This window comes from Bufo gargarizans, chromosome 6 (genome assembly GCF_014858855.1).
Source record: "Bufo gargarizans isolate SCDJY-AF-19 chromosome 6, ASM1485885v1, whole genome shotgun sequence".
In the NCBI taxonomy this organism is placed as follows: Eukaryota; Metazoa; Chordata; class Amphibia; order Anura; family Bufonidae; genus Bufo; species Bufo gargarizans.
This window is the reverse complement of record NC_058085.1, coordinates 126,327,639-126,471,817: the sequence shown is the minus strand read 5'-3', so window position 1 is coordinate 126,471,817 and position 144,179 is coordinate 126,327,639. Positions and strand designations below refer to the sequence as shown.

Below are 144,179 nucleotides of genomic sequence, written 5' to 3'. Positions count from 1 at the left end.
GCATTGCACGGCGAGAGGCTGCCGGACTAAAAGGTCGGCCTGTCCTGAGGATAGGCTATAAATATAAGATTGGTTGGATGGGGATCAGCTGATTGAAGAGGCTGCACCACTCCAGAAAGCACGAGGTCCACCTTATTGTCTACCAGGCACAGCTCTAGACGTTTTGTAGTGACCACGCTTGGTGCTGCGGCTCAGTTCCATTTGTTTGAATAGTATTGACTTGGTGTTGAGCGAAGCGAGCCTTGGATGAAAGATCCGAAGTCGCTTCGTTTAAAATGTTGTTTGAATACTGTACGGAAATCCGTCTCGGTATAGCATTGAAATGTATGGGCTCTGCGGAGGTGAAATTCGTTATCTCCGAAGTCTCACAAGACTTTAGTGGGAAACTGGGATCGAAGTACAGCACAGGGATCAGTACAGAGATCTCTGTGGAGCATTTAAATGACATTGTTGCCTGAAGCGATGACCTACTAAGTGCCATAGTCTCTTCTGTTGACTGATCGGTGAAGGTGCCCCAAAGTCAGAATCCCTCCTATGTGATAATGATGGCTTTACCAATATTAGGCTATCAATGTGGAAGAGAACCTATATATTAGAAAATCTGAGCTTTTGACCAATATAAAGATACATTAAGAAATTAATCGCCACATAATTTTGGGCCTAAACATTACATGACGAGGAAAGGTGGGTGTTCCATAAAGGAACAATGGGTATATGGTAATGATGTTTGGTCAGTCTGCTTGTGATCCATAAACTTGCTTTTCCCTGTCTTTACTGGGAGTTTAAGTACATTCAGGTTGATCTGTAACTAACAAGAAATGGCAGCTGTCAACCAGGCAAAACCAGAAGAATCTGTAGTATGAGGAGGAATGTATTTTTATGTAACCATTTATGCTACAATGTCATTTGTATTTCTTTAGGTAGTCACGGTTTTAGGTTGTCAGAGGATCCATGTACATATTAAGCTATGTTAATGAGAACTGAGACCTTTAGAAAAACCTGTTAGAACACATACCTATGTTATAGATCCAGAATATGGTTGGTTGCATGAGACCCTCAGAAAAGGCTGACACTGGTGTGTTTCCATGAGGTAACCCTTGTAGGAGACTAGCTGTTCTTTAAAGGGGTTCCTTGGAGGTGATTGAGTAGATTCCTGAGAAAAGGCTGATTTGGTCACTAATGGACATCTTCAGAAGAGGCTGGGTGTGACAGAGGGATGTATATGACCTTGGCAGATAGCCTAATGTGAGTCACGTCTCAAGGACTGTGTCACTGTATTATTATTTTTTATCACCAGTTCTAAATAAGGCCAGGGTGGAGGACATATTGTCTGCATTACATCACCACATTATGGTTTTACTACAATACTGGATAAGGTTTATACCCTGAACTAGGCAACTGTATTATACTGCTCTGCTTACCATGAAGGTCATACACAGAAATAATCAGGTCCCATAGCTAAACCCAAAATGATGTGCACTTTTTTTTAATTATTAAACTGCACTAGAAAAAGCAGTTTTAATTATGAATATGATATGAACGTGATTGGCATTAACTACAAAAGGCCACTTACCTACTCAGTGGTGCGTTGTTCCAGCATCAAGGGCCTCATCCCTGTTGCTTCTGGTCTGCTGTGGAGCAGAAGTGTGACATCCCGTCATCGCGTGCACCGCCATCCGCTGGCCTCAGTGGTCACTTTCTGCTTGGGGTCACGTAACCACTGAGGCCAGTTAATGGCTGCAGTGGTGCACATGACAATGTCTGGGACATCACATGTCCTGTCCACAGGGACAAGACCTTTGGCACTGAAAAGGAGAATGGGTGAGTAGGTGCGTGACTTTCTTTATACTAATCACTTTCAGGGCCATAATTAAAATTGCTTTGTGGGTTGGGCAACTTCTTTAAGAGCTAGTTTGGAGAAAACTTTTGCTACCTGCAGTAGACACTAGGGGTGCTCACTATTGAATTTAATGGGCAATGTACAGTGCTCCATAGTGATGGCTGTAGGACAATAATGTCTGTATTTCAGGAAGCAAGATGATCATGGTCTTCGTCTATAGAAGGTGTGCTACTGTTGCTGCATACCAAATGTACAGTACTATCGACATGAAAGGTTCTCAGTGTCTTTCCCCAAATAAATGACTTGACATTGTATATATATATATATATATATATATATATATATATATATTCATTGATACATTGGAAATAAGAAGTCTACACACCCCTGTTAAAATGTCAGGTTTCTGTGCTGTAAAACAATGAGATAAAGATAAATCATTTCAGAACTTTTTCCACCTTTAATGTGACCTATAAACTGTACCACTCAATTGAAAAACAAAGTGAAATCTTTTAGGTAGAGGGAAGAAAAAATATAAAAATAAAATATAATTGCATAAGTGTGCACACCCTTAAACTAATACTTTGTTGAAGCACCTTTTAATTTTATTACAGCACTCAGTCTTTTTGGGTATGAGTCTATCAGCGTGGCACATTTTGACTTCTTCTTTGCAAAAACACTCCAAATCTATCAGATTGCGAGGGCATCTCCTGTGCACAGCCCTCTTCAGATCACCCCACAGATTTTCAATTGGATTCAGGTCTGGGCTCTGGCCATTCGGGCCATTCCAAAACTTGAATCTTCTTCTGGTGAAGCCATTCCTTTGTTGATTTGGATATATGCTTTGGGTCGTTGTCAGGCTGAAAGATGAAGTTCCTCTTCATGTTCAGCTTTCTAGCAAAAGCCTGAAGGTTTTTTTGCCAATATTGACTGGTATTTGGAACTGTTCATAATTCCCTCTAGCTTAACTAAGGCCCCAGTTCCAGCTGGAGAGAAACAGCCCCTTGGCATGATGCTGCCACCACCATGCTTCACTGTGGGTATGGTGTGGGTGATGTGCAGTGTTGTTATTGCACCAAACATATCTTTTAGAATTATGGCCATGAAGTTCAACCATGGTTTCATCAGACCATAACACATTTTCCCAAATGCTTTTGGGAGACTTCAGATGAGTTTTTTCAAAATGTAGCCTGGCTTGGATGTTTTTCTTCGTAAGAAAAGGCTTTCGTCTTGCCACTTTACCCCATAGCCCAGACATATGCAGAATATGGTAGATGGTTGTCACATGTACCCCACAGCGAGTACTTGTCAGATATTCATGCAGCTCCTTTAATGTTGCTGTAGGCCTCCTGGTAGCCTCCCAGACCAGTTTTCTTCTCTTCTTTTCATCAGTTTTGGAGGGACGTCCAGTTCTTGGTAATGTCACTGTTGTGCCATATTTTCTCCACTTGATGATGACTGTCTTCACTGTGTTCCATGGTATATCTAATGCCTTGGAAATTCTTCTGTACCCTTATCCTGACTGATACCTTTTAACAATGAGATCCCTCTGATGATTTGGAAGCTCTCTGTGGACCATGGCTATTGCTGTGGGATGTGACTAAGAACATTTCAGGAAAGACCAACTGGAGCAGCTGAACTTTATTTGGGGTTAATCAGAGGCACTATAAATGATGGCAGGTGTATGCTGACTCCTATTTAACATGATTTTAAATGTGATTGCTTAATTCTGAACACAGCTACATTCTCAGTTATAAGACGGTGTGCACACTTATGCAACCTCATTATTATTATTTTTTTTTTTTCTTCCTTCCACCTAAAAGAATTCAATTTGTTTTTGAGTGGTACAGTTTATAGGTCACATTAAGGGTCCATTCACATGTCCGTGGTGTATTGCGTTTATGCAATACACCCGGCCGGCACCGCAATTGCGGACAAGAATAGGACATGTTCTATTTTTTGCTCTCCGCATCCCGATCTGCCCCATTGAGAATGAATGGATTAGCACCCGTTCCCGATATTGCGGAACGGATGCGGACCCATTTGCAGACGTGTGAATGGACCCTTAAGGTGGAAAAAGTTCTGAAAATGATTCATCTTTGGCAAAAAAAATTTACAGCATGGAAACCTGACATTTTAACAGGGGTGTGTAGACTTTTTATATCCACTGTATATTAAAGAAGCACTCCAGACAAAATGTATGCACTCTCATAAAAATGAAGCATATTTACCATATACACACTGTTAAAAAAATCCAATTACTTACATAGTAAGGTGTTACCTGGTGTTCAGCTTTTAAAGTAATGTGCATGTCCACCTATTGAGCGGAGTGATGCTGGACATGCATGCTCAGTCACTTTTCCCACTGCCTGGTCTGTGTATCCTCTGCTAATTGCACAGCAGCCAATAGAAAGAGCTTTGTGCCCCACTCGTCAGGTAAGGAGCAGAACCTCTGCAGTAGAATGACAGTAAGGCCTCATGCACACGACCGTTGTGTGCATCCGTGGCCATTGTGCCGTTTTCCGTTTTTTTTTCGCGGACCCATTGACTTTCAATGGGTCAGTGGAAAAATCAGAAAATGCACCATTTGCAGCTGAGACCGTGATCCGTGTTTCCTGTCCGTCAAAAAAATATGACCTGTCCTATTTTTTTGAAGGACAACGGTTCACGGACCCATTTAAGTCAATGGGTCCGTGAAAGATCCGTCTGCATAAAAGCTTTTTCAGAGGTGAGTTTTCACTTTGTGAAAACTCAGATCCGACAGTATATTCTAACACAGAGGCGTTCCCATGGTGATGGGGACGCTTCAGGTTAGAATATACTGAAAAACTGTGTACATGACTGCCCCCTGCTGCTTGGCAGACCCCCCCCCCCTGTTTTTAACTCATTGGTGGCCAGTGCGGCCGCCCCCCCCTCCCTCCCCTGTAGTTAACTCATTGGTGTCCAGTGGACCCCCCTCCCTCCCCTGTAGTTAACTCGTTGGTGGCCAGTGGGCCCTCTCCCCTCCCTCCCCCTCCTAATTAAAATCGCCCCCCCCCCTATCATTGGTGGCAGTGGAGAGTACCGATCGGAGTCCCAGTGTAATCGCTGGGGCTCCGATCGGTAACCATGGCAACCGGGACGCTACTGCAGTCCCGGTTGCCATGTTACTTAGCAATTTGTAGAAGCTTCATACTTACCTGCGAGCAGCGATGTCTGTGACCGGCCGGGAGCTCCTCCTACTGGTAAGTGACAGGTCTGTGCTATAGGCAATGCGCCGCACAGACCCTTCACTTACCAGTAGGAGGGGCTCCCGGCCGGTCTCAGACATCGCAGCTCGCAGGTAAGTATGAAGCTTCTACAAATTGCTAAGCAACCATGGCAACCGGGACTGCAGTAGCGTCCCGGTTGCCATTGTTACCGATCGGAGCCCCAGCGATTACACTGGGACTCCGATCGGTACTCTCCACGGCCACCAATGATAGGGGGGGGGGGCGATTTTAATTAGGAGGGGGAGGGAGGGGAGAGGGCCCACTGGCCACCAACGAGTTAACTACAGGGGAGGGAGGGGGGGGGGTCCACTGGACACCAATGAGTTAACTACAGGGGAGGGAGGGGGGGGGGCGGCCGCACTGGCCACCAATGAGTTAAAAACAGGGGGGGGGGGTCTGCAGCAGGGGGCAGTCATGTACACAGTTTTTCATTATATTCTAACCTGAAGCGTCCCTATCACCATGGGAACACCTCTGTGTTAGAATATACTGTTGGATCTGAGTTTCACGATGTAGCTCATATCCGACAGTATACTCTAACATAGAGGCGTTCCCATGGTGATGGGGACGCTTCAAGTTAAAATATACCATCGGATTGGAGAAAACTCCAATCCGATGGTATAAAAGAACTCCAGACTTTACATTGAAAGTCAATGGGGACGGATCCGTTTGAAATGGCACCATATTGTGTCAACGTCAAACGGATCCGTCCCCATTGACTTGCATTGTAATTCAGGATGGATCAGTTTGTCTCCGCACGGCCAGGCGGACACCAAAACGACTTTTTTTTCATGTCCGTGGATCCTCCAAAAATCAAGGAAGATCCACGGACGAAAAAACGGTCACGGATCACGGACCTACTGTCGTGTACATGAGGCCTAAAGCTGAGAAGACTTCTGCACAGGAAGTAAGAAGGGATTATATTGTCAGCTGCCAGAGGGGAAAGGAGACTGATTCTGTCCATAGCCTGCCAACAGCAGTACAAAGGGGCACATATGGGACCAAAAATGATGGAAAATATATTATTTATTTCTGCAAACACTGTCAATTTATTTAAAGGGTAACTGTCATGTTTTCATTAAAAAAAAAAAATCTATTTTGGCATATGTTGCTGCTACAGCAGCGTTATGCATAAAGCAATCTTTAGATTCTTTACATACCACTGTTTTCCTTGAGTTTTTCCCTAAGTTGCGGCTGTTTAAACATTTACAATATGAGAACCTTCTCAAAATGGCTCCTCTGCCAGTTCAAAACTACTTTCCCTCCCTTCCCATACACACTTGCTGTAGCCAGCAGCTCCCTGCCACCCAATCAGATCGGATTACTGAGAGACACACCTCCTCACTCTGAAGTCTAATGCAGGCATGCAGTGTGAAGGACCGCCCCTCCGTCTTCTGTTTACATTAAGTTGGGAGACAGACAAGCCCTAGTAACGGTCTTTTAAGGGAGCAGTGGAAAGGGACAGAGGACATTAATGAAAGCTGTTCTTATAAGGTAATTACAGATCTTTTGACAATCATTGACAGACTAACTCAGGCATACCTAGCTCTAATAAACTAGCAAAAAAATAATTATATATAACCGTTACCCTTTAAAACAGCTACTGACAGCTTTTCTGGACATTTTGGCATAAAAATAATTTGGATAATTCCTTTTTAGGCTGCGCAGAATGGACTCTCATATTGGTCTGTACTGTATGTGACTCACAATCTAATTTGCTTATCTCACGTAAGAACCCGTGGAAGATAATCCTACCCCTATTTGGAGGTTGTTCACTCCTACACCTAATGTCAGACAATGGATCAAAAATGTCCAAGTTCAATCCAATTCAGTGGGATGGGGATAAGCTGCATTACCAGACAAAGGAGACACTGTGCTGTTTCTGGGGAAAAAGTTGATCATTTGTTTCTAATCTTGGACAACCCATTTAAAGGCGGTATCACTCTCACTGTAAAACGGATCCGGCAGGCTGTTCAGGCTGCAAACACCCTGACAATCCATCTGGCCGCATTGACTATAATGTGGTCCTGTGGAGATCCAGCTACAACCCCAAAAATATGCCGAGGAGCGGCCGGACAAAAACTGCTGTGTCGGACCCCATTATAGTCAATGGGGCTGGATGGATTGCCGGGCGCAGCTGCACGCGTGGACGCAAGGACGGATCCGACAGGGTGTTCCCAGCCTGAACAGCCTGCCAGATCTGTTTTACTGTTGCTCAGCTGTTCCGTGCATTGGGGACCGCAATTTGCGGATGGATGCAGACCCATTCAACTTGAATGGGTCTGTGATCTGTCCGCACCGCAAAAAAAAATATAACATGTTCTATATATTTTTTTTATTTTTTTTTGCAGTATGGAGGCACGGAGAGAAACCCTAAGGAAGCACTCCGTAGTGATTCCGTGCCTCCGTTCTGCACCGCACCTTCCGGATTGCGGACCCATTCAAGTGAATGGGTGTGCATCCGTGATGCGGTGAGCACACGGCCGGTGCCCGCATATTGCAGCCCTTAGTGTGAAACAAGCCTAAAGGGGTTTTCTGACCCTAAGCTTATGATGGGGTGACCAGTTGCTGAGACTCCTCGAAGTCCAGCTGGCAGCAAGTGCTCAGTTCAGTTAGAGCGCAGAGATCGAAGGGTTGTTCTTATAATGCATGGACATGCTGGGTCCTTTGAAGGATGCTCTTTGTTTCTGTTCTCCAGTTTGGCTAATTGAGAGGGTTGCAACTGCTGATGTCTAAGGGTGGCCATAGTGGCCTCTGCCACATAGGAAGACACCAGTATTATAATGGAACATGGTAGGTGGGGAGTGCCTGACACAGCTACTCTGTTTTGCCTGAACACTGGCTTAAAGGGACACTGACAGGCCCTATAAACATATTTAGTTATTCCTATGCAGTCATAGATCTATTAACGTGTATTCCAATGATATAACAGTACCCCCTGTCCGCATTGTAAACCATGTAAAAACAACTTTATATTCATCTGTCAATCACATTTCTTTATGCCCAAGGGGCGTTTTTTCTCATACCTTTGTGCCCAGCCGCGCCCCAACTGTCGCTTCCTAGCACCGCCCAGCTCATTATTATTCACTGCGCTGGGCGGCTCTTACATTCCCCGATCCGGTCACCCGAGAGAAGAATTTCTTGGCCGGCGCAGGCGCATTAACCATCTGAATTTCTGATGACATCAGCGCTCTAAAGCGCTGGATATGAGTGCCTTGGAGGAGAGAACCAACGCAGGCGCATTCAATTACAGGCTTGGGAGGGTGCCGGCACATGCGCAGATGGTCCGATTGAGGCCGATGCCCATAAGTATCTATCGGGCATGCGCGGGAACTGACAGGATCGGGGAATGTAAGAGCCACCCAGCGCAGTGAATAATAATGAGCTGGGCGGCGGTAGGAAACAACAGTTGGGGCACGGCTGGGCACAAAGGTGTGAGAAAAAACGCCCCTTGGGCATAAAGAAATGTGATTGACAGATGAATATAAAGTTGTTTTTACATGTTTACAATGCGGACAGGGGGTACTGTTATATCATTGGAATACACTTTAATAGATCTATGACTGCATAGGAATAACTAATTATGTTTATAGGGCCTGTCAGTGTTCCTTTTAAGCCTGCAATACATTTGCGGAATTGATCGACTGCATTACGGTCAGTCATCTGTGGGATTCACAAGATTTAAAATTAAACTGGACTAAACTTTAAAAAAAAATCTGACTCCCTAGTCCTTGAGCACAATGCCAAGGGATCAGATAATTTTGGCAGATCATGCAGTAAAAATGCAGTTTCGGCCATAATATTCCAGCATGGCCAATTACATTTTCGGCAAACAAGAATCTGCCATCGTGCTAGTTTTTAAAACGGCAGTAGGCCGAAATTGGCCATTCATGCTGACTTTTAGCTCTGGTGTATGGTCACCTTTACTAATATGATAAATGGCCGCCATTTACCTCTGGTACCGCTTATCTTGAAGGTAATCAATATGATCAGATCAGTGGAAGACAGTTTCAGACAGGGTTGCCAACCATCCAGAAATTTCTGGACAGTCCATAAAAATTGGCTTTTTTTTTTTCTGTGACCGTGATTGTTTTCTTGTTTTTTTTAAGGCTGGTTGTAGCTAATTAGAATATTTTGGTGGTAATTATCATCATTCTACAGAGCACAGTAAATACTGATAATGACTTCTTATCAGTATAGTGAGCTGTAGACATGTGTTACTTATCATTCATTATGGTTTTCTAATTTGTCCGTAAAAAATGTTGGCTGTCCGTGATTTTGGGATAAGTTGTCCAGAAAAAAGAAAAATTCTGGTTGACAACCCTGGTTTCAGATGAGCGTGTCCACTGCAGGAAACACACTCTGTGTGGAAGCGTGATGGCCCAGACTGGACACTTCTCCTGCGACTGAATCAGACAATGATTTATAATTCTGTGTGTCTCTGCCCGACCTCCACTGTAATGATTTGTACTCGCATACTGTAATGCCGTCAGTACAATTCAGTACAGCTGAAGTCGGGCAGAGACACACAGCATTATAAATAGTGCCGTTTGGTTCTGTCACTCCTGGAATTTGCGCTCCCTCGCTTCCCGCAGTGTACACACTCGTCTGAAACTGCCCTAAATCCAATGATTATCAGAAATCAATGGACAGACCGGCTGCCCCCATACACATGAGATTTTCTATGGCCAGCTTTACCAGGGGTTTACAGTGCGGACTGGTACAGATGGATAAACTCCTATATATTACAGGCGTGGTTTGTGCCTGCGTTATCTCAGATTTTGAATGATAGTTTGCAGTGTATAGGATGGACAAAAAGACCCCAATGTACTTTGCAAACATAATGCCACAGATTGGATTTTGAGAAGGTGAAGTCCTCATTGAGCCCGAACCAGAGCTTGTAAACCTCTCTGAGCCGCGCCATTCTTCTTCCCTAATCCCTCTTTTGTTCCCGGTCTGCAGGGGGCTTGCCCTCTTTCCCTCCATCAGTACGGCTGAGGCTTTCACTTAGTCCTCAGTGATCTTTTATGCTCTGATCAGAGGATGATGGGCCAGTGAATCCTGTATAAAAGATGCCTCAACTGAGGAACTAAAGGTAGAGTAATGAGGGAAGGAGGGGGAAGGGGGAAGACGTCTCCAAACGGCAGATCAGAAGTGATACAATTCCATCTTATACAATGGCTTCTTACACACCTATCAACCACTGATGTCCTATATCCAATCTCGCCCAGAGAGAAACATCTGCTGAGTTGAAATACTTTAACTATATGTCAGTCTTCACTGTAGTTCTAGCATTCTATTTATGAACCAGGAAATTTAGCATGAACAGTGTGACGGGTCCTGCCAGGATAGAGGAATATTTGAGACTATACTGCAATGACTGTGTGGAGGGGATTTGGCAGGGAACAACCTCTGCATTCTGGCATTGCCGGAAGCTTGAACAACTCCGTCCAGCCCCAGTAACTATAATTGGGACTGACCGAGATCAGTCCGCAAGCCGGTAAATAGGCTGAGAATCGGCATGAAGAAAACAGCTGCGCGCACCCGTAACAGCGTGCCGGATCTCTAGCGCTAGTGTGAACTAGCCTAAACCTGTAAGACTGCCTGAAAATGCAAGGATAACCACTACCTTTTCTCATCCCTGATCTCTCTTCAAACTGTGATTTTTCTTTCCCCACAATCATAGGCCGTACCCCACAAAATGTGTTAGTAAGCAATGAAGTAATACTGAGATATGCCTGCAATGAATATATTGTTAGTTTTTATGTACATTACATTTTCCTCTTTAGTAGCGCCCCCTGCTGTTTACCCTTCTGGTCCACCTTCTGCATTCAGTGGTGGACTAAGGTGCTCAGTAGCTTCCCCTGCCCGCTTCCTCCTCCCAATGTCGGTGTCGTTATGTTATAGTGAAGCAGCCCAGACACCATTCATTCATTCATTCGTCCCTACTTCTAAATTCATAGAACTCTCTAGCTATTTCTATCTCCATAGCATACCTACCAACTTTTAAAAAACCTAAGGAGGGACAATAGGTGTAGTCGGCGTGGAAAAGCCATGCCTATAACCACCCAATGTGTACCTAAGCACGCACAGTCCCCTTGGTGCCCCCATATTGCCCCCATATTGCCCGTGCTCAGTAGTCATGCCCCCTTATTGGCCCCATACGGTAATTATGCTCTCAAAGTGCCCCCACACAGTAGTTATACCCCCTTTACAGTAGTGCTAACGAAATTAAAGAGAGAAAAAAAATAAGTAATACTCGCCTAGCCCCATTTCCCCGACGAACCAAGAACAGCCTGCTCTCCCACACAACAGTGCAATGCAGTGATGTCATCACTCCTGCTGAGCGGAAGAGCACATGCAACACGCCACACCTGCAGGGTATGACGAAGTGAGGTCACAGTTATGGGCAATCGAGGGTACTCACTATATTGGAAGAACCCTGGGCAGGCGCGGGGCAGTGAAGGAGAGGTAGACACAGTTCCTCTGGGGCACGCTCTGTAGATAGGGACCAGGCCTGATGGTAGTTGAGGTGCCCTGGATGTTACAGGTATTTTGTGTGCCTGGGGCAAGTTCCCTGTGGTATTCGTGACGCCAGTGCCTTTGGACGGTGGCACGCCGGTTGGTGGTTGGAATGATGAAGGTACACAAGTATGCAGTGAACCAAACGTAAACTTTACTGGACAATCCAACTTTGTACAGCAGGTGTAGTACAGTCTTTGTATTACAGTTCCACAAAGGGGCTCATTCACAATATGGCAGGCAATAGTCACGCAAGATACGCTGAGGGTAAACTTTACAAGCACTCAGCAGCAGGTTGTACCTTTCCTCAGAATCAATGTACACTGTCCTTTATAGAACTCCTGCTCTGGCTTTATATCTCCCAAGGCCCGGATGCCTAAAGGGTGGCTTAAATCCTTGGTTACTTTCTTCCTCAGGTATTATACTGCTTGCTATGCTGTCTAAAGGTTCTCTGCCCTTCAGGGTCACTTTGCTTACCCTGGGTCGCCTCCTCCTATCAGGTGGATAACTGTAGGTTTCTCCCAGGAGGTTGGTTCCTGCAACTGGGGTATCTCTTCAGAGCTAACTTAGGCTCTCTTGTTCTCAGGCAGGCTGGAGCTTCTCAACAGCCTCCTGGACATCACTAGCAGCCAGGGCTATCCAGCTGCATGTCAGGAGCAGGCTTACTGGCCTCTGTCTTCTCAGACTCCTGACTCTGCACTAACACTCCCTGTCTGGGCCTGGACATTTATACTAGGGGCTCCCTATCTCCCTCTAGTGTCTGGGATGTCTAACTACACCCAACTAGGCCTGCTACTGCATCACACAGGGGTACATTGCATGTAAAAACACATTAAAACATACATTAAATGCAGAATTAAATATGACATTTCTGTTCCTTGTGAGTAGGAGTAACGCGCACACCAATTGACCCTTATGTAGTGCCCACCCATACCTAGTGGGACACTACACACACAGAGCATCATTTTTGCATTGATATCGTTAAAGGGAGTCTGTCGCCAACCTGATCGGTGACACAGATGTTACCTGTGTTTAGTTTTTCAGATCCTCCAATCATTTTTATGATATGCTAATGAGTCATCGCAAGTGCCTAGGGGCGGAGAATTTGCTAAAAGTGCCCAGGTTCCCCTGCCTTACTCCGCCCCTCAGTAAGCTCCGGCCAGCCCTGTGTCTCTGTGACATCATATTTCCCTGGAGCCCCTTTGCACATCACCACCAGGCCTGGGCACCAGCAACTGGCGTCAACATCGGTGTCATGTCTTAGTGCCTCACGAAACTATATAATAGGTTTAAAACCAGTCAGGTTGGTGACAGACTCCCTTTAAAATAATGTTGAGCAATACGGTGCTTAGCACTGGTGCCTTGCAGCGCTGGGATCCTCGGTTTGAATCTGACCAAGGACAACATCTGCATGGAGTTTGTATGTTCTCCCCGTGTTTGCGTGGGTTTCCTCTGGGTACTCCGGTTTCTTCCCATACTCTAAAGTCATGATAGGGAATCTAGATTGTGAGCTCCACTGGGGACAGTGACTGATAGTATTGTCTGTAAATCGTTGAGGATTATGACAGCGCTATATAAGTGAGTAAAACAAATATATATTTATTAAGAAAGCAATGGGCAAGGCAACAGATAAATACAGCAGGGGGTGCTAGGAAGAAATGGGCAAGGCAGCAGATAAATACAGCAGGGGGCGCTAGGAAGCAATGGGCGAGGCAGCAGAAAAATACAGCAGGGGGCGCTAGGAAGCAATGGGAGAGGCAACAGATAAATACAGCAGGGGGCGCTAGGAAGCAATGGGCAAGGCAACAGATAAATACAGCAGGGGGCGCTAGGAAGAAATGGGCGAGGCAGTAGATAAATACAGCAGGGGGCGCTAGGAAGAAATGGGCGAGGCAGTAGATAAATGCAGCAGGGGGCGCTAGGAAGCAATGGTCGAGGCAGCAGATAAATACAGCAGGGGGCGCTAGGAAGAAATGGGCGAGGCAGTAGATAAATGCAGCAGGGGGCGCTAGGAAGCAATGGGCGAGGCAGCAGATAAATGCAGCAGGGGGCGCTAGGAAGAAATGGGCGAGGCAGTAGATAAATACAGCAGGGGGCGCTAGGAAGCAATGGTCGAGGCAGCAGATAAATGCAGCAGGGGGCGCTAGGAAGAAATGGGCGAGGCAGTAGATAAATACAGCAGGGGCGCTAGGAAGCAATGGGCGAGGCAGTAGATAAAATGCAGCAGGGGGCGCTAGGAAGCAATGGGCGAGGCAGCAGATAAATACAGCAGGGGGCGCTAGGAAGCAATAGGCAAGGCAACAGATAAATACAGCAGGGGGCGCTAGGAAGCAATGGGCGAGGCAGCAGAAAAATGCAGCAGGGGGCGCTAGGAAGAAATGGGCGAGGCAGTAGATAAATGCAGCAGGGGGCGCTAGGAAGCAATGGGCGAGGCAGTAGATAAATGCAGCAGGGGGCGCTAGGAAGCAATGGGCGAGGCAGCAGAAAAATGCAGCAGGGGGCGCTAGGAAGCAATGGGCAAGGCAACAGATAAATACAGCAGGGGGCGCTAGGAAGCAATGGGCGAGGCAGCAGAAAAATGCAGCAGGGGGCGCTAGGAAGCAATGGGCGAGGCAGCAGATAAATACAGCAGGGGGCGCTAGGAAGCAATGGGCGAGGCAGTAGATAAATACAGCAGGGGCGCTAGGAAACTCCCCATCAATCATAGCTGCACCCAGACTAATGTAGTTTACCTCACTATTGTGTCTGGTGAAAAACTCATATACCGCCGACAGGAGCTCAAATTGCGTCCAAAGTGGACTCTGCCCCATACACCTGGATGGATACAAGGAGGAATGCATTTATATGCTGTTGTCCGACATGAAAATCTGATCCAACTTAATGTGAATGCAGCCTAAGAGGGGGCAGTACAGCACCACAAGCCCCAGCATGTACTGGGACACTACAGGGAAAGAATATAGGAGTAGGGCATACATATTGGGACATCATCCACAAGTCCCTCCTCCGTCAGGCAAAACTCCCTCATCCAAAACTCCCTCCTTCAGACGTCAGCCAAAAAATACCTCCTCCATCAGCCCTCAACCCAAACTCCATCAACCGTCAGGAGCGTGAAAATCACTGCTCATCTGAACAGCCCCATTGAAGTGAATAGGTCCGGATTCAGTGCGGGTGCAAAGCGTTCACTTCACGCATTGCACCTGCGCGGAATTCTAGCCCGTGTGAAAGGGGCCTAACTCTCCTAATCTTATGCTTATGGATGCCCCGGTTACTGCACAATTTTAACTTTGATATGCTAATTAGCCTCTAGGCGCAGGGGGCGTTGCTCTTGCTCCCAGAGATTCCGTTTGCCCACCTCAAGTCACGCACTGCTGTCCTTGATTGACAGGGCCAGGCAGCGTTCGTCTCCTCCTGCCGGCCCTGTGTGCTGGGACTGCGCAGGCGCAAGATTTATCCGGCAAGAGAAGACGAACACTGGCCCTGTCAATCAAGGACGGCAGAGCATGACTCTAGGAGCAGGAGCAACGCCCCCTGCTCCTAGAGGCTTATTAGCATATCATCAAAGTTAAAATTGTGCAGTACCTGGAGCATCCATAAGCATAAGATTAGGAGAGTTAGGGTCTGCTGACATTAGCACATCGCTAATGTCAGCCAGTTTAATAGGGTTAATTCTGGTGACGGAAACAGTGATGGCCAGTTCGCCATGTTCGCCCGTGAACACATGCGGGCTGCCATCTTAACTCACAAGTCTGGCGATGCACAGGTAAGTCCTTACCTGTGCCTGTGCGTGAGCCGGTCTGAAACAAATGCGGTCACCGGGAGCAGGCAGTTCATCGGGCTGTTTTCGGAACTGCCTGCTCCTGGTGACCGCATTTGTTTCAGACCGGCTCCCGGCACAGGCACAGGTAAGGCCTTACCCGTGCATCGCCGGACTTGCGAGTTAAGATGGCAGCCCGCATGTGTTCGGGGGGCGAACACGGCGAACTGGCCATCACTGGACAGAAACCCTTTAAATGTTTGTCCTTATTTTGGGCTAGTTTGCAAACATTTATGTGAGGACATATACAAGTCCTACATGTGGTTTCCCTCATTGTATACAGTATTTTAATGTTGTGGTGTTTAATAAAGATCCATTTATATTTTATTAATCATTGGACGTGCGTTGTGTTTGTATAGTCTTTCTGGTATTTGTTGTACTACACGGTCTGCATGGACTTTTGACTGGCACGCCATGTCATTTTAGTGTGCCCCCTTTAAGTTTGCATTTATTATTGACCGTATTTTCAGTTCGCATCTGATCAACATTTTTTTGCGGACCGCCCTTGGACCTATTAATTTCTACAGGGCTGAAAAATGTGGACAACATATGGATGTCATCTGCGTGCTATTCACATCCATGTGGACAAGAATAGGCATTCTTTTTAATGAGGCCTGCAAAACATTCGGGATGCACATGGACCTTATCTATATTTTGCGGCCTGCAAATTGGATACGGTCGTGTGAATACCAAATATCCCAGACCCTCCTGCGGCCCACTGTCCAGCAGTACAAGTACAGTACTGCAGACAGGCCTGCTTTTAGATCCTTCCCTATGCAGCCATTACAATGGACAGGCTGGGGTTACTTATAGCTGTGACACCACATTGCCCCTAACACTACATCGTAAATGAATGCAAGAGATTTTTTCCCTCTTCAGCATACGTGTGAGACAGCACGGAGACAGCTTGCCCTGGGCAACCGGAGGCCCTTTAGAGAGCAGGAGAAGAGGGGGGGCAGAGCTTCCACTCTCTGGCTTCATAGCAACGCCAAAGCTGCAGAGGCACAATTTCCATCTATGTATTTACTGTGCAAACATCACAAGGAGACGGACATTTTCTGTGCTAGGGATAGCTGCTGCGGCACGTGTCGGTGTCTCGTGCCCATCGTGGTGTGATGCAATGATAGGGCATTGGTTAATGGTATATATGAAGTTGGTGAAGTACCCGCTCTAGAGCATTGGTAGATCTCACTGTCAGTGACATTGATGGATCTCATCCTTTATGGAATCGCTGCGCCAATGCAAGTTCTTGGGCCTAGTCTCTGTAGTATCAGCTTTGCCGCTCACGCACACGAACTGGCCCTGACTGCAAACAGCAGGTCCACAATATATGGGCATCGGCTGTGTCAGGGGCTGACTGGCAACTTTTGGCCCAGGGGGCAAGTAACACGCAGAGGCCCACTGAGCCCCCCTCCTGCTTACCCATTTCCCCTGCCTCCTCCTGACCCCCCCCTTGACACTTTCATCAGCCATGTAAATTACAACACAGGAAAACAAAATAAACTAAGGATGCTCCGATATATCAGCTGCCGAAACATATCAGCCGAAAATGGCATTTTTGGTATAATGCCGAAAGTGTCATTTTCTGGCTGATACAGTGTTGCATTTCATGTATTCTCTCCTCCCCGCTGGGCGCTGCTCTGTGTCTCCCCCCCCCTCCAATGACACCTGATGACTTTTGCAGAAGAAACTGTACATTGTGGGGCACGGTATATGCTATGTGTGTATAACATAAACATATTTCATATGAAAACTTACAGTTACTTGGCTTGGCCCTTGGGGATCTCGGACACCACTTCCACACTTTGGCCGGGGGCTCGGCGGAGCTGATGTGTTTTATCCTAATGAGAAAAATATCATAATAAGGATTTGGAGAAGGGGCAGAGGGATAGTAGAACAGGGAGAGGCTGGTGCTGCTACTAGGGGCTCATACCATGGGGGAGTAATAAAGCCCACCATAATGCCCCCTTCCCAGTAGTAATAATTCTCCTTATAATAGACAGTGCCAAAAATACACCCTTGTAATGTCTCCAGTTGAGCTAATGTTCCCATAGTGCCCCCTATAATGTGCCAGTAGCCAATAGGCCCCCCTATAATCTGCCAGTAGCCAATAGGCCCCCCTATAATGTGCCAGTAGCCATAGGCCCCCCTATAATGTGCCAGTAGCCATAGGCCCCCCTATAATGTGCCAGTAGCCATAGCCCCCCATATAATGTGCCAGTACCCATAGCCCCCCATATAATGTGCCAGTAGCCATACCCCCCCATAATGTGCCAGTAGCCATAGCCCCCCTATAATGTGCCAGTAGCCAGATAGGGCCCCCCTATAATGTGCCAGTAGCCAGATAGGGCCCCCCTATAATGTGCCAGTAGCCATATAGGGCCCCCCTATAATGTGCCAGTAGTCATAGCCCCCCTATAATGTGCCAGTAGCCATACCCCCCCTAATGTGCCAGTAGCCATAGCCCCCCTATAATGTGCCAGTAGCCATATAGGGCCCCCCTATAATGTGCCAGTAGCCCATAGGCCCCCACTATAATGTGCCAGTAGCCATATAGGGCCCCCCTATAATGTGCCAGTAGCCCATAGGCCCCCACTATAATGTGCCAGTAGCCAGAGAGGGCCCCCCTATAATGTGGCAGTAGCCCATAGGCCCCCCCTATAATGTGCCAGTAGCCAGAGAGGGCCCGCCTATAATGTGCCAGTAGCCAGATAGGGCCCCCCTATAATGTGCAAGTAGCCAGATAGGGCCCCCCTATAATGTGCAAGTAGCCAGATAGGGCCCCCCTATAATGTGCCAGTAGCCAGATAGGGCCCCCCTATAATGTGCCAGTAGCCAGATAGGGCCCCCGTATAATGTGCCAGTAGCCAGATAGGGCCCCCCTATAATGTGCCAGTAGCCAGATAGGGCCCCCCTATAATGTGCCAGTAGTCATAGGCCCCCCACTATAATGTTCCAGTAGCCAGAGAGGGCCCCCTATAATGTGCCAGTAGCCATACCCCCCCTAATGTGCCAGTAGCCAGTAGCCCCCCCTATAATGTGCCAGTAGCCAGAGAGGGCCCGCCTATAATGTGCCAGTAGCCAGATAGGGCCCCCCTATAATGTGCAAGTAGCCAGATAGGGCCCCCCTATAATGTGCCAGTAGCCAGATAGGGCCCCCCTATAATGTGCCAGTAGCCATAGCCCCCCTATAATGTGCCAGTAGCCAGATAGGGCCCCCCTATAATGTGCCAGTAGCCAGATAGGGCCCCCCTATAATGTGCCAGTAGCCATATAGGGCCCCCCTATAATGTGCCAGTAGTCATAGCCCCCCTATAATGTGCCAGTAGCCATACCCCCCCTAATGTGCCAGTAGCCAGTAGCCCCCCCTATAATGTGCCAGTAGCCAGAGAGGGCCCGCCTATAATGTGCCAGTAGCCAGATAGGGCCCCCCTATAATGTGCCAGTAGCCAGATAGGCCCCCCTATAATGTGCCAGTACCCATAGCCCCCCCATATAATGTGCCAGTACCCATAGCCCCCCATATAATGTGCCAGTAGCCATAGCCTCCCTATATAATGTGCCAGTTAGCCATAGCCCCCCTATAATGTGCCAGTAGCCAGATAGGGCTCCCCTATAATGTGCCAGTAGCCAGATAGGGCCCCCCTATAATGTGCAAGTAGCCAGATAGGGCCCCCCTATAATTTGCCAGTAGCCAGATAGGGCCCCCGTATAATGTGCCAGTAGCCAGATAGGGCCCCCCTATAATGTGCCAGTAGCCAGATAGGGCCCCCTATAATGTGCCAGTAGTCATAGGCCCCCCACTATAATGTTCCAGTAGCCAGAGAGGGCCCCCCTATAATGTGCCAGTAGCCAGATAGGGCCCCCCTATAATGTGCAAGTAGCCAGATAGGGCCCCCCTATAATGTGCCAGTAGTCATAGGCCCCCCACTATAATGTGCCAGTAGCCAGAGAGGGCCCCCCTATAATGTGCCAGTAGCCAGATAGGGCCCCCCTATAATGTGCCAGTAGCCAGATAGGGCCCCCCTATAATGTGCCAGTAGTCATAGGCCCCCCACTATAATGTTCCAGTAGCCAGAGAGGGCCCCCCTATAATGTGCCAGTAGCCAGATAGGGCCCCCCTATAATGTGCCAGTAGCCAGATAGGGCCCCCCTATAATGTGCCAGTAGCCATATAGGGCCCCCCTATAATGTGCCAGTAGTCATAGCCCCCCTATAATGTGCCAGTAGCCATACCCCCCCTAATGTGCCAGTAGCCATAGCCCCCCTATAATGTGCCAGTAGCCATATAGGGCCCCCCTATAATGTGCCAGTAGCCCATAGGCCCCCACTATAATGTGCCAGTAGCCATATAGGGCCCCCCTATAATGTGCCAGTAGCCCATAGGCCCCCACTATAATGTGCCAGTAGCCAGAGAGGGCCCCCCTATAATGTGGCAGTAGCCCATAGGCCCCCCCTATAATGTGCCAGTAGCCAGAGAGGGCCCGCCTATAATGTGCCAGTAGCCAGATAGGGCCCCCCTATAATGTGCAAGTAGCCAGATAGGCCCCCCCTATAATGTGCCAGTACCCATAGCCCCCCCATATAATGTGCCAGTACCCATAGCCCCCCCATATAATGTGCCAGTAGCCATAGCCTCCCTATATAATGTGCCAGTTAGCCATAGCCCCCCTATAATGTGCCAGTAGCCAGATAGGGCTCCCCTATAATGTGCCAGTAGCCAGATAGGGCCCCCCTATAATGTGCCAGTAGCCAGATAGGGCCCCCCTATAATGTGCCAGTAGCCAGATAGGGCCCCCCTATAATGTGCCAGTAGCCAGATAGGGCCCCCCTATAATGTGCCAGTAGCCAGATAGGGCCCCCCTATAATGTGCCAGTAGTCATAGGCCCCCCACTATAATGTTCCAGTAGCCAGAGAGGGCCCCCCTATAATGTGCCAGTAGCCAGATAGGGCCCCCCTATAATGTGCAAGTAGCCAGATAGGCCCCCCCCCTATAATGTGCCAGTAGCCAGTAGCCAGATAGGCCCCCCTATCAGTGACAGAAATGAGAAGAAGGAAAAAAAGCCAGTCAGACTTATACTTACCTCCTACCTCCAGCACCTTCACTGAAATACTCCCGTCCCGCCTCCAGCGCTGCTGTCGATGTCCTTACTTTACGGCCGCGCAGCGGCTCAGTCAGGCGGCACGATGATGTCATCGCGTCGCCTGCGCCGGTCCGGCGGCCTCTCTCATAGGCTGCCGGCCGCACGCCTCCCCCACTCCCCGTCTCCCTCCGCAGGCTGCAGTCACATATCATTCCGGCCCAGCCGGCCGGGACAATGAGCTGACAGAGAGGCCCGGGGGGCAATTGCCCCCCTGCCCCCCGGCCCAGACCGCCCCTGGGCTGTGTACGCACCGTCTCATGGATGCGGACCCATTTACTTGAAAGGGTCCGCAATCTGGAAGATACAGAGCGGAGGCACGGAGAGGAAGGCCACGGAAGCACTACGGAGCACATCCGTGGCATTTCGGTCCGTGCCTCTGCACTGCAAAAAATAGAACATGCTCTATTTTTTTGTGTTGCAGATGGATCGCGGACACATTCAAGTTGAATGGGTGTACATCCCCCAGTGCAGGCCACGCGGACAGTGCCCGTGCATTGGGGAGCGCAATATGCCGTCACCAATGCACGACAGGCCCGGCACACGTTCGTGTGCATGAGCCCTCACAGACAGAAAGTGTCCTTTTGGCCTCCATCTGGCAGGGGTATGTCAGTATACCGCAATGGAAAGGGATGGAATAATGTAGCAACCTTCGGCACTCCATCTGCTGTGAAACTACAACTCCCAGCATGCACACTTAGTCGGCTCTCCTTGTAGCTCCCCTAGTTGTACAGAACAACTGGAGGTTGCTGATCCCTGTAGTAGACTACTTTGTTCCATAGGGTATCCTGAAAACAAACAGTGGGATCCTGTGAGTGACGGATGTCGCTGTAGTTCATGTGACGGAGAGATCTGTTTTATGTAAACCCCTCTAAACGTAATGTGAGCAGAGCTTTAGCAATGTAGTGGCAGTAATATCAGAAATGTAGATGCGGTTGGGGGCTGTGGAATGTGCGGTGCACTTCTCTTTAGCTAGCCGCCACTATGTGCCGGTCTGTCAGGCTGAGCGCTGATGGACCGTAACTGTATAGCTACATATATATGTTAATAGGTAGATACAGAAATAACTGCTCCATTACATGATGCATGTAGAAGGCCATACAGAGGCACATGGAGCCTCCACAGGTCATTACCAGAACCATGTGGCAAAGGTTTTGTCTGTCCGATTTATACGGCATCTAGCTGACGAATACTACACATTTTCAGGACAACGGAGCGGGGCGCAGACGTAGCGCAGTGAGAACTGACTGAGGGGAAAAGTGGAAGACCAGTATAGGGTTAATCTAGTGGGTGGGTGGAGTGTTGCTGGGGACGTGCAGGGGAGGCGGTGCTGCAGTTTCGCGGGCAGTTTATATGCAAGGCTGTGGTGAGGGCGGCACCAGAGGCCATTATTGTTCCGGTGAAGTTGCCCACCCTCCCGCCCTTTATTTGTAGTTTTGTTCTATTATGTCATAGCAGGGGGCTGGTTAACGGGGGGGTCCTGGAAGGCAATACTATGTTTAGTAGGTGCATGACACGTTGGAACGTGCATCTATGTGGTTCGGTAAGCTGAAAGCTGGGGGCTCCTGTTGGGCTGGAAGGCCTACAGGGGTAGAGGAATATATGGTTTTGGAGGATTGGGTGCCCTTGGGTTGGCGAGTGCGGCCGAGGGTAAGGATGGAGATGTGTGGAGTGAAGATCGCAGCTTGCTAGGGTTGCCTTCTAGGATCCTTCCAATAAGTGAATGTTATTATTACATTGTATTTATATGTTTGTATTTATTGGTTGATATTTATTAATGTATATTTTAAAATGATGGTGGAGTATTTTGGCTGTTTAATAAATGGCTGCTATGGCCTTTACACCAACAATTACAGTCTACGTGTGTTTATGGGGTTGGTTGGTGGTGGGTGGTGTAAAGGGTCTGGAAAGGTCTTACCTCCCTAAGTCAGTATAAATAGGATTCAAATGTAATTACAGTGAGATCTTAGTTTTGTTGTGCATTGTGGTGAGGCCATGAGCCTTTACTTAAGATTCTGGGTAAGGTCTCATGCACACAACTGTACAGCATTTTTCATCCATGTACTATCTATTTTTTGCAGATAGAACACTGACCCCATCATTTCATCCATGTGGCCATTCTGCAAATTATAGAACATGTCCTATTCTGGTCTGCATTGCGGACAAGAATAGCGATTTACTATTGATGGGATTAGGAAAAATGCGGATTGCACATAGAAGGTACATATGTTTTGTGGACCAAATTATGGACACATCTGTGTGTATTACGGTAAGCCTACAAACCTTGGTGGATGTTGTTGTCTACAATATTTGTGGATCTCCTTATCTATAGCTTTGATGTATCTTTTTCTCTATGGCTTTGGCGGTACTTTTTCTCTATGATGTTGGCGAATCTTGTTCCATACAGTATTATTGGATCTCATTCTCTATTGTGTACAGTCTTAATCTTGCTTTCTATAGTATTCGAGAATTCTTACTTTCTGCAACATTGGATCTCATTCTTTAGGTCATACGTGGATCTCATTCTTTAGGTCATACGTGGATCTCATTCTTTAGGTCATACGTGGATCTCATTCTTTAGGTCATACGTGGATCTCATTCTTTAGGTCATACGTGGATCTCATTCTTTAGGTCATACGTGGATCTCATTCTTTAGGTCATACGTGGATCTCATTCTTTAGGTCATACGTGGATCTCATTCTTTAGGTCATACGTGGATCTCATTCTTTAGGTCATACGTGGATCTCATTCTTTAGGTCATACGTGGATCTCATTCTTTAGGTCATACGTGGATCTCATTCTTTAGGTCATACGTGCATCTCATTCTTTAGGTCATACGTGGATCTCATTCTTTAGGTCATACGTGGATCTCATTCTTTAGGTCATACGTGCATCTCATTCTTTAGGTCATACGTGCATCTCATTCTTTAGGTCATACGTGGATCTCATTCTTTAGGTCATACGTGGATCTCATTCTTTAGGTCAGTGGTGGATCTCATTCTTTAGGTCATACGTGCATCTCATTCTTTAGGTCATACGTGCATCTCATTCTTTAGGTCATACGTGGATCTCATTCTTTAGGTCATACGTGGATCTCATTCTTTAGGTCAGTGGTGGATCTCATTCTTTAGGTCATACGTGGATCTCATTCTTTAGGTCAGTGGTGGATTGCACTCTGTGACATTGGTGGATCTTGTTCTCTAGGACCTTGGTGTGTAGATATCATTCTGTATAGCCAGAATTGCAGTCTCATCATTGCTCAGGTACTACGAATAGCCATTCCCCTGGGTCACACGTATGTGATACTTTTCTCCACCTTGTCCTTCTCAATGGCAGTGTAATAAGAGCACACAATGTAAATTCTGGGCAGCGTGCCTTGGATGAATTATTGAACCTATCACATTATGGGAGAGAGCTTTTATTCTTGAGTCTGTGGAGTCCTGTGTACCTGTGATGTTGGTAGATTACAAGGAGATGACTGAAGTGTGAGGAGCATGTTTTTCTCAGTTTTGATGTTTAATATGGATCAATGATGAAGTACCAGCACTCAGTGATCATATATTCTGGTGTATTAGGAAGAGTGGGGATCTTATGTATTTGTAGGAAACTGGGATTAATGGTTGATATAAAGTGATGAGTATGGTTTCTTGTATCTGTGTATAAGGAAAGATCTTGTTACCCGTGTATTAGGACAGGTGAAATAGAGATCCTTGTACACGTGTATTGGTAGGGCTACTTTCACACTCGCGTTTGGTGCAGATCTGTCATGGAGCTGCACAGACTGATCCGTTCAGCTAATACAACCATCTTCATCCATTCAGAACGGATCTGTTTGTATTATCTTTAACATAGCCAAGACGGATCCTTCTTGAGCACCATTGACAGTCAATGGAGGACAGATCAGTTTTCTATTGTGCCCGATTGTGTCAGTGAAAACGGATCCGTCCCCATTGACTTACATTGTGTGCCAGGACGGATCCGTTTGGCTCAGTTACGTCAGACTGACACCAAAACGCTGCAAGCAAAGCGGATTGGAGATGGAACGGAGGCAAACTGATGCATTCTGAGGGAATCCTTTTCCATTCAGAATGCATTAGAATGCAAACTGATCCGTTTTGGACCGCTTCTGAGAGCCCTGAACGGATCTCACAAACGGAAGCCAAAACGCCAGTGTGAAAGTAGCCTAGGATGTACAGTACAGACCAAAAGTTTGGACCCACCTTCTCATTCAAAGAGTTTTCTTTATTTTCATGACTATGAAAATTGTAGATTTCCACTGAAGGCATCAAAACTATGAATTAACACATGTGGTAATTATATACATAACAAAAAAGTGTGAAACAACTGAAAATATGTCATATTCTAGGTTCTTCAAAGTAGCCACCTTTTGCTTTGATTACTGCTTTGCACACTCTTGGCATTCTCTTGATGAGCTTCAAGAGGTAGTCACCTGAAATGGTTTTCACTTCACAGGTGTGCCCTGTCAGGTTTAATAAATGGGATTTCTTGCCCTATAAATGGGGTTGGGACCATCAGTTGCATTGTGGAGAAGTCAGGTGGATACACAGCTGATAGTCCTACTGAATAGACTGTTAGAATTTGTATTATGGCAAGAATAAGTAAAGAAAAACAAATGTGGCCATCATTACTTTAAGAAATGAAGGTCAGTCAGTCCGAAAAATTCATAAAATTTTGAAAGTGTCCCTAAGTGCAGTCACAAAACCATCAAGCGCTACAAAGAAACTGGCTCACATGCGGACCGCCCCAGGAAAGGAAGTCCAAGAGTCACCTCTGCTGTGGAGGATAAGTTCAACCGAGTCACCAGCCTCAGAAATTGCAGGTTAACAGCAGCTCAGATTAGAGACCAGGTCAATGCCACACAGAGTTCTAGCAGCAGACACATCTCTAGAACAACTGTTAAGAGGAGACTGTGTGAATCAGGCCTTCATGGTAGAATATCTGCTAGTAAACCACTGCTAAGGACAGGCAACAAGCAGAAGAGACTTGTTTGGGCTAAAGAACACAAGGAATGGACATTAGATCAATAGAAATCTGTGCTTTGGTCTGACGAGTCCAGCCTTTGGTTCCAACCACTGTGTCTTTGTGCGACGCAGAAAAGGTGAACGGATGGACTCTACATGCCTGGTTCCCACCGTGAAGCATGGAGGAGGAGGTGTGATGGTGTGGGGGTGCTTTGCTGGTGACACTGTTGGGGATTTATTCAAAATTGAAGGCATACTGAACCAACATGGCTACCACAGCATCTTGCAGCGGCATGTTATTCCATCCGGTTTTCGTTTAGTTGGACCATCATTTATTTTTCAACAGGACAATGACCCCAAACACACCTCCAGTCTGTGTAAGGGCTATTTGACCATGAAGGAGAGTGATGGGGTGCTGCGCCAGATGACCTGGCCTCCACAGTCACCGGACCTGAACCCAATCAAGATGGTTTGGGATGAGCTGGACCGCAGAGTGAAGGCAAAAGGGCCAACAAGTGCTAAGCATCTCTGGGAACTCCTTCAAGACTGTTGGAAGACCATTTCAGGTGACTACCTCTTGAAGCTCATCAAGAGATTGCCAAGAGTGTGCAAAGCAGTAATCAAAGCCAAAGGTGGCTACTTTGAAGAACCTAGAATATGACATATTTTCAGTTGTTTCATACTTTTTTGATAAGTATATAATTCCACATATGTTAATTCATAGTTTTGATGCCTTCAGTGTGAATCTACAATTTTCATAGTCATGAAAATAAAGAAAACTCTTTGAAAGAGAAGGTGTGTCCAAACTTTTGGTCTGTACTGTATGTAATGATAGGGATCCTGATACCTGTGTATTAGCTGGACAGTCAGAATTAAATTCCTGGTACCTGTGAATTAGTAGGGATCCAGTTTGCCCAACTTGTGTATAAGTAGGACAGGTAGATTAGAGCACCGGTCCCCAACCACCGGGCCGCGGCCCAGGACCGGGCCCTGGAAGATTGTTTGCCGGGCCGCGGCAATACAGCGGAGTGGAGATGCCAGGTGCATGCGTGCCTGACGTGCACATCACACACAGTGCGCGGTCGTACAGCAGGATGGAAGGAGAGCGTTCCTTCCTTCCAACTGTGATGCCTGCTAGCCACTGCCACCAATAAAAATGCTTGAAAAGGGCTAGTGAGGCAGGGATTGGTTAGGTCTCACTACTGCCCCACCAATGGAAATACACATGATGGCCCAAGGGGGGAGGGAAGTTGTCGGCATCCAGTTTCAGCTAGTATCTGAGGGAGTGAGCGGGAGAATGACCTGCAGTTCCTCTTCCATGTCACCTTGAAAATACCACCAGTGCAGCAGAGACCAGTGACCACTAGACCCTAGTCAGTATTTTGCCGCCATATAAATTTTAATATGCACCTTGTGTTTTGTTATGCGCATGAATCAGTCAGCGCCGACCAGCACCACCCTAAGCCCCGCCCAAAGCCCCCACCACCACCCCACCCGGTCCCTGGGAAAATTGTCTTGCATGAAACTAGTCCTTGGTGCAAAAAAGGTTGGGGACCACTGGATTAGAGGTTCTGGTACCTGTGTATTAGTATGATTTGTAGATTAGTTGTCCTATTACCTACGTACTTAGCAGATGGGTGAAGTTGGGGTCCTGGTAGCTTTCTATTGGTTGTATTGTCTAAATTAGTCTACAATAGAGAAGACTTTAGTGTCTATGGGCAGAGCAGCATTCTCATCCTACATACAAGGAATAGCCTTTCGGTGACTCCCAGTCCCATTGTGTGCTCAGTCTCCGCTCCTCCTCCTCGTGTCTTAGATAGCAGCCAGCTCTTTGCTCTTCACAGTCTCTCTGGCTCAGCCTGCAGTCTCCAGGTGCAGGTTGTTGCTCCTCCACAGCCAAGATGTAACAAGCACATAATAGACATCTCCTTGGGGTATCTGCAGCAGAAGCAACCATGCACTACAAGCTTGTGAGGTTAGTAGGAGTTCTTTTTTATTAGAAATCACTATAATAGTGGTCTGCAACTAACTTCTATTGATGGGACATGCTTGGAGTTGTAGTTTTACTACAACTGGAGAGTCATCAGCAGCAGACCACTCATCTACGGTATATATGTATTGTGCTGGTGGACAATTTATTACTATTAACTTGTGGGGTCTAATGATCTTGTATATTACCATTCGTCTATATCTGATTGGCACACCTCTTTAATCAGATTTCTGTCATTTCCCATTGTTGGTCACATTGATCAGGTGGTGCCACCATGGTTTCTGTGGCCTTCTGAAGACCCAGCATACACACTAGTGTCGTCACCGAAAATGGCAGTTTCGGCCAACTCTCTAACATCAGGGGAGAGAAGAATTGGGCGAAGTGAATATTTTAGCCCAATCTTTTTGTTCTCCTGGGTGATAAAATCTACCAGAAGTTTCTGGCAGCAGCTTTCTCCACTCTCCCCATAAAATACAAAGACACATTCTGCCACTCCGAACGGGTATATGCGTTATCGAGAGAGATAGCTGTCAGCCAGATGATCGTTTGGCCAACAGGTTTTGAATGTGCATGGCCATAGATCTCAAAGCAAGGCGGTTCTGCTCAAGTGCTCATATAGACAACTTCCTACCACCTGCAGGGGGCGCTCTCTAACATTTAGTACTTTGGACAGCTGTCTTCTATAATTTTACCAGTTTTGTGTGTATCTTTCCTCATCCATATATTTTCTTCTTTCAAGGTCATTGAACGTTTATGGTAAAATGTCTGGATGGGCAGACTAGTTGGAAGGTAGGGGCATAGCAGGGCTGTGTTACATGGGGCAAAGTCCATATTTGCCAAATAGGTTCTTTATCTAGAGATAGGGTAGGCATAGAAGCAGGTAAAGCGGGTCCTATTCTAAGTGGTAGTTAATGAGTTACTGGTTAGACCTCCCAGTACCTTTTGGTAGACCTCAGTGCCCCAAAGTGTCATTATGTGGTTCAGGTTACTGAAATCTCTTCATTGTATTTGGGTCTAGTATCTACGTAATGAGGATAAATTCTATTACGTCCCATGTTATGTAATAGAATTTAAAATGGTTATTCCACAAAGAAACATTTACCACCTATCCATAGGAGGATAAATGTCTGATTGCTTGGGGCCCCATGGATGCATGACTGCAGTGTGGAGGAGTTTGAATGGCGCAGTGGGTACACATACGCCTTGTAGCTTTATTCAGTGTCTACTTGGCTATCTCCATCAGTCCCAAAGACGCTGAATGGAATGGCAGGGCGCATGTGAAATCACTGTTCTATTCATATGATTAGACCGCTGAGGACTGTGATTGGCTGCAGTGGTCACACGCCGTATACCATGATATCACTGATGCAGTTAGTAAAAAGGCAGTGGCAGAGAACCAGACTTATGGTGCACAAAACAGGGCTGGAGAAAGAAGTGAGTATAAAATTTAGTGATAAAATTCTCTCTGCTTGCAGCTGCCACTAGAGGGAGCTTGCTGCATACTCTTTATACAGTACATTGATAAGGCAGAATGGAGGAAGCCCCCTATTGGCAGCTGCACACATCCATTGGTGGCACTGGCTGCAATTGTTAAAAAAAAAAAACGAACATTCGCTATGAAGATGTTCTCCAGTTTACTAGACAAGAAGCTGAAATGAGTGCTTCTGTTCTGTGGTCTTCATTTTTGTAAACTACTTTCTGCACTGATCTTCCATGGAGGACATATTGGCACCTCTAGAAAAATGGACCTTGCAGTTTCTTTACATACAGCGTTTGTGTATATAGACTTCTACTGGCACAGAACCTGTCCATGTATTTCCAGTCCCCAATCTGTGCAGCTCTTGGTGCACTTATAGCTATGTGGTCGGAAAAAAAACATTTGACCAGTATTCCTTGATTTCATAATTTATTGTGCCCTTGTGAAAAGCTTTAGGATACAGTATCTCACAAAAGTGAGTACACCCCTCACAAAAATATTTTATTCTATCTTTTCATCGGACATAGTAGTCAGTGTGCAGCTTGTATAACAGTGTAAGGGTACTTTCACACCTGCGTTTTTGCTGGATCCATTATGAACGGATCTGGTTGTATTATCTTTAGCATAGCGATGACCGATCCGTCTCTAAAACCATTGTAAGTCAATGGGGGACGGATCAGTTTTCTTTTGTGTCAGAGAAAACTGATCCGTCTCCATTGACTTAGGGATCATGCCCACGAACGTAAGGGCTCCGTGCCCATGCTGCAGACCACATACGGCGGTTCCGCAATACACAGGTCACCAGCCCTGTGCATTCCGCATCACGGATGAGGACTCATTCACTTGAATGGGTCCGCAAATCCGGAGATGCGGTGCGGAAGCACGGATTGGAACCCCACAGAAGCACTACGGAGTGCCTCCACACCACATGCACTACTTTTTGGCGGTGCGGACCGTCGGATGTGGATTGCAGATCCCATTCAAGTGAATAGGTCCGAGATCCGCATGCTGCTCCCCCGCGGTCGGTGCCCGTGCATTGTGGACTGCAACTTGTGGTCCTTTTCAAGTAAATAGGCCACAGCACTCTTTTTTCATAAAATGGCAAGGGTGGGTGCACGTCCGGGTTGTGTTCTGTAGCTCCACCTCAAGAACTGTAAGTGTCACAAATATTTAGACAGCACTCCTTTGTTGGTGATAATTAATGATTTTATTTCATGTTATTTCAGCTGGAATAGGTAGTTTGTCAAGTGCAACGTTTCAGGCTTAATAATCGCCCTTCATCAGGCACTCTGAGGACCACAACGTGTGTACAGCCGGCGCTAGTGGTCTTGCGTGGTCCGCCGCACGGGCAAGGAGCCCTTACGTTCATGGGCATGAGCCCTTACATTGTGAGTTACGTCGGATCCGTCTTACTCCGCATCCCAGGATGCACTCAAAAGCGCTGCTTGCTGCGCTTTTGTGTGCCTCATGGGAGCGCAATAAAATGGAATGGAATGCATTTTGGTGCACTCCGCTCCCTTTCCCAGTTCCAGTTTTGTTCCCATTGACAATAAATGGAGACAAAACTGAAGCGTTTTCCTCTGCTATTGAAACTCTATAACGGATCTCAATAGCGGAAAGGGAAAACACGGGTGTGAAAGTAGCCTTAATTTGGTGTGCCCTCAAAATAACTCCACACAAAGCCATGAATGTCTAAACCACTGGCAACAAAAGTGAGTACACCCCTAAGTGAAAATGGGCAAATTATGCCCAAAGTGTCTATATGTTGTGTGGCCACCATTATTTTCCAGAACTGCCTTAACTCTCTTGGGAATGGAGTTCACTAGAGCTTCACAGGTTGCCACTGGAGTCCTCTTCCACTCCTCCTCCATAACATCACTGAGCTGGTGGATGTTTGAGACCTTGCGCTCCTCTATCTTCCGTTTGAGGGCACTGTTGTGAGATACTGTATGTGACTGCAGTTGCGTGCCTAGGGTGTTTGGCACCCGGGGAGGGTCCTTTCTCTGGCACCCCCTACCAATACTTTAAAAAAATTGTACCCCCTTACAATACTATTGCACTCTTTGTACAACCTTCATAGTAGTTTTGTCCAGATATGTGTCCTCTCATGGTAGTTATGCCCATATTGTGCCCCTTCAAGGTAGTTATGCCTTCACTGTACAACTTTCACAGTAGTTATGCCCACATTGTGCCCCATTAAAGTACATATCTCTTCATTGTGCCCCCTTCACAGTTGTAATGCCCTTTGTGCCTCCATCACAGTAGTTATGCCCTCTGTGCCCATTTCAAAGTATTAATGCCCTATCTGTGCCCCCTTCACAGTTGTAATACCCTCTCTGTGCTCCTTCAGAGTAGTTATGCCCTCACTGTGCCCCATAACAGTAATAATGCCCTCTGTGCCCCTTCATAGTAATAATGCCCACTCAGTGCCCCATAAGTTATGCCCACCCACTTTACCAGAGTAATGCTCTCGGTGCCTCCTTCACAGTAGTAATGCCATCTGTGCTCCCTTCATAGTAGTAATGCCCATTGTGCACCTTAATAGTAGTAATGGCCATAGTGCCCCCTTAATAGTAGTGATGCCCATTGTGCCCCTTCATAGTAATAATGCCCACAGTGCCTCCTTCACAGTAGTAATTCTCATTGTGCCCACTTCATAGTTATAATGCCCATTGTATCCCATTTGTAGTAGTAATGCCCATTGTGCCCCCTCCATAGTAGTTATGCCAATTGTGCCCCCCTAAAACTAGTAATGCCCTTTGTAGTAGTATTGCCCTCTGTGCCCCATCTATGGTAGAAATACCCTCTGTGCCCCATCCATGGTAGAAATACCCTCTGTGCCCCATCCATGGTAGAAATACCCTCTGTGCCCCCACCATGGTAGAAATGCCTTCTGTTAAATAAAAAAAAACACAGTACCTACTCGCCTTGTCCGGTTCCTGAAGCTCACAGTCCTCTCTCCCTTGCAGACACAGATTGCTCTACAGCACTGTGTGGGCAGAGCTTATAAAGATTTCTGGGCTGCAGGCTCCGCCCCCACAGGCCGGTAGCGCGATCTGTGTCTGCAGGCTGAATGGTGGAGCGGGGAGAAGTCTTCCTGCTTCACCATTCAGTGCGGGAGAGACAGAGCGCAGGGTGCTCTGGCACCCCCTGAGAGTCGGCACCCAGGGCAGAACGCCTCCCCCCTGGACACGCCACTGTGTGACTGCAATTCTGGATTATAAAGAAGACATGTGGTTGCATGTGAGCAAGGGCCTGGGAGGCCTCAACAACCCATCCTCCCTGTCCAGGCCAGTTCTTCAAATCCATCCAGCATTTTCTAGTTACAGCCCTGCCAGGCAATATTTATATGGGATGTGTATATGCTAATCATCTCTAGGACCCCCAGCTCTCAGGAAAATGTTGGCCTCCTGATGGCCATTAGGCAATCCTATCAGCCTAAGACAGGGAGAGGTGGCCATGCATGTTGCTCTCTTTTAAAGTCTAAGGGCTTTATTACTCTGTCAGATGACTCTTTCGATTGTCTGGAAAGAAGCATTCCTTCACAACAATCACCTGCTCGTTGTTGAAGGAGACCGCTGCTAGTACATGCATTGATCTCCTCCACAGTATGGGGAGCAGCTATTGGTATTGCCATCGCGTGTCCCCATACAGAATCACTGTTTGCCAGCAGCAGAGTGTGACTAGATGGCACAATCTGCTGCCGGCAAACAATGGTTTTTGTGCCTGCATAAAAGTTGTGATTGTCCGATGAACGAGAGTTTGCTCATTCATTAGGTAATCGGCTGCACCCGTACACTGGCAGATCATCGCTTATGAGCGTTCCTATGAATGGCAAATAGGGACCTCCACCACCCTGAATCTTGTGTAATAATTTATCAGTACAGCTTGTCCATTCTTTGCTCCTGCAGAGTCCACAACTTGACTAGACCTCTAATGTTAGCTATGGTTAACTATGGTACCTCCAGAATAATGGAGGCAAGCGACTCTGTATACACATCACTACCAGCCTGCTGAATTGTTCTCAACTTGCTGTACGGTCTATAGGATGCTCCCTTCACACCTACAGGAGACCCTTAGAGAATCATTAAAGGGGTTTTCCGGTATTTTTATGTCGATGGCATGTCCTCAGGATAGACTATCAATATCTGACACCCCGCACCCCTGTTGACCAGCTGTTCTGTAGTGGCTCTAGCGCTGGAATTTACTGCTTCTATTCACTTCAATCAACCATTACTTCAGTTCAACATTATGGACTTGGCATCTTCAGATAACCTAAATGATTGAATATTCAAAGCAATGATCTGTAGAACACGTTGATCTCAAAATTGGCCATGAACTTGAGTTTTTTTTTTTTGTCTGTAATGCCTTACCTAGAGTCTATGGATTTTTAAAGTACCCCATTGTGGCTTGCCCCAAGATCATCAGTGGTGGGGGTGTCTGGCAGGTGCTCCTTTCCACAGAAATAAGATGTCTAAAAAACTGGGCCAGGCATGCATGTCGATAGTTTTGAAAGCATGTGATAACTGCATGGACAAAATCTGTCTAGTTAGCTAAAATCTCTGCTCAGCTTTACTGTACTCCTACAGCCTTACATAGCTACTGGCATGTCCTTTCAGCTAACAGCGATTCATTCCAAAGCATCAATCTCTCCACAAATAGGCCACTGCCAGACTGTCATCAGGGGAGATGGTACACAACCATCCACGTTAGATAGTTGCCCAGAATTGTCAAAATTGTGGTGGTCATCTGACTTTCATCAAATGTGTATGGCCCATAATCCATGGATGATACTCACTCCTGAGCATCATGTTCTGGCCCACCATGTTACATTTTCCAGGCCAGAAGTAGACCAGGACCAGGAGAGGTCTCCTCTCCCTGAGGGAGCTCTGGCCCAAGCAACCCAGTGAGCGGATGTATTTCAGAGCAGGTCTATGGCATAGATGACAGCCCATTACCACCCCTTCGGATTTCAGTGTCTATACCACTCTCAGAAAGCCCCACTCCAACCATGTATCCCAGTGGCTTACTTACTACGGCGGCTGGCCGTGACACTGTTAATGGGGCCTGGTTCTGAACTGCTTCTTCTATTTCCCAAGATAAATCTGTGGCATTTTCCTGCAGCCACCACTAGTGGGTGCATAGAAGTTTTTTTTGTTTTTACAGCATCCTTTCAGTTCAATGGTAGCTGTATAAATTCCTATCCACTAAACTTTTCTTGGTGGTGCAAGCAGAATTTTATAATAAAGTGCATGAGGAGAATGGGTGAATTATAGCTGTGTGGAGGATAGTTATCAATATATGCATGGTGTGAATACAGTGGAAAATATTGTGTGCAGAATGAGTGTTATATTTTTACAGCCCATTGGGCAAAGTTGTCGAAAGTGTGACATTTTTTTTTCCATTAAAATATTCCTCGCCGAAGTAAAGTTTGGAAATTCATCAGAAATCTCACTAGGGGCCCCATAAGACGTTTTGCTATGGGCCCCATGATATAGGTTTACTCCGCTGATGGAACTGTATGCTCATTGCCACTGTTCAAACTTTGTGCAGAGTGCTTGAGTCACTTCGCCATCCTTGAGTGGGGTACAGTGTAAATGCCATAGGTCATACCCATTGTATTTTTTTGACCCTCTTACACGTTGCCTTGACAACTGCATGGCTCGAGGTGCACTAGCAGTTTTTCCCACCCGATGTGAGGCCAGATTTGGAGGCACACTTTTAAAGAGGCATTCCTATCCTATAAAGCAGGGATGCCCAACCTGCAGTCCTCCAGCTGTTGCCAAACTACAATTCCCAGCATGCCTGGACAGCTTACAGCTATTAGGGCATGCTGGGAGTTGTAGTTTTGCAACAGCTGGAGGGCCGCAGGTTGAGCATCCCTGCTATAAAGTAATGGCATAATGCTAGGACAGTGAGGAATCAACCACAACGTCAATAGACATACCATGCTCCTGAAGGTCCATGAGAACTTTTTTTTACTGGTTTGACCATAGTTCTTTTAGTTGTCACTTTATTTCACGGTGAAGACAAAGTAAATACTGAAATACTACACTCTTGTAATGAGTGGCCGGTCTTTTTCACTCACAGATAATTAAGTTCATTTTTGTCCCAAACACCATCTGTGCTGCTGTTTTACGTACTTAAAGGGCATTTCTTAAAACAAGGCACCTGTAAATAGAAGTCCTTATGTTGCCATCCTTTATTAAGCCATTACAAAGTCTATTCTGCGACTCCTAGTGATATCTGTTCCTTAAAGGGAACCTGTCACGGGGATTTTGTGTATAGAGCTGAGGACATGGGTTGCTAGATCGCCGCTAGCACATCCGCAATACCCAGTCCCCATAGCTCTGTGTGCTTTTATTGTGTTGCGGATGTGCTAGCGGCCATCTAGCAACCCATGTCCTCAGCTTTATACACAGTGACAGGTTCCCTTTAAAAAAAAAAAAAGTGTGCAACAACCATTGTGATCCCCATTACAGCTCTCACAAGGAGTGTCACCGAGGTTTTACTTCTAAGAAACAGGTGAGTAGGACTCCAATCAGCTGCATATATATCTGTTTAAAAAAAGTCTAAAGAGACTTCAACATGGGCTAATGACAATTTGCAGTTTGACAGTAAATTTGTCACAAATGGTGAAGTCATCAGGAAGCTTTGACGGCTCCAGACCTTTCATGTGAGGATTACTTGGGTAAACAGTCTAGAACTTCCTCTTTGGACAATAGTTTGTGAAGTTGTTGAGCTGAAGGCTCCATTTATTTGTTCTTGTCTATCTTCCCGGGATAAACATTAACTTTAGAACAGCAGTAAACAGGCAGGGGGAAGGAGTCTCCTCTTTCATGCTGAAGGCTTGTAGTTCCCCGTGACCCCACACCTACTGAACACAGCCCCTCATGTCTCCATTTTTGTAAGCAAGCTGGTCAGTTCATAGATAATTGGTCGTTAGTGGAGGATTAGTATTAGATGAGGGGTGAAATGTTTTTGTTTTTTACAAGTGATGGCCCTCCTCAGGATAGGCCATTGCTATCTGATTTGCGGGGTTCAGACATCCCTGCTGATCAACAGTTTCAGTGTAGCTCCAGCACCAGAACTTCACCGCTCCATCCACTGTGTAGTGGACTGCGGTGGTGACAAGCTCTGTACTCTTCACAGTGAAAGACCTGTTTAGTTCTGGTTCCAACTTCTGGAGCTACACCGATACAGCTGACCGACCGACAGGGTGTGAGACCATCACTAGTAAAAAGGTGGACAACCATTTAATTACTAGTGTAGCATCATGGACATCAGAATCTATGCCATCTAATGGCAATTTGTGGACTGAGCGGCTTTTTTCCTGCACACACGGCACCGATCTTCTCCATGGTTGACAATGTGCATGGACAAGAGTGGTACTATTTACTAACCGTGTACCATTGTAAATGTACCGTGCAGGTTATTCTAGCAGGAGCAGATAGGGTTCCCCACTATCAACCAGGGCCCTGAGGTGAATACAGAAGAAGTGGTTTGTAGCCTCTTATGTCTTCTAGTGCGGCTTGCAGAGCGCTCAATGAGTGCTGGGCACTGAAAAGTGGTAATGCCACTCATTCTAGTGGACCTAGTGAACACGTGATCGAATCACTGTATGACCCCCCTCCCAGCATGGAGACTCAGATCAGATCTGCCCACACGAGTGTCACGAGAAGGCCATTTTGTCGTATTTGGGGCTATTCTGGATGTACAGTGGAATGGTACAAAAAATATAGGACTTTTGATTGTTTGTATTTTTATACCTTTTGTACAAAATACCCCTAAGAAAAAAAGAAATAAAAGAGCATGAGAAAACAGCCTAAAAGGTTATTTTAAAAAAATTCACCATGTGCACAAAACTTGGTCTCTTTGGATCAAAGCACTCAAGTCACTACTGTCTCTCTCCATCCACTGTCTGTTCATGTGAAAGGCGACTACTGTTTTGCCGCCATCTGCTGGTAGAAAGGTGTTACTGCGAAATATTACAAGGTCTACAGTAAGGCTACTTTCACACTAGCGTTGTTTCAATCCGGCGTTCAATTCCGACACTGGAACTGCCCGCCGGATCCGGAAAAACGTGTGAAAACGGATTACATTTGAATCCTGATCAGGCTTTCGATCACAATGGAAAAATGCATTGGAAAAAACGGATCCGCCATTTATGGACTTTAACTTTTTTTTCACATTTTTCGGGTTTAACATGCAAAAGCCGGATCCTTTTTGACTGAACACACAGGGCCGGATCCGGCGTTAATGCAAGTCAATGGGAAAAAAGCCTGATCAGGCGTTCAGTCAAAGTGTTCAGACTTTTTGGCCGGAGGTAAAAATACTGCATGCTACGTTTTTCTGAAAAGCCTGATCAGTCAAAAAGACTGGACAGAAGACATCCTGATGCATCCTGAAGGACTGACTCTCCATTCAGAATGCATTAGGATAAAACTGATCAGTTCTTTTCCGGATTTGAGCCCCTAGGACGGAACTCAGCGCCGGAAAAGAAAAACGCTAGTGTGAAAGTACCCTAACAGAAACTTCTTGCATATTTCACTTGTCACATATTCAGAGACCAGAAGGATATCTCTCATTAAAAAACAGTGGGCAGAAACATCAGCTGTCAAAAAAAAAAATTTGTTTTGTTCTTTTTTTTTTTTTTTCCTTTTTTTTTTTTTATTCCTATGCTGTAAAATAGAGGTAATACCGTCATTTCAGCCTGATTGTTGGTCACCCAACTTTCCAATGTCCAAATATGTTATGTGTAGTGATGCCCTCCCTGGTACTGTATCAATGGGTAATTAAATAGATGATTGATTTACAAGTAGTGTTGAGCGAACTAGTGTTTTAAGTTCTGCGTCCAAAGTTCGGGTTATCGAAGAATCCCGTTATGAATGCCAAATTTTCGTTATGGTCCGTGGTAGCGGAATCCGTAACGGGATTCTTCGATAACCCAAACTTTGGACGCAGAACTTAAAACACAAGTTCACTCAACATTATTTACAAGGACTCTAAAAGGAGTTCTGCAGGAATGATTTAGAATGACTGCCAGCAACCTGTCCTACCAGCGGCAGAACTAGAAATGACTGGGCCCCACAGCAACTTCTTCACAAGCCCCTCCTCCCGTGCAACCCCTGCTCCTGCGGCTAGTAAAGATCACTCTCTTGGACTAGGCCAGGCAGCTACTCCGTCCGTTTCCTACACGTATATACTGTATGTCATCATGTCGCTGTATATACTGTCACTGTATATAATGACTCATTGTATAATACTGTTTACTGACAATACATTCTTTCAGTCCTCTTCCTGGATGGGCCCCTTCTGAGTTTGGGCCCCATAGCAACTGCTTCCACTATAGCTACGCGTCTGTGTCCTACAATGTGAGCAGTAGTTGCCACCACTTTCAGAGCTGCTGAGGGGGCAAGGCCTCACTACACACTGAACTGCTCTACAATAGATGGTAATGATGTGATCCTGCCTAGGAGATGTCATCATGGCTGAGCAGCCTGACAGGAACTCTCACCAATATGTAGTCTATGCAAGTGCCAGAGCGTAGTGTGTAGTGAGGCTCCATCCTCTCACTATCCTAGGCATCTCTGTAAGTGGAAGCAACCAGTCCTGCTCACATTTCATGACAACTTGCTTGTGACCATTTTAATTCATTCCCAGAGAACCCCTTTTAAAGGGGGTGTCCGGGTTCAGAGCTGAACCCGGACATACCTCCATTTTCCCCCCGGCAGCCCCCCTAAATTGCGCAGGGCAAAGCCATTTTTTGGAGATCCGGTGACGTACCGGGGCTCTCCATGGGGCTGACGGGAACCCTGGTGATGTCACTGGCACTGATGGGTGGGATTTAGTGCTGCCCTAGCCAGTAAAACGGCTAGGGCAGCGCTAAAGTCCACCCATCAGAACCGGTGACGTCACCGAACACACAGCCGGGCGGAAGTTACCGCCCGGCCGTGTGTTATTGAAAACAAAAGAGCCCGTGCCCTGCACGATTTAGCGCAGGGCAAGAGAGCGCATTGGAGCATGAGATGCTCAGATGCTAGTCTCAGAGGGGCTGCCTGGTTGCAAATAAGGGTATGTCCGGGTTTAGCTCTGAACCCAGGACAACTCCTTTTAAGTAACATCTATTGGTTGTCACCCAGCTTTCCCAGGAACAGATTATACAAGACACGAGAATACAGTGGTTAACAATTTGAAGATGTTGTACAGTATTATTGCTCTCTGTTATCAGCTCTCTATCTTCTTGTCTTCACACAGGGCTATCTCCAGTAGCCTGGCCCAGGAGAGGCCTGGGTATCTGTTTTGCCTACCAGATCAGGGGTTCTTCAAGTCTTCAGTGCATGGCAGCTTGCATCTCCCGCTGACTCCTGCCAAGCTGGACGCCTCCGAATCCTGTGAGGAGGCTGCCAGATACCCCCCAGCGTGCTTCAGTGATATCCAAGTGCCTGACCTCAAACCCACAGCCAAGGACAATGACAAACACATTGTGTCAGTGGAGAACAGCCGCCATGTCAAAGATGCTTCTACAATCACAGGTGAAGGGGGTATATGGGCAACTGGTGCCACCACTGACGCTACTATACCTCTGGGGCTGAATTACAGTGTGGCATGTTTCCACTGTTATTGAATGGGAAAGTAAGAAACATTTTGGGGATCGTACAGTTCTGAAATTACTTTTTGCACATTTTCTAATATATGATGGGACTGCATTACAAGCAACTGCCTGGTACACACATACTGCCTACTTCTCCCCATCCAGATTTCTATTACTGACCTTTGGATGCTGACAGCGATTGCAGCAGGTCCTCTGCTCTCTACAACTACAGAATACAGATGCCATAAACCGCGCTTGTATTCTGCTGGCCCTGTGGATCATCTGTGTCCTCTTCTCTTTTATCTGAGTAGCGCCCTCTCATGGAGGGAGTAATTTGGGTAAAAGAGGTATGGCTTATCATGCACTTCAATATAGTAATATACAAGAATACTCTTGTGTAGCTTAAAAAATAAAAACTATTTTCAAGTAACTCTTTAGCACATTGAGTTAAAGGGGTTCTCTAAGGTTGGGAGCCAATGGTCAAGGAGCCAGGGATGGTGCCAAATAAAAAAGACTCCTCACCAGCACTTTGGATCCAGCACTGAGCTCCTGTCTCTGCCACTACAGGCAAGTCATCATTGGCTTCAGCAGTGATCTAGTTCATGTGCCGTTCCCACACAGGTCACCACTGAGCAGTGGCGTAACCAGAGGCCTATGGGCCCCAGGGAAAACTTTGGATTGGGGCCCCCCACCACCATTAACCCGCAACTTCATTACCCCACCCCCTCCCCCGCTACTCTCTTTGTATATATATCATTTGGCCGCCACCCAGTCCATATATGTATCACTTGGCCCCCACCCAGACTATATATATTTCATTTGGCCCCCACCCAGACTGTATATATTTCATTTTGACCCCTGTATATAATTAAATGATTGGCTGCCCCTGCACCCCTCTCACTCTGTATAGATTATATTTTTTAGTGGCCCCCTCTTATATGGCTGGTGCGGGCCCCCCTTTCTAAATTCAATTCGTAGGGCCACTGCCAGGTGCCCCCAGTATGGCACAGCCCCTGCCAGGCTGCCTCCCTCTCTGTATAGATTTTATTAAATTTTTCCCCCCTTTCTAAATTCAATTCATAGTGCCGGGTGCCCCCAGTGTGGTGCGCAGCACGTGCATACCTAAAAAAAATAAAAAATACCTACCTCTGCTCTGCTCTGCTCCGCGTTCAGTCGTCCAGTCTCACTGGCAGCATCATCACGTCTTCCCACGAGACCTGTGACCTCCAGCGCTGGGTCTCGCTGACATTGAGCAGTAGGTGCCTAGTGCGTCTGCGCACATCTACATATATACACCCTTTCTGCTGCATGGGGATGTGCGCAGATACAGGGCTGGCTAAAAGCACTTGTAAAGAGGTACAGGCCTCTCCATAACTTTGGCGCATCCAGCTTCCGAGCTGTCTTATATTTAGACCTTTTTCTACGCCTGAAAAAGGCGTACAAAATGGGAAATGGGACGGACCTCCCAGCCCGTCCACTTTTTTAGACCTGCCGTGAGCAGGGGTTAGTTGCGCCGCAATGTGCCCCTGAAATACTCCTAATTTAAGCGTATTTCAGCTTGATGATCCCCATAGACCCCATGCACACTGCCGTATTTTTGGTCCACATCCAATCTGCATTTTTTGCGGGTCGGATTCAAACCCATCCAAACAGTGTGCTGTCTGCACCCATATGTCTATTCTGCTGTTCCATAAAAAAGATAGAAACGTCCTATTCTTGTCTATTTTGCGGACAACAATAGGCATTTTTAACATAGGGTAGGATGTGCAAAACGGGAAAATGCTGGATGCACACAGCCAGTATTTGTGTTTTGCAGATCCGTGATTTGTAGACCGCAAAACTGATCCAGTCATGTGCATGGGGCCTGGCTGCCGGTTTGATATCCACACCTGCAAGTACACGTGTATACCGGTGTGTGTATATGTAAGTTCATACATATACAGTTCCAAGTACTTCTGTGGGCTGTAATATTAAAACCACTAACCCATTGATTATCTTGAGACAATGGTACCTGTCGATGGGTGGGAAAGGATCTGAGCGACTCTGACAAGGACCACATTGTGGTGGCTACATGGATGACCGGGTCAGAGCATCCCCAAATGACAGGAGGGGGGTTTCTCAGAAGCTGTGGTAGTACCTATCAAAAGTGGTGTTAGGAATGACATCAGATAAACTGGCGGCCGTCAGATGCCTGTGTGATACAGTCCCACTAGGAGCAACTGTAGCACTAATTGCTGAACGTGTTACTGCTGACTACGATAGAACACTGTACAGTCACTTGTGTAGCCGTAGACTGGTCAGTGTGCCCATGAAGACCACTATCCATTGCCCTCCAGGAGGAGACCGACGCTATGTTAGACAGGTGGTTTTAATGATATGGCTGATCAGTGTATATGCACACATATATGATGCTGAGGACTACATTACTCTGATAGACCTGCTTTAGGTCGTCATGAAAAGGGTTCTCTACCATGGACAGTTCTTTTATTTTAGAGGTAACCCCTGAAGATAAACGTGATCACAGGCCCCCCATGATCAGCTGTAAACTGTGTGTGTGGGGAACCTGGCAGCCAATGTTCAGTTCCCCTGCAGCGCCACCAGGAGGGAATTACCAGCATTACATAATAGTTAAAAGAACTACTGGCTCTTTAATAACCAGACTTATCTATAAGGCTATGTTCACAGGAGCATGAGTAAATCCAGCAGAGGAACAGCCTGATGGAGTCCACCGTATAATGCCGAGAACCACCAATGGGATCCGATGGGGATCTGACCAGCTTCCAGCATAATGCTGGCTCTTGGCTGAAGAAAAATTAGTTCACTCAGGACTTTTGTCCAGCCAAAAGCCTGTAAGCCGTGTACCGGGGTGGGCTCCCCAGGATACAGCGAAGTCACGAACGAGGAAAGCAACTCTGACACCAGCTTTTGCAAAAACTGAATTTTACTAACACTTGATAATAAACACAACCACAAATGATGAGACGCCTGTGCTGCATAGCACGGCGCCCTCTGATGGATGCCGCAGGAAATTGTGCAGTTATTTACCTACTAGAGGGCACAACTAAAACTGCCTTGCCATACCTATTATTACCCTGAAGCAAACACGAACAATTGTTTGAGTGCTTAGTACGGGCTGGCCTGAGGTGCAACACAACAGTTTACAATCTTACCGTGCTCTATAGTATCCCCCCCCCCCCCCCATAACTAGTCCGGTAGCACGTGCCTGATTATTACTCCTGAGCAAAAACACTGAACTGGGTCGAGTTCGTGGGGGTGTTTATCAGCTCTCAAATCTGCAATGTCCCTTTAAGTAATGGAGTCCTTGTAGTAACAGTAGCAGCACTTTAGGCCTGACACAAAGCAGAGACCCTAACTAGCTAACTACAGGCCTGGTCTCAGTCTAGGCACAAACACTGCAATGAGGTCCGTGCACGATCTTACCGACCCGGGTCTGCTCTTCTTTTGCTGTTGGATCTGAACCGAACCACCAGTCTCTTCAGTAAACATGAGGTCCCGCAGGGTATGTAGCTTTGTTCCTCAGCTCTTATCAGCCTTCCTTGAAACAATCCTCCTTTCCCCGGACAGGATCTGGGTCTTGGACAACGATCAACTTCACTCAGCTGCAGCTGAGGGGTCCTCTCACTCCTGGATCCTTCAGATTCTCTGTTCACACACCGCTCCTCAGTCTCGGCTAGCTTCTAAGATGGCTGCTGTTTCATTTTTATCAGGTTCCCAAACCCCACCTCCTTATATATTTAAATATCTGCAGTCTGTTATCTGTGTTTAAGAAACAGCGGCATCTTGTGGCCAAATAATAGAATATCAGTCCTGATCATTTAACTTAAAGGGGTATCCTCAACACGGCGTTTAATACTTACCTGCTCCCGACGCGCTGTCCACTTCCTGGTTTCGGCACTCGGCAGGGGGCGGGCTCCATCTTGATTGATGTCTTCTCCCGGCCGGGCCGCGCACTGTACTGAACGCGCACGCCGAGTCTGCGCATGCGCCCTGGTGACTTCTTCCTGGCAAGTATACTATACTGGTCAGGAAGAAATCACCATAGCGCATGCGTGGCCTCAGCATGTGTGTTTAGTACAGCGCGCGGCCGGCCGGGAGAAGAAAAGAAGTAGTCTGAGCACGCGCGGCCACCGCGATTCCTGAGAAGAGAGGTGGCCGTAACCAGGGGAGACAGAAGACAACAGTCAGGTAAGTATAAGTTTATTTTTTTCTAAGGGGTGGGAATTTGTTAATTAAATATATTTAGAAAAATGATCATTAACAGATTTAACAGTAATCCTTAAGATGATAATACCCCTTTAATCCACACACAGTGTTCAAACAATGAGAGCTGTTTCTGAATCTCACAAGCCGTTGTTCTGTCAGAAAACCTTACCTTGTCAGATTTCCTTACCCTACGTGACTTCCAGGGGTGTGCGCCTCCCCGCAAGCGCAGTACCAGGGTATGAGTAAGGTAAAATTACAGTGAGCGTTAACTCATGGACGTGTGCACGGACATCGCGTGTGTGCTCTCAGGGGTAAGGGGATCTGACGGTCTTTTGACTTGGTAAATCTCATTACCCTCACACTGCGCACGCGCGGATTGTAAAATCTCCTTACCCTCGCTACATAGCGTGCTTCAGATTCATTGCTGGCTGGCTTTGAGTTACAATCTGCACGTTCGCAGAGTGAGGGTAAGGAGATTTAACAAGACAAAAGACTGTCAGATCTCCTTACCCCTGAGAGTGTATGCGCGGTTGGGCGCACGCGCGGTGTCCATGCGCGCGTCCATGAGTCAACGCTCACTGTAATTTTACCTTACCCATGGCCTGGTACTGCGCTTGCGCGGAGGCGTCGTGCTACTGCGCTTGCGCGGATGCGCACACCCCCGGAAGTAAATGGGGATCTGGTGGTTCCCGGCATTATACGGTGAACTCGGGCAGGCTGTTCCTCTGTTGGATTTCTTAAAGGGGTTCTACACTTTGTTTTAACTGATGATCTATCCTCTGGATAGATCGTCAGCTTCTGATCGGCAGGGGTCCGACACCCGGGACCCCGCTGATCAGCTGTTTGAGAAGGCAGCGGCACTCCAGCAGCGCCGCGGCCTTCTCACTGTTTACTTCAGGCCCACTGACGTGACGACTAGTATCGACTAGCGTGGGCGCGGCTAAGCTCCATTCAAGTGAACAGAGCTTAGCCCCGCCCACACTAGTTGATACTACTCGTGATGTCAGTGGACCGGTGGTAAACAGTGAGAAGGCCGCGCCGCTGCCTTTTCAAACAGCTGATTGGCGGGGGTCCCTGGTGTCGGACCCCTGCCGATCAGAAGCTGATGATCTATCCAGAAAAACAAAGTGCAGAACCCCTTTAAGGCTTCTGTGAACATAGCCTAAGGCCTCATGCACACGACCGCTCCGTGATCCGTTTCCGTTTTTGTTTCAGTGAGTCTTCCTTTATTTTTGGAGGATCACCAGACATGAAGGAAAGTAAAAAAAAAAAGTCTAAGTCAAGTTTGCAATGCAAATGATAGGAAAAAAAAACGGACACTTGTGTGCCTCTGCATTTTTTCACGGTCCCATTGACTTGAATGGGTCCGCGAACCGTTGTTCGTGAAAAAAATAGGACAGGTCATATTTTTTTCACGGACTGGAAACACGGATCACGGATGCGGATGACAAACGGTGCATTAGCCGAGTTTTCCATGGACCCATTGAAAGTCAATGGGTCTGCAGAAAATTACGGAAAACGGACACTGGACACAACAACGGTCGTGTGCATGAGGCCATAAACAGGCGTAGAAATTGATGAATGATACGGGCCTGCCTGCCACTCCCTTTCTCCGCCCACGCCACTCCAACTTATTTAGACCTGGTGTGAGTGGGGAGAAGTTGAAACTAACCATTGCATTGCCATCTGCACCTTAAATATGCCTAATTTAGGTGTATTTCAGATTAATAAATGACCCCCTAATTCCTTTACTGCGGCAATGCCAAAGCTGGACAGCAGAGGGCAGTGTTGTTGCACATTTCCCCTGGTTAGAAGTCCTGTACTGTATGGCAGGATAGTCTTTAGATTTTCTATAAATGTACATTTTGTTGCCCTCGACATGAAATGGGTGTGAAGATCCTTGTACTTTGGTAATATCGCTGTGAGAACAGCAGAGGGCAGTGGTGTGCCTTAAAGCTCTTAGCCCCCTAGCTACCATCCTCTGTAATAACATGCACATCATACGTGTACAGATTCCCCCTGCTCTGGAGTGGTCATCATTTATATATTTATACTGAATATCTGATTGGCTGCAATTACAGCGCTCGCAGGGGATGCTGTTTCCGGCTCCTGAATGGCAAATGTTTCTATACTGTTCTAAAATGAGACAGAAGGTTTCCCACCTTCATCAAGTAAAGCTCTGTTCATGGTATAATAGAAAGTTCTGCACTTTTTATGGTATACCTTATGCATCAATTTCATTTCATGATCTCTGCTTGCTGCCAGTGAATGGCAATGTATATTGGTCATATCTAAAGGTTAAAATTCCATCCAGGTCATGTGATGACCCCACAGGTGCATGGCTTGTACCTGTGGTGCCTATTCATTGACAGCAAGCAGAGGTTGCTAAAACCTGCCAGTAATTTAATGATCAAAGTGTAGCAGAAAATTAAATGACACACTAAACCTAATCATTTCTTTGCTGTACAGGGTTAGAGCAGTAAATCTTACAATGTGCCTTCCATTAACCCTTTCTTTATCCCTCTCCAGATGTGTGCACCAATGGGGACGTCCCAGAGGTGGAGATCATCAGCCTGCTGCAGGAACAGCTCCCACATTACACTCTACGAGCCGACACCATGTTTGGATATGAGCACGATGACTGGCTGCACACCCCTCTGCTCCCGCCTGATTTGCCCTTGCGCCTCACCCCCGAGCAGATAGGGGAAACCTTAAAATATTTCCGTAAGTTCACTTACCTTTTCAGCACGCGCAGTACGCTGACCAACACTTCTGCTCCAGCTGCCATATTGGGAGTATGTAGCAGAATGAACTGTAAAATAATTGGTGGGGCTGGCTGTTAGGGTGGCCATGTACCTCTGCCCAGTGGGCAATGTGAACCTTCCACTCTATGTAGAAACTCATAAACGTGATTAGGGGGCATCTGCTCGAGAGACATGCTAGGAGGTTCAATCATCAGTTTTGTCCCAGAAACAGTGACCCTGTTGTCCACAGATGTGTCTGTTATTGCAGCTTTCACTTAAAGGTGTCCAAGCTGCAGTACCAGACACAACCCATGGACAAGTGTGGCGCTGTTTTCTTTCTTTTTTTTATTCTAAATTTTTTCCAACCCATTTGAGCTGCATTAAACAGCCCTATGAAGACACTTTGTCGCTATTGTAATCCCCGCCACCAGCATCCACAGAATTTCAGCCCTCACAACTGATCATGGTGCGTCTCAGCTACCTCTGATCAGTTTTACATTGAGTAAATCCATTAGCCAAACCAGACGTACCCATTATGGTCTAAATGATCAAAAATTAGCATCCAAACCATGTAACTGCTCAATGCCCCGGTGCCACTGCTGGAGGTGACTGCAGGATCCTGAGCTCTTTAAGAAACTACCAAGTGGAAAGCCCCAACAAGGGTCTGCTTCTTAACTTCAAACAGCGCTCCCCTTGTCCATGGCTGTGCCTGGTATTGCATGCACTTGAATGGAACTGACCTGCAATGTCAGACACAAGCCGTGGACAAGAGTGACAATGTGTCGAGGGGAAAGACTTTCTTCTCCCAAACACTACCTAAGCCTTTAAAGGGATTCTGTCAGCTAGGTTTAGCCTATAGAATTGAGGAAACGCGCTCCTACATCACCACTAGCACGTCCACAATATACATTTCCCATAGCTCTGAGTGCTTTTATAAAACGTTTTTGTATATATGCAAACGAGGCAAGGAAGAAGCCCAAGGGGCTATTACCAACATTTCAGGAGCCCAGCACCGCCCGCATCCTCTGAATCTCCTCCTTGCTCCCCCAATGTCACACAGTTAGAAAGCCGTAATCTCGCGCATGCGCGAGTACACCGCATGTCGGTGTCGACATACTTCCCTTCCCTGTGCTGGCATCAGCCGCAGGGAATGAAGTGCGCATGCACGAGATTACAGCGCTCTAACTGTGTGACGTTGGGAGAGCAAGGAGGAGATTCGGAGGATGCGGGTGCAGCGAGCTGGACCGCAGGGGAAACACGTGAGTCTCACGGTGGGCCGTTGGAGGTAGTAGTTCATTTGTACTCATGGTTAGCAGAGCCTCCCTGGGTCGGCAGTGCAGTGGGAGGGAAGACAGCCCGAGATCTTCCGGGGCACTCTCCGTTGCCTCGAACACCAGCCAGATGTTGGTTGAGGTGCCCTTGATGGTGGTGATATTTAGGGTGCTTGTGGCTGGGCCCCTAGTTCGTGACGCCAGCACCGTTAGGTGCAAATGTTGAGAGTAGTAGTTGTAAGAATGAGGAGTCAGTAATTATTTATCTATGAGTATTCCTTTAAGGGTGTCCCCCTCACGGCAGGCAAACACATCTGCTTCATTATTTGGCAGGAAACTCATCTAGAAACGGATTATGTTTTCTCACTACCACCCAGAAGGTTAAGTTAGTGATAATGACAATTTCGCCTAAACTCTCCTTCATGGTCAAATAGCCCTTACACAGCCTGGAGGTGTGTTTGGGGTCATTGTCCTGTTGAAAAATAAATGATGGTCCAACTAAACGCAAACCGGATGGAATAGCATGCCGCTGCAAGATGCTGTGGTAGCCATGCTGGTTCAGTATGCCTTCAATTTTGAATAAATCCCCAACAGTGTCACCAGCAAAGCACCCCCACACCATCACACCTCCTCCTCCATGCTTCACGGTGGGAACCAGGCATGTAGAGTCCATCCGTTGACCTTTTCTGCGTCGCACAAAGACACCGTGGTTGGAACCAAAGATCTCAAATTTGGACTCGTCAGACAAAAGCACAGATTTCCACTGGTCTAATGTCCATTCCTTTTGTTCTTTAGCCCAAACAAGTCTCTTCTGCTTGTTGCCTGTCCTTAGCAGTGGTTTCCTAGCAGGTATTCTACCATGAAGGCCTGATTCACACCGTCTCCTCTTAACAGTTGTTCTAGAGATGTGTCTGCTGCTAGAACTCTGTGTGGCATTGACCTGGTCTCTAATCTGAGCTGCTGTTAAGGGCCCTTTCACACTTGCGTTGTCCGGATCCGGCGTGTACTCCACTTGCCGGAATTACACGCCGGATCCGGAAAATTGCAAGTGAACTGAAAGCATTTGAAGACGGAGCCGTCTTCAAAATGCGTTCAGTGTTACTATGGCACCCAGGATGCTATTAATGTCCTGGTTGCCAAAGTAGGAGCGGGGAGCGGTATACTTACAGTCCGTGTGGCTCCCGGGGCGCTCCAGAATGACGTCAGAGCGCCCCGTGCGCATGGATGACGTGTTCCATGTGATCACGTGATCCATCCTGACGTCACTCTGGAGTGCCCCGGGAGCCGCACGGACGGTAAGTATGCTGCTCCCCCGCTCCCCACTACACTTTACCATGGCTGCCAGGACTTTAGCGTCCCTGCAGCTATGGTAACCACTCTAAAAAAGCTAAACGTTGGATCCGGCAATGCGCCAAAACGACGTTTAGCTTAAGGCCGGATCTGGATCAATGCCTTTCAATGGGCATTAATTCCGGATCCGGCCTTGCGGCAAGTCTTCCGGATTTTTGGCCGGAGCAAAAAGCGCAGCATGCTGCGGTATTTTCTCCGGCCAAAAAACGTTCCGTTCCGGAACTGAAGACATCCTGATGCATCCTGAACGTATTTCTCTCCATTCAGAATGCATTAGGATAAAACTGATCAGGATTCTTCCGGCATAGAGCCCCGACGACGGAACTCTATGCCGGATCCGGACAACGCAAGTGTGAAAGGGCCCTTACCTGCGATTTCTGAGGCTGGTGACTCGGATGAACTTATCCTCCGCAGCAGAGGTGACTCTTGGTCTTCCTTTCCTGGGGCGGTCCGCATGTGAGCCAGTTTCTTTGTAGCGCTTGATGGTTTTTGTGACTGCACTTGGGGACACTTTCAAAGTTTTCCCAATTTTCCGGACTGACTGACCTTAATTTCTTAAAGTAATAATGGCCACTCGTTTTTCTTTACTTAGCTGCTTTTTTCTTGCCATAATACAAATTCTAACAGTCTATTCAGTAGGACTATCAGCTGTGTATCCACCTGACTTCTCCACAACGCAACTGATGGTCCCAACCCCATTTATAAGGCAAGAAATCCCACTTATTAAATACAGATGTTTGAAGTGTCCCATTTACACACATATGTAGGACGCTGCATGTGCGGTGCTGGGCCCCTTCATAGTGGGTGTAACTGGGCTCCTGAAACATTGGTAACAGCCCCTTGGGCTCCTTACTAGTCTTATTGGCCATACACCCCTGGAAACGAGCAGTGTATAATGTGATGGAAAAATTAATCAAGCCAACAAAGGAAGCAATATGGATAATAACAATACATTAGTATGTGCTTTGTATTAACTTTCTCTAAGTGATAAATGTCATTTGCAGGATTGAGACAACCGCTATATATCCTCACTAGTAGTCAATTAGCCTATATACTGTGTATGCAGCAACCGGGTCCGCAGGGGCAACATGTGAGGCTACGTTGGGCAGATGGGGGTAGTATTTAATTTACTCACGGTTAGCAGAGTCTCCCTTGGCCGGCGTGCAGTGGATGGGAAGACAGCACTAAATCCCTCCAGGGCACTCTCTATTGCAGGGAACACCAGCCAGATGGGAGTTGACATGCCCTTGATGGTAATGGGTATGCTTAAAGGGGTTCTGCAATTTGTTTAAACTGATGATCTATCCTCTGGATAGATCATCAGCATCTGATTGGCAGGGGTCCGACACCCAGGACCCCCGCCGATCAGCTGTTTGAGAAGGCAGCGGCGCTCCAGCAGCGCTGCAGGCCCTCTCACTGTTTACCGCAGGCCCAGTGACGTGGCGACTAGTATCACTGGCCTTGGCGAGGCTAAGCTCCATTCAAGTAAACAAAGCTTAGCAACGCCCAGGCCAGTTGGCATAAGTAGTGATGTCACTGGGCCAGTGGTAGACAGCTGCTGGAGTGCCTCTGCCTTCTCAAACAGCTGATCGGCAGGGGTCCCGGGTGTCGGACCCCGCCAATCAGATGCTGATGATCTATCCAGAGGATAGATCATCAATTTAAACAAAGTGCAGAACCCCTTTAAGGTGCTTTGGTGGCTGGGCCCCTGTGTTTGTGATGCCAGCACCGTTAGGTACAAATGAAGTTGGTAGGAAGGATGAGGAGTCAACTGTAGTAAGCAACAGAACTTTTACTGAATCACGTGTCTCTAGGTAGTCAGTACAGTTCATGTATATGGCAAAGCAATAAATCCAAATATTGGTTCAGCTGTATTCCTTATAACAGGCTGGGCAATTGTAATGTGAGGAGTTTTCCTTCTCTTTCTGTATCTAGCTATACTCTGTCCATTCTCTAGGTACTGGATATAATAACTCTTACTAGTCAGTAGCAATCGACAGGGCGGCTCCCTAGTGGCAGGCATTAGTCTTCTGCTCCATTCTTTGGAAAAGAATTACGGTCCACTATGTCCATAGAGGGATGTGGTAAAGGATAATTCTATGCACTAATCATCCGGCGGTGTCCAGGTACTTTCAGGTTCCTCCTGATCACTGGTGCTCGTGAAGTCCATTGGCTAACTTAGCTCCAACCTCCACTAGACTTTCTCTATATCCAGACGTAGTCTCACTGGTCTGTGCTGTGCTGCTGTAATACTGTTCTATATGCTCCCTTGGCTTGATCAATAAGTGGCATTGATAAATGGCAGCTACATTGTGGACTGCTCTTGTTCACCTCCTCCATTGACTTCCTCTCAGTCTACTTCAACTAACTTTATTAGCAAACCACAGATATACTGTGTGTATATATGAGTGCACCACCTAGGGGCAAATAGATGTAATGACACTCCTAAGAGCCTGATTGAACATTAATATGACAGTTCAAAAGTTTAAAGTGTCCACATACAACACATAGTGGGACACTGCATGTGACATACAAATAGTAGTAATTTACAGTCCACGGCCATAGCCGGTCTGTTCAGATCTGATTTGGCATCCATTTGTCAAGTCTTGTTATGTCAGTTACCATGGGCCCCGGGGGCATGGGGGATGGGGTGCCCAGATGTTTACACTCAGTGAGAAGTTATGGCTTTACACTCCTTGTTCCTTATCACAGTAAGAAGGGTGCAGAAAGCAGTCTCCTCAGATGTGTGAACTTTGTACTTGTTGTCAAAGGAGACACAAAAGGAACCGAAGTACTGTGCAGGTGTAGAAGAGCCAATATGAAGATAACAGATTAGATATGAAGTGTCCACACAACATGGAAGTTTGATGTCTGCAGCCTTCTTTTCCACATATTTTCATTAGATCTACAGGTCTAATGTGTTTACGTGATTCGCCCCATAACAAATAGACCCTAAAACTTTGCTCCAAAGTCACCTCCAACTGGGGTTGTCCTCTGCAGGACATTTGAGACCCATTTTTGTATTAGACCATGGGCCACTAGAGTATCCTCTAGTACTCTGCTGACCCAGTCCACCCCTGTAAAAATGTCATTGAGCCATCCTTTGTTGTCAGTCTGCTGGGTGACAACCATTATGGGAGCCAGAAGATGGCACAGGAACAACACAGCTCTGTCCACTTGTTACTGCAGTGCTGCTTCCATTCACTTCAAACAGCTGATGAACAGAGTTGTGGACTGTCGGACACCAGAAACTCCGATAACGATGGCTAATCCTGAAGATAGGCTATCACTTGCGCCCTATAGCAAGAGCAAAATGGTGCCTTGTACTAGTGTTGGTTGTTGTTATACAATTCTTGAAACAGGAAAGTTTGGTGAATCTGGTGCTTGGCGTCGCTCCAGCCGATCTCGTTTTTAGGAAGCGTGGCTCTTTAAGAGACCTGCAGGATTGGAGTAAACATGCAGTGTTTGATGGTCTACAGTGGTAATAAGTGGCAGCATAATGTAATTTATCACTGTATAATGTCAGGTGTGTCCCTACCTTAATGTTTGCACATATATAAAACATTACTGGTAGACCTTTACCCTGTTTAGACATAACGGCAGGAGGAGGGCTCCAGGAAATGTCTGTTTCTGAAGCAAGAGACCTTCAGACCTTTTTGTTTTTTTGTTCTTCTCAAAAGTAAGTTAAATGGGTTGAATCACGAAGACCCCACGTTCAGGTTCCCCCTCTATAAGCCTAAATGGAGAATCTCTAAAAAAAAGCGCAGTTCTATCTCTGCCGGCAATGTTTACTTGGTGATAAATTTGATATCGCTGTAATCGCACTGACCCACGGAATAAGGTCGTCAAAAACCTTGGCAGAATTGCCATATTTTTTCAATTTTACCGCACCAGTTTTCCAATACAGGCTATGGTGAAATAAACAGTGACATTAAAAATACAACTTGTCCCACAAAAAACAAGCCCTTAAAGGAGTTCTCCGGGAATTAAGAAAATAAAAATACTTAAATATTACTTCATTATAAAAATATTCCAAAATGCCTTACATTTGTTATAATGGCTTGTTTTGTGTAGGGAGCAATCATTCGGAGAAACAAAATGGCTGCCATCCTATTAGTACAAACAAAACCTGTCCTAATCACACAGCAGGACAAGTTACTTCACAACACTGAGGTAAAGAGCTGCCTGGTCCACCTCTCTTCTCTACTTGTTGGGGATTATGATCCTGAATACAGATAAGATCTTTAGCTAAATCTCTGTAGGAATGGAGTTCATGAGCAGATGTGGCTAGGAACAGCAGTACTTGTATGCAGTCTCCATTACCACAGCCCCACATTACCACAGTCTGTCCTGTCCGTTTTCTGTACCTCATGTCTCCTCATGAACTCCTTTCCTACAGAGATTCAGCTGAAGATCATATTAAACTGTATTCATGATCATAATCCCCAACAAGTAGAGAAAAGAGGTGGACCAGGTAGCTCTTTACCTCAGTGTGGTGAAGTAACTTGTCCTGCTGTGTGATTAGGACAGGTTTTGTCTGTACTAATAGGACGGCGGCCATTCTGTTTCTCCTAATGATTGCTCCCTAGACAAAACGAGCCATTATAACTAATGAAAGATATTAGGGAATATAAAGTAATATTTCAGTATTTTCCTTTTCTTTAAATGGCTATGTGAACAGAAAATGAAACAATTATGGCTCTTGGAAGGCAGAGAACGAAAATTAAAATAGACTGTGTCTGGAAAGGGCTAAGGGCAGCTGGCACTATACTTAGGGACACAGTCAGGGAAAATACAAGGATTCACCATATGGATGCTTCCCTTTCTGTGTGCACCCCTGATGCACAATGCTGTTTTCGGCATCCTTGTGCCTATGATTTAACATGGAGGAGTACAAAATCCATGAGAATTAAAGTTGGGGCACGTTTTGTTGCATACCATATCACAGAGGTATTCTCTCCTATGAAGCATGACTTGTAGGGGAGACTACGGTGCCACCACATGGCATACTTGCCAACAGCAGTTGGTAAATTCGGGGTATGTAAGCCCTACCCCCGGGAACACCCCAAACCTGCCTGGATCTGCGTATTTTTGGCCCGGGACAGTCCAACTTTGCGAGGGCTGTCTCTTAAAATTGGGGCACAGTCCCTTCAAGTTTGGGACTCTTGGCAACTATGATATGGCAGCAGTTGTGATGGCTTTGGGACGCTTTGTGTGATACAATAGAGAATTCATGTACGTGGCTTTCGCTGCCCCCTTGTCTTCACCGTCTGCCTCTTATTGTTGTGCAGAGGAGAGGTTTGTCTGGATTCCTGAGTGACAGCCTGGACTTCCCAGTCCTGCCTGTCGGGATGTGAGCTGCGGATGTGACAGGCAGCACGTCAGCAATGGAGTACACTGGTGGGGAGGGAGCCGGGGCAGGTTCTCAGATCAGAGCTTGTTCTTCACAATTTACATGATAAAAGTTAGTGTAGCCTGGAGGTAGGGAGTGAGGGATTATCGGGTTCTTTCATCTGCAGCTCTGTGCTCTGCCTGCACTTGTTTGATGATCTTCATCTGCAATATTGAACTGCTTCTGGGTATAGGGCGATGTTCAGTCAAAGGGATAACACTAATAACCTCACTTTAAGTGCAGTCACCTAAAATATGTGAGGACCTGACGTTGTGAAATGCAGTGCAATGTGCAGGCATCGTGTAATGGAGAAGCTGGGCAGATTTATATATAGTTTTGTGGGAAAATATTCAGCAGAACTTGTAATTTACACATTAAAATCTCAGTTCTTTCTGGGCTCAGTAGCCGGTCTTCTCAGTGACTGATAGCATTTCCTGTATAACGATCTATTTACACGGGCCGACTGAATGGGCAATATTTGGGAATGAGCTGCTCGTTCCTGATAATTGCCTTCTCGTAAGAGGAGGTGAGAGCTGCATTTATATTCAGCAATCACTACTGCTCTATGGCGATGAGCGATCTCTCGTCCTCGTACACGTTCGTTGTTTCTGGCCAGAGGCAACAATGGATTTAGGTGAGCGTATCAGCAGTGCTTTCACCTAATGAATAAGCATTTGCTCCTTCATCGGGTGATCACTGGCACCTTCGCACGGACTGATTACCTGGAGCAAGTGTTTGAACAGACGCTTGTTCGCTATAATTAGCCCGATAATCATCCCGTGTAAAGGGACCTTAAAGGGCCTATTAGACCGATTATTGCTTCAATTCTCGTGTAATGGTTTGATTTTCAGAAATGATCGTCATATGCAGTAGCATGCAACGATCAAATGACTGCTGGAGGGGCAGACAAGCAGCAAGGGCAATAACGAGCAAAGAGTGAAAACTATTTGTGTAACGGAACGTCTTCTGAACACAAACGCTAATATCTTCCTGTCTAATCGGACCCTAAAGTCCCTTTACACGGCTAGATAGAGCAGACGATTGTCAGGATAGAAGCATTCGTCTGCTCGTCAATAAAGAGACACTGCATTTACCAGCACTGATCTCCTCCACAGTATGGGGAGGAACGATTGCTAATACCATCGCTTGTCCCTATACAGAATCATTTTTTGTTGGCAGCAGAGGCTATTTAGACGGCATGTTCTGCTGACCACATGAACAATATAATTACCCGATGAATGAGCGCTTTACTAGTTCGTCGGGTAAACGGCGGCACCTTTACACCAACAGATTATCAGTAACGAGCGTTCCTGTAACCTCAACCTCAAGCTTGTGAACGTTCCTGTAAGTAGTGCGCCACGTGGGACAATCCAGTTGTGTTACCTCTACCTCTTCATAAGTCGTGAATGTTCCTGTGGGGCACTCGGTCTTAAGGCTCATGCACTCAAACATATTTTTGAGGGTCACTTCAATGGCGCTGCAAAAAGGTGTGCGTATCCGTATGTCCATTCCGCACAAAATATGTCCTATTCTTGTCCGTTTTATGGAGGGCAGGATGTTCCGGCATCTGTCAGATTGTAATAGTATGCCAAAGATAAGGGACGCGGTAAGCGGTTTGCCCAAGAAGATACCAGTCAGAGCAAACCATGAAGAATCACAATGGAGTATGGCTTGGGGAGGACAGTGGAAGTCTCCTGGACTGGTCTCCTTATTGCACACTTGAGTCCAGCAGAGCCCTCTACATCCCACCCAGATCAGTATCACTCCAAGCTCCTGGTGCATGCATGTAGTGATTACTAGTAGACACTGGGGTGTTCATATGCACCTCTTCCAGCCACCCGCGTACTTCAGCTGATATTGAGTTGTGACTTGAGTTGGATTAAACAGGACTATGAACGAGTTCGGTTTATTCAACCGTTGGAGCCAGGGTATTGTAGCGGACTGCTCCTTAGTGGACTAATTCCATTGGTTGTTCTCCGAGTGCTGAGTTGATATACAGGAGGCCTCTGGCCATTGCAGAAACTTGCGTTCTGTACTCACTGTGGGGTTCTAGACCCACTGTGCACCCATGGCTCGCTGATGTGGGACTACAATTATGCAGTTTTCACACTGGCCACTAGGTTAAGACTTTGGGGGTTATTTACTAAAAGAAATACACTTATATTAGGCATATTTCTATCCATCTGTGATATCTTTCATTGTAATCCTGCCAGTGATGATAATGCGATGACTACCTGTACAGAACAAGAAGTCTCAACATATTAGTAAGCCTAGTGGCGAGTGCAGAAACGATAGAATTTTAGATTTTTTTTTAAATCTACATACTGACATGGAAAGTTCAAGCAAATTAAATTAAAAAACATGATTTAAACAATAGGTAATTTTCTGATGACACATTTCATTTAACAGTAAGGGAGTGTTATTAGCAAGCCAAGTGGCTGATATGCTTTTTTTTTTCTTCCGCATTTCACATAGTTACCCATTGACAGTAACACGCTAACCTAGTGGGTGTCAGGAAAAAGCTGTGGAGCCGGCGGGTGAGGAAGTGGGGTAATGAATGTACCCATAATAGCAACTCCCACCGTAAGCAGGTGGACAAACAATAAGATGGAAGCTAATTCTGGAAGACACAAATGGATGCACAGTGCAATCACACGAGGCATATAATTCTGGAACACTGTGCAGCCCGGGCTCATTAAGAAGATTATTAGTCTGGAAAAGAGCTTTTCAGATGCAACTATCTGAGGAGATTAAGCAGCGCGCACCCCCAGAGATTATCTGTGAATGAAGACTTGCGTATCACGCTTCTAATATCTAGATATGCAGTGATGAGGCCCCTCCGCTCTTTTATTTCTGGGTGACTAGGCTGATATGTCATTCATGGCTTCAGGAAAGCTGAGTGACCAGGAAGAAGGTCATAGTGGTTGCCAATGTTATGTGTGGGTTCTTCCAGTGTTGGGTATGTTATGACCCTTGGCTAGTGTCATAAAACGTTGTACAGTCTTAGTTTTCTCTCACGTCTGCATCAGAAAGTCCATTAGGAGCCTCCATAGTAGATTCAGTTAAAAGTCCTGTGTGTGCTGCACTAATATGATTGACCCTATGACGGAAACCAGACGAACCCCATTATAGTCAGCCAGGGCCGTAAAGGGTTGTTGGTGGCGGATCCGTCTTTCATGTCTAGTTTACCTTCCATTTTTTTTTTGGTTCCTGTGAGAGAACACAAATATGTGAATCCCCAAAGCAAATGTGAACAAAGCCTTGTGTGTGTCTTTGGGAAGTGTTCTATATGTATGTTTGAACAGTGTTGTGTATTAATAAATGACCCAGAATAAAGACACCTAAGAAATGTTTAGATACAAGAGCCACAATCTACGTCACCTATAAAATGAGGTCAGGGATGAGCTGAGTCCTGGGATTTTACTGCAGACGGAGGCTGAGGTTTGCACCGTGCATCTGTCCATCAGCACAGGCTCGCATTGTTTATCTCTGCCCAGTAATTCACTTCTAGCCCTAGAGGCCTCTTACCCTCCTCACGTAACCTGGTAAACACGGCCGTCATACTAATGACACATGGCAGATAGCACCAGCTGCCCTACTCAGCAGGAGACAACCCCGACGTGCACTAGACTCTGAGGAACGTCTATAATTGGTATGTATCACAATGTGGAGGCCAGCAGAGCCATTCATCCCCGCCTCCAGACTAAAAAGAATTCTTTGGTGTCACTGGCTCCTAAATGTGACCCAAATTAAAGAATCCGGAAAGGAATCATACATATTTAATTTGGGTTATAGATAGAGATGAGTGAATTTTATATCAGGTTTTATTCAATTCGCACCAAATCCGAATTTACGCGCGATTCATGGTAACAAATCGCATTTTTTTCCTAAAATGTGAGGACATGGAGCAAGGAACTCTGGGAAGGCGGGATCACCCATAATGCCATGCATGCAGCGAATCAGGGTGATCACCCCCCCTGTCATTGATCACCCCCCTGTAAGGCTCCATTTAGACGTCCGCATGATTTTTACGGATCCGATCCATGTATCCATGGATCCGTAAAAATCATGCGGACGTCTGAATGGAGCCTTACAGGGGGGGTGATCAGTGACAGGGGGGGTGATCACCCTGATTCGCTGCATGCATGGCATTATGGGTGATCCCGCCTTCCCAGAGTTCCTTGCTCCATGTCCTCACATTTTAGGAAAAAATGCGATTTGTTACCATGAATCGCGCGTAAATTCGGATTTGGTGCGAATTGAATAAAACCTGATATTCGGATCAAATTCCACTTCGTCATCTTCGATTCGATTTCTGGTTATATATATATATATATATATATATATATATATGTATATCATATATACTGTAATATGGACCCACATGGAGTCCAGTAGATGCTGTAGAGGCTGTGTCTACACTGTTCTGCCATGCAAATGCTTTTGAATATGCTCTTCCTTTTACATAATATTAATATGAAGAATAGAATAAAAACTTATAGAATGCATAACAGGCAGGGCTTTCTAGAAAAATAATTTTATATTTTACATTCACATTTTTTTAATTGGAAGAAAACAGGAACATTTTCACATTCCTGTGGCAAGAATTCCTTCTTTGCATTCTGTGAAGGCATCTAAGGTGGCTTCAAACTCATAAGAACTACATATAATTGAACATCTAAGTCACTGTTCCACAGTCTGTGGGTCCCCAGCTGTAGCAAAACTAGAACTCCAATCATGCTCCGATAGCCAAAGGCTGGAGAGTTACATGCTGGCGAAGTGTTGTCTAATTCCGATGGATCTATCAAGTTCATGGTGTACACTTGTATATCCATGTGACTTCATTCTCATCCTTATGTCAGTGTCCCAATTCTCTTTCTTGTATGGAAGTCTTTCCACAGCATTTTGGTCAGCAACACAAAAGATATGTCCATATGCATCATGGGGAAAAAAATCATATGTTCCCATTTGCATCTGAATACATTCAGTTTCATTGTCCTGATGCTTGATTTCATCATGTATAATACAGACTCTTTGCATTCATGGTAACGAATGTCTGCCTTCCTTAGTTCAGTGTCCAGTCTTCTGCTTCCACATTGTATTGTAGCAGGCAAAAATCCAAATTTCTGGTTTTTTGCATGCTGGATTAAAGGATTATCACTTTACATGTTTTTCAGACAAGATATGTTCAACCAAAAGTGGAGCTCTAGAGAGGATGCTCCTAGGCTGTTCAGCTAGTATACATGGTTGGTGCACATCTGCTATGGTTTGGTTCAATTGTGTAACTTGAAGCTCCAGGGGTCCATAGCAGAATGGGGTACACAAGCCATTACATGTGTCTATAGTAGCGCAATATCTTTATGATGTGGAGGGATATTGGTGGACCCTCAGACCATGGCCAGTTCAGCCTGTGGTGTGCCTGCTGTAGATTTGGACAAGTAGACATGACTGACTAAAAAAAAAAATCATTTGGGCAGATCAGTAACTTTGTGTAGACTGTAGACCTACATTATCAGTCACAATTATTAAGCCACTTCCACAGAAGTCAGGGCAACCATCCAACCCATGTGATAGTGATCCAATAGGTGTGTTCTTGCAAACTTTTCCAAAGTCCCTGCCCTAAAATGAATTGGGTTATTGATGTATCAGATACTGAATTGCAAGGAAACTTGAAGGAACCTACATCCTGAACACCATAGAATATCACTTGGATCCTTTTCCTAATAAAACCAATGGGAGACATCATGGGATTTTTCTGCTGGATATGGCCATTTATAGGGATCAGCAACCTTCGGCACTCCAGCTGCTGTGAAACTACAACGCTCAGCATGCAAACATGCTCGGCTATTCTTCTAACTTCCAGACAAGTGAATTAAGTATTTTGGGAGTTGTAGTTTCTGAATAGCTGGAGTGCCAGAGGTTGCTGATCCCTGGCCTAGTACATGATGCTGCCCACTTCACTTATGCATGTGCAACGCCACTCCATTCTCATGGGGCCATTCATGACCTTCATTCGCATGATCTTGGTGGGGGTCTCAACAGTCAGACCCACAGTGATCATATACTTATCCACTATATCCAGTTAGTAGAATAACAATATCACACAACAGACTCTGCAGAACATAGCCACCATACAGTCATGTAACCCTGGATCTGGAAATAAGTGCATGTAACGCATCTAGTATAATCAGTGGTGAGACCTAGAGTTTTGGGTTTGAGCTGCAGATAGACTACTATTACTGTAAGGCCTTCTTGGTTATGGCTGTAGAGAAAGTGTTCCATACCAATAATGTACCATGTGCCTCAATAGCTTCTGTAAGGTATGATGCAGAATATTGGTTTAGTTTCTGTCACAATATGGTTCTTCATCTAGAAGAAGTTTATTTGGGAGTCCTCTTATGTAGAGCTTTTGGAATGTATACTTTCTGTAGTACGGTTCCATACGTAATAGTGCAGATAGAGACCTGGGGCAAAGTAGTGGGACTGGGGGAGGAATGGAAGGAGGGACTAGAACAGTTTAGAAGGAAAGGTGTAGGGTAAAAAATATACATAAACCTCTTAAATGTATGTATACTAATGCCAGAAGCCTGACTAATAAAACTGGGGAACTGGAATTAGTGATGTGTGAGGAGGACTAGGATATAGTGGGAATAACTGAGACATGGCTGGATGATAGTTATGACTGGGCAGTTAATGTACAGGGTTACAGTCTGTTTAGAAAGGATTGCCAAAACCGGAGAGGGGGAGCGTTCTGCCTTTATGTAAAGTCCTGTCTAAAGCCCACAGTCAAAGAAGATATAAGTGAGGGACATGAACATGTGGAGTCACTGTGGGTAGAGATACATGGAGGCAAAAACAATAATACATTACTAATAGGAGTTTATTATAAACCACCTAATATGCAGTCCACAGAAAATCTACTACTAAACGAGATAGACAAGGCGGCAAATCATAATGAGGTCGTTATTATGGGGGACTTCAACTACCCAGATATAGACTGGGAAACTGAAACCTGTACATCTCATAAAGGTTCTTGGCAATAAATAAAGACAATTACCTTTCCCAACTGGTTCAGGATCCGACTAGAGGAACGGCCATACTAGACTTAGTATTAACCAATAGACCTGACAGAACAACAGATGTGCAGGTTGGGGGTCACCTGGGAAATAGTGACCATAAATTAATAACCTTCCAATTATAATTTATAAGAGTTTTTCTTCAGGGAGTAACAAAAATGCCAAAATTTAGCCAATTAAGAGAGGCCATAGGCCTAACTAACTGGGACAAAGTCCTCAAAAATAAAAATGCAGCCACAAAATGGGATATTTTTAAAAGCATCCTAAAATCTAATTTTGAGAGGTACATACCTTTTATGGGAATGAAAGGTTAAGGAACAACAAGAAACCAATGTGTATAAAAATAACTGTAAAGAAAGCAATAAATGACAAAGAAATCATTTAAATCACTAAAAGAGGAGGGTAGTGAGGAAGCACTGAAAAACTATAAGGAAAAAAATTGAATATGTAAAAAACAAATAAAAGCGCCCAAACTAGAGACCGAGAGATTAATTAAAAAGGTTAGCAAAACTAACCATAAAATGTTCTTCAATTATATAAATGGAAAAAAAGTGGCCCTTTACAGAGTGATGAGGGGGGAATTGCAGAGAGCGATGAGGAGAAAGCAAAGCTATTCAATATTTTTTTTCTCCACTGTATTCACAGAAGAAAATAAACTTTCAGATGAAATTCTGAATTTAAAAGCAAATTCCCTATTAAAAGTGCCCTGTCTGACCCAGGAAGAAGTACAGTGGCGTCTTAAAAAGATTAAAATAGACAAATCGCCAGGACCAGATGGCATACACTCCCGTATCCTAAGAGAATTAAGTAATGTCATAGCCAGACCTTTATTTATGATATTTAAGGACTCTATACTGACAGGGAGTGTTCCACAGGATTGGCGCATAGCAAATGTGGTGCCAGTATTCAAAAAGGGTCCAAAAACAGAGCCTGGAAACTATAGGCCGGTAAGTTTAACATTCATCATGGGTAAACAGTTTGAAGGTTTTCTAAGATATGCTATGTTAGAGCATCTTAACGGAAATAAGCAAATAACGCCATATCAGCATGGCTTCGTGAGGGATCGGTCACGTCAAACTAATTTAATCAGTTTCTACGAGGAGGTAAGTTCTAGACTTGACAGCAGCGAATCAATGGATGTCGTATATCTGGACTTCTCCAAAGCATTTGACACTTGACATTTGTACCGCATAAAAGGTTAGTATATAAAATGAGAATGCTCGGACTAGGAGAAGATGTCTGTATGTGGGTAAGTAACTGGCTCAGTTATAGAAAACAGAGGGTGATTATTAATGGTACCCACTCAGATTGGGTCACTTGCACTAGTGGAGTACCTCAGGGGTCAGTATTGGGCCCTATCGTCTTCAATATATTTATTATTGATCTGGTAGAAGGCTTGCACAGTAAAATATCAATTTTTGCAGATTACACTAAACTGTGTAAAGTAATTGAAGAGGACATTATACGAGGCTTGGGCAGAGAAGTGGCAGATGATGTTTAACACTGACAAATGCAATGTTATGCACATGGGTAGGAATAATGCAAGTCACCCGTACATACTAAATGGTAAAACACTGGGTAACACTGACATGGAAAAGGACCTAGGAATTTTAGTGAACAGCAAACTAAGCTGTAAAAAACAGTGTCAGGCAGCTGCTGCCAAGGCCAATTAGATGATGGGTTGCATCAAAAGGGGCATACTGAGATGCCCGTGATGAGAACATAGTCCTACCACTTTACAAATCACTGGTCAGACCACACATGGAGTACTGTGTACAGTTCTGGTCTCCTGTGAACAAGGCAGACATAGCAGAGCTGGAGAGGGTTCAGAGTAGGGCAACTAAAGTAATAACTGGAATGAGGGAACTACAGTACCCTGAAAGATTATCAGAATTAGGGTTATTCACTTTAGAAAAAAGACGACTGAGGGGAGATCTAATTACTATGTATAAATATATTAGGGGTCAGTACAGAGATCTCTCCCATCATCTATTTATCCCCAGGACTGTGACTGTGATGAGGGGACATCCTCTGCGTCTGGAGGAAAGAAGGTTTGTACACAAACATAGAAAAGGATTCTTTACGGTAAGAGCAGTGAGACTATGGAACTCTCTGCCTGAGGAGGTGGTGATGGTGAGTACAATAAAGGAATTCAAGAGGGGCTTGGATGTGTTTCTGGAGCGTAATAATATTACAGGCTATAGCTACTAGAGAGGGGTCATTGATCCAGGGTGTTATCTGAATGCCTTATTGGAGTCGGAAAGGAATTTTTTTCCCCTTAAGTGGGGAATATTGGCTTCTACCTCACTTTTTTTTTTTTTTTTTTTGCCTTCCTCTGGATTAACTTGCAGGATAACAGGCCGAACTGGATGGACAAATGTATTTTTTTTTTACCTTATATACATACATAGAGCTTCAAGGCGACACTTGAGGAGGCTTCTTAAACCTTGCAGGAAACAACCGATGATGGGTCTGCATCACTTTATCCCCCATACAGCAGACTCCCTGTACTGCTGTGCGTGTGACTTTGCCATGTCCATTAACCCTATATGAGAGGTTGCCAATGGGGTTCTCCAGCTACTATCAAACTACAACTCCCAGCATGCTTGAACATGACTTTAGAATGACAATACGGTGTCTCCTGAGGCCACTATACAGCAGCGCACAGAGCTCCTTGGATCTGGTATTGCCAATGTCATAATTGCTAGTGGGGACGGAGTTTACATGTCTTCGACCATAGACACCTATTGGGATCATCAGGATGCTTTCTGATCAATCCACTTGGCTCATGTACAGCCATAAACACCATAACAGTCTGAGAACTGCATGTAAATGTGACAGGGTTAAATTCAGACTTCCCAACAGCACAAAAACATAAGGCTGTCACTAGAGGGAGCTCTAACATGATTACACTGGTTGAGGAGAGTTAGGGCCTGGTGCTCATATTAAAGTTGGACATCAACTGAGCCACATGTCGTGTCTCTCCTCTGTTAAAACAGACGCTGTCGGCTGCATCGTGGCACTAGTCTGCACTACCACTACAAACACGGGTAACATTTGGGGGCTCGTCTGTGATATGTAATTATCGTGCAAGACAGTCACAGAGTGAGAAGGCTGCCATTACAGTAAAGGGAGAGAGGAGGCTTCAAGCAAGCTATACAGGATCTAAGATGGTGGACGCAGCATCAGTGAAGAAGCTGCAGTGGCAGATCCAGAAGCTGCTGCACACATTGTCTGAGGATCAGTTGCACTCACTTGCTGTACAGATTCAGGGAGATGCTGGAAAAGAAGTTCCCCAAGCTACAGGTTCAAGTGAGCAGGAGATCTGTGAGTACATCCTGGGACATTTACAGGGAGAAGCGGTGTACAGCATGGAGGACAGTGGCAAGGCATACCTGCTTCAGATAAAAGAACTGGCTGAGTCCTTGCTAGGAGAAAGACACTCTGCCACTCCACATGGAAGTGTGAACAGAGAGCACAGCACAATTCACACAATGGACAGGACAGGGCAAATGGCAGAAAGTGGGTTTACATTAAAGGACTTAGCAGCTTACCTGCCAAGAAAGGAGTTTAAAATTCATGGTGGGCAAATTTCAGACTGGGACTCTGAACTGACATATAGCAGTGTATGTAGACAGATTGATGAAGGTATACAAGAAAGATACTCAGAGTCAGAAATCATCAGAACTGTGCTGAAAACTGTGAAACCAGGAACTTTTAAGGAGATGCTGGTAAACAAGGAGGATCTTTCTGTAGCAGAGCTGAAGAGGTTCCTGCGCTCACATCTTCAGGACAGGAGCAGCACTGACTTGTTTCAGGAACTGATGAACGCTAAACAGCATGATAAAGAGACTCCGCAGCAGTTTGTGTATAGAATTATGGGGCTAAAACAGAAAGTTTTGTGGTCTTCCCAACAAGTTGGTGCTGCAATTACTTATGACAAGAATTTGGTACAAGGAGTGTTTCTTCACACGTTATATCAGGGGTTAAGTGAGAAATATAGTGAGATTAGAAGAGAGATTAAGCTATATATTTCTGACTTATCTACAAGTGATGATGTGCTGCTAGAAATAGTTACCAAGCTAGCCAGAATAGAAGCAGAGAGGCAAGCCAGATTGAGTGGCAGATCCAGGCTGACTACTGCCAATGTCATCCAGACACAGGATGGAGGAGAATCCAGACACCAGGCTGGTGACAACCAACCCTCTCTGGGAGAGCTGACAACACAAGTTGCTGCTCTCACAAAGAATGTACAATTGCTGCTACAGGCAGGGGCAATACAGAAGAATGAACATGGGCCGGTGAAGGTAGTGAAGGACAGTGTTAAACCCAAGACTGTGCCTAAATGTAAGCAATGTGTGCATGAGGGGAGAGAAAAATGTTGGCATTGTTTTAAATGTGGTCAGGAAGGTCACAGTGCACGTGGCTGCATGAAACAGAAAAGGTTCTCGGGAAACGAGGAATGGTCACAGGTGAGGGACAACCAGTGATCAGTTCTCAAGACAAGTCCCAGACAGTCACAAAACTTAGTGAAATGCCCCTCCAACCAAAGAGTGGGGACAGGAGAAAAGTAGCCAGGCTGATAGGGGATAAATGCTTGCTGACTTGCAGTTTGGGAGGTGTGTCCACAAAAGCACTTGTTGACACAGGGTCCCAAATCAGTATTGTGGCTGCAAGCTGGATAAAACAATACCAGCAGCACGCTACAGTGCAGCCTATTGGGAAATTGTTAGGAGAAAACGAATGCTTAACAATTAAAGCGGCAAATGGGTCTGTTATTCCTTATGATGGATGGGTTGAGCTTGAACTAAAAATTGAGAATAATAGAGAAAAGGTAACTATGGTTGTACCCATGTTAGTTAGCCAACATTGCCCCTTTACCCCAATTATAGGGTTCAATGCAATTGAAGAATTGATTAAAGAAAATGCTGACAGTGGTAACTCTGATCAAAGTAGTGTCACCATACTATTAAGTGAGGCATTACATGTAAGAAAATGTAAAGCAAATGCTTTGGTGGGTCTTGTATTGTCACCCATGAGTAAAGATAACGAGTTGGTACGTAGCATATATACAGGTAGTCAAAGCATTAGGGTCCTGAAAGGGAAATCATGTGAGATTCGGTGTAATGTTGGTCCCTGGCCTGGCGAGGAAACAGTGCTGTTTGAGCCACTATTGCCCAGTCAATGTCTTGAGGGTCTGGAAGCATTCCCTACACTTGTGAAGATACACAGGGGACGAACAAAACAGATAAAGATTCCCGTTCAGAACACCACTAAACATACTGTATACATTCAACCAAGGACTGTGTTAGGCATGATCTACCCAATTATGGAAGAGATCCCTGTGGATGAGATTAAACCTGCAAAACAAACGACACAAAAAAAAAATAGGAATACAATATCCATGATGCAAGCAAATGCCCAAAGCTTACAAGGCGAGAAATGGAATCCGCCAGTAGATCTACAGCATCTCACTGAAGAGGAGCAGACACTTGCTAGGCAGATGTTGTGGGAGGAGGCTGACATTTTTGCAAAAGAGGAGGAAGACATTGGGTGTATTCCTAATCTGAATCTGCAGATCAATTTAACAGACAAGATACCAGTGCAGAAGTCCTACAATTCCATACCAAAACCCTTATATCAGGAAGTAAAAGATTATATACAGAAGCTAATGAAGAGGGGGTGGATATGCAAGTCAAAATCATCTTACTCCTCACCTGTGGTATGTGTACGGAAAAAAGATGGCAGCTTGAGACTGTGCATTGACTTCAGAGAATTAAATAAGAAGACTGTACCTGATAGGCATCCCCTACCACGATCTCAAGATCTTTTAGATAATCTGAGTGGATTCTCATGGTTCTCTATTTTGGATCAGGGAAGTGCTTACCATCAAGGGTTTATCTCCAAAGAATCAAGGCACATGACAGCATTCAGTACACCATGGGGGCTACATGAATGGGTGAGGATCCCTTTTGGCTTGATGAATGCCCCAGCAGCATTCCAAAGGTGTATGGAAGAGACCCTGGAAGGTCTGAGAGATGAATGTTGCTCACCTTATCTTGATGACGTTCTGTGTTATTCTAAGACTTTTCCAGAACATATTGAAAGTTTAAGAAAGATTTTTCAGAGAATGCGTACATATGGGATTAAGTTGAGACCAAATAAGTGTGAACTTTTCAAAAAAGAAGTGAGGTTCCTAGGAAGACTTGTGTCGGGCAATGGGATTCGACTGGACCCAAAAGATACAGAAGCAATTCAAGCAGTCAGAGAGAAAACACCAAGGACAGTGGGAGATGTGAGAAAACTACTGGGGTTCTTGAGTTATTACCGCTGCTTTATACAAAACTTCTCCCGAATTGCGAAACCTCTATATGACTTGCTGCAGACAAAGAAAGAATCCAAGAAGACAAGTAGAAATAATTTAGCGAAGGAGAGGCTGCATGTAAAGGCAGGAAGAACACAACAGTTACCCTCAGGAACCTCAGTGCAATGGACAACAAAGCATCAGGAAACCGTTGACAAGATAATTGCGTTGCTAACCAAACCCCCAATTCTTGCTTATCCGGACTTTAACCTGCCATTTATTTTGCATACTGACGCATCACAGGATGGGTTGGGTGCAGTGCTGTACCAACATCAGGAGAATAAACTACGTATTATTGGGTTTGGTTCACGGACACTGACACCCACCGAGAAAAATTATCACCTGCACTCAGGTAAACTGGAATTCTTAGCCTTGAAGTGGGCCATTTGTGATAAGTTCCGGGACTATCTGTACTATGCTTCGACTTTCACTGTTTTTACCGACAATAACCCCCTGACCTATGTCCTCAGCTCAGCAAGACTAAATAGCGTGGGACACCGATGGGTAGGGGAGTTAGCTGATTTCTGTTTTGATATTAAATATCGACCAGGGAAGAAAAATGCAGATGCTGATACTCTGTCAAGGATGCCATTGAATACGGCCGAAGATGAAGATGAATTTACAAAGGTGATTCCATCACAGACTATCTCTGCTATATGGAAAGGAAGCAATGCAAGGGTTGATGAAGCAGATCTTTGGGCCATGTCACTAGCCCTAGAACCAGAAGTTGAAGAAAAATTTCGAGCTATTGATCCTCAGGAAATTATTACAAAGGATAAGCTCAGAACTGCTCTGGCAGAAGACAAAGATATTCGAGTGGTGATGGATCTGAAACTGAAGAAGGACGTACCCTCAAGGGAAGACAAAACGGACCTGGGAAGGAGAGGGAAACAACTCATACATGATTGGGGCAAACTGAGTGTGAAAGATGACATTTTACTACGGCAGAACAAAATAGTGGTTCCAGAGAAACTAACCCCAATAGTGTTGAAATACTTACACAATGACATGGGCCACTGTGGAGCAGATAAAGTGATGCAGCTTGCAAGAGAAAGATTTTACTGGCCTTTCATGCAGAAAGAGATAACAGATTATGTCACTAAAAGATGTAGCTGTCTCAAACAGAAGCATCCAACAGTACCAGACCGGGCACCTATGGGTGCTATTAAAACAAGTGCTCCCTTTGAACTTGTCTCAGTAGATTTCCTTCACCTGGAGAAGAGCAGAGGTGGCTATGAATACATACTGGTAGTCATGGACCATTTCACCCGTTTTGCCCAGGCATATGCTACTCGCAACAAAGCGGGAAAAACAGCTGCAGAGAAGATTTTTGACAATTTCATCCCTGTATTTGGATATCCTGAAAAATTACATCACGATCAAGGCAAGGAATTTGAGAACCACCTTTTTAGAAGGTTGAGACAGTTGTCAGGAATAGCCCATTCTAGGACTACACCGTACCACCCACAAGGCAACCCAGTTGAGAGACTGAACAGAACACTTTTGCAAATGCTTCGGACGTTAGAAGAAGAAAAGAAAACTCAGTGGAAAGAGTATCTCCCGCACATAGTCCATGCATATAACTGTACCAGGCATGAGGCAACTGGCTACGCCCCTCACTACCTGCTATATGGTAGGACACCTCGTCTACCAATAGATCTGATATTTGACCTGGATAATGGAAGCGGAGCAGCTTCACCTCAAGACTATGCTGAGAAATGGGCTTTGAAAATGAAGGAAGCGTATAGAATTGCATCTGAGACCAGCCAAAAGTCATCTCAAAAGGGGAAAAAGTACTATGACAGGCATGTCAAAGGAGTCGCTCTTCAGTCTGGTGACCGTGTTCTTGTAAGGAATTTGTCAGAGCGGGGAGGGCCAGGGAAACTCCGCACTTACTGGGAAAAAGATGTATACAGGGTGGTTGAACAGATAGGGCCAGAACATATTTATAAAGTTGAATCAGAAAAAGGCAATAAACCAACAAGAGTGATTCATCGCAATTTGTTGCTTCCTGTCAGAGATTTACCTCTGGAAAACACACCAAGAAAAACAGGGAAGAGGATTCACACCAGACCAGTAGCTAGACCTGAAGTTAACAGCAATGCAGAAAGCACAGACTCAGATTCTTCAGATGAAGGGTATTACTACTGTCCTGAACTGTTTCAATACAGTGAGCAAGGTATCACTCCTCAACTACGAGCTGAGGCTGAAGAATTTCATCCTAGGGATCTCAATGCCTCACAACAACAGCGGGAAAATCACAGTATGCGTGAGGAAAATGTTCAAGACCTGCCTGTAGAACTTGCAGAAGAACAACTGAAAAGCCATCGCTCATTAGATGAGGAAGTCCAAGACTTGCCCATAGACTTTACAGAAGGGTCTGTAGCACCATCCTCACAACAAGTAGATTCATGGTGTGACAAGGATGCAGTTATACCAAATGATCCTGAAGAACAGAGACATGACAGTCCTCCACGACAATCAGACTATTCTCAGAGAACAAGAATACCGAAGAAGATATTCACATATGAGACCCTGGGAAAACCATCTTTCCAAAAATGGAATGTTCATGCAGATGTGATCGAACAGCACTGTGATTTCCCAGAGGTAGAGGGGCCCATCTATATACCCTCATGTTCATACTTTTTGCCAGCAACATATGCCGATTGCGATGATCTGAACTATGGTTGCTTCCATGCATAAATGTCAGGAGACACTTATTAAAAAAACAGGGGGAGTGTGTGACAGGGTTAAATTCAGACTTCCCAACAGCACAAAAACATAAGGCTGTCACTAGAGGGAGCTCTAACATGATTACACTGGTTGAGGAGAGTTAGGGCCTGGTGCTCATATTAAAGTTGGACATCAACTGAGCCACATGTCGTGTCTCTCCTCTGTTAAAACAGACGCTGTCGGCTGCATCGTGGCACTAGTCTGCACTACCACTACAAACACGGGTAACATAAAGGTATATTTACATATATTGATACAGTTAAATTCTGGTTTCTTGCCAAAATTTCACAGTCACAGTTTTGCTGGTATGTCCTAAAACCACAGTATTTTTCCATGAATTTGTAGTAGTTTGCAGTCTCATCAGGTGAAACATTTATGGGATGTGCTTCAGCTTCTTCTACACCATGGGTGGTGAGGCTGGAGCTACCAGCTATCATCTGTAACAGACCCCCAAGGGCCACTTAACTCTTCTTATGCGGCACAGGCCCTGCAGGCACTAGGGTCAGTTTCTGGACCCCCTATAGGGCCCTGAAAAGAATCTATGCCTGACCATACACATGCATAACCCGTTCTCAGTCTAAAGTGTAAGGAAGTAGTCTGACACAACGGGAAAGAAGGTTCATTCATGCTGGATTATAACATGACCAATCCTTTATTCCTTGGGCGATCTGTAGCACCAGACATGTCTAGTGCCCATTTTTTTTTCCATACTTCCTTCTTTCATATATTTTATCTGGATTTGATCTTCCATATGTAAAAATAAGCATTTATTGAATTGTACTTGGACAATTCCCTAATGTGCTATCATGGAGCTTGAAGAGATACCAGCACCTATGTGTGGCAGCTTCTGCAACACAGGTACTTGTTTGTGTCAGTAATCCTAATGGTGCATTTAGCCATGTAGACTGAGAAGGCAATTATCGGGAAGAAACCATTCATTCCCAATAACTGCCAGCTCGTCAGACGAGGTGAGAGCTGCATTTATACAGTCATTGTTTCTGACCAGTGTTTATACAGCATGGTATGCAGCTCCGAAACAATGATTTACATGTCAGCATAAACTATGATTTCACCCGGTGGATGAGGGATTGCAGAAATTTCCCCGACTAAAGATCAGTTCCATTCATCTGAATGGTGCTTTCCACCAGGGGCGTAGCTATAGGGGGTGCAGAGGTAGCAGTCACTACCGGGCCCAGGAGCCTGAGGGGGCCCAAAGACCCTTGTGCTGCATAAGAAGACACACAAAGCACTGAGGGAAGAGGGGCCCAAGCCTAACTCTTGCACCATGGCCCATGAGCCTTTAGCTACGCCCCTGCTTCCCACCACAACAACCCCATTCAGATGAATAGAACTGATTTTCAGTCACAGTCTTTCTGCAACAAAATCTGTCACGTGTGATAGTGTCCTAATGGTCCCATGTAAAGGGACCTTAACCCGTGGCTCTAGAATGGTGGCTAAACTACAACTCTAAGCATCACAGCTGCTAGGACATGTTGGGAGTTGTAGTTGAGGATCCCTGGTCTGTGGAAACAATGTTGCTTTATTATTATTTTTTAGATTGTTTGGTTTCCAGAAGTTTTAAGCATTTTGCTATAGGTTAGTAGTTTTGTCTTGTTGCTGCAGTTTTCCTCTTGTACTTGTGTATTTCTACAGGTGACACTTTGCGGACGTGTTTCTGTGCACTTTGTTGTTGCAGTTTATTCCTATGTTTATAGCTTAGAGATGAGAGCAGGTGGAGTGTCGGATTGTCAGGGCTTGGAACATACCATGTCTCATAGCTGAAAAGGGGATGTCTTTAGATTGTTTAAACCCATAATTACAATGCAGAATACCACAGAGATGTTTTTTTCCCCATCTAAATGAAAGAGGAGGGTCCCTTACTTATTACCATCTGAAGGGAGCTGTGTATGTTAATGAGGAGTGGATAGGGTTTTGTTTTGCCATCCTGTCCCACCCTCTTGTCATGGGCGTAGGGCGTCCCAGTCAGGTGTATATACACAGAGGCAGGGTTATAACTGAGTAGACCAGAGCAAGCTGCACAACTTCACATGCTGGACATAGTGTATAACAGAGTACCGCTGATTGCCACCTCCTCTGATGCCTGCAGACTGGGGACATCAGGATATGACCAGGCACTGTGCTGGGAGCTGCCTGTTCTCCAAAATCCCCAGCAAAGTACCTGTGGGGGTTCATGTCCCCCACTGAGTGACACTTACTAAAGGGGGGCTAGGACTTTCCACCACTTGCCTTCTAGCAGCCATGGAGTTATGGGAACACTCTTGCCATCTTGCAAACGAGAATGAATGCAATGGGAATCTTATTTACGAAATTGAAGTGGACTACATGGCAGAAGACCTGGAAGGTAAGGGTTAGCACTCAAGTACAGGTGAGGATTTGAAAGAGAGAAGCCATTCAATATTCACTTTCTTCAGTTTGGGTAAATTAGGTTGGCAGTTTCCATTGTCTGTAATTAATGTTTTGCACTCTGATTGCAAGCTCTTGGAGTAATTCCTTCAGAGGTCTTCCAGAGTTTAGAGACCCTGGACATTATTGTTGTTTTCCTTAGATCTCTGAAGTGTCACTATGAGGGTAGCTGCTTACTTTCTATGTCTGCTGGTGGTCTAAACACCTCAGATAGTACTATCTAGCCATTCCTGGTGTATGGGTGGCCAGGGATGTCTTTCTTTTCCAATGCAGATGATTTACTGCAGGTCACTGGGGCCTCCTGGTGTGTTTTGGCTTTGAATAGAACTGTGTTTGTGCACCTTTCGCCCAGGGCTTGGGGGGGACCACAAGATCTATTTTGCAAAGATGAGGTTGGAAATGTGGTTCCAAAAGATGTGAAGCGACAGATTTGTTTCCAACGCGGTCAAATTGCATATGATTTATTAATAAAAATGTTTACAACAAGCACACTGTAGTCGCATTGTTATACTGCTAGTGAATTATTAGGTCCTCGATTACTTGACACAAATCATAAAAAGTCACAGCAAAGATGTACACATCTGCTTTTGGCAATTTTTTTAATCTAGCCTGAATTTGCATGTCTAAAGTCACCTTGGATTCTGCCTTTTTCTCTGATCCAGGAGAACTCTATGGTCTATAACCATGATTCATGTCTTAATCTGTATAGAGTAGTCAAAGCTTTGTTTTTCTGATACAGAACATCAAATCTTCTGCCTAGACAATTATAAGATCAAGTTCAGAATTCCTGCAGTCACCACTAGAGGGAGCTTAGGCGCTCAATATTAAAACAGTATGTAGTATGCTCATAAGCTCCCTCTAGTGATGTCTGTAAGTAGCTGGAATGTTATCATTTAACTCTGCGTCAAGACGGGGGATTTGGAGCTGTGTATCAGAAAACGAAGTATTAATCCCCATAAAAGGTACATTCAGAATTGAATTGTCACGAAAGGTTGAACCTAAATATGACCTAGTGTTAAAAGGTACAGATTAATTTCATGGCTGGTCATAGACTTAACAATGATCATGCATATGATGTATGATCCAATATTGTTAACTCTAAAGATGTATATGGTACAAGAACACTATTGGCTCTGAGTCAGACCATGGGCAGCACCTAAGATGCCACTATATATGGTTACATGGTGGACAATGGAAGGGAACAATACTTGCCACATGGAAATATGTTGTTACAGATGAGCAACAGTCGTGTGTGGGAAGTCTCCTCTGTACACCTGTCTTACAGCTTCTTAATAACACATCATGAAGGACTCTTTCACCTCACACTTTTTGAGATTATCTAAACAACAGCAATTATCCCTTATAGCTAAAGCCTCCTAATCATGGGGCTTTCTTCCTATTGAGATCTGAACAATAGCATTCAGGTCTGCCAACCGATTGTGTGGCCCCGGGCAGCACTTAATCTGTAGGAATCTACACCTGAGTTATAGTATAAATCAGTGCTCTGAATCCTGAAGCCTTCCAGCTGCTGTGACTACATCTCCCAGCATCTTACAGGCATGCTGGGAGTTGTAGAGTCACAGCTTCTGGCGATTGCATGAGCGCTGACAGCAATAAACACTCTTCTAGCCCCAAAAGCAAAAGTCTATATGTAAAACACAACAACAACTTGGTTTTTAAAGGATTATAGAAATGCTGACCCTACAACTCCCTCCATCTGAAATGCAGCTACTGTTTACTACCAGCAGGACCCAATTACTACCAATTAGTGTCTACACCAAGTGACAAGATGCCCCCTCTCCAAGGGTTTGGTCGTGCCCAGTGAACATTCAACTTTACTCTGGAATGGAATTTTTTCGAGTAACATGGGGGAGGGCAATGAACTAAATAAGTTTTGAATTGGTCTAAACTTCTAGTACTTCCAATGATAGTGTGTTATTGAACATTTTGTAAATCTATAGGGTCGCATGAATCATGGGTTACATTGGGCCCTTATCATTATTGTAAGTCATTGTAATGGACATTTCATTACCTGGACTTTGTTTTTCTCAGCATTTGGAATTTTAATTTTGTGTTATATGCTTATTTCCTATTACTATTTTGCAGTCTTGTGTTCTGAGCGTGTGGGCAGAGTGACCAAGACCTATCGGGACATAGATGCTGTGACCGGTCTGCTTGAGGAGGTAAGGATTTAACGTAGAGGCGATAATTCAGTAGGCCGTCATAAAACGGTCATGACCCGGATTACAGAACGACCACTGAAATCCCGATTTTATCCTAATTACAACCCTGTGTAGCAATTATTACATTCAGATGTATGTGGTATTAACAGGTCTTGTCATTTTCCAGATTATCAATCCATTCTATAATACTTGGTTGGGTACTAAGGGAAGTACAACAGTAGTAAGGGTATACACCAAAATTATGGGTCCCTATAGCAAAACTCAGAATGTACTCCCAGTTGCGACAAAACCTTTACAAGTTACAAACTCCATCCACTACACAATGGACAGAGTTGTGTAGTTCTGGCACCGACTTCTAGAGCTGAGGGTTGTCTGACTCCTGCTGATCTAAAGATGGCTAATCAGTATTAAACCCTTTAGGCTAGGTCTACACGACGACATTTGTCGCGCGACAGATAGGGCACAACAACACTGCAACATTTGTAGCGCAACATTTTATTGCACCAATGTTGCGTGACAATTTTTATAATGGCAGTCTATGGTGTCGCACTGCAACATGCAACATACTGCGACGCAACAGTCGCAGAAAAATCCATCTCGAATGGATTTTCTGCGACTGTTGCGTCGCAGTCGCAGCATGTTGCATGTTGCAGTGCAACACTACAGACTGCCATTATAAAAATTGTCGCGCGACATTAGTGCAACAAAATGTCGCGCTACAAATGTCGTCGTGTAGACCTAGCCTTATTGTCCACCATAATATATAGTGGTTGGGTATTTCATGAAGCTTCAGATCTTCTGTGTCCTTTCACTCAGATGCATGGTGAAATTCTGGCTGCATGCAGTTACCATTAGGGGGAGCTCTCTGCCTATGGGTTTGTACAGCTAGTGTAGAACTGAATAAGAATTGAAAAAGTCTGTACACAACTGCGCAGCAAAAAGGGGATGTGTTTTTATTGCTAATTTCTGTGCTTTTATCCATGGCAATTAGTGGTAAAACCCATGCATTTTTTTGCCACAAGGTTCCTGGTTGCACTGCACCTGAACACACCCTACAGGGAATTGGTCATCAGACAATACTAGAATTAGTAGGATCTCTATAGAAGACAGTTAATATTGCCATTTATTGTGAAACACTCCAACACTCAATCTGTGTTAGATGATGACCATACATCTATTATGCAAAGTTAATTTTTTTTCCCCATAAAACTAATAAAAACTTACTGAAACCGAAAGTGATCTATTTCAAGTTTATAGAATAAACATATTTTGAAAGTTATTTTAAATTTCCATGTTAATAAGTATATATTTTTTTTAAATCCTAAAACCCGCACTGTTCACTCTGGCCATTAGGCCTAATAATAGGTGCCAACTCTTGGTCTGTTTGGATCTCTTTTAAGCAGTCATCTCATTATCGTTACAGGCAGTATTACAATGTCAGATAGCGCATATATATATATATATATACACAATAACACAAGATCAACTATTCTCAGTAGGTGATTGTCAAAGCTTTTCTACTCCTTCCTTGTGCAATGACCTACACACAGGTCACTGAGCATGCCTTAGACGTCAATGAGTCCCCTCCAGACCATTGTGTCTATGGACCATGTGGCTGCTCTAGAGTATATCTCTAAATGCTATTAATGACGGCTTTGGCAAAATGGCAGCCACAATAATCATGTTCTGGAAATAAAAGAATAAAAAAAATATAGAATCAGAAAATAAAAACTGATAAAAAAAAGAATATCTGTTTAAACTAGCAGAAAAGTTATAGCTGTCACATTCCATTTAAAATAATAAATTAAAGGAATGCTTTGCATAGAGTTAACGTATACTTTGGACTTTTTGTGTCAGATCCTCTTTGAAGTAATATCTGCATTTGCTTTGTTTTAACACAGAATGTTTTTATTCACCCTTTTGTGTTTTTAATTTATTTTTGATCATTAGAAAGAGAGAGACCTAGAGCTCGCTGCCCGTATTGGGCAATCTCTTTTGAAGCAGAATCAAGAACTGACAGCAAGAAATGAGTTTCTGGAGGAACAACTGGAGGCTGCCAAAGAGGAGGTGAGGATAAAAGTGGTTGTCAGAAATAATAGGTCCATTCAAGACACTTTTTGGGGTTATGAGATTAGAAAATTATTTTTTTCTTTCCAAAAACTATGCCACTCATGCCCATCGGTTGTTTCTGGTATTGCAGGTTAGCCACAATTCAAGTTAAATACCAGGTCAACCGATGGACAAAAATGGGGCAGTTGTGAAAGAAAGCTTTCATGTTTTTGTAATCCAACCATCCTGGATCTGGCAGAACAGTCCCAGATTTCCCTGGCTGTTCCGGGAGGGCTGCTGCATGTCCCGATTTTAACTCTATCTGCGTCCTGAGGAGGTTGAATACAATAGTAAAGCAGGAAGCCATCAGTACGATACAGTGAAATCATTGCACGTGCTGAGCAGGAGACAGCACAAGCTCATTGGGGGAACAGGGCTAGGTGAATAGTTGTTTCCTTTTTTTTTTTTTATTAAACTACAAGGGCTGGTCTACTGTGTAAGTGCACAAAGGGGACTGGGCGGTATTGACAGATGGGCATTGGGCAGAGCTAGAAGCATAGCTTTGTGTAAAAGACGTGGCTATGCCACACTACATCACCCCTTGGCATTCTAAGTGTCTGCTATATTTGTGCCTCTCTAGGTCTTTCAGCTGCGACATGACATCTCAATGCGGGAGGATCTTCTCCATCTTTATACCAGCAATTCGGACAGTGATCCAGTGTCCGCAACTTCTACTCCGTCAGTACATTTCTACTCATTTGTGTTGAAGCAAAACTTAGACTTTCTCTCTCTCTCTATATATGTGTCTGCATATATATCCCCATGGTGTTGTAATGAGCATCTTCCCATATATCATTGGTTTCATCAGTTTCTTTGCATTTGCTTCTAGGTTGCGTAGGAATCAGTCATCATTTTGTCTTCAGCAAAGTATTCATCTGGATACACTGGAGCAGAAGCTCAAGAGCTTGGAAGATGACAACCAGAAGATGCGCAGTAAGGTGAGCTGCACGGCTGTGAGCCTGTTGGTGCTAGGTATGGTGCAGCAGTTTGGAGGTGTACTATGTTTGTTGGAGCACCAGGACCCAGTTGCTCCACAGTATGGTGTAGGCAGGCTAGATGTGTGCCATGTATGGTGTTGTAGAGGTTCTGTGTATAGTGTTTTTTGCATGGCGTTGACCTCTTGGCCCTTGCACTGTGATGAATGGTTTTGGCAGGCTGGTGTGGACATTTATGGATGTGCTATGTACAGTGTGAGCCACTTGGGGGTTCTTTAATATGGTGTAAGTTGAGTGGAGGTGCTATGCAAGTGTAGTGTCTGCAGCCTGGATGTGCTGTTTCTGGAGTCGCCAGCCTGAAGATGCCGTTTATGGTGTCTTTCACCTGTAGGTGCCATGCATGATGTTGCCCACCTGTGTGACAGTGGCCATTTACAGGTGCAGTGCATGAAATCAGCAATGTGTAGGTGCTCTGCCCTATGACAGCTGCTCAAGGAGTCACATCTCACAATTTATTTTGCTTCCTTTCTATTAGGCCGATCATATACTTGAAGCTACCAATGAGTATGAGGAGCAGGAGGGGTCCTTGATGCTGGACTGTGTCGAACAATTCTGTAAGTTTCCATGAAGCAGACATGGAAGATTGTGATATGTCTTTTTGTCTCACGTTACGTTTTTATCTGATGTTTAGGCCAACATCGGCTGTGGTCTGTTGCCAGACACCTATTGCCACGGCTGCATACATAATATGACATTCATGCTGGGGGTAGGGGATGTATTCTTTGTTGTAGAAGGGACAGTGGTATAGAGACTTAGGGGGTCATTTATTAACTGAAAATATGCCTATATTAGGTGTATTTCAGGGACAGATTTTGGTACAATGGTTAGTTGCGCCGCATTCTGCGACTTTTCCTCACTCACGCAAGGTCTAAAAAAGTGCTTGTGGTGTGGATGGGGAAGCGGAGGGGCTGGGAGGCTCGTCTCCTTCATCATTTTCTACTCCTGGTTTAAGCGTAGAAATGGTTTAAATGTAAGAACGCTATGAAGCTGTCTTACATTTAGAAGCGGCACTGGATGCGACGAAGTTACTTTATGTAGAGGCCAGCACCTTTACATAACTTGGGCGATTCACCACCAGCTCAGAGGCTTTATTAAGAACAACATCTAAAAGACCCGTCTCAATAAATGACCCCCTTAATTTTTAGACAGTGCTCCATTGCAAAAGTATGCAAATCAGCCCATACCAGCTAGGATAGAGAGACCCATCTGTGGACAGTACTGTTTCTGGGGTTTTGGTCCTCATCAGTACAGTACCATACACCACTGTGTCTCTTCATTGAGAAAGAGTAGCCTCCTGAACTGCACCCAAGACATCGCATACAGCTAAAAAGTACTCTGCCCTGTACTGTTCAGGAGCAAAAACCCAAAACAGCCATCTACAGATGGGTGTCTCTGCATGACAATCATTTAAACTATTGCTTGGGACCATAGCCATACAATAATAGCCTTTATGGCAGAGGGGACAACCTGTGAAATTATCCAATAGGAAGTGTTTCAGGGATCAGCAACCTTCGGCACTCCAGCTGTGGTGAAACTACGACTTCCAGCATGCACACTTGCTTAGCTATTTTCAGAACTCCCATAAAAGTGAATGGGGCATGCTGGGAGTCGTAGTTTCAACACATCTGGAGTGCCGAAGGTTGCTGACTGCTGTAGTATTTTATGCTCTCTCATTAAATTTTAGTCACACTATTTGCTAAGAAGTCACCCTGATACATTTAGGTCTTACCATGACTGATTGGTGACTTTAGCAAATATTCACCTTCTCATGGTGTTCTGGTGGGTTCCACCACTCTAAGTATGGCATAGATGGTGGCACTTCCTCACCTGTGTCTCTTGTTCTTCCAGCCTTAGCTATCTGGGAGAGTAAGCCAGTGACCAGGATCATTTTTTGATTTTGCGGTGGGATGACCCTGACTGTTCTATATGTGAACATCTCTACAGTTCCAATGTAATGTGATGCATCTGGAGTTTTTCGGCTACAGTATAAAACCCACTGTGCTCTGTGTTTCTAGCTGAGGCCAGCAGACAGGTGGCAATGCTGGCAGAAGAGTTAGCGCGAAGGGGAGAAGATGCAGTCCGACAGCAGGAGGAGATCAGCCAGCTCCTGGCACAGATAGTAAATCTACAGCAGAAATGCCGCAGTGTGAGTGTTGTCTATTAGGTCTAGAACAGATGGACCATTGTATTCTAGAGCTAAGATATATGAGACACCTCTTAGTTTTTAAGTACCATCTCTTCCCCTGTGTTGTTGATGGTGGGAGGGTTTCTGGGAATCCCACCCATCCTAGTTCAGCAAGACAGAGGCTTCTCAGATTTGCATGTACATTGGTGCCCCCGTCCACCTGCACATTCACTTGGAGCTGTGTTTCAGGTCTATAGGAAGCCCCTTCTGTCTCTTTATTTGGTTGATAGTTGGGTGTCCCAGAAATCAAACCCCCACTAATCATGAAGTGATGGCACAGCCTAGCAAAATGCATTATTTCTAATGTTGGAATACCTCTTTATTAAAATATCTACCACATACTGTCATTGTTGTTATTCATTTATTCCCCTTCTGTATTTTTAGACCTCTACAGAGAATGAAGAACTGCAGCAACATCTGGCCGCTGTGAAGGAACGGGAGCGTCTCCTGAAAACGGAGGTAAATACATCTGAATGTATAAAAATGAGGTTGGTTGCTTAAAGGAGCACTCCAGGAAAACACTTGCTGTTTTATGCCTAGTGCAGTAACTGATAGAGCGGAGCAAGAAACAGTAATTCGAAGCATGTCCCTACGCTGTCTGACACTGTCAGCATTGATTGGCCAGTATAGGGATACACTGTATTTACAAGAGGAATGGAATTGCCCAGAACTTGAATAATTTATATTCAGTAGGAATAACTGAGAAATTCAAGCATTTGAGCGAATAGAAATATCAGGTGAGCTGTCTGATCTGTAACTTTATGATAATTCTTTTCTTCTAGCTTCAGTATCTGCAGGAGAAACACAAAGAATGCCAGGACATGTTAAATGAAGCCCAGGAAGAGTTAAAGAACCAGCGGAACCGAAGTCTGCCCAACAGCACCATCAGCAGATACAGCACCTTGAACATCTTCCCCCTGGTAAGCAGTAACTGCAATGGATATCAACACTGTTGGATGACATCATGCTTTTGGTGCCTCCAGTCTAAATAGATGTTTCATGTCAACAGGATTCCTTAGCTGCGGAGATTGAAGGAACAATGAAAAAAGGCATTGATGCTTCCTCAGAACTCAAGTATGTCCCAGACAGTCAGTAAGCAGTGTCTCTTAAAGGGAATGCGTCGCCAGAAAAATACCTATTGTTTAAAGGCTATGTACAACTTCAGAGGCTATTTTTTTTTATTTTTGAGCTGAAAATCATTTTTTTAATTTGGCCTTTATTAAAAAATATTGAGCATTCTGTCACAAAGGGTAAACTGTCTAGCTGTTTGAATAGTACTTTCACTTTGTGAAATCTCTAATTTCTAAAGAGGTTCTACACGCTTATTTAAGCCACATTCTTATCAGTAAGATAAGAACTGAGCTATCATGAGCATTTATAATGATAGAGTTGGTCAGCTAATCTGCCTGACTGAACAGAGAGAAAATTCAGATCCCTCTATTAGAGCATCTCAGCTCAGTACAGAAAAAAGGGTTCCATATTTGTAATAAAGACCAATTTACAAAGTGATTTTTAGCTCAAAATAAGTACAATGCAATAATTAAAAAAAATGCCCCCAAGAGTGTACAGCCTTTAACCTGTTGGGGACACATGACGTACCGGTACGTCATAATGTCCTGGTACTTAAGGACACATGACGTACCGGTACGTCATGTGTAGTTCCGATTACCGCCGCGCGTCAGGCAGTGATCGTAACTGGGTGCCTGCTCAAATCATTGAGCAGGCACCCTGGGACAATGCGTGGGGGTGGGTCCTGTGACCCCCCCCGTGTCAGCGATCGCAGAAAACCGCAGGTCAATTCAGACCTGCGGTTTGCTGCGTTTCCGGGTTATTCGGGTCTCTGGGGACCCGATAACCCGGAAAAGGATGGTGATCGGTGGTGTGATAATACACCACCAATCGCAATCCTGCGAGGTGATGGTGACATCACCTCTCAGGAATGGCTCTGATTGGCTGCAGGGGCGGGCGATTCAAAATATTGCAGCGCTCGTCTACTTTCTGTGTCTGGGATCCGGCTGATCAGCGAGTTAGAAATTATTTTATTTTTCAAATTTTTGGGCCTTTTTTTATTTATTTATGAATTTATTTATTTTTTCTGTTAGGTTTAGGGATAAGTAAGTGAACACCTGTGCCCCCCCACACACGCACACCAAATAAAGATTTCCACGCACACACACACACTCCCCTATGGCCCACCTGATGTTCTCGGCCGAGGAGGCATACGCCCAGCTTGCCTCCAAGTCCGAGAGCCCCAGTGAGGACGAGGATGACCCCACTTTCCATTTGTCATCCGCGTCCTCCTCATCATCTAGCGATGATGATTAGCCCCCAAGGCAGCGGAGACCGCCATGCTAGGGACCCTGTGGCCCACACTAGTACGAGCAGCTCTGGGGCTTGTACTAGTTTTCCGGCCCACCAGTTATGTCCACCGGAGCTCCCTACCGGTGAACTTGCATGGTGTATCCCAGAGCATTTTGACGCTGCGATTCCTGATTTTGTTGGCCAACCAGGAATCCAGATTCCCACAGTGGGCTTCACTGAATATGAATATTTTAGTCTTTTTTACAGTGACCACTTTGTGAACCTGATGGTGGAGCAAACGAACCTGTACGCCCAACAGTTCATTGCTAAATCCCCGGGCTCCTTTTTGGCTAGGGCCGGTGGCTGGACTCCGGTTAGTGCAGCCGAGATGAGGACGTTTTGGGGCCTCGTGCTGCACATGGGCCTAGTCAAAAAACCTAGTGTCAGGCATTACTGGAGTGGGGACGTCCTCTACCAGACCCCACTTTACAGTACGGCCATGACACGCTCCCAGTTTGAGGCCATCCAGAAATGCCTGCCTATGACCGCCTGTACAAAATCAGGCTGGTCATCGATCACTTTGGGGCCAAATTTTTGGAGGCATCTACCTGGAAGGGAGGTCGCGGTTGATGAGTCTCTCATTGCTTTCAAGAGGAGACTCATTTTCCGCCAGTATGTTCCCTCTAAGCGGGCGAGGTATGGCGTGAAGCTGTACAATTTTGTGAGAGTACTTCAGGGTACACTTACAAGTTTCGGGTGTACGAGGGGCGAGCTTCCCGTATTCAACCCCCTGAATGTCCTCCCACTCTGGGTGTTAGCGGGAAACTTGTGTGGGACCTTATGCACCCACTGCTAGATAAGGGTTACCACCTGTACGTGGATAACTTTTATACTAGTATCCCCTTGTTCCAGTCCCTCGCCGCCAGATACACGTCCGCTTGTGGGACAGTGTGGAAAAATCAACACAGCCTCCCTACCCACCCCCTCCAGGTACTTATTCCCAGGGGTGAGACCCGTGCCCTTACCAGTGGAAACCTGTTGCTGGTCAGATATAAGGACAAGAGGGATGTCCTTGTACTGTCCACAATTCACGGTAACTGCATCACCCCTTTCATCTCCATTTGCCAATAACTCTTGTGGAACACCAAGGGTTAACGACGTTTGTAAAATCAGTTTTGAACACCTTGAGGGGTGTAGTTTCTTAGATGGGGTCACTGTTATGGAGTTTATACTCTAGGGGTGCATCGGGCTTCAAATGGGACATGGTGTAAATAAACCAGTCCAGCAAAATCTGCCTTTCAAAAACCACACGGCGCACCTTTCCCTCGACGCCCTACCATGTGCCCGTACAGTAGTTTACATGCACCCCTAGAGTATAAACTCCATAACAGTGACCCCATCTAAGAAACTACACCCCTCAAGGTGTTCAAAACTGATTTTACAAACGTCGTTAACCCTTGGTGTTCCACAAGAGTTATTGGCAAATGGAGATGAAAGGGGTGATGCAGTTACCGTGAATTGTGGACAGTACAAGGACATCCGCTTGTGTTTCTGCAAACTACAGAATTGAGGAAATAAATATAGGGTGTTGATGTTCTCGGCCGAGAACTGTTGGCTGTTAACCCTTGCTTTGTTACTGGAAAAATTGATTAAAATGGAAAATTAGCCCAAAAATTAAAATTCATAAATTTAATCTCCATTTGCCAATAACTCTTGTGGAACACCTAAAGGGTTAACGACTTTTGACCTGAACTGGTCCTTAAAAAGTGGGTTTTTGAAAATTTCAGAAAAATTTCAAGATTTGTTTCTAAACTTCTAAGCCTTGTAACGACGCCCCCCCCCCCCCCAAAAAAAAAAAATGTCATTCCAAACATGAAGAAGACATATGGGGAATGTAAAATAATAACTATTTTTGGAGGTATTACTATCTATTATAAAAGTTGAGAAATGGTAATTTGAAAATTTTTCCCAATTTTTGGTAAATTTTGTATTTTTTTTTTATAAAAATGAATTATTTTTTTTACTCCATTTTACTAGTGTCACGAAGTACAATATGTGACGAAAACTATCTCAGAATGGCCTGGATAAGTCAAAGCGTTTTAAAGTTATCACCATGTCTCTTTCTATATGTAATTAAATATAAAAAATTATGCAGTTTTACACTAACCAGTAGACCTAATAATATGTTGAGTCTTCCTGTTCTCTACAGGGAACTTTTCAATAGCAATCATCTCATTATCATCACAGACAGAATCACAATTACAAAAATCACCTCAGTATAGATAAAATAGGATCCACTATTCGCAATAGGTGAGCTTATCTTCTCCCTCCTTACCTCTGCCTAGGAAACTCTCCCATAGAAGTCTTTGAGGTCCTTTCCAGTCTACTGCTCCAAAGAACAGGAAGTCTTGACATATTTTAAGCCTAATGTCCAATGTGAAACCTGCAGGATTTTAGATATTATTATTTTTTTAAATAGATGGGGACGTGAGAAAAAAATAAAAATAAAATAAAAATGTTGACATACAGACGTATTTAGACAATAACCGATTTTCTGGGTTGGGGATACATTAAATGTATTTGCTTATTTCCAGAAACTGCACGAAATCTATCCATTGGGTGTATCTGATATTGAACAGCATCTATATGAATGTGAATGGGGCTACGTTGCAATTACACACACAACCTGTGGACAGGTGTGGCACTGTTTTTGGAAGAGCGTAGCCCTGTTTTCCTAATCCTGGAAAATCTAAATAGTCTAAATATGCTGTGATAAATCCTCTACACTTACATTGCTGCAGAACTACAAAAAATTTTTTGCAGACCTCAAATTTTATCTCCTATGTTTGCAATTACAGTAAAGGGATGCTGTCTAATGATGTCCACATCTTAGAAATTGTTGTTTTATGAAGAAAATCCAGGCAAACAGACTGATCAATGTCTTCTAATCCCACACAGGAGCTACAAGCGAGTGTTTGAGACGGTCAAAGCTGCCAACCAAGTGGTGAGGACCAAATCTCGTTGCCCGTCCCCTCAGAATATAACAGGCTCTCAAGCTCCCTCACAGAGGCCATCTGCTGCACCGAGTCGTGTTGGTACTCCACCAATGAGTTTCTGTGAGTCAGAGGGTGCCAGCATGGTGCTAGAGGAGGAGGAGACCCTACTTCCTGTAGACAGTGAAGCTTCTGTGTAAGTCTAAATTCCTTATTTCCCTAGGAAATCAAGATTTTACTTGGTTCATTGCTAACTCTTCATCTAATTGTAATAATTTACAGTCTTGGAGGGAAGAAGTTAGGAACCCCTGGTACACCTGGGGGCACAGACCTGGCAGCAGCTCTTCAGAGACTCAGTGCTCAGCAGGATTCTCAATCTCAGGACAGCTTTTTCGAACAGAGGGAACAGAAGATGCAACAACATGATGAGACAAATAGTGGGTTCCTTACCCCAAATGAGAGTGTCCTATCCACTGGCACCAATTACTCTGGCATCTCTGAGGCCACTGGCAGCTCAAGTTTCTCTTTGGGTTCGAGGTCCTACCTACCAGAGAAGTTGCAGATAGTGAAGCCTTTAGAAGGTGAGGAGGCTCTTGAGATAATGAGTATGTCTACCAAAAATGTGCTATACAAGCCCATATAATATATGGTTTATGTCTAGGATCAGCAACCCTCCTGCATTGGCAGCAGTTAGCAAAGCCCAACTTAGGTGGCATTCTGGATCCTCGGCCTGGTGTGTTAACCAAAGACTTCCAGGAATTGGACATTGACGTTGAAGATGTCTACAACCTCAACGACTTTGAGGAGGACGACATGGAGCCTATATCTTTTGAAGCCATTGCTACATCCACTCCAACCAAAAACAAACCACTTAAAAGCAGTGAGTATTTGTGGAGTCTATGGGACATATGGAAGAAGTGACTACCCATAGACTGCAGTGGAGAGTGCCATGTACATGTAAGGGCCCTTTCACACTTGCGTTGTCCAGATCCGTACATATGTACTATGTTACTATGTAATCCTGATCAGGATTATCCTAATGCATTCTGAATGGAGAGAAATCCGTTCAGGATGCATCAGGATGTCTTCAGTTCCGGAACGGAACGTTTTTTGGCCGGAGAAAATACTGCAGCATGCTGCGCTTTTTGCTCCGGCCAAAAATCCTGAAGACTTGCCGCAAGGCCGGATCCGGAATTAATGCCCGTTGAAAGGCATTGATCCGGATTCGGCCTTAAGCTAAACGTCGTTTCGGCGCATTGCCGGACCCGACGTTTAGCTTTTTCTGAATGGTTACCATGGCTGCAAGGACGCTAAAGTCCTGGCAGCCATGGTAAAGTGTAGCGGGGGAGCAGCATACTTACCGTCCGTGCGGCTCCCCGGGCGCTCCAGAGTGACGTCAGGACGCCCCAAGCGCATGGATCACGTGATCACATGGAACACTGCATCCATGCGCACGGGGCGCTCTGACGTCATTTTGGAGCGCCCCGGGAGCCACACGGACTATAAGTATACTGCTCCCCGCTCCTACTATGGCAACCAGGACTTTAATAGCGTTCTGGGTGCCATAGTAACACTGAACGCATTTTGAAGACGGCTCCGTCTTCAAATGCTTTCAGTACACTTGTGTTTTTCCGGATCCGGCGTGTAATTCCGGCAAGTGGAGTACACGCCGGATCCGGACAACGCAAGTGTGAAAGGGCCCTTAGGCAGATTCTCTGAACTTCTGGTTTCCTCTCCTGCCAGGCCGGGCTCCATTCTTATCAGTGATGGTGGTACCAGCAGTCAGACACCCATCGATCAGATATTTATGCCACTTTATGTGTGACCTCGTATGTCTACACCAGTGGTATATATAGCCGATCTGTGTCTGGAGGATGACCCAGACCCCGGGGAAGGTGCCATATTGGACACAGTTGTCTTTCCCAGGGTTATGACTCTTCGTGCAGTGCTTTTGTATGCTGACCTCTATGTCAGATCATAGAATGCCTAAAATAAGCCAACTACAGTGTATAATTCATTAAAATTCATATTCAAGGTCAGCTTCCGCCATCTTCACCCTTCAAGTGTCTCCGTAGAAGTAGTTGCTTTGTGATTCCTATCATGTGTGTCACTGTCCATAATACATAGATCACTTGTGTGTTTCAGTGTTCCGTTCTGTTAACAACCTTCCCCAGACTCCATCTACGTACACTATTACCACATGTCGTATGTCACACCCTCTGCAGGACATTACACAGGTCACCTCCAGGTGGGTTTTTCATGGTTACACGTGTCTGTTTGCTCATCTTGTCTCACATCACTTCACATTCATATCTCTTCTCCCCATAGATGTCTGCTGACTATGCTGCTTTTATATGGACCTTAGTATGGCGATGTATGAACTATGAGATTAGAAAATGTGGCATTCTTGTTCATGGGCTGTGCCTGGTATGGCAGCTCTTCCATATTCACTTAAAGGAGTATTCCAATTATGTAATTTATCCTCTATCCACAGGGTAGGGATAACTGTTAGATCAGGGAGAACAGATCAATACCCCATGGAGTCCCCCACCCCCTGCAATGAACGGAACAGCTGGTAGGGCATGCACTCCACTCATTTCTATGGGAGTTTCTGAGATGGCTGAGCACTATACTTGGCTATCCCCAGAAGTCCCATAGAAATGAATGGAGTGGCTGTACGCATGCTTGACTAGCTGCTCCATTTATTTTTCAGGCGGGGGGCTCCACGTAGTATTGGGTCCCTGTTCTTGTGGTGGGGGTCTCAGCAGTAGGAGGCCAACCAATATAGTGGGTTTCCCCTATCCTGTGGATAGGAAATTACTTTACATAACCAAAATATCCCTTATCCCCCATATTTTTTTTCTTTTCTGTAGAAGGCCTTAATAAAAAGTCTCTCATTTTTAAAATGGAGTTGTCCAGGAGTTTAATACTGATGGACTATGCTCAGGCTAGGCCATCACAATCAGATTAGCAGAGGTCTGACTCGCCACACGCCCACTGATCAGCTGCTACCTTGTAGCTTGGGTGCCAGAACTTCACAGCTCCATCTATTGTGTAATGGGTGGAGCTGGCAACTGCATTGCTACTCCCATTGAAGTGCATAGGAGCAGCTCTGCAGTTACCACCTCCATCCACTACAAATTAGATGGTGCTTTGTAGTTCTGGATCTACAAGGTAATTGCTGAATAATGGGTGGGGGCTATTGGACCCCCACCGATCTGATACTGATGGCCTATCCTGAGTACAGGCCATCAATAGCAAAATCCTGGAGCTGTCCAAGAAGCAGCCACTTTCTTTTACGGGCAAAAATCTTGCAAAAAAACTTACCAATAGACCTCTTTCACTGGTCTTGGTCAGGTCTTTCTGGCAATGTGTTCATAGTCAAATAGTCTCATGTCACCATGTCATTTAAATCACATTTATTTATTTTTTTAACCTATTCTTTGCAGGCTTGTGCCAGCTTGAGAAAATGTAGTAGGCCCAAATGGCTGTCACACTATAGGTCCAGCTGATAAATGGCTGAATGATATAAGCACCGTCTGAGCGCTTTTTCATATAAATCCCAGTGTTGCCTGCTGCATGTTTAACTTGTTCCTTTACAGCTGCTGGTGTGTGGGTGCCACATTGCATCTGCTAAAATTCCTCCTGTGCCACTTACTGTTCCCTCCCTGTCCCTCATTCATTTGTCCATTTTCCATCTTCATGGTTCTAGGCACTTCAAGTCCTGGTGGAAGCACCTTTTCCATTGCTTGACTTTCTGAACGACGTCTGAGGGCAGGGTCAGACATCACAGCAAGGCATCAGGTAGCTCAGTGGGCAGTGACCTTCAAGTCTCTTATGGGGGACTCCGTGACCAGACAGGACTTGTGCAGTGTTTGGTCCTTGTCTACAATGTTATGAAGGCCCAGTATTTACGTTATCAAAAAGTTCTGAAATGGCACCATCTAGTGGACATTTTACTTATGACAGCAAGTAGTTTTAATTCAGTTCACCACCTATTTCTCATGAATTATTTGTGATAGCTATTGGATAAGCCTGCATGGTATATATACAGTGCCGATAAAAGTATTCATGCACCTTGACCTTTTCCACATTTTTTTCATGTTACACCCACAAACTTAAATGTATTTTATTGGGATTTTATGTGACAGACCAACACAAAGTACTACTTGTGTATGAAGTGACAATAAAAGGATACATGTTTTTTTTTTAATTTTAAGAAATAAAAATCTAGAAAGTGTGGCATGCATTTGTATTCAGCCCCACTGAGTCCCCTATTTAGATTTTTCAAAAAGCAAAAGAAGAGAAAATTGCATCATGAATGGACAATAGTCAATCTAGTGACACTGAATATGCTTATTAAGTATTTATCAAAACCCATGACCTGGGCATCAACACAAATATATAAAATATAAGTAATAATGCCTAATGAAGGCTAGAACATTAAAGGGCTTCTGTCACCCCACTAAACTCTTCTTCTTTTTTTGGGGGTACTTATAATCCCTATACTGCGATATATCTATACATTATGTTATTAATCATTTTCGTTCAGTAGATAATGCAAAAAACTTACTTTTATAATATGCAAATTACCGGACTACCAGCAAGTAGGGCGGCTACCCTCCTCCTGTTGATTGACAGGGCCAGCAGTGATCTCCTCCTCCGGCTGGCCCTGTCTGCATTTCAAAAATCGCGTGCCTGTCTTGATTCGGCGCAGGCGCTCTGAGAGAAGGAGGCTCGCCTCCTCAGCACTCCCTCAGTGTGCCTGCGCCGATGACGTCACTGAAAGAGAAGACGAAGAGAAGGAAGACCGGCACTCGCGATGAATTTTGAATGCTGTAATTTATTCAGTCACTTATTTAAAGCATAGTGACGCGTTTCAGCACACACACGTGCTTTCTTCAGACTATATAATACAATCCTATCAATGGGTCTTATATACATCCAAGAGACAAAGAGAGGCAAAAAAACGGAACTGACATCATAATGTGAAGCTCCGCCCACATGGGAGCCGATACAGATTATACAATGATAGATACTATAAATCATAGAAGTCAATGTAGAGAAATCGAGATTCAGGTCCGCTGAAAATAAAACATAAATACAATGTAAATATTGTGTACACATGATTGAGAACTAAACAAAGCCAGAGATGTTATATTCGCGATTGAGACCTCTTGGCTTTGTAACCAGTGGATCCAATAGGCCTCTCGCTTTAAAAGCAAATTGTTCCCATCACCGCCACGGCGGGGTAGTGATACACTTTTAATAACTTGAAATCGCAACTGCGATATTGCATGAGGTTTCTCGTGAAAATGATGTGGTAAGGGCAATAGTAAATTCTCAGTGCGGATAGTGGACTTATGTTTACTTAATCTATCTTTTATCCGCATTGAGGTTTCCCCTACGTAAAGTAAGCCGCAGGGACATTTAAGAATGTATATAACGTTTTTACTATCACATGTGAACATGCCCTTAATTGGGATTTGTTCACCAGAGTGGGGATGGGTGAAAGTAGTGCCTCTAATGACACCGCAAACACTCTGGCAGTGCCGACCCTTTTTCTACAATATATGAAAGAGAAGACGTCATCGGCGCAGGCGCACTGAGGGAGTGCTGAGGAGGCGAGCCTCCTTCTCTCAGAGCGCCTGCGCCGAATGAAGACAGGCGCAGGCCAGCCGGAGGAGGAGATCGCTGCTGGCCCTGTCAGTCAACAAGAGGAGGGGGCGTTTTTTTGCGGCTGCTACCAGCAAGTAGCCGCCCTACTTGCTGGTAGACAGGTAATTTGCATATTATAAATCAATTAGGGGATATATAGTATCCACAAGCTATGGCTCATAAACTCCCAAAGAATTACCTACATGCATTATAAATCAGCATTTGCCACAAGGTGAGCGTGATGATACACACCACATTTGTCAAAGCTGAAGCAGTAGGATGATTGGAGTTATAATCAGCACATAAAAAGAAAAATACTGTGTGCAGCAACACCACCGGTCCACTCCCCAACGCACGTTTCGCATACAGCTTTTTCAAGGGGTACTGGTTGGTCTGGTGAAGGTGATGTCTTAAATAGGTCAAGTGGATACATCTCATTGGTTCCTGGACTTTCATTCAATTATACCATCCTAGCTCACCTGAGCATTAACACATGGCGATTTTTCAAATGGCGACGTCCGGCGCACCACAATGATCACCGCATCTCCTGTGACGCCGCGCCGATCCGGAGAAGGACGGTCACGCATTTCCTGCGCGACAGTCGTCATCCAGGAGCGACCGGCGCCGCATGCGCGGAACGCCGGGCGCACCATAGTCGCCATATTAGGTCAGGGCATATGGGTCGGTCATCATTAAATGGATATACAACAAAATCGTGGCAATTTTCGAATATAACATATGTACACAGGTATTACATCCCAAAACACAGATCACATTCTTGTTGACGAAGACACAAGTAGATATTCAAACAACCTGAGCACGGTGCTCCTAGTGCCCAATCAATCATCAGAGAGCGGGGGATATATATGTGAGACCTCTCAATATTTTTTATTTGTTTAGAATTAATTTTGATATATATGTATACATGTATGTATATTTTAGTGTAGTGCAGGGATCTGATGCGCAATTGCACTATACAGGTACCACACACTACGTGGGAATAGTAGTCATATACACTGAATTACTCAATAATTCAGTGTAGAAGAACTACAGTGATAGTTATGATGCCTGCGCAGGTAGTCGACATGGAGAAAGACAATTATAGTGTAAATAAATGCTGTGAAAAGAAATGTAAGAATTAAGTACATGCAAATAAATCCACAATACCATAATATATGGTTGACAGTGTATGTACTACCATGTGATAAACCGTGCCTAAATATAATTTCTAACCAGACCTATTCAGGGACCGGAGGGAAAGTTTTATAGCACCAAAAAATATTCGTACCTCTGTACTGCACAATTTGTGCCCACAGGGATCAATTATCTGGAGTTTTATATTATTATCTACCCAGTTCTACCAGACCCCTGATAGGAAAAAAAAATATACGTGATTAATTACAATCATAATAGTGATGAGAACACAAGATATACAACAGTGAATGAATCAATATAAAAAGTTCACAAAATATGCAAAGGTGAATATACCAGTATAAGAAATATAGCACACAATTGTGCGTAAATTGGAGAAGCAACCTATATGTACTGGAATCGAAGTTCCTCTTGAAAAAACAAAAATAAAATGTAAATTTAAAAATTCATGAACCTATATCAACGTGACATTATCACGCCCTCCCCTGCATGAGCGTCAACTCCCTACATTCCATTAGTTCCACCATTACGTACACTGTCAGCATCCAAAACCCCACATAGACCTGTCATTCATACCCATTCTTAATCCCTCAAGCCTATTACAGCCTGGACCAGGTTTTCCTCCAGGATTGTCCTGTATTTAGCTCCATCCACCTTTACATCAACTCTGACCAGCTTCCCTGTCCCTGCTGAAGAAAAGCATCTCCACAGCATGATGCAGCCACCACCATGTTTCATGGTGTGAATGGTGTGTTCAGGGTGATGTGCAGCGTTAGTTTTCAGCCACACATAGGGTTTTGCATTCAGGCCCAAAAGTTTAACTTTGGTCTCATCTGACCAGAGCACCTTCTTCCACATGTTTGCTCTGTCCCCTACATGGCTTTTGAAAAACTGCAAACGGGACTTTTTATGGCTTTTTTTCATTAATGGTTTCTTCTTGCCACTCTTCCTTTAAAGGTCAGAATTGTGGCATACATGACTAATAGTTGTCCTCTAGACAGATTCCCCTCCTCAGCTGTGGTTCTCTGGTGTGTTCCTTGGTTTTCATGATGCTGTTTGATCACCAATAATAAATAAATTACATATAGGTGGACTCTATTTACTAATTAGGTGACTTCTGAAGGCAATTGGTCACACTGAATTTTATTTAGTGCTATTAAAGTATGGGGGGCTTAATACAAATGCACACCACACTTTTCAGATTTTTATTTATAAAAAAATGTTGAAAACCATGTATTATTTTTTCTTTTCACTTCACACATACTTGCTACTTTGTGCTGGTCTATCAAACAAAATCCCAATAACATACATTTAAGTTTGTGGTTAAAATAACGTGAAAAAAATTTGGAAAAGTTCAAGGAGTATGAATAATTTTTCAAGGCACTGTAGGTGCCAGTCAAATAAATAATCTTCTTACTAGCTGGGGACATTTATGGTCACGGAGTTGTCCTAAGCATGGTTACTGCAAATTGTATGACTTCTTCTCAGGGTTCATTTACTGCTCCAGACCGACCATAAGTGACTGACACGCATCTTTTTGACCCGTTTTTTTATTTTCTAATAGTGCAAGTATACATTGGGTACAGCAAGGTCTTATAGCTTCATATACTATGGAAACAAGGACCCCATAGCACCCTATAGCAAAGCTTGAAACGGGCAACACAAATGTAAATTTTTTGTATCTACATGAAAGTTTAACACTCTTTTATAATATACATTTATAAGAATAGTAGCTTTGTTTTTCAAAAACATTACTCTCAATATGTATACACTGGATATGTATTTATACAGCCATTGTTGAATGCAAAGAGACTTGTAAAAACTCTATACCAGGAGCACCCCCTTGGGAGGGCTGCAGGCAAATGCTATAACTACGTTACAGAAATAAAAGGAAGGGTTTTGTTTCTGTCCCAAATCTCATTGGCCCTATAGCAGTAGCCAGGTCTACCTATATAAACCACATTTGAAAAAAAAAGTTTAGAAGAGCATTTCCATTATTAAATAGGTCATTAAGTCCTTGTTGGTTACCTAGGTAATAAATTCTATGGCAGCCAAAACTTTTCCTACAGAGCTTGTCTCCTGGTTCCAAATGGGAAAGATGTCTAGGGGTACATGGGTAACTCCAGATTATGATTGGCTTAACCACATCTTGCCATGTCTTGAAGTAATCCTCTCCAGATACTCAGTATTTATACAGCTTTTTCCCAAATTTTAGGACATTTTAAGCTGTGCCCCAGATCTACACCAGAACACCACAAGAAGAGAAACGCCTTCCTGCTCCTTTTGTGGTCCAGTGACTTTTAGCTAGTATGGGTATGCTGTACTGGGAAAGTATCAGTCCTTCCAGCGGCCCTAAAAGCATATATATATTTTTTGGGTTGTGGGATTAAAGGGCTCTTTCACAAGTCACAGGTCTGTGGGAGATAAAGCAATACTCCATGGGAAATCAGAAGGGGGCAGAGAATGGCTTCTCTATCTGGGGTTTGTTCAACATGTCATGCCCATGTCAAGTTCCATTAATAGAACCCTGAGTTGAAGTAGCAGCAAAGACTTTCTATGTTTAACCCTTAACTGTTTCCTTGGCTTCTTGCATGTGCTAACCTTTGCTCTTGTCTTCACTAACTGCTTCATCTCCAGTTGGAGGAAGAAGAAAGCCTTGTGTTTATTGACTGGTCTTTGGTCACTTGGTTAATTCAGGACCATTTAAGTGGTGGTCTGTGTCATATTTGGGGCTTTACTTGGATTATGATGGCCTAATTAAAATGTGATGCATAATTTACATCAAGTAACACTGCCATGTTATGGTAGGACACCTGAAGACCAGTGAATTTAAGACAAGTGCTTGTGACGGTGTGATATTTACAGTTGGTTTTCACACAATGGTCCATCAATGTGGCTTATGCCACTTCATTATCAATACGCTCAGATTTTCATTCATTTCAGGGGCCAAGATCTACAGCGCTTTTATAGTATTGCATTTGGAAGTTCCGTTTCATATATCAGAGGATAGCAAGACAATGTTGGTGGCACCATGTGGAGACTTTATGAACAATGTCGTATACCTTTTTTGTCCCTCTTTACCAATTTACTGTTCTTTTTCCTTTAGTCTTCGTACAGTACTTTCCTCGTGTGGTAGCTTTGAGAGCCTGAGTTCCTTCAGCCTTGAACCTCACAAAGACATGCCCGTAGTGACCTCTCTCCCACCAAGGAATGATCAACCCATCTCTGGACGCAACACTCCCTTCGGATTAGTTACCCTCTTAAAAGAACATGGTATATCTGCCACTGCAGACCCCAGCAACAAAACCTCAACTGAAGCTGAAGTTAGGCCACCTGCACCTTTTGCATACCCACCTATCTTTCAATTGGGTTGGGGTAAGACTTTAAGAGGTCTAGGCTTTGGAAGATCTGTTGTGGACAGTGCTTCAGTGAATGAGAAACAAGATACTGGTGCTACACAGAAAAGCATCTTCAGTATAAACCTGGTGGAACAGTTACGGAGACTTGGCTTGAATCAGGTTGTAGAGAGGGGTATGGCATCTTTTCAAAAGACAACAGAAGCCAAGAACCCTTCAAGCTGATTCCATAAACCGTGACTGAACAGAATGAAAATGAATTTGCACTGACTTGACTGTTGGAGGACAATATATTCTGGCATGTGGATGCCACAATACCTTTTTTTTTTTTTTTTTTTTTTTTTTTTTTTTTTTATTAGCTTGCATGTTCTGCTAGAAGGATGTGGTGGTAGAAGCAAAGGGGTTTTAGGGACGGGCACTTTATGACTATGCAACCTACATTTGTATGTTCCTCCATATATATTACAAGAGAGACATCTTGTATCTGTCACAGGAACTAAAGAGGGACATGTAGCTGTCCCTATAGCAAGGTGATATAATGCTCTTCTGTAAGTTGTAAATCCACAATTACCTTCAGATAATAGTGCTCGATTAACCATCCTGTTTCCTTCTGTAGAACATCTCAGTGGTTCCATCCCAGTGGTATAAATTCAAGTTTTCATGTTCTTAGCGTCTAATTTTTTACCACAGAATATATATGAGGAATAAGTAAGGCTTGGCTGAGGTCTTTTTAATGTAAGCGCATTGCACATCTGAACTATTTACTTGAAAGGTTCAAGTCAGTGGTCCAAATCCATGTTTTACTGTATCCTGGTTGCACAGGACAAAGGTTCTATTTTTCATATCCATAAAGAAATGTGATTATTGTCAGTGACAAATGCTAGCAATAGCTACTTTCTTCTCTACTTCCATCTACTAGTGAGTGATGTACCAGTACTGTTCATACTACAAGACCGTGTGGCTAGATTTGGGTTTATTTGATCAACATCTGCAACGTATTCTTTAAAGTATCTCAAGACTCGAGAGAAAAGGTTGTGATACTGTAAATAAGGTCTTTGCCAGGTCTGCCCTGTACTGCTGATGACCACCATGATTGGAAATGTTGTGGTGTACATGCTGAGACATAAGTGTTGTAATAATGGAATTTTCTTCTGCACTGATTATATGTAACTTTAATAAATTGAATATATAAATGTCTCAGTAGCAGTGAGAACGTTTTTACTGAGATCACGATGTCTGTCAGGAACATAGACGAAGAAAGTCTTGCCTCTACTTAAAATCTGGTGGAATTTATATATACAATTTGACAGTTTTTCATATATTCACATAATACTGCATATACAGGCAACATAACACCATATAGTGCCAAGAATACCACTATATAGCATTGAAATAATGTGCTTTTCTGCTCCATTTTTAGGTTGTCACAGGGTTATTCAGACCCTAAAACTGACCCTTCTCCTTCAATGTGACCTGCCAAAAGAGAATTCTGATGGGCTTTTCCTCTAGTGCATAAGTGAGATTGGCAGAAGGCTAACTGCTGGGACCCACACCAATACCTAGAACACGGGGCCTTGTCCCCTGTTCTTCCTTCTGAGGGAACAATTTCATGCATAGACAAGAACACAGGCAAGCATGCTGAAATACATTGATGAAGGCATATCACTAGGATGATCAGTGTACATCTGACCTCTGGCACTACCTTCCATCATGAGAATGAAGAGGCTTAGCACTTCTAAGTCTTCTAAGTTTCCACTGAATAGCGGTGCCCTGCCACTGGATGGATTGGACACAGCGCTATACAAGTGCTCTGACTCCTTTATTCTCAGGGATGGTGGGGGTCTTAGAGATCGGACCCCGCAATGATAAACTAATGACACATTCTAGTGATATATTTTGGCTCATCTGGAACTAAGAGTTCAAAGTGGAGCATATAAGACAAATTATCCAGCTAGTGTCCATCTTCTTTGTCCAAACCTTCAATGGGATTCCTTACAAAACAGATCCATCATAATTCCTGGAAGCCATGACACCAGTCTGAACAGAGCCTTGGGGCATTCCCCAGTAGCAGGGGCGTTGCTAGGGTCTCAAAAGATCCGGGGCCCAAGCCCCAATGAATATGGCCCTGTTCTCTAAATCTATTCCCCATGCACATCACATTTTGCTGTACTTGCTATACAGCAGCACATACCTGTCACATCCAGGGCCTCCCAGGTGACGTCTCCTCTGATGTAGATCTTCTCTGTCATCATCTCCATTTGGTCCGTACAACTTCTCTCAGCCGCGCGTCTTCTGTAGAGTGTGAGACACAGACATCCTAGCTTCCTCACATTTCTATCATCATCCCCCAACCTCGAGTCCCAACAGTGTTATCCTGCTGCTCGCTGTGCTCCCAAGTACTATCCTGAAGAAAAATTAGTGCCCCCTATAGTAATAGTCCCACAATAGTAATTCTATTCTAGAATGCCCTCATTAGTACTACTGCCCCCTACAGTGCCTCCAACCGTGATATTGTTCCCGAAGAGTGCCTCCATTAGTAGAAGAGCCCTCCAGTATTAATAATGCCCTTACAGAGCTCCCAGTAGAAAAAGGGCCCCTATTGTTCCTGCAATGGTAACAAAGCTCTCTTCAGACCACTCAGTAGTAATAAGGCCCCTCATAGTGCTTTTAGTAGAAAGAAGGTGGTGTATCACACCCTGCCCTGTGAGTGATCTGAGAAGATCTTGCTGCACGTGAATCTATCTGACAGATTGCTTTGTTGTGGCTTTGGGCAGGATCCCACCCCTCACGGTTCTGCTCATTAGTTAGTAATGCTATTCATACCTGCCTCTTACTATAGCCCTTGCGGTTTATAGTTTTTCGTGGAGTTCTCTGCTGGTGTTTGGTGGATCTCCTGTTCCCAGTTCGTCTTCAGTTAAGTCCTCCTTCCTTCCCTTCTGTTGTTTGCACTGGCTAGGCCTTAGGTAGATGCTGGTTCCTTCATCTTGTGCAAGAAACTGGTTGTCTTTCCGCCTGCTCCCTAGCTGAGGGTTTGTGTCAGTTGCAGCAGGGGTTAGGTTCGAGTGCATGAACACTTCTACCATCAATATTTGTTCATGTTGGTAGCAGTCAGGAAAGGCTCAGGGATTTTCAGGAGGTGACTTTTCCCTACTCCCTAGCTGTGGGGTCTAGTCTGCTTTAATTTTGTTGTGGTTGTGTTTGTGTTTGGTTTGCTTCCCTTCCCTCACCTTCCGTGACATAAATAGCCCATACCGTCATTTTTTTTTCCTTGCTCTGTGCAAAATGGAAGCTGTTGATACTCTGGTTGGTCGCATGCAGGAGCTATCTTGGGAAGCAGCAGACCTCCGTAATTCAGTTGCACTGTGTCAAAGGTCTCTGGCGTCTGGCGCCACGGGTGGGAACCAGGTCAGCCTTGAGCCAAAGGTCGCTCTCCCGGATAGGTTTTCCGGGGGAAGTGATAACTTTGTTTGGTTCAGGGAGTCTTGTAAATTATATTTTCGTCTGCGTCCGATTTTATCTGGAGACGAAAATCAAAGTGGGGATTATCATTTCTCTGATGCTCAGTCCTGGGCTATTTCTCTGCCGATCGGTTTGCAGTCCGTCCGATCGGTGGATTAATTTTATCAGAGCCCTGGGCCTGATTTATGATGGCCCAGACCAGGTCTCATTGGCCGAATCTAAGCTGCATAGCTTGTGTCAGGGAGAACATGCGGCTGATTCATATTGTGTTGAATTTAGAACATGGGCGACTGACTTGGAGTGGAATAACCCTGCACTCCGTAGTCAGTTCTGTGGGGGCTGTCTGAGAAATTAAAAGATGCCCTTGCCTTTCATGAAAATACCGATTCTTTGGAGGCGGCCATGGCTCTAGCCGCAAGGATTGACTTCTGAGGGAGAGTTGCAAGGTTCCTTTCAGGCAGGAGGCACTGTCAATTGGGGAATCTGTCCCTCAGGGTACAGTGACACTTGAACCAGGGACCTAAGTTGACACCTGAGTTCAAACACGCTGTAAAACGCTCAACACGTGAAAACCAATGCTTCCCTATGGCCCTGGTTCACACTTGAGCGTTTTACAGCGCGTTTGAACGTGCTGTAAAACGCCCGACGCATAAACAAGTTCTTGAGCTTTTTTTGGGGCGTTTGTCGCGCATTTTGGCCATAGACTCATTGGACAACACTGCAATCACACAAACGCGCGTCAAACGCGCGTTTACTATTGCAAAAAGCGCGCGACAAATACTCGCGTCTCAGAAACGCTCAGGTGTGAACCCAGGGTAAAGGTTTGCCGGCTCCGCTGGTTCTGGGTTTACCATGGTTGACCAAACATAATCCTACCATTGATTGGCAAACTAGACAAATAAGTAATTGGAGTGATTTTTGTATGGACAACTGTCTCGGCACATCTATTTCTGGGGTATCCACTAAGGTGTTTTCTCAGTTTCTTTCAGATTTTTCGGACGTATTCTCGTGTGTTGGAAATCAGGAGTTGCCCCCCCGACCGAGAGTATGATTGTCCAATCAATCTTATTCGCGGAGCAAAATTGGCAAAATCTGTTATATAATCTTTCCCAACCTGAAAGAGTAGCTATGCGGGAGTATATTGCCCAGAGTTTGACAAAAGGACATATTATTAGACCATCTAAATCACCTATGGCAGCGGGCTTTTTTTATTTATTTTTTTACAAAAAAGACGGGTTCCGTTAGACCGTGCCTAGATTTCCGGGAACTGAATCTCATTACTGTCCGAGACCCTTATCCCCTTCCCTTGATTCCGGATCTATTTGATCAGATTGTCTGTGCCAAGGTGTTTTCCAAGTTGGATTTAAGAGGAGCTTATAATCTGATAAGAATCAGGGAAGGGGGATGAATGGAAGACGGCCTTCAATACCCGAGGGTCACTTCGAGAACCTGGTTATGCCCTTTGGTTTAACTAATGCCCCGGCAGTCTTCCAGTACTTTATCAATGACATTTTTCATCATTTGGTGGGGAGGTTGATCGTTGTTTACCTCGATGACCTACTGATTTACTCACCTGATATGGAGACTCATCAGGATCATTTAAGACAAGTATTAGGCTCTTTTCACACTGGCGAGTTTTCCACGCGGGTGCTATGCGTGAGGCGAACTCATTGCGCCCGCACGGAATCTGGCCCAATTCATTTCAATAGGGGTGTGTATATGAGTGTTGTTTTTCACGCATCACTTCTGCGTTGCGTGAAAATCACAGCATGTTCTATATTCTGCGTTTTTCACACAGTCCTGGCCCTATAGAAGTGAATGGAGCTGCGTGAAAAATGCATTGCATCCGCAAGCAAGTGCTGTTGCGATGCATTTTTCACTGATGGTTGCTAAGAGATGTTGTTTGTAAACCTTCAGTTTTTTATCACGCGCGTGAAAAATGCATCAAAACGCATTGCACCCAAACGGAACAAACTGAACGCAATTGCAGACAAAACTGACTGAACTTGCTTAAAAAAAGGCTGCGAGTTTCACTGACTGCACCCTGAACACATCCTGAGCCAATCAGTCACGCCCGTGAGAACCCAGCCTTATTGATCCTTCGGGAGAATACATTTTATGCTAAGTTGGAAAAATGTGCGTTTGCTGTTCAGGAACTGCAGTTTCTGGGTTACTTACTTTCTGCCTCAGGTTTTCGCATGGATCCCGAAAAGGTCCGTGCAGTACTAGAATGGGACCAGCCAGAGAATCAGAAAGCTCTGATGCGGTTTTTAGGATTTACTAATTACTACAGGAAATTCATCCTGAATGATTCCACTATTGTCAAACCTTTGAACGATATGACTAGGAAGGGCGCTGACTTCTCTGTCTGGTCAGAAGAGGCATTAAAGGCTTTTTCTGCAATTAAGGAATGTTTTGGTTCTGCTCCCATTCTGTTGCAACCAGATGTGTCTCAACCCTCCATTGTGGAGGTTGATGCGCCAGAAGTGGGAATCTGAGCTGTTTTGTCATAGGGTCCCTCTCCTGGCAAATGGCGTCCGTGTGCTGCAGAAAGAAATTATGATGTTGGGAATAGAGAGTTGTTGGCCATCAAATTGGCCTTTGAGGAATGGCGTCATTGGCTAGAAGGAGTGATTCATCCGATTACGGTAATTACTGACCATAAGAATCTGGCTTACCTGCAATCAGCAAAGTGTCTGAACCTTAGGCAGGCCAGATTGTCATTGTTCTTTACCAGGTTTAATTTCACTTATCGTCCTGGGATCAAAAACATCAAAGCGGATGCTTTGTCACGTAGCTTTCCTGTGGGGGGAGATTCGCAGGTTCTCTTTTCCGATATTGGCTGATGGGGTGGTGGTATCCACCCTTTATCCCGAGCTGGAGGCGGAAGTGTTGGGTGCTCAAGGTGAAGCACTTGATTCCTGTCCTCCAGGGAAGTTGTTTGTTCCTTCATAACTGCGACACAAGGTGTTCAAGGAACATCATGATACTGTCCTTGCAGGACACCCTGGGAGTAGATCCATGGTGGATCTTATTTCCCGGAGATTCTGGAGGCCAGGTTTGAGTAAATGTATTGAGGGCTATGTAGCAGCTTGTGAGACCTGTGAACGCGCTAAGGTGGCTCACACTCTGCCATCAGGATCTCTTCTTCCTTTGTCGATTCCATCTCGTCCTTGGACCCATTTGTCCATGGACTTCATCACTAATTTACCAAGTTCTTCTGGGAAAACTATGATTTTGGTGGTGGTGGTGGACTGCTTCAGTAAGATGGCTCACTTTGTACCATTATCAGGTTTGCCCAATGCTAAAACTCTCGCTCAGGTGTTTATTGATAACATCGTAAAATTACACAGCATTCCCTCTGATGTGGTGTCTGATAGCGGGACGCAATTTGTCTACAGCAGTGGTGCCCAACCATTTTTCGTCTGAGGGCCGCACTAGACTTGGTATAAATTTCGCGGGCTGGAACCAGGTAGCTTTGCCAGAAAGAAATGCAAACGCTGTGAGGGGGCACGTGTGAGCATTACTACTGTGAAGAGGGCACATATCTGGCATGACTACTGTGAGGGGGCACATATCTGGGCATAACTACTGTGAGTAGGGCACATATCAGGGCATAACTACTGTGAGGGGGCACGAGTGAGCATTACTACTGAGGGGGCACATATCTGGGCATAACTACTGTGAGGAGGGCACATATCAGGGCATAACTACTGTGAGGAGGGCACATATCAGGGCATAACTACTGTGAGGAGGGCACATATCTGGGCAGAACTACTGTGAGGGGGCACATATCTGGGCATAACTACTGTGAGGGGGCATGTGTGAGCATTACGTCTGTGAAGAGGGCACATATCTTGGCATTATTACTGTGAGGGGGCACATATCTGGGCATAACTACTGTGAGGGGGCATGTGTGAGCATTACGTCTGTGAAGAGCGCACATATCTTGGCATTATTACTGTGAGGGGGCACATATCTGGGCATGACTACTGTGAGGGGGCATGTGATGTATACATGTGTGTAATGTATATAGTGCAGTATGTGATGATCACACACTGCACTACATACATTACACACATGTATACATCACATACTGCGCTGTCACCTTCTTCTTGCGTCGTGTGCCCGACACCACCAGGAGCTGGCCCCTCCTCCTTTCATCTCCCGCCGGCTTCTCCTACAGCAGGGCGCTCTATCGCTCCAGTGCCCGCCCAATCTTAACAATCAGGGGCGTAGCTAGAAATGACTGAGCCCCATAGCAAAAAAATATTATGGGCCCCTCCTCCCGGATCTCCCACCCCCACCATACCTATCGGACCTCCCACCCCTTCCAGAGCTCCCACCCAAACACCCCTCCAGGACCTCCCACCCTAACATTCCCACAGCCCTCCCTAGATCTCCCTTCAGTGTCATCCACAGACATCCCCCCCCCCCTCAGTGTCGTTAACAGACATCCCCCCCTTCAGTGTCGTTAACAGACATCCCCCCCCCTTCAGTGTCGTCCACAGACATCCCCCCTTCAGTGCCGTCCACAGATATCCCCCCTTCAGTGCCATCCACAGATATCCCCCCTTCAGTGCCGTCCGCAGACATCCCCCCCTTCAGTGCCGTCCGCAGACATCCCCCCCTTCAGTGCCGTCCACAGACATCCCCCCCTTCAGTGCCGTCCACAGATATCCCCCCCTTCAGTGCCGTCCGCAGATATCCCCCCTTCAGTGCCGTCCGCAGATATCCCCCCTTCAGTGCCGTCCGCAGATATCCCCCCCTTCAGTGCCGTCCGCAGATATCCCCCCCTTCAGTGCCGTCCGCAGATATCCCCCCCTTCAGTGCCGTCCGCAGATATCCCCCCCTTCAGTGCCGTCCGCAGATATCCCCCCTTCAGTGTCCCCCGCAGATATCCCCCCCTTCAGTGCCGTCCGCAGATATCCCCCCTTCAGTGCCGTCCGCAGATATCCCCCCCTTCAGTGCCGTCCACAGATATCCCCCCCTTCAGTGCCGTCCGCAGATATCCCCCCTTCAGTGCCGTCCGCAGATATCCCCCCTTCAGTGCCGTCCGCAGATATCCCCCCCCTTCAGTGCCGTCCGCAGATATCCCCCCCCTTCAGTGCCGTCCGCAGATATCCCCCCCCTTCAGTGCCGTCCGCAGATATCCCCCCCTTCAGTGCCGTCCGCAGATATCCCCCCCTTCAGTGCCGTCCGCAGATATCCCCCCCCTTCAGTGCCGTCCACAGACATCCCCCCCTTCAGTGCCGTCCACAGATATCCCCCCTTCAGTGCCGTCCGCAGATATCCCCCCTTCAGTGCCGTCCGCAGATATCCCCCCTTCAGTGCCGTCCGCAGATATCCCCCCCTTCAGTGCCGTCCGCAGATATCCCCCCCTTCAGTGCCGTCCGCAGATATCCCCCCCTTCAGTGCCGTCCGTAGATATCCCCCCCCTTCAGTGCCGTCCGCAGATATCCCCCCCTTCAGTGCCGTCCGCAGATATCCCCCCCTTCAGTGCCATCCGCAAACATCCCCCCTTCAGTGCCGTCCACAGACATCCCCCCCTTCAGTGCCGTCCACAGACATCCCCCCCTTCAGTGCCGTCCACAGACATCCCCCCCTTCAGTGCCGTCCACAGATATCCCCCCCTTCAGTGCCGTCCACAGATATCCCCCCCTTCAGTGCCGTCCACAGATATCCCCCCCCTTCAGTGCCGTCCGCAGATATCCCCCCCTTCAGTGCCGTCCGCAGATATCCCCCCTTCAGTGCCGTCCGCAGATATCCCCCCCTTCAGTGCCGTCCGCAGATATCCCCCCCTTCAGTGCCGTCCGCAGATATCCCCCCCTTCAGTGCCGTCCGCAGATATCCCCCCCTTCAGTGCCGTCCGCAGATATCCCCCCCTTCAGTGCCGTCCGCAGATATCCCCCCCTTCAGTGCCGTCCGCAGATATCCCCCCTTCAGTGCCTCCGCAGATATCCCCCCCTTCCAGTGTCCCCCGCAGATATCCCCCCCTTCAGTGTCCCCCGCAGATATCCCCCCCTTCAGTGCCGTCCGCAGATATCCCCCCTTCAGTGCCGTCCGCAGATATCCCCCCCTTCAGTGCCGTCCGCAGATATCCCCCCTTCAGTGCCGTCCGCAGATATCCCCCCCTTCAGTGCCGTCCGCAGATATCCCCCCCTTCAGTGCCGTCCGCAGATATCCCCCCCTTCAGTGTCCCCACAGATATCCCCCCCCTTCAGGTCCCCCGCAGATATCCCCCCTCCAGTGTCCCCCGCAGATATCCCCCCCTTCAGTGTCCCCCGCAGATATCCCCCCCTTCAGTGCCGTCCGCAGATATCCCCCCTTCAGTGCCGTCCGCAGATATCCCCCCCTTCAGTGCCGTCCGCAGATATCCCCCCCTTCAGTGCCGTCCGCAGATATCCCCCCTTCAGTGCCGTCCATATCCCCCCTTCAGTGCCGTCCGCAGATATCCCCCCTTCAGTGCCGTCCGCAGATATCCCCCCCCTTCAGTGCCGTCCGCAGATATCCCCCCCCTTCAGTGCCGTCCGCAGATATCCCCCCCCTTCAGTGCCGTCCGCAGATATCCCCCCCCTTCAGTGCCGTCCGCAGATATCCCCCCCCTTCAGTGCCGTCCGCAGATATCCCCCCCTTCAGTGTCCTCCGCAGATATCCCCCCCTTCAGTGTCCTCCGCAGATATCCCCCCCCCACCCAGAGCCCCTTCCTAGCTAATTTATTCACTGCACTTTCCTCTGAAATTGAAAGAAGCGCCGCCGTAATCTCGCCCAGGCGCACTGGCAGAGGCCAGGAAGACTGTGCATGCGCACTACGATGCCTCTGCCAGTGCGCCTGTGCGAGATTACGGCGGCGCTTCTCTTCAATTTCAGAGGCAAGTGCAGTGAATAAATTAGCTAGGAGGCGGGGCTGGGTGGAGAGATTCTCTTCTTCGTTGTCTTCTATCTGGTGGAAGATTCTGGTTAATTTGAAAAAGATGGGCCGATAGATATAAACGAATGTCTGACAAGAGACATATGACTGGTCCGGACCTGTGTGTGGGTGATTTGGTGTGGTTTTCCACTAAGAACATTAAGTTGAAAGTACCCTCTTGGAAGTTGGGCCCAAGATTTATTGGTCCTTACAAAATCTCGGCCATTGTTAATCCAGTGGCGTTTCGTCTGGAACTTCCGCAGGCCTGGAAGATCCATAATGTGTTTCACAGGTCCTTGTTGAAGAAGTATGTTGAATCTGCTGAACCATCTCCTTTGCCTCCTCCTCCTGTCTTGGTAGATGGTAATCTGGAGTTTCAGATCTCCAGAATACTCAACTCGCGTGTTCTTCAGGGTTCCCTTCAGTACCTGGTGCATTGGAGGGGATACGGTCCTGAGGAAAGAATGTGGGTTACGGCTACAGATGTCAATGCTAGCCTCCTTGTAAATGCCTTTCACAGGGCACACCCGGATAAAGTTGGTCCTGAGTGCCTGGAGGTCACCCGTAGAGGGGGGAAGGTACTTTCACGCTCTGCCCTGTGAGTGATCTGAGAAGATCTGTCAGACTTGCTGCATGTGAATCTGACAGATTGCTTTGTTGTGGCTATTGGACAGGAATCCACCGCCTCACAGGTTCTGCTCATTAGTTAGTTAGTGATGCTATTTATACCTGCCTCTCACTATATCCCTTGCGGTTTATAGTTTCTCCTGGAGTTCTCTGCTGGTGTTTAGTGGATCTCCTGTTACCAGTTCGTCTTCACTTAAGTCCTCCTTCCTTCCCTTCTGTTGTTTGTACTGGCTAGGCCTTAGGTAGACGCTGGTTCCGTTATCTTGTGCAAGGAACCGGTTGTCTTTCCGCCTGCTCCCTAGCTGAGGGTTTATGTCAGTTGCAGCAGTGCTTAGATTTGAGTGCATGAACACTTCTACCATCGAGATTTGTTCATGTTGGTAGCAGGGAAAGGCTCAGGGATTTTCAGGAGGTGACCTTTCCCTGTTCCCTAGCTGTGGGGCCTAGCCTGCTGTTTTGTTTAATTTTGTTGTGTTTGGTTTGCTTCCCTTCCCTCACCTTCCGTGACAGGTGAATCTATAAGTCCCTCCTATAGAGCCCCCAGTAGTAATAAGACACCTGTAATGTCCCCTGGATTTATAATACCCCTACAGTGCCCCTAGTATTTATACTGCCCCCTACGGTTATAATGCTCACCCTGATGAGTACCCCCAGTATTTATAATGCCCCCTGAAGTGCCCCCAGTATTTATATTGTCCCCTACTGTTATAATGCCCTGAAGTGCCCCCAGTATTTATACTGCCCCCTACTGTTATAATGCCCTGAAGTGCCCCCAGTATTTATACTGCCCCCTACTGTTATAATGCCCTGAAGTGCCCCCAGTATTTATACTGCCCCCTACTGTTATAATGCCCTGAAGTGCCCCCAGTATTTATACTGCCCCCTACTGTTATAATGCTCACCCTGAAGTGCCCCCAGTATTTATAATGCCCCCTGCAGTGCTCATTGTAGTTATATTCCTCCCTCCACCATACAGTCCCATGTACTGTAAATAACATCACATTATCTCTTCTGCCCCCTTCAAAATACAGTCCCATGTAAATAACATCACTCTCCTCCCTTCAGCCCCTCCAATATATAGTCTCATGTAAATGACACTATTTCCCTCCCTCCGCCAAAGAGTTCCATGTAAATAACATCACACCATCTCTCCAGCCCCCTCCAATATACAGTCCCATGTAAATAACATCCCTCTCTATCTACAACCCCCTCCAAGATACAGTCCCATGTAAATAACATCACCTCCTCCCCAGCCGCCTTCAACCTACAGTCCCATTTAAATAACATCACTCCCTCTCCAGCCACATCAAACATGCAATCCCATGTAAACATCACCCCCTCAACATTCAGTCCCATGTAAATAACATCACTCCCTCCCCCAGCCGCCTTCAACATACAGTCCCATATAAATAACATGACCCCCTCCCCAGCCACCTCCAACATACAATCCCATGTAAATAACATTCCTCCCTTCAGCCCTAACATGCAGTCCCAGTTAAATAACCACAACTAACCAGCATTCCTCTGCCTCTCCCTTCACTTACCTCTCCTCATGTAGCAGACCACACCACAGCTTCTTCCCCCAGGACGTCTCCTCTTTACTGCCATCCTATCCTGCATTGGTCACATGATGGTGACATAATCGCAGGTCCTTTTAAACCACTGCCTGTTTTACTGGTCACATGACATGTGATGTCATCAGAGGTCCTTCAGCTCTTCCAGTGCATTAGATTTAATTGTATAGCCGTCCTGAGAACTGCAGTACAGTTGTATCAAGCTGGCAGGCAGGACATTCGGGCCCAGGCCCCGAATGTTTTAACCTAGCAACGCCCCTGCCCAGTAGTAAGGGAAAGTTCATCTTGTTTGACACACACAGAACATACACTGGACCTAATACCAGGGGCGGACTGGCCATAGACCCTGCAAGGAATTTCACAGTGGCCCAATGCTCAAAGGGCCAACTAAGCCCTCCTCACAGTCAAAATACAGGTAAGTAATGATCAGACTCTCTCAGAATTGGTTAATGCTGGGTGCATCAAGTACTTGTGTGCCTGGCTGGTGGCTGCAGGTACCCTCGTGACCCCTGAATTCAGCTGTGTTGCCATCCTGAGGAAACTAGAGTAGGATGAGATAACATGCTTCTGAGGAGGTATTTTGTGCTGCTGGAGCAATATATTGTGCTGAACCGCAGTATTCGGGTCTGATAGGGTCGTATTTTCTGCCGCAATATGGTACTGTTACTGGCACTTTTGGCCTCACTTACTTATATTGGCCCAGCCTTCTGTCAATTTGGACCTGCCTACAACATAGGGCCGCTAAAAAATTTTTTTACAAAGCCCCTTAAAGTTCCCAGTCCACTCCTGCTATTACAGAATGCAATGAGGCAACAGCTGGTTTTAAAAAATGGGCACAAACATGGAATTTATTCCAACCTCTTGTTTATTTTTTTTTTATTATTATTTTTTTACTCTCAATACATCATTAGTACAATTCTCACCAGAAACCTGAACAGGCCAATACTTTAAGAATAATACAGCAACTATTGAGATGTTCACAGCACTACACTCTTAAGAGTCTGAGATCTGGTCTTCTGAACTCCTGCGGCCAAAGTCCATCCATCCAGCGTAGTCCCGGTCATGCATGGGCTGAAGGTGGCCTTCAGCATTGGAGATTTCTAGGTTGTAAAATCATTGGTGTTAACTATAAGGGTATGTTCACACAGCAAAACAAATGTAGGAACAAATCAAATGTGTATTTGTCACAGAATCTGGAGCTGACACAGATTGGTAGTTTTTTTTATTCCTGTGGATCTTACTGGGGATTAGCACCATTCAATGTGGAATTTAAAGGGGTTGTCCCTCAAAAAATATTCTATTTTTCAAACCAGCAACTGCATCTGAATACTTTTGTAATTGCATGCAATTAAAAATGTAGTATAGCCACTATACTGTATCTGTATAATGTATCTGTATAGTGCCACCTGCTGTTTGTCCTTTTCCTAATTTTTCTGTCCAGCCCAGTAACATTGCTGAGGTGGTCGCACATGCTCAGTTCCATTCTTTAGCTACCACCAGTTAGATCTGCTGTTAGATGCTGTGACAGTTACAGGGAGAATGCTGTAGCAGAAAGAACATACCCCCTGAAACATGCCACACACCCCCTGTGCTGCCAGTTTGTAGATAATCTAGCAGAGCAATTGGATCGATGAATGTGGAGATCTCTGGATCTATGTGAGGTACGGGGCTGGTTCTAGCATTGTTAGAGATTGTCATGTACTGTATAATGTCGGATCATCATTTTTTACATTAAAGAGTTTGCTCGGTTTTATGCTAATTGATGATCTATCCTCAGGATAGATTATCAATATCAGATCAGTGGGGGTCTGACTTCTGGAACCCCTGCCAACAGTCTTAAGGGGCCGTAGTGCTCATGGGAATGCGGCGTACTCTTCAATGTTTACCTGCACATCATCTACATTGTAGTGGTAGCTTAGTGTAATTACAGCTTTTTGTCCTATTCACTTGAATGGGAGAGGAAGCTATAATTACACTGCACCACCACTACAACATAGACGGCGTGCGGGCAGACAATGAAGAGGATACAGCATTTGCATAAGCCCTGTGGCCTCTTCAAACAGATGATCATGAGCTGGACTCTCTCTGATCTGATATTGATTACCTATCCGGAGGACCCCTCAGAGGATAGGTCATCAATATAAAAAAATATATATCTGAAAACCCCTTTAAGCAGTGTAAACATACCCTAGGGACAAAGTCATAGACTTTCCTCTTCCAGGGCAAAGATACTATTTATATCTGTAAAGAATAAATCAAGGCAACTGGACTGTAGATTTCTTGAAAACGTTTCACTAGTTTTTCCAACGACCTTTCTCAATTCTGAGTGACTGTACAAGAATTCTCTGGGAATAAGGCCTCATGCACACGACCGTTGTGTGCATCCGTGACCATTGTGCCGTTTTCCGTTTTTTTTCGCGGACCCATTGACTTTCAATGGGTCAGAGGAAAAATCGGAAAATGCACCGTTTTGCAGCCGAGGCCGTGATCCGTGTATCCTGTCCGTCAAAAAAATATGACCTGTCCTATTTTTTTGACGGACAACGGTTCACGGACCCATTCAAGTCAATGGGTCCGTGAAAGAACACGGATGCACACAAGATTGGCATCCGTGTCCGTGATCCGTGGCCGTAGGTTACTTTCATACAGACGGATCCGAAGATCCGTCTGCATAAAAGCTTTTTCATAGCTGAGTTTTCACTTCGTGAAAACTCAGATCCGACAGTATATTCTAACACAGAGGCGTTCCCATGGTGATGGGGACGCTTCTAGTTAGAATATACAACTAACTGTGTACATGACTGCCCCCTGCTGCCTGGCAGCACCCGATCTCTTACAGGGGGCCGTGATCCGTACAATTAACCCCTCAGGTGCTGCACCTGAAGGAGTTAATTGTGCTATCATAGCCCCCTGTAAGAGATCCGGGGCTGCCAGGCAGCAGGGTGCAGACCCCCCTCCCTCCCCAGTTTAAATTTCATTGGTGGCCAGTGCGCCCCCCCCTCCCTCCATTGTAATAATTTCATTGGTGGCCAGTGCGCCCCCCCTCCCTCCATTGTAATAATAGCATTGGTGGCGCAGTGTGCGGCCCCCCCTCCCTCCCTCTATTGCATTAACATTGGTAGCAGTGTGCGCCCCCCCTCCTCCCTCTATTGTTTTTTTTTTTTTTTTTTTTTATATAATCTTTATTAACTTTTATCAATTTTCATTCCAAAAGCATGTCACAGAATCATGAAAAATTGACAAGGTTTGACATAGGCACATCACATCTGTCACATACTGCACAAAGTTGGTCATGAAAAAAGCTAAACCCTAGCCATCATTCTTAACAGACCCCCTACCATGGGTAACCCCCTCATTCCTCCCTTCCCTCTGTACCCCCCAACCCCCCCACCCCCCCACCCCCCCACCCCGGGATTTTTCCTTCAGCGTACCGGATCACAATACAATGTGTACATTAATCAGACAATAGTCTCCCTAATGTCCCAGCAATTTTTCGTTTCAGATACCATTCTGAGGACACAAATGGTGTCATCAAGTTCTTCAGCTCCAGATCTGAATATACTATTATCATAAAATCTTCCCATCGTTTGAAAAATTTATCGATACATTTACCCCTAATGGAATTCGCTTTTTTGACATGTTCTAGAACCTCAGTCATTGAGGGTACCTGAGGTCTAAGCCAGTTATTTAACAAACACCGTTTAGCTGCCAGAATAATGATATGAACTAATGGTTGCATGTGCTTATTTTCTGGGGGAGCATGGAACAGGATGCACTCGGGAGTACCAGGGATGGCGACATTCAGATGTCTTTTAATTTGTTGTCTCACCAGGTGCCAAAAATTAGTCGAGTTTGGGCATGACCAAATCCCGTGGAGCATATTTGAACCCTGTAGTTGACATTTTGGGCAGCTTGTCAATCTATCTTGCCTTTGAGATTGAGGAGAGAAGCGAAAACCGTAAATTGCTTTGTGTAATAGACGAAACTGCGTTTCTCTCCAACCTTCATTGAAGATTATCCTTCTAACCTTCTCCCAGCCCTTCTGTATTATCAGTTGTACATCTACTTCAGGGAAGTCTTTCTTCCAGGGTGAGAAGAGAGTATCCACAAGGGGTTTATACCTGGTTTCACAGATTCCCTGATATAATTCAGATAATGATTTTTTAACTGACCCCTGTCCCAATAGACTGTCAAAACCGCTCGCGACAAACACTGATTTAGGGTCCTGAATCCTAGTGTATAGAAAGCTTTTGACCTGGAGAAAAGCAAAAACATGCTGTGGGCTGCTTAAGAGAAACTTCTCTTTTAATTCAGGGTATGTATAAAAACGCTGATCTTGCGGATGCCACAAATCAGATGTCTTGACGATACCCGCCGTTCTCCAGGCATTGAAGTGCTTGAGGTGAATACCCGCTGGGAACTCTTGGGTGACCCCACAAAGGCATAAGCTTAGAAAGGGAAAAGGGCAGTTTGAAAATTTTACGGATCTCTTTCCACGTTGCAATGGTATCTCTACTTACTAGACTTGTTCTTATCAATGGAGGTTGGGCTGCATACTTAGTGTGTAAAAGGGCCTTCAAACACCAAGGTTTCGCAAGTTGGGATTCTAGTGATCTATTAGTGTAAAAGTTGGTATCAAACAACCAGTCGATGCAGTGGCGCATGAGGCTCGCCAGGTTATATAACCGCAGATTTGGGAACGCCATACCTCCCTTCAACTTAGGCACCTGCAATTTTGAAAGTGCTATTCTGGGTCTCTTCCCTCCCCATAAAAAGCTGGTAAAAGCTTTTTCCAGCAATTTAATGTCCTTATGCTTAAGAAGAAGAGGGACAGTCTGCATAGGGTATAAAAGTTTTGGAATGGCAATCATCTTTAAAAGTTGACACCGGCCTCCCAGGGACAGGGGGAGATTCATCCACCTCTCAATGTCTGAGAGTAACTTTTTAAAGAGTGGTGGATAATTTAGGTGGTACAAAGATTCCGGCTGTTTACCGATATGGATCCCCAAATATTTAATGGAAATAGGGGCTACTTGAATGGGTACACCAAGCTGTTGGGAACTTCTCTTACAATGTTTATTTCCTAAGAAGAGGATTTCTGATTTAGTAGCATTTACTTTATAACCTGATACTACTCCGAAATCCTCCAACACCTCGAATACTCTGACCAAGTCCCTTTCCGGTTTTTCTAGGAAGATCAATAGATCGTCTGCAAAAAGCGAATGTTTAATGGATGTATTACCTATCTTGATACCTTCTATATTTTGGCACTTACTGATTTTACGCGACAGGGGTTCAATAGCAAGGTTAAACAGTAAAGGGGAGAGCGGGCAGCCCTGCCTAGTCCCTTTATGTAGCCTAAACGGTGGAGAAAGGAAGCCTGGAGTGTAAATTCTAGCTTGCGGGTCCGTATATAGCGCTGATATATAATTGCGAAAGGAGCCACGGAACCCCATGTGGTCTAATACGACCCCCAGCCACCCCCAGCTCACATCCCTCTATTGTTTTAATACATTGGTGGCAGTGTGCGGCCTCCCCTCTCCCCCCCCCCCACCCCCCCAGATCATTGGTGGCAGCGGAGTTCCGATCGGAGTCCCAGTTTAATCGCTGGGGCTCCGATCGGTAATTATGGCAACGAGGACGCTACTGCAGTCCTGGTTGCCATGGTTACTTAGCCTTAGCAATAGTAGAAGATTCATACTTACCAGTAGGAGGAGCTCCCGGCCGGACACAGAGATCGCAGCAGCCAGCAGGTAAGTATGATGCTTCTACTCCGCTGCCACCAATGATCGGGGGGGGGGGGGGGGAGAGGGGAGGCCTCACACTGCCACCAATGCTATTATTACAATAGAGGGAGGGGCGCACTCTGCCACCAATGCTATTATTACAATAGAGGGAGGGGGGGGGCGCACACTGCCACCAATGCTATTATTACAATGGAGGGAGGGGGGGGGGTGCACACTGCCACCAATGCTATTATTACAATAGAGGGAGGGAGGGGGGGCGGGGGCGCACACTGCCACCAATGCTATTATTACAATAGAGGGAGGGGGGGGGGCGCACACTGGCCACCAACGAGTTAAAAACAGGGGGGGTCTGCCCCCTGCTGCCTGGCAGCACCTGGGCAGTCATGTACACAGTTTTTTTGTATATTCTAACCTGAAGCGTCCCCATCACCATGGGAACGCCTCTATGTTAGAATATACTGTCGAGTTTCACGATGTAGCTCATATCCGACAGTATATTCTAACATAGAGGCGTTCCCATGGTGATGGGTGATGGGGACGCTTTAAGTTAAAATATACCATCGGATTGGAGAAAACTCCAATCCGATGGTATAAAAGAACTCCAGACTTTACATTGAAAGTCAATGGGGACGGACCTGGATAAATGAGAACCTTCACAGACATAAAGATACTGTTTGCTGCCCTACTCCTATGTCTAAAGGTCAAAGGGTAGATGCCAGGGCAAATGCCCCACCAGCTCCTGCTTCTTTCGCCCAACAAGCTATGCATCTGTGTTATTGTGGTGTAAGGCTCCTAGTGATTTGGTGTAATGCATAAGCTGATGATGATGACTAGAAGTGTCCTTGTAAGACTGGGTAGGTGAGTGGCATTTTATCTCCTTTTGTTACTTACCTGCAAATAGCTGAGGGAGAAGTTGTGACATCATTAGCTGCTTCTGTTCATGGGACAATGATGCTAGGAGGTCCCGTCTGCTGACTTCAGAAGGAAAAGGGTTCTTCTTTTGTGGTCCAAACCTTGCTGATTGCAGTTCTGTCTTTGGCCTACAGAGGGCAGCTGTTGCTAGCATGGCTAACAGAATACTAACACAAACCTTTCTGTCCATCTCTACAATAAAACACATAGGGATTTAGAGCAAAATTCGATTTCTGCTGCCACCTAGTGTCCATAAAAATGTTTGCATGTTAACTTTTTATACTATTTAAAATTACTATTTCTTTAAAAGTGATGAAAACATTCAGGGCATCTCTTTAATCATTGCATCCTATAAATTTTGAGCTAAAAATCTTTTTTTTTTTTATTCGGTCATTATTACAAATATTCAACATTTTTTGTTCTAAAGCTTTCATTTTCACTGCATCTCTGTATTACTTTTTGCTTTACAATAAATCTGTGAGGGAGCTGCTCTGCTGCCTTGATCTGTAGCCCTCATCTCTGGACTCCTGACAGCTCATAAACTGATAAGAATATGGCTTAAATCAGTTAGGAATTTGGCGACAATGAGTGTTTATAAGCTGGCAGGAGTTCAGAGATAAGGGCCACAGATCCAGCCATTGGAGTAGCTCACTGATGGATTCAGTGCGAGATAAAAGGAAATGGTCTGCAGAGATGCACTGAAAATGTAGGCAGTAGAACAAAAGCTGTTAAAACTTTTTACTAAAGACCAAATGATAAAAAAATGCCCATAAACACCTTCAAGGTCTTTAATAGTTGCAAATAGCAAAGTGTAATACGTGACTCACACTGTAATAGAAGATAGTTGATACTTTATAATGGTACTTAAAGGGGTTGTGTCACAAACCATATTCTACATTTTTAAAACCATTTTAATTTTTTTTTTTATTGCAAGTAATTAAACATTTTGTATAGCCACTGAGGTATGCAATAAAATATATCTGTGTAGCGCCACCTCCCTGATGTGGTCACATGTGCTCAGTTTAAATCTTCAACTGCTACCAGCCATATATTCTGTTAAAAGTTGATGCAGTTACAGGGAAAGAGCTACAGCAGAAAGGACACATCCCATGAGAAAGGACATACCCCTCTACCGGCACACCTGAAATAAATCTAGCAGAGCAATGAATGTGGAGAACTCTGATGATTCATGTGAGGTACAGGGCTGCTTCTAGCTTTATTAGAAAGGTATTGTCATGTACCATATGATGTCATTTTTTGTTTTTTTTTACATCAATTATGGCATAACCCCTTTAAGGCAGCATGAGTTAGCATATGAATTACAGGACAACTATATAACCATGTCTACTATTATATTATTATATTATATATTGTTATATAGAAATGGAAGTAGGTCATCAGAGTTAGACTATATGCACACGACCGTATGTGTTTTGCGGTCAGCAAATTGCAGATCCGCCCCAAAATTGCCATCCGTTTTTTTTTTTTTTTTTGCAGATCCATTGTAACAATGCCTAAAACAGACAAGAATAGGACATGGTATATATTTTTTTTGTGAGCTACAGAACAGACATACGGATGCGGATAGCACACGGTGAATGGGTCCGCATCCTATCCGCCCCAAAAAAACAGAACAGACACGGAAAGAAACAACATTTGTGTGCATGTAGCCTTAGAATTCACTAACAGTATTTGAAAATGGATTTATGAGTTAATAGAGGGCTGTCCCTAGTTCAAAACCCTTATTTACAAAAAAAAAAACACTTCTTATTGTGGAGGATTCAGTACCTCTGTGCATGAAAGGACCATTGATTTAATTTTGAACTGTGTAATGCTCCCCATAACCTGCAGAGGAGCTGCAGGGTAAGTGAACGCCTGCTAACAGGTTTCCACACATCCCTGGGTGTCCCAGCAGCAAACTAAAAAGCATAATTAAGAGTTAAGCCTCATGCACAGAACCATAGGTATTTTTCGGCCACAAAACACGGATAACGTCCTCCAATGTTTTTTTTTTTCTGGATCGATTGACTTCAATGGGTCTGTGGTCTGCATTTTGCGGCCAAGAATAGGACATGTTCTATACTTTGCAGAATAGTCAACAGATGCAGAAATGGGTCTACAATACGTCATCCCTATTTTGTAGATCCACGTTTTGTGGACTGCAAAATACATACTATCGTGTTCATAAGGCCTTAGGTTGGATTTATTGTATGAGATAGGCCATTACTAAGTAGACTTGGAGAATGCTGGGGATGAGTTATAATACCACAACAGTTTAAACACATACAGATATATTTCCATACAGATCACCCAACATCAAAGGGATTTACTACTTTTTGTATAGGATGGATTCCTCTACCAGGAGAACCCCAAAAGTAAACCCTGGTCAATTAGCTGACGTTGAGATCAGTGAAGGTTGCTCTTGACTTAAGAGAAATCCTAAGAAGGTGCCTCAAAAACTATTAGAAAAATTTGTTCTAAACTGACAAAATGGAGAACTCTTCAAATTATAAAAAACTAATAAATGGAGGCATGCAACATGTCATGTGCCTTTTCCAGAAGCTCTCTTACTTATCACCCCCTACTGCTAAGTTATAACCCACCTGTGGTGATCTTGTCTCTGAGCCTGGATGGTTGTGCAGAAGATAGCTGTGGCTTTCTGCAGGTTCTGAGCACCTTTTTATTGAGGGCGATGAATGATGTCTCCTCCCTTCCATTCCCATCACTCACCTCCTCCCCTTACTCTTTACCACTTCTGTTCATGATGTCAGTGCACCTCCTGCCTTAAGCTACAGTACACGGAGATAAACTATTTGTCAAGAGGGTCACACAATGAATGATGTGGAAATATAGCTGAGTAAATGAGCGTGATATCGTTCCCTGACAGAGATGTTCACATTTATGGAAAATGTTCAATTAATTTTCTTTCATGTCGTATGGCGTTTTCTGAATATAATTCTAATACTTTTTAACTCTTCTACTGCTTAAGATTGTGTATAATTATACATTATAAGTTGCTGCCTTGTTGAGTTCTAACTTACAGAACTGAATTTCATGGTCTCATTTCACTATGGCCCACAAAACAGTGAGCATCATCCAGTTAGTTCTGTTAAAGGTGTTGCCCTATCTCACCATTTCCACAGCAAGATGGGACGAAGCTTCAGCCCCAGGTAGCTCCAATTCACTATAATGGGAGTTACGGAAACAGAGGAGCGCTGGCCCGTATGACTTTTTTCATAAACCAAGCCACCTGGGGCAGGCGTGTAGAAGACCCATTTCGGTGTGGGAATGGTGAGATGGAATGACCCCTTTAATAGTTACATTTAGGCATGGTTGGGCTGGTCCAACAGGGTCCAACACTCCATTACCTCAATCCTGTTTGTCTTTAACCAACATGTTGTTTGTTACTGGTGTGTTTTGGGTCATTGTTGTTTTGAATCACCCATTTAAAGGGCATTTCTTCTTTGGCATAGGGTAACATGATCTTCTCAAGTATATTGATATATTCAAACTGACCCATCATCCCTCGTATGCGATAAATAGGCCCAACACCATGGTATGAGAGGCATCCCGATATCATGATTTTTGCACCACCATCCTTTACCGTCTTCACAGTGTACTGTGGCTTGAATTCAGTGCTCGGGGATCATCTGACATACTGTGTACGACCACTAGACCCCCCCAAAAAAACTATTTTGCTTTCATCAGTTAGCAAAACGTTACACAATTTGGCTTTGGGCAGGTCAGTGTGTTCCTTGGTAAATTTTAACCTATTCAGTCCTTGCTGGTAACCTGGCTTCACTTAATCCTCTTCTGATTTTAGCTGTACTCACTGGTAACTTCAGATCAACTTTGATCTTTCTGGAGGTGATCAATGAGTCTTTGCCATTCTGGCTGTTCTTCGATCCTTTCGAAAAGTCGTTCCCCGCTTCCTTCCACTTTTTTTTGGGTTCTGGTTGCCACTTCAAGTCATTTGAGATCATTTTAGCAGAGCAGCGAATACTTTCACACGCACTCTCTTACAAATAGCACTGTTGCTTTTGCACTAGAACATCACTCTTCTCTGCTGTTATGTAGTGTCATCTTGCACTTTTATTTTTGTGTTGAACTGTTTGGCATCATTTGGAATCCAGTCCCCACCTAGTGCTTAGGAATTACATGAAGGAATTATCTTTATGTTAGTTGATAACACTAGGAATGGTGTTTTGGTGCCAGACTTGATGGTGGATGCTGCAATGCCAGAAGTGTTGCACCACAGACTCTGTAGGTGGGGATTATTGAGGTGCACACATAGAAGCAATTATTTTATGCCTTTACGGTGTGTATGTGCAGCAAACTCATAAGATACTGAGTGTCCTGGTGGGAGACTACCGAGTATTTAAGCAATAGAGATGTGAATAAAGACTTTCAAGTTATGTGTGGGGATTATCACAATGTTAAACATTAAAGTTATATAGGTTGCCTGCACACAACACGGATTACAGTACCAGCAAAGTGTATGGGATTAGAGTTGAGCGAACCCTAACTGCAAAGTTCGGGTTCGGACTGAACTTTGCGAGTTCGGGTACCCAAACCCAGACTTTTTCACTGAAGTTCGTGTTTGGGTGATTTTATTATTTTCCGTTATAACATGATTATAAGGGAAAATAATAGCATTCTTAATACAGAATGCTAAATAAAATGTCTATTGAGGGGTCCCAAAAAAAAACTCGCCTCATCCATTTGATCACGCAGCTGGTATCTTCTTTTCTTCAGGACCTGCAAAAGGACCTGCGTTGACGTCACCGTGCTCACCATGTGGTGAGTGCAGTGACATCACCGCAGGTCCTGAAGAAAAGAAGATAGCGGCTGCGCGATCAAGTGGATGAGGTGATTTTTTTTTTTTTACCCCTCAATAGACATTTTATTTAGCATTCTGTTTTAAGAATGCTATTATTTTCCATTATAACCATGTTGTAATGGAAAATAATAAAGTGAAGTTCGGGTCCCCATTGACTTAAATGGGGTCCCGATTCGGGGTGAAGTCCGGGTCCCTACCCGAACTTTGACCTGAAGTTCGTCCGAACCTGGCGAACCCAAACTTCCACGGGTTTGCTTAACCCTATATGGGATAAAACAAATCTCATGTACACTTTGCTTTTTTCCTTGTGTGCATTTTGAAATCTGCAGTATGTCAATTGTTGCGTTTTTCTTATGTGGATTTCACAATTTTCAATGGAAGGGTGCGGACTTCATGCAGATTTTCTGCACATAAATCTGCACCCTTAGGCCTCTTGCACACGAACGTGTGCTGGCTGTGCCCGCGCTGTGAACCGGAAATTGCGGTCTGCAATGCACGGGCACTGACCGTGGGGATGCCGCATGTGGATTGCGACCCCATTCACTTGAATAGGGTCCGCGATCCGTCAACCCTGCAAAAAGATAGGACAAGTTAAATCTTTTTGCGGAACAGAAGCACGGAATGGAACCCCACGAAAGCACTCCGTAGGGTTCAGTTCTGTGCTTCCGTTCCGCATCTCCGGATTTGTGGACCCATTCAAGAGAATTGGTCCACATCCGTGATGCGGAATGCACACGGCCGGTGTCCCGTGTATTGTGGACCCGCCATATGCTGGCCGCAATACGGCCAGGGACTGCTCTCTAGTTGTGGTGTGCATGGCATGCACATTATACACACACAGCTGTGGGTAGTCGAGTAATTCCTGAGAAAACTAGTGGTCTAACGGTTGAAAGTACCCTCTGAGACACCAGTGCATCGAAATACAAGAGATGGTGCAACCCCTGCAAACATAGCACAGGCAGGGCATGCAGTGTTAGGACTTAACCTCCCTTAGCATTACAGAAGGTTCGGGCAAGAGCCATTAGTCATCTTCGGTACACTTTGGAGGATTTGTGGTGTGATGCACAGTCCCCAAGAGACTGTCAATCTTTCTGCAACTGTTCTACTGTTCATTTATTCAAATCTGTATACCCACAAAGTCTGAGAGAAACCACTAAGTATTCTGTTCCACTTACGGTGACCACAACCATCAAGCTTGCTGTGACTATGCATGGGTTAAATAAAGTTTCTTGTTTTTCACTAAAAGGCGTAGCCCCCCTACCCCCAGCATTCACACATCTTAATCAGTTCATTGTACTATTTGATCTCTGGCTGATTTGAAGACTCCGGTTTTCCAGTGGTGCACTGACGTCTACCATCCATAATAACTCCGTTTTGTGTCAAGTTGTCTCTCCATAGTGAAAGCCCATAAATGAGGACAGAGCCCAGGGCAGATAGGCTGTTCTATTGCTTGACATGTGCTCTCATTTACTTTTTGAAATTGCTCTGCCACCTGCTGCCAAATGTCTTTCATTTCTATTAGTTTCCTCACAAGTAGATCTTGTCGCTGCACATTAACCTTATAGTAGAAACATGTTCTTTTGTGTGAGATTAAACCCTAATTGTTTTAATAGAATGTACATTATATCATTAATGGAGGGCACTCATATCATTGTGCTTGTCTAAGGACATCCCGCATGTACTTCCATATAGAGAATTAGACCCAGAGCTCAATATTTCTGAAGTAGATTCCACCAATTGGTCTCCATTTACCTCAGTATCAGGCATAGAAGGTTCATAAAGGTGTTTGGTGCCCATCTGAAATGTTGGCTGTTTCCCTCCACTGGTTACACTGGTTGGTTGTGTGGCAGGAAACTGAAGACTCAAAGTTTTCATCAAAGATTGTAAGATGTAACTACAGTGTCTGATAGAAAAATCCTTGAGGGACCTGGCTCTGCAGTGACCACCATCAGCAGTGATTGTGTTCACCATCTTCCTTAGTCTTTCAGTCCTCTACATTCTACAATATACTGTCACTAGAGATGAGCAAATCGATTCTCATCTAATCAGATTCGTTATGAACTTCACAAAAATTCTGCTGCCAAATGAATCTGAAGTTTATTAAAATTTACAGTTTAGGGACATTTAAGTAGATTGAATCACTAGGTAAAAAAGTCAGTGTTTTATCAGACAGGGAAAACATAGGGTCATTTAGAGTTCTGTGTGTGTTTTATACAGCAGGAAGGTGCTGCAATAACCAAAAACCTCAGTGCTTGCAGAAAAATGTTTTCAGCAGCCAGTAGTTAGGAAAAAAACCAAAAACTGAAGCTTCTACAGTGTTCTTAATTTTAAAAAAAAATGCTTTTAATAAAAAAAAAAAAGCAGTTCAGGTCATTTTTCCAGTGTGTTCATAGTAGGGCATTTTTTTATTGAACCCGCTAATTGAAGCAAATACAGAGGAGAGGATTGTGAGGGGGAGCCAAGGAGCCTACAATGGCATATGACAGTCTGATAATTCCAAGGAAAGTGAGGGCTATGATGGTGTGTTGGACTGGACCTGGCAGTCGGTTTGGGGTTCTAAGGACCAGGTGACATCGGAAGTGGAAGGCAGTGGCCACGGCGGCGATAAAGAGCAGAGGCAAAGTATGGCCAAAACCTAAAAAAAAATAAAAAATAATTGCCAGAACCAGATCTACTTCCATTTTGGTCAGCACAGGAAATGGTGCTGCCGCGCAGGCTCAAAACGTGCCAGTTGTTCCAGAGGAAGGCAAAAAGCCCAGTAAGGTAGAAGCCAATTTTCTTCATTTTAGGGGAATAAATTCCTTCTCGACTCCAATCAGGCAATCAGAATAACTCCCTGGATCAATGACCCTTCTCCAGAAATCTAATAATTATAACCTGTAATATTATTACACTCCAAAAATACATGTAAATTAGAGATGAGTGTACCAACTTTGCTATTCTTCATACAGCAGCAGACGAACCTGAATCTTTTCAGGTTTGTTTCGGACGAATCCACTAAAACGGTGCCTAGTACCATTTTACTGCACATGTCGGCGGGAAAAAAGAGTCAAGAACAGTGAAAAATCTATCAATTAAGCTTATTGACAGGGAAAGTGAAGGGAAAGTCTGGGTTTCAAAAGGAGAATTGTATGTGTGGTGTACAATAGAGAGAAGAGGGGCAGCTTACAGACAGGGAGAGTAGAGACAGGATCTGTGGCAGTGTCTGCTATCAGAATTGCATTTTTTTTTGTGGGGTTCAAAATATAATTCAGCAGTGTTTGTATATATATATATATATATATATATATACACAGTACAGACCAAAAGTTTGGACACACCTTCTCATTCAAAGAGTTTTCTTTATTTCCATGACTATGAAAATTGTAGATTCACACTGAAGGCATCAAAACTATGAATTAACACATGTGGAATTATATACATAACAAAAAAGTGTGAAACAACTGAAAATATGTCATATTCTTGGTTCTTCAAAGTAGCCACCTTTTGCTTTGATAACTGCTTTGCACACTTTTGGCATTCTCTTGATGAGCTTCAAGAGGTAGTCACCTGAAATGGTCTTCCAACAGTCTTGAAGGAGTTCCCAGAGATGCTTAGCACTTGTTGACTCTTTTGCCTTCACTCTGCGTTCCAGCTCACCCCAAACCATCTCGATTAGAGATGTGGAGGCCAGGTCATCTGGCGCAGCACCCCATCACTCTCCTTCATGGTCAAATAGCCCTTACACAGCCTGGAGGTGTGTTTGGGGTCATTGTCCTGTTGAAAAATAAATGATGGTCCAACTAAACGCAAACCGGATGGAATAGCATGCCGCTGCAAGATGCTGTGGTAGCCATGCTGGTTCAGTATGCCTTCAATTTTGAATAAATCCCCAACAGTGTCACCAACAAAGCACCCCCACACCATCACACCTCCTCCTCCACGCTTCACGGTGGGAACCAGGAATGTAGAGTCCATCCGTTCACCTTTTCTGCGTCGCACAAAGACACGGTGGTTGGAACCAAAGATCTCAAATTTGGACTCATCAGACCAAAGCACAGATTTCCACTGGTCTAATGTCCATTCCTTGTGTTCTTTAGCCCAAACAAGTCTCTTCTGCTTGTTGCCTGTCCTTAGCAGTGGTTTCCTAGCAGATATTCTACCATGAAGGTCTGATTCACACAGTCTCCTCTTAACAGTTGTTCTAGAGATGTGTCTGCTGCTAGAACTCTGTGTGGCATTGACCTGGTCTCTAGTCTGAGCTGCTGTTAACCTGTGATTTCTGAGGCTGGTGACTCGGATGAACTTATCCTCCCGAGCAGAGGTGACTCTTGGTCTTGGGGACTGCACTTGGGGACACTTTCAAAGTTTTCCCAATTTTTCGGACTGACTGACCTTCATTTCTTAAAGTAATGATGGCCACTCGTTTTTCTTTACTTAGCTGCTTTTTTCTTGCCATAATACAAATTCTAACAGTCTATTCAGTAGGCCTATCAGCTGTGTATCCACCTGACTTCTCCACAACGCAACTGATGGTCCCAACCCCATTTATAAGGCAAGAAATCCCACTTATTAAACCTGACGGGGCACACCTGTGAAGTGAAAACCATTTCTGGTGACTACCTCTTGAAGCTCATCAAGAGAATGCCAAGAGTGTGCAAAGCAGTAATCAAAGCAAAAGGTGGCTACTTTGAAGAACCTAGAATATGACATATTTTCAGTTGTTTAACACTTATTTGTTATGTATATAATTCCACATATGTTAATTCATAGTTTTGATCTCTTTGAATGAGAAGGTGTGTCCAAACTTTTGGTCTGTACTGTATATATAAAAGTACTGCAGCAATACCCACATCATTGTTGCAACAATCTTCCTGTGTGTGTTAAGTTGAAATTGAGCATGATACCTCAATTGTCCATTTACGTGCTGTACACGCACGTACGGCGCGCGTTGCTAAGCGCACAACACTTCGGATGCCGCATGTCTTAGCTGCTTGGCTTCAGTGATCCAGACTTGACAAAGGGATCCCATGTACCCCGAAATGCGTTGTCTCAGAATAAAGCAAAACTATATTTGACGCCTGGTTGTGGTCTGCGCATTGTGTTATCCACTGTAAGCTCGACTACCACGGTCTGGCTCCCTCTTAGTGCTACAGTCTATCCAACCGCCGGTTTGACTCCCGCCCAAGGATCTCTGATAAGTCCGGCTGCACCAACCAGCAATATTTTCTCCTTTGCCTTCACTGGTGTTGCGCCCAGTTTGGTGCAACGCGGATAGGTGAGCAAACTATAATTCCTTCTCAGAGGACCCTTTTGATTTTACATATTTACCCTATGAGTGCCTCTCTCCTCTTGTTGCCACATATTGCTATTTCCTAAAAAGTGACAGGAAATCCTCACCACGTCCTATGGCAGATAGTCAAAAGAGTCTTCCTGTTGACGACTTGTCTGACTGCCCTCACAGTTTGGGTTGCCCCGAGGAGGAGGTTGGGCAGGAGGCTGGTGACCCCATGCATACCTGTGTTGATAGTGGTGGTAATAGTGGCACCTGTAGCCACTGCATTGATGTTTGACGCAGTGACAATCTGGGAAAACGCAGAGCAGGGGCAGAGGGCCCGGGGGCCCAGGAGCCTATAATGAAATCTCACAGTCTAATAAAAATGGCTGGGAGGTTGAAGACTCCGATGATGATTATGTGCTGGACAGGACCTGGGAGTCAGAATGGGGGGGGGGGGGGGTTCTAAGGAGGAGGCAACATCAGTGGAGGAGGGTGGTGGTGGCAGCAATAAAGAGCAGAGGCAACATACATCCCAAAGAACAGTCAGGGCCACGTCTTCTTTGGGATCTGGTGATGCCGCTGATGCTATAGGTGGCTTAGGCCCAAAAGGTGCCAGAGCTAAGCCCAGCTTGGCAGCCTGTAGCTCTATTTGAACAACTCCCATATGGCACTTTTTTCTCCACAAGGCGATCACACAAAACCACAGTGGTGTGCAAGATCTGCAGGACTAATATAAGCCGTGGCCATTCAAACACAATTATAGGTACCAGAGATCTATTGCAGCATATGAGGCGCCATCATTTTGGGAAAAATACAACTGGCCAGCATTCCCAATCAGAACAAGTCTGTCCTCCTTCTCCTGGTCCTCTTTGTGACAGCCACCCACATCCCTAAGCAATACAGATTCTTTGTCATTATCATCATCATACCACCACCTTCTTTTCCTGCTACAAATGTAGCAGCGCTAGCGATCACAGTAGAATCGCGTGAGCGCATAGCCATATCCTGTTTCATTAGCTAACAAAGCGTGTAAAAAGAGGTGAGAAAATTCAGGTTGCAATTTGGGTTTGCAAACAGCAGATGGCGCATGGAACTGCAGTTTCATACGGTAGTATTTGTACGTAATGAAGCTTAATAATCCCTGTACTGATTAATTCCACAGTGTGAGTGGTTTCTGTTTTCATACAGACTATTCGCAGTAATTGTGCTTGTAATCCGAAAGAAACAAAGCTGTGTAGTGTAGCTCGCTGAGAGGTTGTCAGTCCACGGTATACCGCAGTCTACTGCTTGGTCAGTTATTGTCCTGCTCTATGCTCCTCCGGTAAACTTCCTGAGAGCCATCAATCAGTGTGAGTGACAGGCTCAATCTGCTGCTGTTGTGCGGCGCCAGCTACATGTGGATCTGCAGCTACTCTCCTGATAAAGACAGTGCTTTCTCTAAATATTTAACATATAATTCTCCTCTCCTTAATGGAATATCGGCGAGATACTGTAAATGGAGGCCGCCGCGTGTGCTGATGGCGCCAGCACCAGTACCGGGCATGCTGGGGAGTCGGATGTGTTTACCTGTCACAGATGCTTGTCTGACATGTAGAAATCATTGTCAGCACGCCCCCCACTCATTTTATGTGATAATGTATACGCTTCCCGGCATGCTCTGCTCTCATGCCAGATTGACCGCCAAATTTATCTCCTGCATGATGAATTAGAAACCCCCGCTTAGCAGCAACCAGGGTCCCCGAAGCCCAGAACAGACTACAGAGAATTCTCAGACTTCTGCAAGAACAAGGAAATGCCAGGACACAAAGGCCGGAGATATGTTCTAGTCCAAACTTTCCATAACTTTATTATTATCTATATCAGGGGTGGCCAACCTGTGGCTCTTTGCTTCTTAAAGTGTGGCTCTAGCTGTGGAGCTGGGAAGCAGTCAGGCCGGCTCACTCTCCAGCCCATGCTCAGATCTCTTTTCCTGATCGGGCACTGTTGCTACTTTGCAGTTCCATCTCACTCTCCACTACGATGCACACAGTGTGAGAACGTAGTCTGTGGAGACACGGACTATGACCTGACGTTCTGCTCATCAGGTCACAGTGGAGAGCGTGTCAGACCTGCAGAGAAGCAGGTGCCCGAGCAGGAGCCCAGTGCCTGATCAGGAGAGGGAAGATGTTTTTTTAAATTATAGAACTGAGCATGGGGGTCTGATCTAAGCATGGGCGGTTCTGATCTGAGCATGGGGGGGGTCCTGATCTGGGCAATGGGGGCCTAATCTGAGCAATTTAGGCTCTGATCTGAGCAATGAGGGTCAAATCTCAGCATGGGGGGGCAGATCTGAGCATGGGGGTCTTGTTTGAGCATGGGGGTCTAGTTTGAGCATGGGGGGCAGATATGAGCATGGGGGCAGACCTGAGCATGGGGGGTCTTGTTTGAGCATGGGGGGAAATCTGAGCATTGGGGGGGGGGGGGGCGATCTGAGCACTGAGGGTCTGACACTGGGAGTCTGATTTGTGTTGTCTGATCCGAACATTGGGGTCTGATTTGGAGGTCTGATGAGGTTTGGGGATCTTATTTTAGGTCAGATTAGGATTAAGGATCTGATTTGGGTGTCTGATCTGAGGTCTGATGAAATATTTTATCTTTTTTTCTCTGCCAATGAAAAAATAAGAAAAAAATATTTTTACGAGACTTCAGATCAGATGACAAAGATATTTTTTCTCTTATTTTTCTTTGTTAAAACCTAGGTGCATCTTGTAGGGCGAAAAATACAGTGGCTCTTTGTGTCTGTAAGGTTGGCCAACCCTGATCTATATCATCGCTAATGATCTACATCACCTATCTCACCTATCTATCTGCAGTGTATCTATCAATATCTATCACACGATCTATCCATCTACAGGATCTATCTACAGTATCTATCTAATATATATCATCTATCTTCTCTCCAGTGCGGAGAACCCCCAGAAACATTCAAACATTGACAGCTACAGTACTGTGCCTGCGGTGGAAGTACTGTAGACAGAGATCTAGCACCTCAAGGTTTACAGTAACTGGTATCTTTTATTTCCCTGGAGATGAGCGACACCTGGGTGATTGCCGTGAAATGGTTGCCACGCGTGCTTTTGCTGGTGGCAACGTGTGGTTTGGTATGCTTGTGTGTGCACTTCCACTTTAAGTGGCTTCCTTCCTCTGTCTGGTGTTGGAAGGGTTAACTCCCTTTCTAGTGTTTTGTGAACACTGGGTTTGTGTGTGTGTGGGTGTGGCTGCTTGGGCTTTTTAGCCTCTGCTGGATGCCTGAAGCCTGAGTTCCTCCAGCCTTGGTGTGTGCTGGTGGTTCACTGTTCCTGGCTTTTACCATCTGTCCAGTGAGGGCCACCCTTGTGGTCATTGATGTTATTATGGTGTCTCTTCCCCTTCTTATCGTTTAGTTTGCGTGGGTTCCTGTGTGGTTGTGGTAGCTGTGTCCTTAATATTGGTGTGGACCAGGGGAGCACCCAGGAATTTTGTCTAGGGGGGGTCCGAAAGGCAAAAAAATGTGACATGTGTAGTGCGCTGTGTTAATTCAATTTTTCAAAGCCCCTTTATATTTAAAAATGCAGGGAAGGGGTGTAGTGTGTTGCGCTGATTCTTTTACTTGGCGATTCTAAAAGCTCTTTAGGAATACAACAACAAAAAATTGTCCCCGCCCATTATTAAAAGCCCCTCCTACATATAATAGGCCACTCCCAACAAACACTTTACAGCTGACATTCTGTAGTTGAGGCCTGTCTCCAAACATCATACGGAGAGGGGGGGGGGGGGGTCTGTCCTGGCTGCACTGCCTGCTTCACATTATACAGTAAACAGCAGGCTACAGCCAGGAAGCTCCTCCATTCTCCTCCCTCCCCAGTTCCTGCTCAAGGCCTGTGGTTCCCCCCTACCATCTGCCACCCGCCCGTGGCCTGCTGCCCCCCTTGACCGTCCTCACCCAGCTCTGAATCCTCCTTCTGCAAATGGCAGGGGGAGAAGCCGGAGCATCTCCTCTCTTACATAGCGCCCCATACCTCATACATCCAGTGATGTCACCTTTGTTGTAGACGTTCTCTTTTTCTTCTCCATGATGATTTTTTTCTCTCTGCAGAGATTAGCAAACAGACATTAGTTTCCCACATTTCCATCATCTTCACATCTAGCAAACAGACATTAGTTTCCCACATTTCCATCATCTTCACATCTTCTGAACACCCTTTCCTGCCACCCCCAATACTATACTGCAGAAACAGTCCCTCTGGAAATACTACTACCACACACATAGTGCCCCCTTCAACAATTATTGGCACACAGTGCTCTAAAAAAATAACTGCGCCCAGACACTAATAGTATAAAGATAATGTCCCCCAAAAATTATTGTGCTAAGCTGATACTGTGGCAGGGTGCCCCCCAAAGTAACAGGGCTCCCCAAAATAGAAATAATTCTCTGCCAGAGCACACTTAGAGCCCCCACTTCCACTTAGTGCCCCCAAATAATGTGCCACCAGATGCCCCATAGTGCCATTCTCCCCTATAGTGCCCCTATAATGTGTCAATAAAAAAAAAGCCCCTTTAGACCCCCAGATGCCCCCATAGTGCTCCTCTCCCCCATGGTGCTGCCCCATAATGTGCCAGTAAAAAATGCCCCTTCAAAGTGCCACCATATGTCCCAATAGTGCTCCACTCCTCCATAGTGCTGCCCTCCCCTATAGTGCCTCCCATAATGTGCCAGTAAAAAATGCCCCCTTAGTGCCACCAGATGCCATAATGCCCCCCATGTGCCAATAAGAAAAAAAGGCCCCTTTAGAACCCCCACTTCCCCATAGTGCCCCCAAATAATGCTCCTATAGTGCTACCAGATGCCCCATAGTGCCGTGATGGAAGGATAGCACCAGGTTCCTTTGGGGCACACTCTGGTGTTTAGTGATTTCCTGCCAGATGGTGGTTGAGGTGCCCTCGGTGGTATGGTTTAAGTTACAGGGGAGGCAGGGTCCCTGGTGTTCGTGACGCCAGCACCGTTAGGTGCAAATTGGTGATAAGTTCACACAATAAGGAGACCAGTTCTCTTAACAAATTCCCAGTACTTTACTGAAGCTGATCCAAAGGTCATCCATATGCGCAAAAATCATTTATAGCAAGGCAACTTCTGCAAAGGTTCAGGTTAGTCCTCAAAAGTCGCATAAGGGGTTGTTTTCCACTATAACAATCAATTATCTTCCTTTGCCAATATTCTCACTCCCTCTCTGTTTCAATGGTTCTGTATTGATTTTATCAACAATAAAAGACAGTAGAGGACAATACAACCTGCTGTTCATTGCATGTGAAGAGAAATATATGCTTACCTTTGCCACATGATATAAGCAGCAAAAAAGAATATTGAAATGACAGCAAACTATTGTTCTTAGTGGAATTTCAACTCAGTTCTTTTTACGTTTACCCTTTTAGTTTGCTTTCCCGTTTTCTTTTACTCAGTTGTTCATTTCTAAACACTAGATGGTTTGTCACTCCCTTTCTGGGTTTCCTGGATCTTCTGTAATCTTTCCCTTCTATCGGCTGGTACAATTAACTAACTCTGGAGTTTAGATAACTCTCCAAAATGGCTGCTGAGGTGCAACTTTTTTCTCAGATATCACACTCTTCTCCTTCTTCTTCTCTTCTCTGAGAGAGCAGCGTGGAGTCAGCCCTGGGAGGTTTGTTAGAACCTCCCCCTCCCTATGCAACTATATGGGAACAAAGGCACAAGCAGATTTTCATGAAATATAATCACAATATTAGGCAGTGTGTTTCAGGACACTGCACCTCTCACAATTAGAGTTTAAGATTCCTTAAAAAATATACAATTTTGTGGCTGTATTTTTATTCTTGAGGACATTGTCCCAGTAATTGAGGCTAATGGCCGCTGGTCAAATTTAGCTTTTTAAAAGTTTGCCATTTATGTGCCTCCCTGAAGAAACACTCTTTTAAATGACAATTGGAAAGTTATTATTTTATGGTCACTATTTCCCACGTTTCCCCCAACCTGCATGTCTGCTGTTAGGTCTATTGGTTAATACTAAGTCCAGTATGGTCATTACTCTAGTCGGATCCTGAACCAGTTGGGAAAGGTAATTGTCTTTGGTTAATGCTAAGAACCTGTTTCCTTTATGAGATCCACAGGTTTCAGTATCTTAGTCAATATCTGCACTGCTGTGTACAAGAGCTGTAGGATGAAGATAAGCTATAGGCATTTAAACATGAACAGAGGCACCACAGCTCTATTGTACCACATGAAGTTGTTTCACCAGATCCAGTGGAAAAATAGAATTAGCCAGCAATCAGAACAAGACTATCTTCCTGCTGTTGGTCTCCTATGCCGAATCCAGATACAGTACAGTGTCCTTGTCATCTTCATCAGTTACAGCTTCTTCTGCTTAGACTACTGCTCCTCTTCTTCTCTGGCATCAGCCATTAATAATGTAATATGCGGCCAGTAAACAACTCTATGCATCCAGCAATAGTGTGCAAGCTGAACTCCTACCTGGCCAAATTGCTGGCAGTTTAGTCGATGCTGTACCACTTAGTGGATTCCACTGCCTTTAGGAAACTGATGGTGTGTGCTCAGCCTCGATGGAAGATACCTAGCAATCATTATTTCTATAAAAAAAAAAAAACATCCGTGCCTTGTACTGTCATATGGTAGAGAACTTGGGCTGATCCTAGTAATTTTTACTGTGTGTCAAGGAGCAAGAGCAAGCCAAAGTGGACACCTGGAGCAGCGGTTAAAGGCAGGGACAGTACATGTCTTTAATGGTTCAGTGGGTCCACTGAGTCACTGACACAGCACCACAGCAACATGGCCAGGTCCTATTGACATCTTAACGATTGTGTCTGGTTTCCACACCAGGTACTAATCCGTTTTCTCCCCCTCGTCCTCCATAGACATCCTCCCATCCCCAGCAACAAGCCAGAGCAATGGCAGAGCACTGGGCACTGTGTACTGGTTAATTTCCACAGTGGTGGAATTGCAGGAAAATTGAACAGTTACCGTACAATAATCTCTGGGGGTCCAGCAGGGGAACACTTGGCGATCAGTTAAAAGGGATAGTTCAAAGAAGAGAATCACTTTAATAAGGCTTTTATCTGTTCAGCTACACTGCAAAAAATGTATTATTTCTTCATTTTCTGTAGGTATCTGAGTTTCAATCTGTTGGGAACCACAGAACAGTTTTTAAACCCCAGAAACTACAAAGACTGTCTAGTCTTGTGCTATAGTTCTCTGTACACACCCTAGTAAAGGTGCCAGATATACAGCAAAGTACACCATGTGCATGCAAGGTGTTAATTGCTCCGTCTCCATGACATAGATAATTTTGAGATGTTATGTACTCTTGGTCACAATGAGAAACATATTGCATTTTAAAAAGGTCTACTCCTGAATAGAAGACACTTTTCTGGCCAACAAAGCTCCTGTGTTTGGCCACAACTGTGACCTCTCAGGTCAGACAGAACTTCCTCCTTATGATTAATTTTAGTGCAGGTGTCAAATTGGGCATATTAAGCTTGACTCATTTGCCACCTTTTACTTAAATTAACAACTACTTGTGTAAAAGGTGGCTTTTGCCACAATTATCCTAACAACCCCACAGCATTTTTGTATCACTTGGATTTGTCAAAAAACAATAATTTTATAAATAATGCCAGCTTCATCTGAGGATGCCAGCAATGGTCTGGATCCAGATATGGTACTAATATTTCTGTCTAAAGGATGTACACAAGTTTGCATGAAAACCCAGAAAGCCTCACAAAAACTCCTAAAGGCTTTATGGATCTTCATGCTAAACACAAGCATCCTCAATGGGCTAAATTGGAAACAGGACTTTATCCTACATTATTAGCATACTATTTATTTTTGGTGTGATATCCCAATATAAATACATTGCATTTTGTGTTATGTGATTTTTGTATGTTCCTACTATTTGTGATTTTGTATATTTTACTTTGAAAATATTTTTGGGTAATATACACCTGTGCTGCTCAAATGACTTGTTCTAGATTTGTTATTGGTCGGGCTGTCTTTTAAATCACTGTGCATGTTTTTCACCTTCACGCTATGGCTAAGAGCCTACACATGTCCACTGGACTATGTTTTTTTTAAATGGAGAGGGAGACAAGCTGCTACCGCACCCCTCCAACAGTAGCTTAGTTTATGCTGGAATAAAGGAGCAGGCATGTTGAAATCCAATATGTCCAGTTGTTCTTTTCCCCATCAGAAAATGTCAGTGGAAGTCTGCAGACCCCCACAGCATTGGTCAGCTGATCTTGCCAAAAAGGTAACTAATGTGTATAGGTAACTTTAGATTATACACCTTATAAAAAGGGACTATATAGTTTAGAATACATATTTTCCAATGCCCTATTGGGGATTTTGAGTTCATAGAAAATACTACTGAGGATCCTCGGCCAGAGTGCGGATTGGTCTCTGGAGGTTCTCCAGCAAGGGGACACTTTGTGATCAGCTTGTTGTCCATAGACTTTTCTAACAAGTAAGTATTGTCCAAAGAGGAGAACCCATTTTAAAAACAATAGAGCAATCTATAGAGCTATCTAATATCTATAAATTTCTTTATGGGAAAAGAGAACATAAAGTTAACCAATTGCTGGATATTTTTCACAACATTGCAGAAGCTGAAGGGTTAATTCTCAGTTATAACAACGAGTAGGTAAGGGCTGGATATTTTTTTTTTCTAGCAATGAGAGTTGAAAAGTAGCTGGTGCTCAGAAGCAAGGCCACATGTGATGGAAAGGATTGGTGGATGGAACAAAATTAGATTTATGGAGAGCTACATACCAAAGATAATGGGATCTGATGTGCTCTGGAGAGGAGATCATTGTCATTTTCATTGCAGACGATAAAGGGTTAATTCAGGGTTATAATGATGAGTAGGTACGGGCTAGATAATTTTTAGCAATGAGAGATGAGAGGTAGCTGGTGCTCAGAAGCAAGGCCACAGGTGATGAATTGGATTGTTGGATGTAACGTAATGAGATTTATGGAGAATTACATACCAAAGATAATGGCATCTGGAGAGGAGATCATTGGCCTTTTTATTGTCCGCTAAACTGGAATAACGTCATCCATATCTCCAGAGCGTGGAGTTTTGCTGCAGTATACAAGACCATGAAAGAGATAAGAATGACTTGATAATTACAGGTCCTGAAATAACCTCAGTGATATGTGGCATGTTGGGATCAAGTGTCTATATCATAAACATTCCAATATTGACAGCCAACTAACCATGCCCTAAACATGATTTCACTAAATGTATAAAAACCACATCATGCAGTTGTCCTTTTCATGGTTTGAAATATGCTTCTGTCTTCAAAGAAGCATATACAATTTTTTGAGGTAGTGAAGAATATGGTTTATCATCTTGTGTCTCCAGCTGCTATGGTGTGAATGAAGAAAATTGCCCAAGCTCTGTCTAGCTCATAAGTCCCTCTGGGCAGAGCTCTCAGTCACTACACTGAACCAAACTTTAATGAAGCACTCCCCCAAAAATGTGTATTCTCTAACCTGTTAGAAAGGTATATGATGTAAACTATAGTGAGGGCAATTTTATTACCAGTGACTGCATTTGTGAGTTATAACCTCCCTTCTGTGTCTCACCTGTGTCATGTGATCAGCAGTCTGATCTTCAACTCACACAGTATAGGAAGTCACTTGCTTCTCTATGAGATTGACATTGAAGATCCCATAGAGTAATTGTTATTTGGTGATGCTGTGTTATTTGGATAGTCAGAGTGTTGGTCACATGACACAGCTGAGGATCAGAAGGGAGGGGATAACTCAGAAATACAGTCACTGGTAAGAAAATTACCTTCACTACAGTTTACATCATGTACCTTTCTAACAGGTCAGAGAATAAAGATTTTTGTGGGAGTGCTTCTTTAGCAGGAGTTTCTTTTATAGCAGACAGGATATCCTATAAAAATATGTGGTTTCTAGGCCACCTAAAGTACCACAGCCTGAAGAAAATGCTAAATCATAGCCCCTTACCAACCAGTAGCCATGATATGCATTGTTTAAATATATTGCATGTAAGTAGGATTTATTAGTTGCATTTCTTTTTGCAGGCCCTGCACCTAAACTTTAATGAATATTGGCTGACTAAGGCTACTTTCACACTAGTGGCAGGATGGATCCGACAGGCTATTCACCCGGTCCAATCCTTCCTGCCACTATTTCGCCGTGCCGTCGGACTGCCGGGGGACGGGGCGGATTTCCGGCACAGCATGGCAGTGCACGGTGAGAGGCCACCGGACTAAAAAGTCGGACATGCAGTACTTTTAGTCCAGAGGTCTCTCGCCATGCACTGCCGCACTGCGCCGGAGCTCCGCTGCCCCGCCCCTATTATAGTCAATGGGACGGAGCGGAAGTCCGGCGGCACGGTGAAATAGCGGCAGGACGGATCCGACAGGGTGAACAGCCTGTCGGATCCGTCCTGCCGCTAGTGTGAAAGTAGCCTAAGGGTTTGTGGGCTCTATCTGGCCAGGATTGCCCAAGCACTGCCTTAGTGCCCAAATGGTCAGTCCACGAATGTCTTTACTGGGCTCCCAGTTGTAGCACAGGATAAAGAGTAATGTAAAGAGGTCAATGTTCTTACTGACACTACATCTACATCTGATCCCCCGTCAGACTCAGCAGCACAAACACATTGTTATCACATTATAGCGGAGTAATAGGGCAGAAGTAAATGTCAGGATGAGCAGAGAGGACATGGCTGGAATCATAGCCTCGACATGAGGCTATTAGGAGCTGTTATTTTTCTATCAGTGACATGATGATGAAGATAAACCATTGGATCCTTCCTGTGAAGGGTTATTGGTGAAAGAAGAATAAATAGTTACCAGTTTAATAGTCATATACGTACATCCATTCAGTTTAACCCACCATCCTGAGAAAGGCAGACAATCCTCATGAGGCAGAATCCGGCTTTTTCTATTCTAGGGGAAAAAAATCCTCCCGACTCCAAATCTAGCAACCAGAATTAGGGTCCATTCACACGTCCAGAGCCGCGGACCGGAAGATCGGCGGCGCGCTCCGGAATTGCTGTTGCGGAGAGCACATAGTGCGGAACGGAAGCGGACCCATTTCTGGACGTGTGAATGGAGCCTTACTCCCTGGATCAATACATCCAGGCCCCTCTTGAACTCTTTTAGTGAGTTCACTATCACTACCTTTTCTGGCAGAGAGGTCCATAGTCTCACTGCTCTTACAGTAAAGAATTCTCTTTTTTGTTCATGTAGAAACATTCTTTCATCTTGATGTAGAGGATATCCCCTTGTCACGGTCACAGTCCTGGGTATAAATAGATCATGGGAGAACTGTGGATTAACCTTTGATGTATTTATATCTCCCCATCCAGCGTAAGGCTACTTTCACACTAGCGTTAATATTTTTCGGTATTGAGATCCGTCATAGGGTCTCAATACCGGAAAAAAAACACTTCCGTTTTGTCCCCGTTCATTGGCAATGGGGAACAAACTGAACCGAACGGAATGCTCCAAAATGCATTCCATTCCGTTCTCATACCAGAGACCAAACCACAGCATGCTGTGGTTTGCTTTCCATCCTGGGATGCAGAGTAAAACGGATCCATCATGACACACAATGCAAGTCAATGGGGATGGATCCATTTTCTCTGACACAATAGAAAACGGATCCGTCCCCCATTGACTTTCAATGGAGTTCATGACGGATCCGTCTTGGCTATGTTAAAGAAAATACAACCGGATCAGTTCATAACGGATGCAGATGGTTGTATTATCAGTAACGGCATCATTTTTTCTGAACCCTGCCAGATCCACATTCATAACTCGCTGCCCATGTCTCCAATCTAGTCATATCCATGTGTAGCGGTATACTGTCCTCTTTTATGTTAACTACTTTACACAGTTTAGTATCATCAGCAAACATTTATATTTGTGGAGATCCATCTAAACAATTGTCATGACGCAACTTGGTTTCAAACGTCCCAGGGAGCCAGTAATAGGATGAGGAACCCACTGGCAGTAAGCAGCCAGAAACGCAGTACAAGTTTAGGGATAATCCAAAAGGGGTAAGTCAATGTCCAATCCGGGTTGAGGCAGGCAGCGAAGTTTCAAAGGTAGAAGACAGTCCAAGGGTCAGTAACCGGGAAGGATACAAAGGAACCACAGGCAAATAGGAGGATCCGCAGGGAGGCTAGGTGTTCACCATAAGGTGGAATAACTCAGCAATGAGCCAGAGCTCAGGCCAGGTCTTTATAGCCAGGGAAGGTAGGACCACCCCCTGGTCCCCAAGGCAACCAGGAGACCTCCCTCCCTGGGAACCAATGGCAGGCGAGGAAGATGGAAGGTGTGTACTGGGAACCTCCCCCAGCAAGGCTCACACCTGACAGCCGGATAATGTTGACCATACTCACGATCTCAAAGGGACCAAGGTAACGGGGTCCCAGTGTTCGGGAGGGACTAGACAGCTTGAAGTGCTGTGTGGAAAGCCACACCTTGTCCCCGTCTTTGTATCTGGGGAACTCTGTGCGTCTACGGTCTGCCTGCTTCTTTTGCCGCTGCTGAGCGGCCTGGAGTTGTTGTGTTAGGGTCCGCCTCAGTTCTCCTAGGAGCTGGAGTCGTTGAGCCACTTCAGGCACCGAGAATGGTGAGAGCCCGGTGGAGGAATGAAGCTGATTGTGGAAGGTAAATTCCGCGAAGGGGAGATGGCTCACCCAATTGTCTTGCAGATGGGATGTGTAACAGAGAAGGAACTGCTCGAGGGTTTGGTTGGTCCTTTCGGTCTGCCCATTGGACTGGGGGTGATAGGCAGAAGACAGGCTGCGAGTGATATGAAGGCTACGGCAAAACTGGGTCCAAAAGCGGGAGGTGAATTGCGAGCCCCGGTCTGAGACGATAGAATCAGGGAGCCCGTGCAACCAGAACACATGTTGAAGGAACAACTTCGAGGTTTGTTGGGCCGTCGGGAGACCGGAGTTCGGAATGAAGTGGGACATCTTGGTACATCTGTCCACCACCACCATGATGGTGGTACAGGCTTGTGAAGGCGGTAAGTCCACAATGAAATCCATGGCTATGTTGCGCCATGGAAGGGTTGGCACTGGCAGAGGCTGTAATAACCAAACGTGTTTTGAGGTAGGACGTTTGTAGAGTGCACACACGGAACAAAACTCGATGAAAGAGCGTACGTCGGATGCCAAAGAGGGCCACCAAAACCGACGTAGGATGCATTCCGTGGTGTTGCGCCTAACTCGGTGGCCTGCTGTGGGGTGGTCATGGTGATGCTGTAGTACAGGCAGTCGCTGGGAGACTGGGACATAGATCCCCTGCTTCATTGGCAGATGGGCTGCCTCCTCTAGAGCTGGCGTGCTGGCCCGTCGGATCGTGCTGGCCCGTCGGATCCTCTCGATCAAGGAGTGTTGGGTGGCTAGAAGGTATGCAGCTGGCAGGATCGGTTCCGGAGGTGCAGGATCGGCCTCGGAGTAGCACATACGGGACAAGGCATCAGCCTTGCCATTCTTGGATCCTGGTCGATAGGTAATCTGGAGGCGAAAACAGGAAAAAAAAGAAAGCCCACCTGGCTTGTCGAGGACGCAGTCGCTTGGCACTGCGGAGATACTCGAGGTTGCGATGGTCGGTGTACATCACCACAGGGTTTTCGGCTCCCTCCAGCAAATGTCTCCATTCCTCAAGGGCGTCCTTGATGGCGAGCAGCCTCCTCTCACCCACATCATAGTTGCGTTTAGCCCCAGTGAGTTTGCTGGAATAAAAGGCAACGGGATGGAGAAGCTGCTTCTCCCCTTGGACCTGGGAGAGAACAGCCCCGATAGCCCCCTCGGAGGCGTCGGTCTCCAGAAAAAATGGGCAAGAGGTGTCCAGTTGTACCAGTATAGGTGCCTGTGTGAACAGCCTCTTGAGGTGCTGGAATGCCTGTTGGACCGTCGAGGTCCATTCAAACAGGGTGTTGCTCCTGGTTAGTGCAGTGATGGGAGCGCAGATCGCTGAAAAGTTCCGAATGAATCGGCGGTAAAAATTGGCAAAGCCAATGAACTGCTGCACCATCCGCCGATTCTGGGAGACAGGCCAATTCTGGACGGCCTGGATGTTCCTGGGGTCCATCTCCACTCGGCTTTTTTCAAGCTTGCCATAGAGACTGTGGGTCTGCAGACGCTGAAACACTGATTTGACATGCGGTTCGTGTTGTGTCAGTGTTCTGGAAAAGACAAGGATATCGTCCAGATATACCACAACATGGGTATCCAACAGGTCACGGAAGACATCATTGATGAAGCACTGAAATGTGGCAGGGGCGTTACAGAGCCCGAAAGGCATGACAAGGTACTCTTAGTGCCCAAACCGTGAGCGGAATGCTGTGTGGCGGCAAGGCGGCTGCTTCTTTTTTTTTCAAAAACGTCTGCATAGTCCCGATATTTATCGGGTAGTCTGTGTTCAACGGTGCCCAGAACCGTAGGAGGGCTTGGAGCCGGAGACGCGTGAACAGGAGGACCGGAAGGGGGCGTGAAGGTGGTGGAGCCAGAGGTCCAGTTGATCGTGGGGTTGTGTCTCCTAAGCCAGGGGATGCCTAGAATGACTGGAAACAAAGGGGAAGTCACGATGTCCCACACGATCTTATCGGAATGGTAAATGCCAATGCGGAGGAACAAGGCATGGGATTCCATGGCGATAGGTGGGTTGGGTTCTTCTTAGGGCGCAACGGGATGTTGTCCATAAAACAGCTGCTTGCGCCCGAATCAATGATGGCAGAGAGATCAATATTGTTGTTACCCAGCTGCAGGGAAACAGGGATGGTGAGATGAGACAAGTTGTTATACATAGGTAGGTTAATGCATACCGTGGGTGTCTCCGGCCTACCTGTAGGAGGTTTGATGGGACAGTCCAAGTGGTTTTGCGCAGTATAAACACAGATGCAGGGTTCGTCTCCTGGTTCTCCCCACCGTGGACAGGGGACCCCGAACAGCCCCGATATGCATCGGCTCCTCCTGGTTACCATCTGCCGCCACAGGAACCGGAAGCCGTAAGGACTCCGACCGGCGCTCCGGTAGAGGCGGGGTCTGTTGTCGCTCCTGTCGTCTCTCCCTGAAGCGGCGATCCAGGTGGGTTACTGAGTCCATCAGGCCCCCCAAGGAGCCCGACACCCGGATGCGGGCGAGCTCATCCTTGAGCTGCTTGGATAAGCCGATGCGGAACTGGTCAATCAAGGCCACCTCGTTCAAGCCCGTATCCGGGGCTACCTCACGGAATTCCATGATGTAATCCTCCACTGGACGTTTGCCCTGGCGGAGGGTGCGCAAGGTACCCCTGGCGGTTGACGAACGCAGGGGGTCACCATAAAGTCTTTGCATAGCTGTGGCAAAGGACTCCCAAGATGCCAGCACTGGGTCATTGGCTTGTAGGAGTTGGCGCACCCAGGTCTGGGGAAGCCCTGAGAGCAAGGAGATTTCCGTGCGTACCTTGACGAAGTCCGTGGCATATGTATGAGGCTTCAGGGAAAACAACAGCTCGCAGGAGATGATGAAGGAGCAGTACTTCCTCCAATCGCCTGAAAACCGCTCAGGGAGGCTGACTGACGGCTCGCTAGAGACCACTTCCACGGTGCGCGCCGGCGTAGGGGGAGGCGAGGGTGGTAGCGCGGTGCGCTCTGCGATGCGTTGCTCCTGTGTGGCAACACTCTGCAGTAGGTGCTCATCACTGGCCTGCATCTCTTGGAAGGCCTGTGTCATGAGGTTAAGTTGCTGGGTCAGGGCCGTCATGGGATCCACTGCTTCTGCGGGTTCCATGGTATAAGGCTGAGTTATTCTGTCAAACGTCCCAGGGAGCCAGTAGTGGGATGAGGAACCCACTGGCAGTAAGCAGCTGGCAGCCCAGAAACGCAGTACAAGTTTAGGGATAATCCAAGAGGAGTAAGTCCATGTCCAATCCGGGTCGAGGCAGGCAGCGAAGGTTCAAAGGCGGAAGACAGTCCAAGGGTCAGTAACCGGGAAGGATACAAAGGAACCACAGGCAAATAGGAGGATCCGCAGGGAGGCTAGGTGTTCACCATAAGGTGGAATAACTCAGCAATGAGCCAGAGCTCAGGCCAGGTCTTTATAGCCAGGGAAGGTAGGACAACCCCCTGGTCCCCAAGGCAACCAGGAGGCCTCCCTCCCAGGGAACCAATGGCAGGCGAGGAAGATGGAAGGTGTGTATTGGGAACCTCCCCCAGCAAGGCTCACACCTGACAGCCGGATAATGCAGGAACGCCGCATGACTCGCGCACCCGCACCTCGGGGGCTTCCTGACATCCCGATCTTCATCTATCTTCTTGGTGTCATCTAAAAAAGAAGAAAAGATATATGTTATCAGTGAGTACAAATATGCAAAAAACATATAGTCATCCTAATATTACTACCTAGTCAGCAGTAGGCACATCGACCAAACGCATGGGGCAGAGGGCAGGTCACTAAATCTCTACACCTTTACAATCCTAAAATCAACATTGAGGCCATTTAGCATATGAATCCATTGTAATTCTTTTTTTCTGGAGGAGATTAACCCTATTGCCCCCTCTTCTGGGCATCGGGACATGATCAACAATCCAACATCTCAAATCCCTCTCTTTGTGTTTCAATTCAGAGAAGTGTCTGGATACAGGTAAGTCAGGGCCGTTTTTCCTAATTGTATTACGGTGATTGTTCAAACGCGTTTTTAAGTCAGTGGAGGTTTCACCCACATAAAGTAAATTACATGGACACGATAAAACATATATAACGTAGTCAGAATTACATGTTAGATGAAAGCGAATAGGATGGATGGAGCCTGAGTCAGGATGTGTAAAACAAATACTCTTACATATGCATCGACAATTCACACAGCCAAGACACGGGAAGCAACCCGTGTTTGGCTGTGTCAATGTAGTTTGTCTAATGACTTGCTTAGGTCCTATGTCTGCCTTGACCAATTGGTCACGCAGACTTTTGGATTTGCGATATGACAACAGGGGAGGAGAATTCAACTCAGGTATATCTTTGTGACATGTAACTAAAATGTTCCAGTGTCCTCTGGTGATTTTGGCCTTTTGAACACCGCGTTCCGTGTATGTGGAGATGAAAGGGATCCTACACTCTCTCAATTTGGGTTTCTGATTCACCAGGGTGGCCTTTCTCTCCAATCTGCAGACAGCATCTTTTTGTTATTGTAATAATTTATATGGATAACCCCTTTTAAGGAATTTATGAGTCATTGTCTTCATTGTAGTGTCCACATTATTTTGATCCGACACTATCCATCTCGCTCTGAGAAACTGGGATGACAGTTTCCATCTCCCTGGGATGACAACTATTATATGATAAGATGGGGTTTTTATCTGTAGGCTTAGTATACAGTTGAGTGTGCAGTCTGCCATTGGAGAGGACCACCATGGTGTCCAGAAATTGCATTTCAGTCATGGAATGGGTCAAAGTAAATTGTACTGCATCAACAATGATGTTAAAAAAATTATTAAAATTGCGCAATTCAGCCTCACTGCGAATCCATAAGAGGAAGATGTCGTCTATGTATCTGCACCACTGCAGTACATGTCCGAAGTTGTAAGACACATACACGCCCCTCTTCTGCATGTAGTATGTGTCCTGGAACAAGAAGTAATTGTATCTTAATATGACATTTAAAAGTGATACAATACAATTGCTGGCTTGTATAGAGTAAGAAGACATCCCCAACATCCGCAGTACAGCTGCAATAGCTTTATAGTAGTCTATAGAGGTGTATAAAGAGACCACATCAAATGAGGCCAATATCACTGTCTGTGTCTGTGTCAGATTGATCTCCTCCAATTTGTTGAGGAAATCAGATGTGTCATATATGTATGAAATCCCACCAGTTGAAAAACTGCATAAGATTGCATCAAGAAAAATGGCAATCCGACTAAAAACAGAATCGGAACCCGACACAATAGGACGCCACAGAGGGTTAATCAAATATTTGTGTACTTTTGGTAGTATATACATGAACGGAGTCACCGGATGTGTCACAATAAAGTAATCGGCAAGATCTTTGTCAATCATTTCTGCTATTGTCGCATCGGATAGATTCTGTTTTATCATTCTGCCTATGTCAAATTTAGGGTCAGTGTGTATGACACAATAGACATCAGTATCTTTCAGTTGTCTCAATACTTCTGCAATATATTTGTGAGTATCAAGAATGACAACAGCACTGCCATTATCAGCCGGCTTAATTGTAATACTGGAGTCATTCTTGAGTTGCACAATTGCTTCTGCTTCTGCTGATGTGAGATTGGGATGCCTAAAGCAGGAGTTTTGATCCACTGCTTTAAGCAATTCAATTTCCAACTTTATTGCGGACATGTATGCTTCAATAGCTGGTTCATTCATGACAGGGTTGAAATCACTTTTAGAGGACAAGTTGACCAACCTCAGAGTGAATTCACTCAAACGAGGCGTGTCAACCCGCCCCTTATCCTTGAACCATAATTTCAATTTGATGGAACGAAAAAAAGAAACCAAATCAAGTTCCAAGTCAAACCAGTTCACATGTGCATTTGGGCCCTTACGAACTACACTCACTTGAGAAGTGGTGAGTTCTTTAGATGAGAGATTGATCACAATCATTTCTTCCTGTTGCTCTGTGACTTGTTTGTGGTTGCATGCGTCTTGCTGCTGCGCAATCTTCCTGAATCT

The 144,179-nt window shown here is 45.3% G+C and overlaps 2 protein-coding genes across 4 annotated transcripts; one reads left to right on the top strand and one right to left on the bottom strand.

Annotated features, from left to right (window-relative positions):
- Positions 1 to 27,506: 27,506 nt before the first annotated feature.
- On the top strand, positions 27,507 to 97,319 carry LOC122942040 (trafficking kinesin-binding protein 1-like). Its single transcript, XM_044299534.1, has 17 exons — positions 27,507 to 27,526; positions 39,276 to 39,553; positions 46,366 to 46,560; positions 75,297 to 75,373; positions 77,324 to 77,440; positions 78,063 to 78,160; positions 78,312 to 78,420; positions 78,953 to 79,031; positions 80,493 to 80,623; positions 81,047 to 81,121; positions 81,445 to 81,582; positions 81,672 to 81,736; positions 85,922 to 86,152; positions 86,239 to 86,537; positions 86,618 to 86,836; positions 88,102 to 88,204; positions 95,873 to 97,319. The coding sequence occupies exons 1-17, from the start codon at positions 27,507 to 27,509 to the stop codon at positions 96,345 to 96,347; spliced, it is 2,709 nt and encodes a 902-aa protein (XP_044155469.1). The 3' UTR covers positions 96,348 to 97,319.
- Positions 97,320 to 109,558: 12,239 nt separating this feature from the next.
- Positions 109,559 to 127,024, bottom strand: LOC122939773 (gastrin/cholecystokinin-like peptide). Of its 3 annotated transcripts, none has more exons than XM_044295892.1 (3): positions 127,015 to 127,024; positions 115,331 to 115,543; positions 109,559 to 109,792 (listed from the first exon to the last, which is right to left on the bottom strand). In XM_044295892.1, exons 2-3 carry the CDS (start codon positions 115,539 to 115,541, stop codon positions 109,686 to 109,688), a joined length of 318 nt encoding a protein of 105 aa, XP_044151827.1. In that variant the 5' UTR covers positions 115,542 to 115,543; positions 127,015 to 127,024; the 3' UTR covers positions 109,559 to 109,685. The 3 variants fall into 3 exon arrangements, with proteins under 3 accessions (XP_044151827.1, XP_044151826.1, XP_044151825.1); XM_044295891.1 differs by lacking the exon at positions 127,015 to 127,024 and adding an exon at positions 117,955 to 117,987; XM_044295890.1 differs by lacking the exon at positions 127,015 to 127,024 and adding an exon at positions 117,140 to 117,261.
- Positions 127,025 to 144,179: the final 17,155 nt, after the last annotated feature.

Coding starts and splice junctions, on each gene's coding strand:
- LOC122942040 (XM_044299534.1), top strand. CDS start 27,507: ATGCACTACAAGCTTGTGAG. Junction 27,527..39,275: donor ATGCACTACAAGCTTGTGAG/GTTAGTAGGAGT, acceptor GTCTTCACACAG/GGCTATCTCCAGTAGCCTGG. Junction 77,441..78,062: donor TGGAGGCTGCCAAAGAGGAG/GTGAGGATAAAA, acceptor GTGCCTCTCTAG/GTCTTTCAGCTGCGACATGA.
- LOC122939773 (XM_044295890.1), bottom strand. Junction 109,793..115,330: donor TCTCCCTCAGCTATTTGCAG/GTAAGTAACAAA, acceptor TTTACAACCTAG/AAATCTCCAATGCTGAAGGC.